This window comes from Haemorhous mexicanus, chromosome 8, assembly GCF_027477595.1.
Source record: "Haemorhous mexicanus isolate bHaeMex1 chromosome 8, bHaeMex1.pri, whole genome shotgun sequence".
NCBI lineage: Eukaryota > Metazoa > Chordata > Aves > Passeriformes > Fringillidae > Haemorhous > Haemorhous mexicanus.
This window is the reverse complement of record NC_082348.1, coordinates 25,715,246-25,843,060: the sequence shown is the minus strand read 5'-3', so window position 1 is coordinate 25,843,060 and position 127,815 is coordinate 25,715,246. Positions and strand designations below refer to the sequence as shown.

General features: G+C 42.6%; 2 protein-coding genes across 2 annotated transcripts; one reads left to right on the top strand and one right to left on the bottom strand.

Moving 5' to 3' along the window:
- The first annotated feature begins 10,666 nt into the window (after window positions 1–10,666).
- Window positions 10,667–76,306, top strand: KLF7 (KLF transcription factor 7). Its single transcript, XM_059853288.1, has 4 exons — window positions 10,667–11,050; window positions 41,142–41,754; window positions 61,376–61,499; window positions 67,797–76,306. Exons 1-4 carry the CDS (start codon window positions 10,949–10,951, stop codon window positions 67,846–67,848), a joined length of 891 nt encoding a protein of 296 aa, XP_059709271.1. The 5' UTR covers window positions 10,667–10,948; the 3' UTR covers window positions 67,849–76,306.
- Window positions 76,307–106,530: 30,224 nt separating this feature from the next.
- CPO (carboxypeptidase O) lies at window positions 106,531–120,352 on the bottom strand. Its single transcript, XM_059852343.1, has 11 exons — window positions 120,221–120,352; window positions 116,939–117,014; window positions 116,403–116,527; window positions 113,835–113,949; window positions 112,697–112,798; window positions 111,771–111,875; window positions 111,161–111,271; window positions 109,973–110,063; window positions 109,191–109,393; window positions 108,153–108,237; window positions 106,531–106,936 (listed from the first exon to the last, which is right to left on the bottom strand). Exons 1-11 carry the CDS (start codon window positions 120,298–120,300, stop codon window positions 106,668–106,670), a joined length of 1,362 nt encoding a protein of 453 aa, XP_059708326.1. The 5' UTR covers window positions 120,301–120,352; the 3' UTR covers window positions 106,531–106,667.
- Window positions 120,353–127,815: the final 7,463 nt, after the last annotated feature.

Here is a 127,815-nt window from a genome sequence, read left to right as displayed (position 1 = left end):
ATCTCTCATCACACCTGGCACCTTTGTCCCTCCAGTTAAGGGTTTGCATCCCCTGCCTGAGACCCACACAGTCCCTCCGCTCGGTGGAGGCTCACCTCAACAGTCCCCCTGTTTCTAAGGTAGAATATCAGCAAGTTTGTCTCCCATTCTGTAAAAAGCAAGGCTCACCCTTTGGTGCAACCCTAAGAAGCAACAAGCAATGCACCAATAACAGTAGTATTTCATAAAAATCTACGAGGAATTTTAAAAAATAATAACAAAAGACAAAGGCGAGAGACAAAGAGAAAAACATTTTTCTTTGTAGGTCAGCTTTAATGCACCTGGTATGAGGATTGCAGGAGTGAGAAAATCTCAGAGGGAGTCATTATCTGTAGATCACTGCCCGGGCAGACCCTAATGGCCTCTCCCAAGCTGTTAGAGACAATTATTTCAATAAGCATTTGTCCTGCAATGAATGGCAAGACACATGGCGAGGCCTGTCCAGCCTCCCTGCTGGTCTAGTGGGGAGGACACGGCCGCTGGCCATGGGTCCCGAGGGGAGAGGAGCCCCTGGCCCCCTCAGGATGGAGCCCCTGACCCTCTCAGGATGGAGCCCCTGGCCCCCTCAGGATGCCCTGTCTGGCAAGGACTGTGCCGGTGCCTGTTGCACAGGGGGGATCTTGCAGGGCTTCCCGTGCAGCTGCACCCATGGCCAGTGTCCTTCTGAGACTGGGCAGCTGTGGCTGCCAGCCATGGGCATGTCCCTTCTGCAGTCCTGCTCTCCACCAACAGCCTCTGCAAAGCACGGCTGAGCTGCCCCAAACCCTGCACAGCCACAGCCCCACACTACAGACTGTGCTGTTATATAAATCCCTGACCAGTGACTTTTACTAAGAAGGCCTGGCTAGAGCTCCCAGCACTGCCTCCTCGAGCTGCAGCAGCCAAGGTCTGCCCGGCTCCTGCAAAGACACACGGGGTGACCATGGGGGCTAGGCTGGGGATCACAGTTGCACTGGAACCCTCCCACAGTGCCAGCTTGTCTGGGGGCTTGGGGAATCTTCAGCCACTTTCCTGCAGCCAGTAAGAGCTGAGCCTGGGGAGAAGCACCGTGTCAGCCCTAAGGATCAACTCATCACAGCAACAGCAACAGCAACAGCAACGTCATTTTATTAATTGTTTACTCTGCTCTGAAGAAGAAAATAGCAGCTGCTTCAACAAGCCTCTATTAAGGGATTTCTTTCCAAAGACCTCCTTTATTTGTACTCCTAGACTTTTCTACCAGCTCCTCTAAAGCAGGAACAAAACATGCATGACAAATACAGAGGCCATAAGCCCTGACACACATTCTGTCCAAGTCCAGTTTAAAGTGGAAATTACCGGTGGAAAACAAAGAAACCTCCATAGTTTATCAGTCCTAATCCCATTAATGCTAATAATATAGGTTACTAGGTTACTAATAATAGTATGAGGCTCTCTTTGACACAAATCAAACTTGTACAGCTTAATGTACGGCTGAGAGATGGAGGCAGACGTAGCAGTAAAACACAAGTTGAGTCTCCAGGTCAAACCAGGCCGTGTCCTGATCATGCCACCCCTTGCTTTTCAAGTTTCACATTATTAATTTCTTGAAACACATGTTCCTACTTAAGCCAATGGGAAATTTGCCACTGACTTCAAACGGACCCAGACTGAGCTCCTTCAGCAGTTGCCCTTCTTAAGGAAAAGGGCTGTGCATCCCCAGTTTTGGCAAGGCATGAGCAATCCTGCTGCCTTATAAAATCACACTTAACACCACAAGTGCTGGGTGAAAGTTTTTTCAGGAATACTCTGCTAACCTTCATCATGGCAACTTAATGCAAACCAGTCCTGAATTTGTGCAGAATTCAGCAAACAGGTTAATAAAAATGATTTGAAAATGTATATACGCATGCTGCAGTGACTCTGCCCAGAAAGGAATTTCATGGTTTCTCAGGTCATGGTTTCTCAGGCCACTCTCTGCAGCAGAACTACATTCTTGAAAAAATGCAAGAGGGCAGAGGTTCAGCCCCCACAGCTGGTCTCCCTGGGTGGCCCCTGGTGAACTGGAGGGTAGAGGAGCCAAAGAGTGGAAAGTTTGAGGCCAGTGCTTTTCCTTCCTACCCGAACAGGAGCGCAGCCATTTGCCACCAGAGTGGTACTGACAGCAAGGGCATGGCAGCTTTCTATGCCACCCACCCAGGCCACAAAAGCCCTTGAGACACCCCTGTCAAAAACTCAGTGATGTCTTTGTGTGTTACCACAGAGAAAAAGTGATGTCAGAGGCTGGGGCAGCCACTGAGATGGCTCACCTGCTTCCAAGAATCTGTAAGAGTTTCTGGAGAGACAGGTTTCCCTCACCCTTTGCTCCTCCAAAGCTCTGTAGCTCTGTCTCTCAACTCCTGGTTTTGGAAATCAGCAGGGATCCATCTGGCATGAAGGGCACCTGTCTTCTGCTTGGCAAAGCTCTGGCGGGAATGATGAGACCCAGAATCTCTGCACTGGGGCACCCACAAGCCAGCTCTCAAGGCAGAGTGCTGCAGAACAAGACTCAGATTTTCTTGGCTACCACTTTATCACCTGTATAACCTCCTAATTTCTTTCCTCAGAACAAGTTCTCAGCTCAGCTTCTGCAGGCAACTTCCACTTTATACAATGATTTCCTCCATTCCTTATAAAATAATCTCATAAAATTCCCTGCGGCTTTACCAGTAGTAACAGTTACACACTGTCAGCAGGAATTGCTATGGGTACAAAGGGCAGGGATGACAAACTGCTGGCCCCCTGCTGAGCACTGTCCCTGAAGAAAGGACAGGCCAACAGAGCCTCCTCAACTACCAAATCAAGTCGGGCAGCCAGAATGTTCTCCAGCCAGAGAGAGCTCAGAGGGAATCAGGTATGATAGCCACTGTGCATTAATCTGCCATTTGAGAGGATATGGGTTTCTTTCTGGGTTCTGACGATTTGTCACTTTGGACTAAGCTTTGTCTCACTCGTGTTTAACCTGTGGACTCTTGTGTTCTGCAACCAATGGCCCAGGAAAAATGGAGTGCTCTTGGAGTTACTGCCTTTTTTCCAGCAGACAGTTATCTGTCTCACCCAGCAATGCAGTATTCCACAGGCTGAATCAGTATGAGATGATCTGCTAAGTGCTGCTCATGCTATAAACAGAGCCATGTAGACCCTCAAGGGAAATCAAAGCCAAGAAACAAAGATTGTAGTGGGAGAGAAGCCCAAAGACTGACTCTCCCTCTTGAACAATATTTGTTTTCCTTTCAGCAGTTCACAGTTGCCCAGCAGACAAGGACTGAGCCCCCAGGAGAGTTCACTTGTGAGGAAATTTGTTTTACAGGTTATGTGTTGCAAAGCCTTGTTCAAAGGTCCCTCTTCAAGCAGGATGGGAGTGCAGAGAGGGAGAAGCCCTGAAGATGCAGCTGCTATTGGGATGGGAAGAGGCTGCCCAAGGGAAAAGATGTTTCCATCTTTTTTCATAACAGGAGTCCCCAGTGAGATGCTCTTTAGAGGGGGAAATGCTGTTGTAGCCAGGTGATGCTCCTGTGGCATGCCAGCAGAACCAGCAAAGCCCAACCCATAAAGCAGAGCCAACCCAACTCATAAATCAGAGCAGAGTCTGATTGCAGCATCTTTGTGTGAATCCTGGCCACTGCTGTGCCAAGTCAGGTACTTTACTCTTCATGCACCTCTGTGGGGGAGCATGATGAGCTGGCCAGCAGGTGAGCAGCATGGGCTTGTGCCCCTGCATACCAACATTTCCTCATTAATGCACACATCCACACTTGACTGTGAGAGCCACACCTTCAGCAGCTTCTCGTAGGAACAGGACTGAAGGGAAACCCCAAGAGGATGTGAAAACAGAACTGTGAGTCTTGCAGCCTCCAGCCAAAGACAGGCTTTGCTCTTAATGCATTGCATCTCCTTCCTCTGCAAAAAGTCTAGGGAGAAACCCCCAGTGATGCTGCTCTAAGCTTGTTTCCAGAGAACTTTCTTCTTCCCAGAGGGCCCAAGTGCTGTGGGTGTTTTCTGCAGTGCCACAGGAGAGCTGTGCACAGCAGGCCTCCTCTTGCTGTGTATGCTACCTCTGCTGCCATTGCAGCTCTTTTCAACAGGGCTCTTGCTGCTGAAGCCAAGTCAAACCAACATTTGTCCAGAGTAATATGTGTAAGAACACAAGCCAGTTCCCAGTTACCATCTACTGAACCATGCCAATGCTGCCATACAATATGGTAGGACTTCCTATAAACTACCAAAGTGTGATGTGACCCCTTCACTAAAAGGGCACCACTCAGAGATGCAGCACACAAGTGTGTCTGCTGACAGCTGCATAGCATCTCCCAAGGCTGCTCAGACCCCCAGCCCAGGCTGCTCTCCAGCAGCACCACTGCACTGCAGAGTGGACATCTCACATGGAAGTTGTAGGAGTCCAGCCCGAACTTGAGACTCAGAAGGCTTCTTTGCAGCTCATTATTATTTATTATTTGTACTGTAGAAGCACCTGAGAGCTTACTAATATGATCAGAGACTGTTTATGTCAAGCGCTGAACACCAACAGAATAGCAATGATAACTGCCCTTGCCAAGAGGTTCAGAAACATACAGATCACTTTGGGCAGAAGGGAGGACTTGAGAGACAGCAGAGAGAACTGTTAGATACAGCTGGGTTCTGAGCTCTTGGTGGGACACAAAGGAAATTGCATTTCCCACTGGTTCCACTGGGGTTGGACCTCTCCAACTTGCCTCTGGAAGCTTTGCCCCACCATCATACATACACAACCACAGTGCTCTTCTTTAGCATGGCTTTGTGTCCTGGATTTGAAAACTGGGAAACAGAGACTGATCCTAATGCAAACAGCCACAGCCATAAGGTAAAAATTATTACAAGAAATACAAAAACCCTAGAGCAGGTGAACAAACCACAGCAGATGAAGACTCCTTTCCCACAGTGGAAACGCAATCCTGTTACATGCTGAGCATATTCATTGCCTTTTCAGGACAGGGGGTCAAAAAAAAACCATGACAGATTTGGATGAGACCCATTCAACTATGATTTCTAAATTTCCCTTTAACAGACTTTTTTTTTTGTGGTTTTTTGTTGTTGTTGTTGTTGTGGTGGTTTTTTGTTTGTTTGTTTGATTGGTTGTTTTTTTTTTCCTCAGCCCAGAGAACCCAGCTGTTCTGCTGTGTTTCTGCTTCAGGATGGCATGTCGTGTTTTCCCATCAAGCCTCTTCTGCGTTTGGCAAGTGATCAACTTGCAAAGTCCACTGAGACTTTTGGGTGCCCTAAGCTATGATTTTGGGTTAGACCCATTCCATCTCTAATCCAGGAGAGTGCTCATTAGCTGCCCTGCAATTAAGCCCATTGTAATGTCCACAGGGCACTGATTTGAAAGAGAAGGTACATGTTTTCCAGAAGGAGGGGAGGCACAGGGACCTGCTGTGACATACTCTTGTGTCCCCTTTTGTTGCTGAAGATCTGGGGAACAGCTTGTGACTCACTGGAGACCAGGAGGCACCTCCACCCACTCATGCCCAGCACAAAGATGCCACCCTGCTTCAGTGTGTCCCATCCAGGCAGAGTCAAGGGCGACTGATGGCTGCAAGCTACAGCCATGCTGCTCCCCAGCATGGAGACAGGAAGGCAACAACCTCTGTTCCCTGTATCTTGGGCTGCACCTGCCAGAAGGAACAATGAAATACTGAACAGCCCTCCATGTCACTGAAATGTTGCTGTGCAGGCATGGGGCCAACAACACTGACCTTTCTCCAGGAACATGAGGTCTGAAAGAGATGAGAGGTTTGGAAGGAGTGAGGTATCCAGCTGGAGGAGGAACCAGGGATTTCTGGGGCCTACAGAGACATGCTTCACTGTAGGAATGGAAGTTGTCTCCCTTTTTGCTGCTTTGTGCTTGTTTGGGTTTTGTTTCTCATCAGATGTGGACATGGATACAGACACACTGGAGTATCGGGAAGGGACAATGCTGAACAGCAGGGTCACCTGTGAGCTCTTCCACTGGGCCTCTGACAGCCACCTGGCCATAAACCACCAAAACAAGCCCTCTGCTTTCCCGGTGGCAGCTTTCTGCATCCACTTCTGGAGAGGCTGAACTGCAAATCCAAGCACGCTCCGGTGCATTTATCAGCACTTTTCCTCCTCTTTGATCTTTGCAAGGCTTTACAACCAGTGGCAACCTCAACCCTACCAACCTACAGGCACAACCTCTTCCTCTCCAGGAGGGACACAGCCTGAAGAATCAACAGCTCTAAACAACGCTGTCACAGGCTCTAAGCACAGCAAAGCTGCATTAGCTCAGTCTGAAATGGAGGAGAAGAGATGCAGCTGGCAGCCTAAATGCAAATGTGATGGTAGAAGGAACTGGTGGCCTGGACACCGGGGCCAATCTGTCCCTGCAGAGAAGGTGCTTTAGCACTTCTGTTGACTATGCAGAAGGCCGTAGGGTTTACAATTGCATCATGAGCTGTGTACAGAGTAATTCAGTGTAGCTGTTGAAACATCATTGGTTCCAAAGGAGGTGTATTCAGTGAAATGTTTACAGTATGAATTGATATACTCCTTGATTGCTTTATGGCATCTTGTCTCTGCCCAAGCCAAAGCAGAGAAACACAACATCAACATCTGAAAGTCACCTGCAAATCAGCCTTCTCTGGAGGGTCCCCACTAAGCATCCCTTGCCATTGCTTCTGGGGCAGTGGGGACACAAATATCACAAGGGAAAGCAATCAGAGCAACCAAAATTGTGCTTCTGTGCACATTAGTGCCTTGCAAGGACCCAGCAAAGAGCTGGGAGTGATTCTGCACTCCTTACTTGGAGAGGATAGAAAACGTTGCCAGAGGGCCTATGGCGGACTGTGATAAATTCAAGCTTCTCAGAGAAAACAGTTAAGATACCTTTCTTCTTTCTCTTGCAGAGCAGAAGGAGCAGGAAAATATTTTCTTTCTTTATTTTCACTAGGACTAAGTGCTCTCACTGCCCCTTAATGTAAAAAATATAACCACTTCCCCTTTCCAGGTGCCAAAGAGCATGGGTGCTATAGCACAAACAGCCATATCACTTCCCTGCATCTTCCTGACATTTCAGCAAGTCACAGGAATGATGAAGTCTCCTCCTCGTGCAAGTTATTTTCTTTACCTGTTATGGCACACATCTGTGCTCTAGCTGAAATGCCTGTCCTTACTCCCTGCAGGACCAGGCTGCTCCCTTTGCCTGAATTTTTGTGTAGTCCTCCATGCCCTTGAGCCCAGCTGTGTAGCAGTGGGGAGATATGGCTCCTCCTCCACATCTGATTGCGTTGCTCTCCGTGATGGGTGGCGTGGTGGGCCAGAGCAGGGAAAGTGGCCATCTGCCAGGAGAAAGGTCAGTACAGCCTGGGAAACCACAGCTTGGCAGAAATCGCCCTCTGTTACCTCTGGGTTAGCACAGGTAGATGCCACCCCCGGTGCTGGACTAACAGTTTTATACCCAGCGTACCACACATTCTTTTTTTGGCTAGGCTTTTCCGTTTCTGCCAAGTGACAACCCCATTCTGCTTTCTCGACTGACCTCCAAAGCAGAGTATCTGAGACAATAAAAATGCAATGTCTGCCTGGAAACCACCCAGGCAAGCGGCCAGATCTGTAGCCCAGCTCTTCACCTCAAGGCTCACAGCCAAAATCTTGCCCTCAGACACAATTCCTCCTGAAGCCAGCCAGAGAAGCAGAGCAGCATCTGCTCATCAGATCTGGCCACCAGTTACAGTGCAGCCTGGGTGCAGTCTGGGCTCTTTGCTGGTGTAGAGCAGCTGAGCTCCACAACGGAGAACAACCTCCTCCATGAGGGTGGAAAGCTGGCAGTTCCTACAGGGCAGCTTTCAGCAGAAAGTTCAGGATAAGATAGACAGCTAGAAAGGTTTTAATTGATTCAAATGAGAGCTTCTCAGTGGCAAGCAGAGGTGACTATCAAGCAGAGAGGACTCCTGGGCTGCCTGTACATCAAGCTTTGCAGTAAACCAAAGCATGAGCAACCCATAGCTTGCACAGGCCAAGCTAGAGGGGAGCTTGGACATCAGACCACTAACATTTCTACATATTAAAATTGTAGATATGCTCAACAAGGTCAGAAATAAAGCACAAATATGTTTTTCAGCTATGGGAATTACCAAATTCAAAGACAAAAATGCTTAAGACATTTAGATATTTAAGTAGCTGAGAGCATAAACCTTCACTGCTTTTGTCCTTTATATCTCTGCCTAGGTCAGAAAAGCCTCTGCATATGCATTCAGCCTTGTTCTGACAAGCTGTTAAGGATAAATGCCTACAGACAGCTTTTTCTGAAACAGGTATTTCTTGTGTAACCCTCTCAGTACAGGAGTGTGTTATGACACCCAAGTGCTGCTTCTTTCCACAGCTGACCACCTTTGTCAAGTTCTCTCCTCTACAGTCTTTAAAAGTTTTCCCTTCCCAAGGTGCCCAGGGAAGGTGCTGCTTTGCCAGATTGAGGCATGCTTGGAATGGGTAACGATGGTCTGCAAGACCTCTCCAGCAGTGCTTGCTGCGCTAACCTTCCCTCTCATCTTCCCACCAACACATACATTTACACATTTATGGGTATATTTATGAGAAAGAGTAGTTTATTATTCATGTCTAGCCTCACACACAGCTTCTCTGCTAAGGTAAAGCCGCCAGGAATGCTCCTGTTTGAGACAACCTATGGCTCCCCAGGTGAGGGCTGGGGATGGCATCGTTTTCACAAGCAGCTCACAGGAGACATTCAGCTTCAAGGGAGCTGCCCCTGGACCATCCAGACCCACAGCCTCAGGTCAGCACCCGAGCATCAGCTCCTGCAAGTCATCCTGCTGTTTCTTCAATGCAGCCACAGAGTGTTTTTGTAGTGGTGAGACCATTTATTTAAGAAAATTGCCGATGTCCAGTTCTTTCCTGATTACTGCAGTTCTTCACCACGGAAGCTTAATTTCCTCTTTCCCCTCTACATTTTGACTCCTCAGACTAGAGAGGTGCTTACTCTGCCTCATTTTTCACAGCACCTACAAGAACTTGGGATTGGTGCAGCCATTACCTGGGCTTTCTGTAGAGGTTTATTCTGACAAGCCCTCTTCAAATACAGTTTTCAAAATTGTTGACACGGACCCAGTTTTGGAAAAGGCAATTTGTCTTCATTGCCAAGAAACAAAACATACCACAAACTAATCAGCACTGACGCTGCGGCCTCATGCTTTCACATCAGTCTGACTGGGACACCTGGAAGAAATGTGTCTGTGCTAGTGGCATTGCACCAATTAATACCAGCTGAGGCCTGGACCTGGCATGCTCATCCAGGTGCAAAGGAAAGAGAAAAGCGAGAAGAGATATCTTAGTCATGGCAAGGCAAGTGTGATGCAACTGCTGCACAAAGAGATAGTTTAGCAATTCCTGGCAGCACCAGCTTGCCCTGCTATCCAGTCCAATTTACAGTGCTGACAACCCACCAACAAAGGACACCAAGGGACCTTCATCCTGCAGCCTGGTGGCCACATACAACCCTGGCAATGCAACCGATGGCACTATAGGGCCCTCTGAATTTGAGAGCAACAAAGAGAACATATTTCTTCTATTACTGAAAGCCCCTCCCAACCCCCATCATTTTCAAACAAGCACTCAGTTCTGCAATCCTTCCAAAAGCAGAAATGCAACTGTGCCCGGTGCCAGAGTGATTTTGGGGAAGCTCTGCACCACACTAACCATTTAAGGTCAAACAGCTCATTAGCCAACCCAGACTAGCACACAGAGAGGGCTCAGCTCACATCTGAGCCTGATTAAATGCCACGATATTTGCCTTAGTAAGCGCTCGTGCATTTCTGGGGACGGCCCGGCTGGGTCAGCACTCAGAGGCCGGGCTCCCGTGCGCTGCCCACACAGGCACCGTGCACGTGCTCCTGAGGCCGGCGGCTCCTGCTCAGGATGTATCCCCACTCCTACTCCTTCCAATACCCTCACAAGCCACACATCTTTTGGCGGCCATCTACGACTGCTCCGGCCATCCTCAACCCCAAAAACTCGAGCACTAGAGGCTGGGGAGAGGCAGAGGGGTACAGACGGTGCGGGAAAGACGAGGTGGGGTGTCCGGGGGCAGCCCCAGGCCGGGCGCTCGCCCAGCGCTCACGGCCGGAGCGCGAGCGCCCCGCAGCACCGCACAGCAAACCACTCTCTGCCACCACCACGCGCCTCGCCGCCCTCTTATATAGCGCCCTAAAAATAGCTCGCCGCGCGCCGCCTCGCGAGCCTCGGGGAAGGGGCGGGAGCAGCGCTCCCGGCCAATCGCCGCCGGCGTGGGGGCTCCGGCCCCGCCTCCCGCTCCCCTCGCGGCTTCGCCATTGGGCCACAGCGTCTTCAGGCGCGCGGCGGGCACGCCCCTCCCGCCCCGCCGTTTACCCTACATGGCCACGCGCTGCCTCAGTGGGGCCGCGCGGCTGCGCGCGCGGGGGGGCCGGGCTGGGCCGGGCTTGCTGAGGGAGGGTGAGAGGGAAGCGGGGAGGGAAGCGGCGTGAGGGGGGGCGGGATGTGGGATGTGGTGTCCCGAAAATAAAGAGGGGAGGGGGCGGCGGGGAAGGCGGTCGCGAACGCGCATGGCCGCGGCGCGGGGCTGCGCGGAGCGCGGCGGGGACGTGCCCCGGTGCGGCGGCCGCGGGGTGCTCGGTGCGCGCCGGCGCCGCTCGTCTTCCTCGGCCCGGCCCCCGAACCTCGCCGTCCCTCCGCGCTGATCCTCTTTCTCTCTCTCTCTCTTTTTTTAAAGTGTGACTGAAACAAAACAAAGCCAAAGGGACGCTGGATCTATCATTGGTTGATTTTCCTCCTCCTTTTTTTTTTTTATGACCAAAAACAACCCCCCACCCGAGCAAACAAACACACACAAAAGCAGAAAGAAAGGGTCTTGCTCAGCAGCAGCATGGATGTCTTGGCTAGTTATAGTATATTCCAGGAACTCCAGCTTGTCCACGACACCGGCTACTTCTCAGCTTTGCCATCCTTGGAGGAAAACTGGCAGCAGGTGAATCATTTAAATTACTCCTGTAAATCTCTTAAGCGCAGACAGTCGATGCATTGAGGCTGCATTTCTGACTTTATTTTATTTTTGTTCTTTAATTCAGGGTTGGGGTTTTTTTGGTGGTTCTTTTTTTTTTTTTTTTTTTTTTTTTTTTGCCGCGTGGGTAGACCTTTTAAATCTCTGTATTTTTTACCGTGACAAACTGAGCAGTCCATTCAAATCTGTCTGCCTTCAGTCCTTTCTGAGCACACCCGACAGTACCTGAGATCCGGTGGCATTCTTTAGGGTTTCGTTTTTTATGATGACTAGTATTTATTTTATTTTTGAGCTTAGATATTTTTTTATTTTGCTTTGTTTTGTTCTTTTAAACAAGCCTACCCACTTCTAGCCAGTGCTGACAACTGGCAGCTGGTGGAAATGGAATTGATCATTCTTATTTTCAGGTAATTAGTATATGCCAATAAAAATCGTAGTTTAAGTCGGAGGTGGAGGGTGGGCAGGTGTGTGAAAGCCCTAGCAAAAGCTTTAAGGCTAAGTTCAGTAAGTAGAAATGTGACTTCTTTTTCTTTTTTTTTTTTTTTTTTTTCCCTTGGAAGATGAGTAGAAACACACACTTCTTGCTGTCTTGAAACAATGACGCCTTAGGCTGGTTCCAGTAAACCAGTGTGTTTTGAGGCACTGTAGGGTTAATATGCAGACAGAATAAAGAGAAAGATGGAAATCAGTTCTTATGAATGCATTAAAATGATGACTGGCAGCATGAATACAAGTAAGACCAAGGGGAAGAGTAGGTTACAGAGAAGAGCTGTATAAAATACACGATGCACCCAGCTGTTAACTGTAAATAGTTATCAGCTGGGATATTGAGGGAAAAGGAAGGACAGCATTTCTATATACGACCAAATGTTGTGAGGTAGTCCTGTTTCTTGATGTGATTTTCTGGCAGAGGTGATACACCAGGTGAAATTCTGGAAACTGGTATCTCTTTAAAAGAAAAAAAAACATCTGCTGGTGGGTAGAAATAGTGGAGTGTGGCTGGGATGACATGTGGTGCTATTGCAGCGCACGGACCCGTGGCACTATCAGTGTGAGAATAACGAGCCACAAGATTTCATCTTGCCAGCCTTCACCTGAGTCTTGGCTAGTGTAAAGGTAGCCTGTCAGTTTTGGGATGTTCATTTAATTTTTCCTTAGAAGTGTGTATGGGTAGAGAGGTGGGTGGCAGGGCTGCTGGGGAGTACTCGGGCTGTAGCATTGTCAGCCAGCTGGACGGGGCTGCATCTTCAAAGCTTTACCCGTAGTAAAATCATTTCGGCTTCAGCTTTGTATGTGTGTGCACACAAAGCAGAGGTTCATTGTCAGCTACAGGGTGAACACATTCAGGGTTTATTTTGCAAAATGACCGAACCAACTTTGCTTTATCCTCCAAGGGGGAGGGGATGCTTTTTGTTATTAATATTCAGCGCACACATCCATGATGGTCACATCTGCTTTCCTTTTATATTTTTAACATGCTAATTAAACTGAAGAGGTTAATATAATTTAATGAAAAAATATTTCATAGGATCGTTGGATCTGTTGCATATTACTAACAGTCCAAACAGTCCAAAGCGACATAGTGTGTTGACATAGCCAGCATGCTTCAGGCAGTGCTGCGAGTGATACTCTGTCTCCTTCTGCCTTCTTTTATGTGTGGAAGAGCAGCAGTTTGTTTTATACAGTAGCATGTACCTGCCCAATCCCACTGTTACCATTGTAGAATTTAAAGTCATGCTCCTGGTTAAACCCCATTGATTCTCCATGTATGTTAAAAAGAGAAGCTGAAAATAATTTGCTGCGTTTTCCCTTATTTCCTCTGAAATCCTGCAACCAGTGCCCAATGTTTCATAATGCATCCTGTATTTACGGTTTGTTCCCCTGTTGCTGCGTGGACTCTCCTTGCAAACAACAGGCAGCAAAACTGATGTGTCAGTGGTGGGAGCAGCTGAAGCTGGCTGTGCAGACACCGTGCTGTTACACAAGCTTGGCAGACCCACTGACACAGAGACCCCAATTTAATTCTTCTGAATCACTTGCAATGTAATCAGGTATTGGGGATTTACTTATTTTAGGCAAACTGTAGCAACTTTGAGACAAAGGATGTATGTGTTTCTAAAGTATCCTTTAAAACTAAAGGCTACAGTTGATTCTCCGGGGAAGAGAGAGCTGACAGGGTAGTGACTGATTCCTGTGGGATGTGTCAGAAGTGAGAAACAGCAGCTTTAATTTTGAGTAAAAACACTTGAACAAGTCCTGCCTCTGCTCCAATGGTGCTAGAGGCTCCAGGGCAGTGCTTCTCCTAGCAGCAGAGCAGTGCCCCAGGAGATTACTTCAGTCTCTTAAAAAGGCAAGGGTTGAGGGGGAAAATAGATGTGTGGGTTAAGAGCAAGCTTCTTTACCACATTGTAAGTTCCAGTTTTGTGATTAGCAGCTACTAGTGCGTGATGTGCAGAGGTTAGTCAGTGCCAGGTCCTGCTCTGACAAACGATGCTTACTGTGATGCCATGAAAGATGCTCCTGCCCCACTGAAAATCAGAGCATGCCTTGGAGTGAAAGCGTTGACACAGTCCTGTCTTCCTTTTCTCCTGAGCCTGGAAAACAATCTGGTAGCTGCTGGCTGAGGAATATACAGCTGGGCCAGTTGCTCGTATTTGGGATTGTGAAACACCCATTACTCACAGAGGGCACTGACAGCACAGGCAGGTTGGTAAATGCTTGCACACAGTCAGCTGATCTCCCCTTTTCCCTTCCCACTGCTAGAGGGGCGTGAGCAAGTTTGGTATCTGTGCTTTTGACAATTAGTGTTGGAGTTGAATGAGTGCAACCCAGCAATATGTACAAAACAAACAGATTTTGTGTAGGAACAAATTGTCTTCTTTTGTGTGGGTTTCTGTTTTAGAAGGCAAAAATGCGAACAAAGAAACCCTTATTCCACCCTGGACATAGTTTGCATTGTGGAAGTAGAAATACCTGAAGTGGAAGCTGGAAATGAACCTGTGATGTGTTTGATGTTTTTTAAAAACACATTTTGGGAAGGGAGAGCTTGATTTTTAGGCAACAAAATCTGAGCTCCTCTCTGAGCTTTGGGTGTACTCCTTCAGGCAAAACACTTTTGAGGTGAGGAGGATTTTTCTTGGAGTGGGGATGTCAGAATCAATAGTACAATTTCATCAGGAGAGAGAACTTTGTTTAGCTTTTTCAGCAGTGCTGAGCCTCCATGGCACTGAGGAGGGATTGAAGGAAGAGGTGGGCTGCGTGCATTGGGAAATGAATCGTTTGCTCTAAGTCAGCTGGCTGGTACCTCGTGTTTCTGCCTGGTGCTTCATCCTGACTCTGATTGAACCGTCCTAGTTCTCTCTGTCCCTGTGAGCTGACTCTGCAGTTCAGGACCAAGGCGGGGGGAGATTTCAGCACCTGCGTGGCTGCTGTGCTGCTGCAGGAGGACCTCTGGCCACATATGCCATTGCTCTGGGGTGGCTGCCTCATGTGGCATCCCTGAGATTGGAACCAGACTGCTGGCAGTGACAGCATGAGGCTGAAGAGCACCTCATTACTCTGCAGAGGAAGGAAGTGGGTAGGAGGCTGTTTTTGGGGGAGATATCTCTGAGGAGCATAGCCTGTGCAGCTGCACATGGTCCCACTTTTGTGTGCCACGCTGCAGAGAGGGGGAGAGCGGGGCTGAGAATTTGGATAGGATGGACATGGGGCTTCCCTCTGTTCTTCCTGCTGGGCCTTCACAATTTCATTTAGGGGATCATTGAAAGATCAGGGTGCAGAAGGCATCTTTTGTAATCAGATATGCCTCTTCCTAGGGGTGACATTTTAGACATCTCTATTGTCCTTCTCCATAGGCCCCTTGGTGGACTCAGAACTCACTGTGCTATTGTGAAACAGGGGTCTCATCAGGACATTTTGGGGCTGTCTTCATATTCATGGGGAGCATAGGGCAGTGTCTAGCATGAGAGTTCCCACAATGTCAGAATATGGGAGCACAAAGAGCAGGTGGATGCACAGAGTCATCCTGTGTAGCTGATGCAGCTGTATAAAAGCAGCAGGGCTTAGGTGCCAAACCCTGGTTTATTCTGGAGGAGATAGCCTTTCCCACGTGTCAGCAGGCAGCACAGGTCTAATTGGCTGGCAGAAGTGGAAATGGCATTATATTGTTTGCTGATAACCATTGCCTGATAGCATTTCCTTTTGCCTTGGCTGACCCAGCTGCTCTCAGCTGCAGCAAACAATGATCCTTTCAAGAAAGATGCACATTTCCTGTAAAGCACAGGATCGAGGAAGCCTTTGTTTTTCTGTTGATCCTTTCATATAGCCTTCTTTGCCTGTTTTTAATCAATTCTTCAAGCCTCAGTTTCCCTCTTTCTGAAGCGACTGACAACAGCAATGCTAAGGCCTGATGGTTTTTGTGGAGCTCAGAAGGCTGAGTTTTGACTCATCCTGGAAGAGGGCTTTGAGATCCCTGTGCTCTGTGAGAGAAGAGTATCCCAGGGTGACTAATCTAGTAGAATTCTTATATCTTAATGCTGACTTTTGCTTGGCAGACGGGGTCATTTTCAGGCCTATAGGAAAAATTTCCACTCCTACTGGAAAGGAATAAATCACACTGAAGAACATTCCTGCCTCCCCATCGTCTCCATTGTTCCAGTTTAATGGCATAGTTGGCCACTACATAAACTAAACCATCTCTTTTAATATTGCCATTTCATCTTGGTTCCAGTCACAGTGTAACACATTTCTTAAGTGCTTATAGTACATCGTGCCTCTTGGGAATAACTTTCAGAAATGGTTGACTTCCAAGAACAGCCACATGTGTAATGCAATGTGTTTCAGACTCTGAACGCTGCTCCATTTATACCTGCAGTCCCTCTGCTTGCTCCATGTGCTGAAAGCATGCTTCTGTCACCTTACAGAAAGAGATGGACAAAGACAGGAAAGAAAAACTTGAAACTGCTGTCTCTGTTGTTACATGATTTCTTAATTATAGAATCTGTTGTTAAAAGGGATTATTTTTTGGCATTCTGAAAGCCCAGAGTCCTGCAATCCACGTTACAGGTCTTAAAATAGCAGATTATGTGAATGACTTGTATCAAGTGATTTTGAAATGGGGTAAATACCTTTAAGCAATGCACTATCATAATGTGGGTACTCAGCTAGAAAATATTTTCTCTTACTTGTTTGGGATGCTTAAATCTACCCTTCCCCAAGTCTCTACATTTCTGTATGTCCTAGTGAATAGGCAGTGCATAAATTAGAACAGGCTACATGAAAATCATGATACATAGCTAGTCTGCAGTGTGGTACTTCCATGGAGAAATGGCAGAAGGTTTTCAGTTCCAGATAGTAGTTTCATAGTTAAGCTTTCCAGGCTTGAGGCAAATGGTATCTTCTGAATATTGTTGGGGGACTTTTTGAGTCTTTGTCAAATGATTCTCCACTGAGAAACATCCAGTGTGTTGTTTCTCCATTCTGAGTTAGGAAACGTTATCAGGAAGCAAGAAGGAAGCTGGTTCTCTTTGATTGTAGCTGCATGTGAATGACCTTGATTGCAGTTGTCTTAATGAAACAAAGGGATTTTGCTCACTGACTGAGCAATACTGCTGTTTAGTATATTAAGCAGTGGGTTAGTAGTACACCTTATCTGCTATCAAGTTTGTCACATTTTGCAGAGGGAAGAAAAATTGTAGACTTTTGATCATCATGCTCAAAACCTCGCTAAAAGTTGTGCCCAGGCATTGGTAATTGATGGTGGTTTTCTTTTTTGATGCTAAACCTGAATTTTTGGAGAGTCAATAAAGGTGTTTTCAAGAGTAGTCCTGAGTTCGTCTTTCTGCTTCCCTGGACTCTCAAGTGCCTCCTGTCCATTCCCTACATTTACAATGTCCCCACAGTTTCCAAACTCCTGGCAGTGCTCAGGAGCTGGGAGTGCCATTTTTGACTGACATTGCAGGAATCACTCACCTGAATTACTGAATTTCTTCTCCCTTCATGTCCTTTTTGTGCTATGGGTGCTTCTGCCCTGGTCAGAATTAGTGTGGATTCACTCAAACTGCAGAATTCAGTGGATTCTGTAGCAAGCAAACAAAACAAACTTGCCAGGAAAAGAGCTTCCTTCCAACATTGCCACTGTGAGTTAAAAAATCGTGCCTGATTCCCAAGACACTGAGATGGTCTTTAAAGTCACAGACCTTTTATTTTTTAATTTGATATTCTTTATACTTTCTTTGCATTTGAGCCACTGAAGATTTGTTTTGTTGTCTTATGTTATTAAAAAAAAACCCCAAACAACCTGGGATTTCTGACTCTTACTTGATTCCAGCAGCATTGAGAAAATGAAAGTGGCATTTATAGGTGTGTACATCAGAAAAAGCTTTGGTCACCAGGCTGTGTTTACCATTCCTGCTCTGGCAGCAGCTGGTGAGGAAGACTGCTTGGCTGCTCAGGTTGTTAGGCTGCCTGTGAGAGTAAGCTGCCTGTGAGTTCGTGTTTCAGCCTTTATGCTCAAAGGTAGTTAGACATCTTGGATTTAATCAGGACACCAAACCTTTGCTTCTCAGTTCTTCAGTTACAAGATGCGTTGGCAGCTCTTGTGTTCTGATCTGCTGCTCTGGAGATTCCTCTTCTGGGTTTGTGGTGCTTGGGCACAGTGGCTGGGGCAGGGGAGGCTTGTGTGAGGCCATGGGGATGTGGGCTCCAGCCCCTCTGGAGTTGTGGGCCCAGATCCTGCCACACCAGCTGCCAGGACAGCTCCTGTGCAGAGAAGCCATCGGTGGCCTGGGCCTTGCCTCTATGAAAAAATCAAAAGAAGATTCTGAAAGGTAAGCTTAAATGCCCCTTCCCGGAGGTCTGGGTTGTCTTTGTGACAACCTGTGCGTGGCACTGATTTGACCCTTCTCAAGTCTTTAGTAGGGGTTGGAGTTGAGTGTAGGATGGTTGGGCAGAAGGCATTTAATTTCTTTTTCTTTAAAAGGTTTAATATATCAACTCTGATTTATTAAGCTTCTCTGATGCTGTTAATCCTTTTGAAGTAGGTACCCATCCACTCCCTGTTCTTGCATGTGAAGGATCCTTTCCAATCCAAAGCATCTCCACTCAATGCAACTGTATTCATTACATGTGTTACTTTTTGAAGAGGTGTGTAGTGTGCTGTACAGTGCACACCAAAGAGTTCCAGTCGTTTACACAGGGATGTTTACATCATTTATGCTTGCTGAAGGCCCACCAACCATACTTAAATAAGTGTCATACTGGTTTTGATCATGATGCTTACAGGCAGTGTGTCACATGTCCTAATCCTCTTGTTATTTCCCAGCATTGTGGACCTGAGTGCAAAGCTGGAGTTTAAATCATCCATGGGGTCAACAGCTCATATTCTGCAAGGGATAGAGACGTAGACAGTGACACAGGCAAGCTTGGGAGACAGGGTGATTTGTGGGAAAGGATGCCAAGGAGAAGGACACTGGCTTGTGAGAGGCTCTTCTGAGACATTCCAATTAAAGTCTTGATTTACAAATCCTGCCCTTTAAACCTGTAGCCTCAGAAGGTCAGTTTTAAAGGGATGCTGACATAGGGTTGATGTTTGACCATGAAGGACCTTTGTAAGGTAGCATATTTTGACAGAAACTGCAATCAATGGAAGTATCTCCACCTAGATAGTCCAAAAGGTCTGGAAAGAGGGTTTGTGATTTTTGGACAGGATCATCTGGCCCACCTTCTGCCTTTGTCAATGCAGCCTTCTTCTGGTACCACTGAAGTGACTGGGAATCACAGTGAAAATAAATGTTTATTTAGATTGTGCAGTGAGGAAAAAGGCATGTGTCAGGAGAAGTAAATTAGATTTAAAAAATGCTTTCACTACTAATAGGCTACTATGGTGTTAGGCATTTGGTTTTAATCCTGACTCTTGAGTGGGCAAAGTCCACTTCCATACATAAGGAAAGTTCTTGGGTTTTGAACATTTGCAATTTCTGCTGACTTGCCTTGCTCCAGCCCAGGAGGGGAATCAGCATTGTGCTGAGTTGCTTTGTGCTGGTGGGGGTGAAGTAGGACTGCCTTTAATCGCCTGCCTTTGTTTTCCACCAGGGCTGGAGGGAAAACAAAGGTTCTAGTGATCAAAGGCCACGGTGAAAATTGTTCTTTGGGTGGCAGAGTAGAAGGGGCTGAGAGGTGCTCCTGTCTGCTTGCTTTTTACACCCAAAACACACATCACAGCACTTAGGTGTGAGACCCAGATTTGAGTCACTGCGTGGCTTGATTCAAGTCTGCCCTTACAGATTATATCTTGGTTGTGTGACATTTCAGTGGATTACATGTTGACTCCAAAACGAATATATATTCCAATAAAATATTGGGCAAAAATGTATTTATTTTCTGAGAATGTTTGGTAGAAATCTTTCAATGAATTGCACTTACTAGAATTTCCTGAGGGCCTGGCACTTTTCAGTGCGAGAGACTTAGTTTAGGTGACATCTTCCACTTTGTTGTCAATTTTAGCTTTTCATTTCAGGTCTTGCACCCCTAAAAGTTGATTAATTTTTCTCAGCTATTAGCAATTTGGTTAATCAAAGGTATCCAGACTCTGCATCCTGTGACTGTTGCATCTTTGGAGAACTGCATCCACAGCATTGTGTGATGCCACGAGCAGTATCTGGATACTTCTGGTCTCTTACCTGTGCTCTCCCTTCCTCAGGGCGAGGCGTGGCAAGGCCTGTTGATACACAAGATGCACAAAAGCAGTGCAGTCACAGTGTTCCTTGTCTCCTGGCAGCTGCTGGTGTCTCCTCTCACCTTTGCTCAGCTGCTGCCAGTGAGGTGCTGTGCTACTTTGGAGTCAGTGCAGTTGCCCTGCCTTGGCACCTCTGGCTTACTGCTGGATTCTGGATTGGAGGTGCCCTGCATCCCTGGGTGCAGGGTGGGCTGAGTGGCTCAGGGGCTTTGTTCTTTTCCTGTGCAGTGATTTGAAGTGTGCCAGACCTGCAGAACTTGCTGCCTGCTCTGAGCTGGTGAAAAGTACTAAATAATTCTTGTTGGGGTTGTTTTTTTTTTTTCCCTTTTCTTTCTTTTGGCCTTCCCTGTCAGCCTGGAAAATTTGTGCTGCTTTGAAGAAAACATTTCACTCATCTGCAACCTACTACAGCTGCTGTGTGAGTAATTAAGTATGGAAAGGAGGAAGGCAGAAGGGAGAAGAAAGATGGGATCTAGTATTTCATATGGAAAGCTTCAGGCCAGAAGTGGCTTTGTTTCTGAGACGTGGACGGTGGAGAGGCTGCATTTGCACAGTGGAAAATCAGTGCTAGTGGAAAAAGCCTCCCTCATTAGTGTCTAGATCAGATGGGTATTAACTTCAGTGTCTCTTGTTTTTATTTTTAAATTTGTCTACATTTTAAGGTAATAAGGGAGAAGCAAAGAGCACTGGACTGATTTGAGAATACAGTCAGTTTGGGTAAAATACCTCTTTTCTGGCTCCACCTGATGCTGCTGTCCCAGTTAATTCTGATGGTGTGACAGTCATCCCCCAGTTATTCATAAGCTATGCCAGCACCTCAGGGTGATTGTGATCATCTGAAGGTTGCTGTACATCAGATCCTTGCCAAGGTACGTGTTTCTTCTATTTGTGTTTGCATTTTGATCTCTCACAGTAGTGTTCAGTTATGTTTGTAGGCTTTCCTGGACAATTGAGGAAACTGGGAGCTTGGCTTTGGTGCTGAGAAAGGTCCTTCTGATGTGAGCAGAAGTCTCTGAGAGCTGGTGTTCTAAGAAACCTGTGAAAGAGCAGGGGGGTTTAAGTCAAATAGGGAGAGTAAGGCATGTTTCTGTCTGGTCAGACCAGAGGGAGAAAGCATTTAGAGTTTTGGAGGTCTCCAGTATCTTCGAGGACAATGCAGACTGCTTTAAGTAATGTGACCCAGTGGAAAAGCTTGTAAGCTGCTTTTCTTTCAGGGTTGAGAATTTCAGGGTAAGTGGATGTCACCTGAAGGAGTTTCCTACTTTTGACTGCAGGAAAACAGTGTAGACTTCTCTTACTGGTACTTCTCTTACCTCTCCTGTGTTTTTAAAGTGCAAAGAAAGATTCTTGTAGGCAGAACAGAAGGACCTGGTTTCACCTGAGGGGCTTTTTCAGAGGGAACAAGTCAGTTAAGGTCAATGGGAGCTCTGGTGCTTGTTACATTGGTTACAGATTGAAACCTTCCAGACACAGGCTAAAATACCTGTCTCCAGTGCCTCCTGGATGAAGTTGTGTGCTCAAACCCCCTCAGAATCTGGGGGTTTAAAAGACAGTATGAGGGCCTTGGCACCCCACTGTACTTCTGAGCTGGCTGCAAAGCTCATGCTTTCTCTTCAGGCAGCCTTGATTTCCTGCTCACTCAAGACAGTTTTCTGTTTTTTGGGAGTGATTCCTTTATTAATCTTTCTTGGATGCTGGCAAATAAGTTTCAGGGTGCCCAGTTTAAATACTCTTTACTGAGTGTGCCTAGCTTGTCTTGGGCTTTCTGAGTTCTAGGGGTTTGTTTAAAACATGAATAAACCCCAGCAATTTGAGGGAGAACAGAATTCCAGCGTGGAGTTGCTTTCTGGTGTGAGAGACTTGGTAGACAGGTGACTGTCTGGGTGATTTCCCAGCATTGTTTCTGAGGGCTGAGAAGAATGACAGTAGGAGCACAGAGCTCTACAAAGGCTGCACTGGGACTTCTTTTTCTCACATGAGAAGTGCATTTCTTATAAGAATACATTAGAGGGAGAGCAAAGGAAGCAAGGCGTGGGTGACTTCTTACTCCCAAGTGCTCTAGTGTACGTGATTCCAAGTGCTGAGTGCCCTGGCTGCACACTGAGTGGGTGCTCTAGGTTGAAGGCTTCTCCTCACTGGGACTGTCTCATGTGAATTATTTCATGCAGTGAGTGCTGCCATAGACCATTCAGTCAGTTTTGTTTGAGCAAGCTGCATCTCTGGTCAGGTGATGTTCCAGTATGGTGTAAGATGGGAATTTCCGTCTCATTTCCATTTCTGCAAGTAGAAAAGGTCAAGGAGACCTTTGGCATTCAGTTGTGAATAGTTTTTCTCTTTGTGAATGGAAAGAATAGTATCCACATCACATTGGGGATTTCAGATCAGTCAGCGAGTGCAGATCTGCCAAAGTTACAGTGAATTTACACTGGCCCAGTGTCCACAAAATCACTTGACACCTTTCAGGAGAATAGATTATACAAATCCCAGATCTTGTCAGGACTTGGACTAAATATCAGGATATGGGCAGAAAACAGCACACCCATGTTAATGATTTGATTAAAACAATCTTGCTGCTCCTTAGCTCTCATAAATGTATTTTCACTGGTGTTGGGGAGGAGATATTCTCAAGTGCTGTAATGAGAGAGTAGATTTTTTAAAATATTGCACAACAGGCCACTAAGTTGTGCTGTAGCTATATTGACTTACTCTGTTTTATAGTGAGCATGGCCTTAGGCATCCTATAAATACCTTTTCTCCCCTGACCTTCAGCTAATAAATAATGGAAACTGTACAGAAAGAAATTTTCTTTCCATGAAGGAATGAGAGGTCCTGAGCTGCCCTCTATAAAACTGAAGGTGAAGCATGATTTGTTTTCACTGGTTTTATAAATGAAGAAAATGTGGGTGTGGGAGGGAACTAGAAAATGTCTTTAAGAGCTAAATGTGGCCTCCCCAACAGTGCAAGGTAGGATAATGTCTGGTGTAGTCGGCACAGCTTCCCTCAGGACAGTCATACCCATCTGTGAAATGATGACAGGTGAGAGAAGTCTCTTGAAAGTCTCAATGCATGGATAGAAGGAAGATTTCCATTCTGATTTTTTCCCATTCTGAAGGTTCCCAGACTTTCATATCTAACAGTGGAAACCAACCTGAAAGTGGTTATAAATGGGTGTTCAAGGGAGCTCTGTGCACTTCAGTGAACTGTGTCATCCAGAGGTGAGACTAAATTACCAGAGTGGCCTTTTTTGACATTAAAATCCACTTCTGTACACAAGTCCTTTTTGAGGCCTTTTTGCTCTGTTTTAATGCTGTTGAAATGCTGCAGTATAAAGGTGAGTCATGAAGGGTCCCTCTGTGTGCACACATGGATGGCCAGACACATTTCATTCTGAGAATCCATCACGTGTGTACTGTGTGTCAGGTTGGAAACACGTCTCAGAGGAGAGACCAGGTTCATGGAAGTGGGGTCTTCCTCCTCCTCTGGCTGGAATCCAGCATGAGGCTGGGTCATGTTTTGTCATGTTATGCTATATCATGGGGGGAAAGGACCCATTCACACTGCAGCTTGGTCTCTAAGGTTAGAGAAGGGTCAGAGAAGGCCTTGTGTTCAGCAAGTGGGTTTTACTGGCTAATTTTGAAGGCAGATGAGATTCAAGAGCAGGGTGCACAGGATGAAAAGTGTTTTTGGTCTCTGTCTTTATCCAGCAGCAATAAACTGCATATAAGTAGATCTCACCCAGAAAAAAACAAGCAAATTCTGGGAATTGGCACTGTTAGATCATGAAATTCTGCCCAGGTAGCATTTCTTAATGTATGCCTCAGTGGTGCTTTCCAATGTCCTTTGAAATCCACCTGGTGTGAAGCCTTGTATTCCTTGGAAGCCTGTGCTAAAACCTAATTTAGGGGAGGAATATCTAACAGAGTGTTGTCTTTTGGTGCCCAAGTATTCTCCCTCCCATATTTTCTCTGTTCTCCATGAGCAAGTCCATTGCTTTGTTTGGATTCACTGTGTTCATAGTTTCACAAAGCTGTGATGCTTTTCACCATCTCCATCTATATCACCTATTTCATGGATTTTTAATCTAAATGTGAAATGAGACCCCTGCTCATTGACTGGAGATTACAACTCTGACTGCAGAACAGATGTGATAAATAGTAATAAAAGTGCATGTCCCTTTGAGTTTTGTCATACCTTCCATCTCTCTGTTCCCTCCAGTTTTCATGTGTATCAGATGCTTAGAGTGTGTCCTCGAAGCTATATTGGTCTTCTCTGTGTCTTATCTGTTCTAGGACTCTTGTCAGCCTTACTGGATCTCTGCTTTCTGTTAGGTGTGCATGTTGTGTTGCTGTTTCTTCCATAAATGCATTAATTTCTGTTTTTCCAAATTCAGTCTCAAGGATTTATTTCCTGCCACTATGTGGTTTTCTTTATAAACTGCCTCTTTCTGCTGGCATCACAGAAAAATGTAGCATTTCCTCCTTAAGCCCTTTTCCCTGCTTTTCTTCACAATCAGAGCTTTTTATGAGTTTCCTTAGTTTTCCAATTTGTTTTTATTAAGCATGTTTTTATAACAAGGGCTGTGATCCATCAGAGTAAAGGGAAACAGAAAAATGATGCCAAATTTGTGTTTGTTTGTTTAATGAAACAGACTTTAAATGGGATGAAGTCAAATTGGTGTTGATGACTTGACTTGATCATAGCTGGTTCTAAGTGCTGGCTTTTGAGAGTGAGTCATGAAAGATCTCAGCATTTCAAAGAACCTAAAAGCACAAATATAACTGTGGGGTGGTATTAGTATTGGGAAAAGCTGCTGGGGCTGCTGTGCATTGTTGACCTTTGTTTGGGAAAAAGAATCTGTGTGCTGGTTAGTTAGTTAAACACCACTGACTTTGTGGTTGATGGATGTGGAACAGTGTTTAACCTGGGCCATAGTTAAAGAGTAAAGGCCCCTTGAATTTGGGTGCCCACCCAGCACATCTCTACCCTTCTCTTAACAGAATGACAGAGTAGGTAAGGTCTCTCCACAATCTGTCATCTGGTTATCCAGGGTCATCCTGGAGCACATAGCACAGGACTGTGTCCAGATGGTTGTTGAATATCTCCAGTGAGGGAGGCTCCACAACCCTGAGCTCCCTCAGCCTTTCCTCATAATAGAGATGCTCCAGTTCCTTCATCATCTGTGTTGCCATCCTCTGGACTGGCTCCAGGAGCTCCATGTCTCTCTCGTGCTGAGAAGCCCAGAACTGGGCACAGCACTCCAGATGTGCCTCACCAGGGCTGAGCAGTGGGGCAGGATCACTTCCTGTGACCTGCTGGCAATGCTCTTCCTAATGCACCCCAGGATCCCATTGGCCTTGGCCACAGGGGCTCACTGATGGCTCAGGAACAGCTCATTGTCCACCAGGACCCCCAGGTCCTTTCCCACAGAGCTGCTCCAGCAGGCAATTCCCAGCCTGTGCTGGTGCATGGGATTGTTCTCCCCAGCTACAGGACCTTGCCTTTGTTGAATTTCTGATTGTTCTTCACTGCCCACCTCTCCAGCCTGTCCAGGTCCTTCTAAGGGCTGCACAGCTCTTCAGAAAGGGAGTTGCTCCAACGTGGGCAGGAGCAGCCTGCCTGAAATGCTGTGTGGTCAGTAGTGGGGTCCCACTGTTGTCCCTCTGGAGGGTCCCCCCACTCAAGTGGCCTTGAGCAGTGTGGCTCCCTGCACCCTCGCCAGGCACCTTAAAAGAGGGTTTGCCAAAGCCCCTCCTAAGGCAGAGGAGCCTGCCTGAGCCAGGGGAGGGATAGAAAGGGGACCCATGAACCTCAGCTGCTCCGGGCTGTGAGGTGCTCTCCATTTGCTTGTCAGGACACCCTGGACTCTGGGCCTTCCTGCTGTATTTGTCCACTGTGCTGCTTCACCACCCTTTGAATCAGCTCGGGCTGCTTGCATGCCAAAGAAATGTTTTCCTGGTGTTTCAGAAGATGGGTGATTCCCTTTCTTTCCTGTGTGGAGGGAAGCTGCTGCATGCACAGTCTGCTGGGGTTATCACAAAACAATGGGGCCTCATCAAATAGCAGTGAGACACACAGCTGGCTGCAGGCACCAGGGCTCTCTGGGTTCTTGCTTGGTTCTGCCTCTGTGAAAACTTTTCTCAAAACCAGTAGTCTACCTCCCCTTTATTCTAAAAGCTCCTAAGCTGTGGGTATCTGTGAAGGATTTTTGTGTGGAACATGAGGACTATAAAAAAACAGGTCCTAAGCCATGTGTCATTGCTAATGATTCTGCAGGCCAGTAAAAAGCCAAATATTTTAACAGAAATTGAGGAGTGAAAACAAAGGATCTGCTACAATGAGACATCACATGGCACCATCCTTATGACTTGATCATGTGATTGCACTGGTCTGCGTCCTGGGTGTATTTTTTCATCTAATGATTTCCTGAAAGAGTTGAATATGCAGAAAATTCACTGTCCTCCCAGATGCTAAGCAGAACAAAAGTGGAAGTTCAGAAGTATGAATGACAAAATTGTGGGAAAGCACAAGGTCTCTGCCTAACTCTTACTTCAGTACCAGAACTGTTCTGGCAAGTTTGAGCAGTCTGTAGCAGCAAAAATCCTCAGCAGTTCCTCAATAAGTCAGAGAGCCTGACACCTACAGTCTTGGAAGCAAAACTTGCAAGTTGACTTTTTAAAGATCAAATTTTTCAAGAGCAACGACAGAGCTGTTTCAGCAGAGAAAAATACATGCCCTTTCATCCAAGAGCTGGAGGTTTAGAGCATTCAGATATCTGTTTGATTTGATGGTTGGGCTTTGAACAGATAGGATGCTTCACAGCCATTGTCCTCAGAAAGCAGAGAAGCTGTAGCATGCTGATTTTACAGGCTGGGAAACTGGGACACCCAAGCTCTCAGTTGTTGGAGAGATGAAGTCAAGAGCAGAGCTTGAAAAGGATACCAGCTCCCTGATCTCCATTTTAATTAAATTATTTCTGTAGTTGTCTTCCCTGGCAGTTTGACTGGTGGAATGTGGTCTAGCAGAGGAATTTTTGGCTGCAAAATTTACAGGAATATTTTTCTGGGCCAGATCCTTGCCCAGTGTAAATTAAGATGACTCCACTAGCTGCAATTATGGCACCAGCTATTTACTCCTCCCTCTGAGTATCTGTCCCTGCTGTGCAGACAGTTAGCAGTGTCATATAAGTTGTTCTTTTTCATTTTAGTCTGTCTAGACACTTCTGCAGCACCCCTTTCTGGAAGAACTTTGTTCCAGTAGCTCTAAGCAGCACCACACTTCTCTGGTGAGAAACACTTACCAGACACAATGTGGAGGTGGTCTGGTGTGCTCAAACTCAGCATTTTTAACCTTCATGGTGCAGGGTTGGGATTTGATGGTCTCAGTGGTTTTCGGTGCAGAGGTGGCAGAGGGAAAGAATGGTAGGATTTCTTCCCAGTGAAGAGGGAGTGAGCCTCTTGTTCTCTGGTTTTGACAATGTGTTGTCCCAGATGAGTGCTGGAGAAAGGTGGCTGGTGCAGATGCACCATTCCTGTGGTAGGGGTTTTTTTCCCAGCAGTGGGTGACACCTCTCTTTATGGGTAAGGTCTTTTTCATGGTTTTGAAGGCTATTTGTTGGCCTTTTTTTGTTATTAGTCAGTTCTTCCTCCCGTGCCATTTACTACCACTTAGCCTTTAGCTTCTCTGATACAGTTTGAGTCACCTGGCATATTGGGGTAGAACCTCTCTAGCTTTCTGCAAACTTGTCACCAGGCCCACACAGGACCTAGTTTTTACAAAATTCTCAGATTTGTTGGCTGTGGTTAAGCAGGTGATAGGCTAGGACTGTTTTTCTTTGCCTTCTCATTCTCTTGTCATTCCTGAATTACCAGAACTGTCTATAAATGTGTTTCTCAAGAGCCAAACACAGAAAGGCCACGACTCTGGCTGGGCTCAGGAGCAGCAGCAAGATATATATGTATGTGTCTATCTATATATGTATCTATATATATAGAGATATGCCTTTTTTGCTACTGATACTTCTGCTTGAATCCAAATGCACTTAATTGCTAATTCTCATAATAATTTTAAAATATTTGCTAACCATTAAGTCCTATCTTCTGTTGTTAACCACCTACATTTGTGTCTATACCCAGCCCCCACAGTGGAGGGTATTCATGGCTGCAGAAACAAAAGCCTGAAGATAGAGATCCTAAGTTGTTAAAAACAAAATTTCTTTTTGAGAAAACCATAAAGCACATGCTATTTCTAGGATTCCACCCGAGCTTGATCAATACTAGTGAAGCAGAAAAGCAAAAAAAGCAGCTCCCAAAAAAGCAGCTTCCATGAATATGGGTAAGAGATTCTTTGTGCAGGCTTAATGATTTTGAGAGAGACGTTTCCCCTGTGAATTGTTGTAGGAGTTTGCACCCCTTCCCCCACTCTCAGCAGAGGCAAGAACATATGACTATCCTCATGTAAGGCAGTGCAGTGTAATAATGCTGCTGTATTGATCAAATTGGGCTGCTTTGTCACCAGGGACATATGGGAGGATTTATTCTGACTCCTAAGGCTGTGCCTCCTAAAGTGCATTTTCCAGGCCTTTCACTAGGAAAAGGGTGTGTTGTGCTTGTTGTCTAAGCCTGCAGGAGTAACATTTTCAAAGATTTCATGGTGTCCCATCATCCACTGCCTCTATCACTGCTTCTCACAGGGCTCCCACCTCACTCCCACTCCCAGCTGGATGTGGCTCAAGTTCAAAATTGCATTGTGGCAAGATCCAGTTGTTTGCCCTTGGAGAGTGCCTGGAGGAGCAGCCACTGATTGCTGGAATGTGGATAAACATGGGGTGATGGGAACAGGAGAGGCTTCCTCTTTGCTTAGAAAGCGAGCAAAACCTCAGTAAAAACACAGCACAGAAAGGAAAACATGTGCAGGTTTTATTTCTCCTCCTCTGCCCTCAGCTGATATTCATGACCTTGTTAAAAAGATCAGACTGCTTCAGAGACTGCACGTGGTCATTTTTAAGTGTAGGGAGAAACCGAATGTGGCTTTTATTTTTCCATCTGATAAATTGCCAATTGCAGGTTTTACTTACAGAACACTCTTGAGTAGTCTGAGAAGAACACGATCACCTTGATATTATATTTATGAGTAAAAATGGTATGAGACAAAGAAAGCTCTTAGCTCACATGTAAAGAGTACTTTTAATGCAGTTTTTGCTTCCAGGAATGCACCATTACTCGTGGCAGAGAAGGGACACATTAGCAAGCTTGACAGGAGGACTGAAATGCCTAGGGGTACTCAGGGGCTTGGAGGAGCAATTTGATATCATGCTTCTTTGACAGGTGTCGGGAGCTTGATGCTGGGTAGTGATGGGACATCTGCAGAGCAGGGAAGGGTTAGAGACACTTGAAATGGAGGAAGTCCCTTGAAGCTGTGGTGATGGTCAGAGCACCTCCCAGGTGCTCTGAGGAGAGCCCGTGTGTTCAGAATTGCTGCCATGTATCCTGCAGGGGCTCAGAGTGACAGCAGGTGTGCCTGGAAAATTATCCTGAATGCATGGGCTGCCAGTAGTGCTGGCTATAGCTAAAGAAACACAGTTTGAGTGTGTTTCTGTCTCTCTCTGAGTTCCAGTTCCTGGACTGCAGGATCTGAAGCAGATCACTCCAGCAGCCTAGGCCACCACAAGGCTTTCCCTTGAGCTCTAATTTAATGCAGCTGCTTGGGAAGTGCAACTGCTTGGGAAGTTAAGCACTTGGGAAGCAGAGCTGTTTGGAGGTGAAGCAGCAGAGTACTCCCAGGAGTGTTTCTGTGAAGCAAAGACTCAGCCTGTGGTCTCACATGTGGCTCCTCTCCCACCATAAAGGCTACCTTTGTATGTTTATAACCAAAATAAAATTGCAGTTCCTGAAAGCTGTTATTTGTACTTGGAGGAACATAATGTTTATGTTTGCAATTGCAGGGATTGTACCAAAGCATGGGGACAGAGCTCTGCAGTGTTTGGGATGACAGGAGCTAGCTGCAGACTCCACCTTTGAGGGCTATTAAAAACCAGCTTTAATTACACAGTGTTAATGATAAACAAAATGCCAGGAAGCATTGGCTGTACCATGAGAGGACCCCTCTCCTGCAGCTGGACAGAGGCTGTCCTTCCTCAGTTCCCGGCCATCCCCTTCCTGCAAACCCTGCCAAGGAACCTGGCTGTAGTCTTCCAAGCTGTGACACTGGAGACTTCCATCACAGCTCAGAAAGACAATAGAGGGAAGGAGTGATATAAAGCCAACCCACTAAGGCAGGCTTATCTTGGGAGATGCTGTATGGACTTAAGTAGACTAGAAAAGGGAAACTGGGAAAAATAGGACACTTAAGGTAAACTAGCTACATTTTTTAAATGTCCGAGTTGGAAATACGCCAGGTCACATGTCCTCTGCTGGGCTTATAATGAATACAATGTGTTTCCTCTTTTCCTTGTTGGTAAGTGGGTTTTGTTTGTTTCCTTTTTGGATTGTGGTGGGGGACTGCAGTTCCCTGCAATGCATTTTCAGTAGTGAGCTGGAGCTCTCTATGGTGGTTTAGTGGGTAATGCTGTAGTTCTGTGAACATGACATCTTCCAATTCCTGGCATCATCATCTGGTCCTTTTCCTCTTAGGGAAAGATGCAGTGCTGAGTTTGTTCGGTTTGCTCAAGGAGGATACTTAAGGATGGGGCTGGGGAGCTGAAAGCCATACAGAGAGTATGGCTCTCAGCTGTGTGGGAGCAGGCAGAAGGGATGCCAGGAGCCTTGCCAGTGGAGAGATGCCTTCCTGTGGTATCATCCCTGCAAGGTGTTGCTGAGTGTTGTGCTCAGTGATGCACCTGGAATTATTTTGGACCCTCCCATTTAATTTTAGGGGGAAAGCTGCCTACGCAAACGAGTCGGGGTCTGGTGTTTTCCACCAGTATTCTCCAATACATTCCCAAGGATATTTTTCTAGGAGAAACAGAAGGTTTAAAAGAGAACCTGAGAAGGGACAGTGACTTGCCTTAACTATGAAACTCCTGCCCAAGTAAAGAGTGTTGCTGAGGAAATGCAGTATGAATAAACAAGGAAAGGAAAGAGTGCTGATAGGGGAAGAGAGGTTGAAAATTAGAGCCTCTCTGAGGTCCTGGAGGCAGACAGGTTTCTGAGAAGGGCCTAAACAGGTCCTGTTCCATCCTTGTCCTTCCGGAAGAGTAGAGCTTTTCCTAACCTCTTCCTACTGATGCTTTGTCACAGCACCCAGCCTCTGCTTTCCACCAGCCTACTTAGAGTAACAAAGTACCAACTTTTGGGCCTTTCTGCATTGTAGTCTCTGTGGACTGCTGCAGCGTGCAGGTCTTGTGAAATTATGTCATGATGGCTTATCATGCAGTGACAAAAGACAGGCTTGTGCATAGGAACATCTTGAATTAACCCTGGTGGTTTCTTGGATGCTGGGAAGTCATCCTATCTTCCAGGAATGCCAAAACATTGCATTCCTTCTAGACTATTTTCTGGCTGCTTTGCTATTAATAACTTTGTCCTGAAATAGCACTTTCATATTGCAGCGTATTAAAATCATAACAACTGGGTGGGTGTCCACAGTCAACAGACTGAAGCAAGTGAGCCAGTGTGTGAGCTGTGGTTGTGTCAGTTGGCTCACAGAGGTGTGCTGTCTCTGAGCAGCTGGGGTCTGACCTGCTGAGCTTTCTCAAGTCAGCAAATGGCAGGGCCCTTAACAGGATCTCCTGGCTTCCCGTGCCACGTGCAGCCAGTACCATACGGCCTGCTGGGAGCTGCCACGAGGCTGAGCTGTGATCCTTTCACGGGGAGTGAGCAGTGCCTCATCCGCTTCTGACAGCACACCTTGTGCTGCTAATGATATCCACAAAAGGCTGTGCCAGATCCCCTCTCTTTTTTTGGCTCTAATGCATTTTGGGGATACAGATCTCAGGTGCCTGTGAGCAGCTGCCTGGGTTGCTGCTGAGCATTTCAGCCAACACTGGCAGGCTCTTAACCAGTGTGCTCTCACAGATTGCTGTTAAAGAGGACCATGGTGCTTTTATCAGGGTGTGTAACAGCCTGAGTCCACTGCTTGTGAGATTTTGAGGCTGATCAAAATCCCTGGTGGCTAAGGGTTTTGGAACAAGAGCCTTGGCAGAACAGTGTAGAAATGAAAAGCAATGGAAAAACACCTTTGACTGTAATGTAGTATCCTTTGGAAGGCACCAGGCTTTAAAGTGAGATGCACATTTACCTGCAATGGGACATTCTAGCATGGAGGCTGTTGTTTCTGTGCACAGATGATGAAAACTCTGGCCTAGAAGTGGCAGAAGCCAGTTTGTGAATACCTCTTACAGAGGACTCAAATTTTAAAAAAAGAGAGAGACAAGAAACAAATCCAAGCATCAGGATGTCTGAGAGTTGTTGTTTTTAAATTCTTCCTATTTTTCCACTTAGGTCACACTGTCCTTAATAAAGTAGACAAGATTTGTAATAGAAAATAACCATCTCCAGCCATCAAAAAACATGTTGAATTCTTTTTAATGTAAGCCACAGAGTTAAGTGGTGCTAATCAAGAGCAGCATTTCATGGATTTTGAGTGTTGGCAAGGTCCCAAGCTGATGTAAACAGGAACCATGAAATCGGGGCTGCTCTGTGCTGATTTACCCCAACTGAAAATCCGGTTGTGCTTTCCATCACTTTGTTTCTAGTCTGAATTTTTTTTTTCTTGGTGCAACAGCAAAACTCAAGTCTCTTGTCTTCTCTTTTCCTTGCCCCGATTGGCATATTTATCACAGTAGCACATGCATCTTCTTGCTCTTGTAAGATAACAAATTGCCCAAATGATTAGAAGGAAATCAAAGAAAAAGGCAGCAAATGACTTTTTGTAAATGCACTTGGACAGTTGCTGTGGTCCCAATAAAGTCTAAACTTCAGGCAAACTGCTCCCCACATGGCTCGAGCAGGCTTTGGTCCTATATGTTTATTATCGTTGAGAAATGGTGTAAATGCTCTTTTATTCTTTTTTGTTCTGCCCTTATTCTCCAACGCATTCCCCTCCTGCTTCCTGTTTCCCAGACAGGTCCCCACCTCTTCCTCCCCACAGCCAAAAATAATACAAAAGGGAACATACAAAAGATTTTTTGAGCCCTGAGATGTGATAATGAATGGGCAGGGTAGACACAGTAGTCCCAGCACAAAAATGTTGATCACGCAAAGTCAGGGTGAGGAATTGCACGTTTGGGGTTAGGAATTCAGTGTTATGCATCCTCTTGTTTAATATATTTTTAGGTCAGAGCAGACGAGATGACTCACAACCCAGGACTCTTAGGAAACGTGTGTGTACTGAGTGTATTGATCACATCTCCAGGTTTGGTTTAATAAGCTAATTGTGACAGACTGTGCTTATGAATGTGCTGTTGCCTGAGAGTGAGGGAATGCAACTGCTGTGTACGTTTGTGTCAGCTGTTGAGAAAGAAATGTTAAGATACATCTGGATGTTAATAAAATGTCTCCAAAGAATACATTTTTTCATTCATGAACCTAACCAGAGTAATTACAAGGAATCCAATTCTGCTGTGTAACCCCATTGCAATACTTTCTAAGGATGAATCTTAATTGAGGATTGAGACCTAAAATATTGCTCTGCTTCGTACATTCCACAGTCGTCAGCATTTGCTCTTGTGTATCCATTTCCTGTGAGAAGTTTACCACACTCTGGGGCATGCTTTGAACCTGATCCTTTGATTTCAGTGGGAGCTAGGATTGACAATTCAAGGAACTAATTGTGTTTTTTTTGCTGTTTATAATGCGAAACCAAAGCTGCATCCAAACTGGATGACAACAGGTTAAATACAGGCTTGATGAAGTTTAGAGAAAAGTTTGCAGTGAGGGCCACTAGCCAGCTCGCTGAAAGCCATCCAAGGTTGTTATATAAATAAATGCTCTATTCAGAAACATTTTGAAACATTCTTACTTTATATATAATTTTTCAAATGGTCATTGTATGGCTGCTTGCTGTCTTGACTGTATGGCAGCATGCAGGTGGTGTGCCAGCACACATGGCTTTTATCATATTTTGATACCAGCACAATAGAGTGCTCGCACTTTTGAATTCTTGATTTGGCTATCCTTAATCCTTTGCTGACATTGATGCTATTTTTTGTTGTTGTGACTGATCGCAGATATTTTTTCTGTCTTTATTAAATGGTCAAAAAAAACCCAACAAAAGCCCTCCAAAGCCCTGGTTCAGTGTTTGCAGATTTCTTTCATCCTTTTTTTTTTTCCCTATCTAGATGCCTATCAAATTCAGCCATGCTTAGCTGCAGTCCTTTGTTCACTATCTCATAACCAGTGCACTGCCATTCTCTATGCTTAAGGCCCAAATACCACAGATTTTTATTGAAAAAATTCAGCTTGTCCGTTCAAAAGAATATTAGTTAGATAAAGATGTGTTTCATTATCACCAAGTTAGGGAGCAAAGCCTGATTTTTACTCCTTGGTTAGAGTTATGGGTTCAGACTTTTTTCCTATTTGAGACATTTGTTACCTCCCATTTCTGCTGATGAAAATTGGTAATTTCTGGTAATGTTGATTTTGATCTTTTGATCTTTAGAATCTGATCACAATCTTTGATGACCCTGGTTACATCATGCCCCAGAGCAAAAGGAAAATGAGTCATGTTTATATGAAAGTAGTGATTCTGTCCTTTATTTCCACATTTTTACTTTAAAATTATCTTTGCTGAATGCAATTGAGGCTTCTGATTTCAGCATTTCTAACACTCTGAAGAAGCATAAGAGGAGAAGATCCAGGGAGAAAGCCATCTGGGTCATGGTAGGAGAGTTTATTGAGAGTGCTGTTGTGCATGAATAACAGTGAAAGGGCTGGTTTGGCTAAATACACTTCCTCAACGGTTCATTCTTTGGGCTGAGACCAAGAGGGAAAATGGGCACAGGCCATTATTGTATTGAAGAAATTAGCAAACAGAGACTTCAATCCTGTTTAGGGGAGTCAAGAATTAATAGACTTGTCCATTTCAGACTGGTGGCTGGTGTGACGGTGTTAGGGAGGACTGGCCTGATGCCTCAGGCGTATGTTGAAGTTACCACAGGAAAACAAGTCTTTGCATATTATATGATCTTTCTTTGCTGGCTGTGCCTGTGCCTGTTTTTTGCACCTGGCAAAAGCCTGTTTAGCATCCAGTTAACTTGATTTCCTTAGTATATACAAGGGATTAGGAACATGCATACAAACATGTACTGGAAGTCAGCTGTCAATAAGTATCTTATTGTGGTACCTGAAAAGTGGTTTTAGCTCTCTTTTTTTTCAATGAAGCATGTAACACAAAGGCAAGATGTGCTTGACATGTGACTAGTTTTGTCTTAAAACCTTTGCAATAGAAATTATTTGCTATTGCCTGAAACTTTACTTATATACTTTCATTTCAGGCTGCAGTTTTCCATTTTTCCCAAGTGTATTTTACAAAACTACTTATTTTAATACTAAAACTCTGTTTATTTTATTCTGTCTCAAATGTTAAGCTTCTGATGTGCTGCAGCTTTTTCATGACTAGCAACTGCCCAGTAAAAGTTGCCAAGAGGAAAAGCTGGAGGTTTTGGCAGCTGGGTGGGAACAGATGACAATCTTGGAATAGATGGGCAAGAGTATTGGGCTTTGTTGTTGTTGTTCAGGAAGTAATGAAGGCCTTTGGCAGTGGGAAGATCCATCGTTCAAATCTTGTTTTAGGGTTAAGGATGAAAAATAGCACAGCATTTCAGGGGAGGAAGGTAAGTTTTGAATCTTTTATTCCTCTTAACTTCAGGGCTGCCCCACAACATCCAGTTCAATTTCTGCCTGTGCTATCAGCAATGCAAGTGTCAGTGTCACTCAGAACTTTTGCTGCTTTGGTGCACAATGAAACACTGATACTGGGCACTGGTGCCACTGTTTGCTCTGAGCCTGAGTGAACAGTGATGACACTGACCTTACTGTTACTGTTTTGGGTTGTCTTCAGTTGGAGACAGTTTCTACTCCAATGCAGTCTTGTTATTTTCACTGTTTTTTTACAGATGAGGCCCCTTTTTTACATGCCAGTGGAAAGCAGTGGGGTCATGGTGGAAGTTGAAATTTGACCTTTGGTATTGCATGTGTAACTCTGCTTTGCTTGTGTAAATTACAAAGAGAATCCTTTCGAGTATTGTAAACAGACTTGGTAGATCAGACTTGCTTGTCAGCCACATTAGACATTTTCATTTTCTGTCACAGCCTGATCTAAGTATCCAGCTTCCTAATTAGGTTTTGGATAACTTCCAAGTTCAGTGCTTGATGTCCAATTATATCTGCAGTAAAATGGCACTTAGAAGTAACTAGCACTTCCAGATAGGAACTTCTGATGATCTGCTTGAAAAATTCAGAATCAAGACATTATAAAATACTTCAGCATCAATAAAACAGAGGAAGCCAATGAACATATTGATACAGTGCCTTCCCTGATGTTCTGTCCTCAAATTATTATAAGTGTTTGAATTCTTTTTTTACCCTTGACAGAAATTTACTGTTGCCATATTGTCCTATCTTTACCTGTGCAAAGCACCCAGAAGTTTGAGTGCTTTAAAGGTTTCACAGCATGGGCAGGTGCTTCTCAAGTGACCTGTTATTTTTCAAAAGTCTGTATGGATGGGTGAAATTCCAATACATAACATGGCTGTCAACCAAGACTAGTTCTTTGCATTTCATTGGAGCAAGTTTAGATTTATACCCTGAGAACTAGGAGTATATTTTGGTTCATCAGGTGGAATTAGGTTTTCCAGAGCTGTCTGGACCCGAACCTAGATTCCAAACTTGTGTCCCTGCAAAAGCTCCTGGCCTGTCATTCTCTAGAGGGGAGAGATACTGCCTTGAGGCTTGGCACATTGATAATGCTGGTGGTCCCAGCTAGAACCTTCCTTCTGGTTCCTCTCTGGGGGAGAGAGATGAAGTCAAATATCGGCATCATGAGTGGTGACTCCAGTTCCTTCATGTCTGGATTTTGAATGTTCTGGGTCAACTTTACCCTGGATAGCTGATAGACACCTTAAAATACAGACTCTGAACCAAATCAAGTATCTGCAAGTCTGGGAGGGATTGCAGAGTCTGAGGTTTGTCTTCTTGTTGCAGTTAGTGGCAAAACTATTTTGATTTCTGCTGGCCATAGAGTTAGGTGAGTACTAAGCTCTGCTGAAAATGGTACACATGTATCACATCTCTGCTGCCAGGGGCTCACACTGGATTTCTCCTGTGTTGTATTTCATAGTGGTGAGCATACTCAATGTGTTTCATAAATAATCTTTACTTTCAGTAAATGAGCTTTAGAGGTAAGAATCCAACTTGATTAGAGCTCATACCTTTCTCAATTGACAAATGTACTGAGCACTGAATTTTCCTGGACCAGTGCTACTGCAAACTCTGAAAGGACTAACAAGAAGTAGGTCCTTAGCAGGCATAGGACTGCTCTACAGTGGCTGTCTTGTACTGTGTGAAGGATCTGGTACTGCACATGGAAGTGTCACAGTGTGCAGGTCATGTGTATTCTGCCACTACATGTGCCCCAGAGGACTTGGATGATAGTCTAATATGGGGAGCAAAGAGATGTTTTGAGTTACTGGGAGGGAACACACAGCATTTCTTGCAGGTGATGGAAATGTTCCTCTGCTGGGGAAGTGAGGCTTTTGCAATTGTATCTGAAACTGAAAAATCAGACGAAGGCCCTGACAGGATTGTCCACATGCCAAACTGTTGGCCTTTTCTATCTGGCTGACTTCAAGTATGTGGGGGTCTCACAAAGTCACATCCTATTATTTATCAGCCATGAATCATCATTTCTTTTAACTAGTTAAATTGAGGAGCAAGGTGCAAGGAGAATGACCCTCATTAATCAGGGCAGATGGGTTGAATTAGTGGTCACAGTTTTTGTCCGTAGCCAGTGGAACTGGCTTGACAGCCAATAGCAGTCTTATGAATCTTCTTTTGTTCCTGGAGGGAGCCATCTTCTTCTTCCCTTTGCAATTTTTAAAGTCTTTATTGCTGTGTATTGTCCAGGCACTGGATAAAAAGTTTAATACCCACCACGTTGCCTGCAGTGTAGCAACTAAAGGGTAGTGGGGCTTCCTGTCCCGTGTGGCAGACTCCATCTTTACACAAAGCTCCCTCTCTTGCACGAGTGGTGAGGAGGAGCTGGATGTCCAGCAGAACTTTGATAAGAGCATGACAAGAGCAGCTCACTCCTGTCTGAGATATTCTTGAACTATTTTCCTACCAGGCTGGTAGTGGAAGTGGAGATCTGTAGGGATTCACCATCATCTGAATTCAGCAGTTTGGGTTTTGCATCTCTGTAGATAGTGGTCCTGCTCCTCCCACAAAAAAAAAAAAAAAAAAAAAATCCAAAACAAAACAACAACAGCAACAAAAGACCCCCAGTAGCTTTTGATGTGCTCAGTGGCATATAGCTTTGTGGGAATGATGACCAAAGAACTTTTCTGCCCCTCCTGGTGGTCCAGCAGCCTGGAGTGGGGACCTTGGTGGTCTCAGCCTGACTGGTTTTTCCAGGTCAGTGCTCAAGGCAAGGTGGTGGGCTTAGCTGGCCTAAAAATTGTCATGCCAGGGAAAGGAGTGAAGAAAGCAGGCTGGTTTCTTAACCCTTCCTCACCACTCCCTGGGAGATTGGGACCACAAGAAGAGAAGGTCGCATAAGGTACTTGGAATAAGCTGGGAAGTGCATATGGGGAAAGGTTCTTTGTTTCTGCCACCAAAAAAAGGTGCAGCAGCAGGTAGGGCCCTGGTGGGAGGTAAGGGAGGGGCTGTGGCCGTAGCCCCTCGCCAGGCTTTGTCTGCCATGCAGATTAGGTGCAGGGCTTTTCTGGCTCAGCAGTTGCTAGGCTCTTCCCTGCTATTGACTTGGTGGAGAGGCTGAGGGGGGTGGGTGGGAGGGACCATTACATTGTTTCTTTGAGTTGGTTTTCTCCCCCCTTCTATGGGGAGATGGGCTTGATCCTCTGGTTTTGGATTTCAGAGGCAGAAGGCAAGACATGACCAGCTGGTGTCTTGAAATGGCACAGGTGCAGTGGCTGCGGGAGGGGGGAGCCAGGAATAATTACAGGTTTGTGAAGCATCAGGCTCTGCCTGAAAAGGGCTCATCGAGAAACCGCTCTTTATGGAAAATTAATGGTGAAGCTGGAAAAACTGTCAGGCCCACTATTGTTGTCATGGGGTAGTGATGCCTTAAAGGAGCAGCACCTCCTGCTCGCCTCCCCTCCATGGGCAGCCCAGAGCTGGCATGCAGCTTTCTGATCCCACAGCAATTGAAATTTCATGTCACTGTCATCAGATTTAATGGCCTTGAGTCCTTGTCTCTTCTCCCTGCTGCTGCCCTCCCCCTTTCCACCCCTAATTTGTGATTATGCTTGCTCTTTCCTTTGGAAGCCTTTTATTTATTTGGCCCCTAAACCTGTTTCTGCCCCATTGGATGAAGGCTAAGTGGACCAGAAAGCCCAAATTACATGATGTGAAGAACTCAAAAGCGTTGCCTCTCCTTGTGGTGGGGGTTATTACTGAAAGACTATGTGGCATGTTGGAAAGCTTCTCCCAGAACCCATTAGGATTCATCTGGGGAGAGACCAGACTCCCAGCTAAAACTATCTCTCATAGTCCCAGAAATGCACCTTATAATGAAAACAGAAAGGTTGCTAAGGCAAGTACAATTGATTGTGTCCCACGCCCAGGGCTGTGTACAGACAGTCTCATACCTCTGAATATAACATACATGCTAAAGTATAGCATGTCTCACCTGCAGATATTCTGTTCTGTTGCTTTTTGTCCATCTCTACAGCTCAGATCTATAATCAGCTGTTATTTAAAAAAGAAACAACAGTGTGGCAGATTTTGTGGTGAACTTGAAAGTCATCCCACCACATTGTATCTGCAACCAGCAGTGTTGTTTAGTGGGAGCTTTGAAAGTAATAATCTCAAATTACCTGCCAGTTCCTAGAGAGCTGTCAGTGGGGCCTCCTTTCATTCCTGTTGATGGGACCTTTGTACTCAGAAGGCAGAAGTCTCTGTCTCTCCTCTGGTCATATGAGCTTTTATTTCTTGATCAGAGGCTGGACTCTCCAGATCGAGATGTAGTTGGGTCACCAGCTCCCATAGATTAAAAATTTTTGACTAAAACCCCTTTCTTAATATTGGTAGAAGTGTTCTCTGAGGAGTAGTTTTTAGAGGTTTCTAAAATGTATTAGTTAGAATGTCTCTTTCTCCAAGCCCTGTGAAATCACAGTGGTGGTATTAAACCAGCTATCCTTTCAAGCTGCAAGAAATGAAAAACAGTGCTAATAAACTCCATTAAAAGCTCCTGAAACTACGGCAAATTATTCTCTATAAACAATAAAAGTTTTTCATGTTGGCTGTGGAGGACACTGGGGGCAGTGCTTTGGTGGCTGAAGGCTTTATTGGGGCAAGCTCAGGACCCTTCATAATAAGGCACATTCATGTAGGAGGTTCATCCCTGATGATGATCACAGTGCTGATGATCACTGCTGTGGAGGTGAGGAGCACATTTTTATGTGACAGCCTCTTTGAAACTTCACCTACTTTTTAACAAAGGGGTGAGTGTGTGTTTGTGTGCAAGCCTGGCGTCCTGGACACAGGAAGCTCAATTTGACCAGATGTACCAAAACTCCCTCTAAAACTGACAGTAGATAGTTTTTGGGTTTTTTTCTGTCACCTTTCCTTCTCTCAGGCCCTTTAAACAAGCTGTGGTTTCACTGGAAGCTTTTCTACCTCCTATCTTGAAACGTCACACTTCAGAGTTGTGTTGTTTAAGGAAGATTAGGCCTCAACCAACTACACTGAGTTAAATTTGGAGAGAAAGTTAATATTTGCGAAGGAAGAGGAAGCAGTTATTTGGAGAGGTGACTTTTTTGTTTGCACGTGCCAAATTATGAGTCTATGAGGATAGTTTCATATGAAAGTGACAGATTATGCTTTAAATTGGGAAGGCCCTTGGTGCCCATGGAACAATGTACAGACTTTAGTGAAAATGTAGTGGATACTTTCTTCACAGTTGTATCTTCACTTCTAGTATAAGACCTGCTACCATTAGTGGGTAATCCTAAGCTATCTCTGAGCAGCCTCAAACAAGTGCCAAATCTTCCTGTCTCCCAGTGTGTGACCATCTCAGCAGAAGATGTTGCTGTTGATGAGTGCTGTCTTGGAATGCCTCTGGACCATGTCCTGCCCTGGGTGGCAGCTATGCTGTCATCTCTCTCTAACAGCGCTTTCTCTCCCTCCCATCTCCCTTTCCCTTCTGCAGACATGCCTGGAGTTGGAGCGATACCTTCAGACTGAACCACGGAAGATCTCTGAGACCTTTGGTGAGGATTTGGACTGCTTCCTTCACGCCTCCTCAGCCCCAGATGCAGAGGACAATGTACGACGGCTGGACCCCATCCTTTTACCAGTGGAGACGAGTACCTGTGACAAAAGCGCCAACATGGACATTATCCTCTCCCGTGACAAACTGCTGTCTGAGACGTGCCTCAGCTCGCAGTCCACCAGCTCTTCCACAGAAGGCTACACAGCCGTCAACCAGGCCCAGCTCAATGCAGTGACCTCATTAACTCCCCCTTCCTCTCCGGAGCTCAGCCGCCACCTCGTCAAAACCCCACAGACTCTCTCAGCAGTGGATGGCACAGTGACGTTGAAACTGGTAGCCAAGAAAACTTCACTCAGCTCTGTGAAAGTGGGTGTAGCAACAGCGACTGCGGGGACAATAAAAAGTGGGCAAAGTGACAGTGAGCAAGGAGGTACAGGGACAGAAGCATCCCCAGAAAACAAGAAGAGGGTTCATCGCTGTCAATTTAATGGGTGCCGGAAAGTTTATACAAAGAGCTCCCACTTAAAGGCTCACCAGAGGACTCATACAGGTACTTAATGTAGGGTGCTTCTCTCATCTTGTCCTGCCACCTACCCGTAACCATCTCTTTTTATTCTCATTTAGAAAAGAAAAAAAAAATTCTCTTCTGAAAGTCCAAGCTTCTGTCTATGAAACAGGGCAGTGGAAAATATGGTAGTCCGGCAAATGTACCAATATTCAATAGAACAGAGGAGTTCACCATCTACCATTAACCTGTTGGGATTTCATATGTCTGATGGGGCTTGATGCAGAGTAATTTTAGGATACCCAAGGGACGTAGATGTATCATTCATGTTCAAACTATGTGAATGTCACTGCGGGTTTTTGGCACTCACTTCCCCAAGACAACTTAAAAATGTGAAGTTTAGTCAAGTGTTATTTTCTTCAAATAGAAAATAGCGTGGGTAGGTTTTTGGTGCCTTTTGTATGGGAGAAAGAGAAATGTGTTTCAGATCTTAAATATGTGGTTGAGGAATAATCTGTGCATGCGGCAGAGTGTGTATATGCAGACGTGTAGGCATGCAGAGGCACATACCCTTCAGATACTCATGATCATGGACTTCTCCAGTGCTAAAATACAGTGAGAACAAATAAAAGAATGACAGGGAGTTTGAATGAAATTATGTAGGTAGAGAGGGAATGGGATGTATGGATAGATGTGAGGCTGTTATTTTGGGTAACATTTACAAATGTTTTTTATATATATATATCTGTGTGTAAGCTGGTTGAAGCATACTGAATTGGCTTAGGCTGGCTTTCAGGTTCCCTCCTCTCATTTCTTCATAGTCCCCAGCAGCTCTTCAGCTGGTATTCATTGCCATTAATAGCTGTGCAGTTCACACACGTTGCTGCTTTGTTCTAAGCTTCACACGTGATGAGAGATGATAAATTCCCATTAGCACTGTCTTATCATGTGATTATTCTTGTTTCCAGAGGGATTGCTATAATCAGTTTTCTCAATTTTACTGTAAAATGTGTGGTCTCTTACAATAACTGCACATTTAGTTCATGATCTTATCATGCAGGCAGATTCCTAGAAGCAAGGTTGTTCTTGCAAGGTAGAAAATAACACGTTGGACCAACACAGTAAATCAGATAAATATGTGGGTTGTTAAGAGAGCTGCATCCATCACATACTAGGCAGCACTGTAAAAGTTACATGGTCTGAAGTATAAATCATAGTAAGACATAAAAGGCATTGATCTTTTTATATGGGCTTTCTAGTGCTTTTACTGGGCATAGCTGCCTTGCCAGGAGTGACCTCACCTGTGATTCAGTGATTTGAAAGCCAGTGAAAGTAGTACAATAATTTTAAAATCAGCATCAACATGGTCAGAATGTTGGTTCCTTGTAGCACCAATGCTGCTCTGAGGGCTTCTCTCTGCTGGGGCTGGCCAGTGGGACATCCCAGCCAAGGCCTTCCAGCAGATGATGGAGCTTCCATGAAAGCACAAATGAAGAGTGTGAGAGCTGTTGACCCAGTGATCTTGTCTGTTCAGATATGACCCCCATGTTCATTCTCAAGCTGGAAGCGATGGGTCTTACACAGCTTTTCCTGAGGTTAGTCAGGGATATGACACAATAGTGTGGAAAGGGTGAACTTGTGCAGTTTTCCTCGTGTTGTCACGCAAATGGCGATATGGACAAGGAATCATGAGGAGCACTTACAAAAACATCCAATCTCTCAGCACCTTTACCCTTTGGTGTCAAAATCTTGTAAGAGTTTGCATGCTTTTGAACCCAGCCTTAGGCCTGGTTGAATTTTCTGAGGCTAAAACCTTTCCCCTCTAACATTGCCAAATGAAATCTTACATTTTACAATTAATCCACAATGAGAAACGTTTCTCACTGGCCCTGAGATCTTTCTGTTGAATGGCCTTGGTTTGTAGGCCCATCCAGCAGTGCTTGATGTGGTGAGAAAGGCACGTCTGCCTTCGCCGGCAGAGAGGGAAGACCTTTATCAGAAGATGAGACTGCAGCTGCCTAGGTGCACAGCCCAGACCTCCCATTCCCAGCACTTCACCTGGTGGGATCAGCTACTCCTCTGAGCTTGCCAGTTAAACTGTCAGTGGTTTAAGCAGCCCCAAATTATGGGAGTGTTTCTGTTTCCGTTCACCATATCCTGAGCAGATAGCTTAGGTTGTTAGGAAAGCAGGAATGCAAAAAACAAGAGGGAATACAAGCGTGGAATGATGATCTCTCCCATCCTAACAGCTGTAAAACCACCCTGCCCCTCCCCATGTCCTAGCTGTGCACAGCTTTGTAGAAAGCATGGTGATGAGGACTGAATGCAGCCTTGTTGTTAAAACACATCTTTGATGCAGAACCTGGGAGCAGGAAACCTGTCTCTCATTTTGTCTGTGGAAAGCAGGTTGTCTAAATACCTGTGAACATTTACATCCTGGGAGCAACCTGAGTAAATCAAGAGAAGGAGTGTGATAGGCTTACCTAAACAGCTTATTTGAGTCTGGAGCACAAAGCCATTCAGACTCCTTCGTACTGCTTGCATGCTCTGTTCCCTAAAAACACACTGACCGCTGGATGCCTTAAATGAGAGCTGGTACAATCAAGACATCTAATGTGTTCACACTGACCTCTTCAGTGGGGTTCCCACAGGGAGCTCCTGCCTCTAATAAAAACGTGGGACAGAGAGGAGTAGCTGTGGATATTTGGGACTGAATTATAAATGTCAGGCTGTGTCCTTTCCCATGCAGCCTTCAGGGCATGGGACAAGGAGCCCTTTTTTCCATGGGCGCTTTGTTTTTGTCATGCCTGAACTGAGTGTGCTGTGGGTTGCAAATGCACCCAGCAGTGCCAATGGCTAGTAGCCACTTGGCTTAGTCAGTGGCTGAGCCAGAGGGTCTGAAATGATTGCAAGATATTTTCCTTTGGCTGGTGGTTTGTTAGTGTGTCATGCGAGAGCAGTCTGCCAGTGTGGGCTCTGTAGAACGGGTGTGAGCGCCCCGGCACACAAAGAGCTCCCAGTGTGGGGCTCGCAGGCACAGAGGCAGATGCGGGCTGGTCACTCAGCTTGCACGTGCAAAGTCCACTTGCTGGATCAAAGGGATTTACTGCAGTGCATGAAAACAAGAAGCCATGGGCTGGGGAGCGGGTGGGGGGTGGAAGGCAGCGGAAGGAGGCTGCATTCCTTTCATTCATATGTAAGGCTGACCAGACAGACGCTGGCTGCTGTTCCTCGCTGCTGCTGCGTGATGAGCCAGGCTGGGCTGCGGGCAATGCAGGCTGATAGCAGCTTGCTAGATTGGGAACAATCCTCTCCTGGGGTTTTACTTTGCTGGGAAGCCCAGGGACCATCAAACCCCACATTTCATATTTCACTTGGTGCATCTTCCACGTTATTGTCCCACATCTCATCTGCAAGAGAATCAGGACAGTGCTGTAAGGCCCATCAGTGGTCGAACTGGTTATGAAACCACCTTCTGGATGACCTTTGGAGAGGGAAAAACAATCATCTGTGTGGGAGAGAATTTAATCTGGAAGGGAAAGGGAAAAACATTGTCTGTATGGAAAGGGAAATGAAAATATTTGACTGAACTCAAAGCAAGCTGGGGCATCTGAAGTTAAGGGTGTGTAAAGGAGCTAAGAGCAGTGGTGGGACTGACTGTCAGAGTGCAGCAAAGAAGCCTCTCGGGGAAGAAATAGCAGCTGGGCCTGTAAACAGGCGGAAAAGGTGAGTTAGAGGTTTGGGAAAACCACACTGCCAGTGTGAGGGTGCAGTAGAAACATCTGAAGAAGGAGCAATCAGGACTGGCATGGTAATTCAACCCTAGCACATTCTCTCATGGTTATTCGTGGAGCAGACATCAGTGCAAACAATGGCATTTTCTCTCTTTTGAGAGAGGAACATTTTCATCCTGCCTTCACACATGCATGGAGATGAATTGTCAATGTAATGGAGAGTGGAGAGGAAAGGCATTCCAATGAGCCAAACCCCATGTATAATCATCAGTACTTCCTAAATTAGAAAACAGGATATTGCTGGAGAGTGTCTGAATGCAAATAAGTCTAAGGGTGAGCTGGCCTGTGACCTATGGAAAGATTAGTCATGGGATGTGACTGTCTCCCAAATCAGAGACTGCTGGAGATTTCTATCTCCTGACAGAACCATTCCTATCAGCCTTCCTTGCAATAATTTGCAGGGAAAGGTATACGATGGAGTGGATGCTTTCTGACTGGGGATGATGCAGCACATAAAAACTGGCCAGGATATCCTTAAGATTGGGACAGTGATAAAAAAAAATACCCTTATGGGGTTCTGCTAGGATTTGCATTTTACAAGTATCAGAAGGTTTGCTGCTTTTTTTTTTTTTTTTTTCTTTATCCATCCAAAACCAGGATTGGAGACAACTGAAGCTCAAGTCTGAGAAACAACAGTTGGGCACCTCAGATCTGTATTTAGGTTTCTAAGGGCTAAACAAGTGGGAAATACCCATGAAAATAGATGTTACTAGTCTACATGTGATCTTAAGATAGCACTTCTTTGAGTGGGGTTTGTTTCACATTGTCAGGACGTCTTATTTTAAATTATATAGTTCTTTGATCCAAAATGCTGGGTGAGAGTAACTAAAACAAACAAATCCACCCTGCAGGAAAACAAAGTACTACATTTGCAAGAAAAAGATGAGACACAAGAGATTAGAAAGAGCATTCACCAGCAGAAGGCTTTTGAGATGATGTATCAAATAATAGAGAAGAACTTACACCAAGTGTTGGAGATGAAAACGAAAATATCTGGAATCTGAAAATAATTGGAGGGGACAAAGTTGAGGAGAGTAGGCTGGATGATAGGTAAAGAAGATTAATACAAAGTAAAGGAATAACAGAGAAAATAAAGACTGTGTCAGTGATAGCACATGAATTGTGCTGCATTGCTGTGTTGTTTTAGTGTAACAGCATCTGTGAAAAAAAAAACAATGAAGAGAGGGAAAAAGCAAGTAGCCAAGCACAGCACCAATTCTGCAGGATTCAAGACTGAATAATGACTTGGGGAAAAGCATTTGGGAGAGCTGTATTGGTGGCATAGGAGAGATTAAAACCAAAGTCCAAGATGTTTTAGTTATACAGAGAGTCCACAGCTCTGTGTGCAGGACTGAAACCTGCCAAGGGGACATGGGGGAATTATCTTTGAGAGCCACCCAGGCAGCAGGAGGATAGCCCCTGCCAAAAGCAGCCCTTGCCATTTAAAGCACCAGTGGTGTTCATCCATAGCTTAGTTGTCAATACCTGAATTCTCAGTCCTGCGTTTCTGCTCCATCATTTGCCAAATCAATAGCATGGGACAATCTTAGTGTTTGGGTTTGTAAGTGTAAATAGGTGTTATTTGTTTGTTTGTTTGCCATGTGAGAAGATTTCTGGCACAAGGCAGACCTAGAAATATATGGTTTTTGTCTGTTCAGCAGGTGCAGGAGGGCAAGTGCAGTGCCTCCAAGTGTTACGGCAGTCTACCTTGATAAGGCACAGAGGAGCTTCTTGAATTTGTAATTTGGTGTTTTCTTACTGCCTATCCACCCTCTCCTGAGCCCCTGTGAAACACCCAGTCAGTGGTCAAATGATAGAGATCACAAAAAGAGACTCAAAGAAAAACCCACCAATTTGTCTTCTACCAATTTCCTCTTCTGCTGCTGTCCCACACTGGATAGAATTGGCAAGTTAACAAGGAGAAGCTATGATTTTCTTGTCCATTTGTCCAAAAGCACTGTCATTTCTAAAGTATTTGAGGTCACACCAGGGATGAATTGGAGATGTGTCCTCAGAAATGCTGTTTTAGGCTGAGGTGGGCATGACTGGGAGACCTGAAGTGCTCTGGGCAGGAAAAGCCAAGTGTGCTAACTCTCATCTTAAAAACAGATGCTGGGTTAGAGGCTTTTCTTAAGCACAGTGTGGGTGTTTGAGTCTGGGTCATATCTGGGCAGATAGTAGCCAGCAGCCTGGATGGACCTCTCCTAATCCAGAGCCTGTCTTTCCCACCCCATGTGGACACAGTCCTACACACCTGCATACCAGCAGCAGCAACTTGAAAGCAGGAGCAGATGAACTGCAAGGCTTCATGGAAGCTGACCTAAATACAGCAGAGGTGTCCACGTTTTTGCCAAGGGTAGTGGGGTCCCAAATAAAACCATGGGCACAATGGTATAAGCAGTACCCACCTTATAGCAAAAAACAGCTGCACGTAGGGAGACCAGCCTGATAGGGATAGGGAATACAGCATGTAGTGCCTGGCTTGGTGGGTTTGTGGGAGTGTGATGTAATTGATATGCCAGGCCTCCCCATACTTATATTTCAGCCATTGTCCCCTTGTCACAAGGGTGTTATGCTTGGCCTGCTTGATTGCAGCACATGTTTCATAGTTATGGATGACCTGGAAGATACTGTCTGTGGTTAAGTCCACCCCTTGATCATGAGCCCATCATGTTGCATCTTTTCCCTGATGGCCTGAGCCATCATGGACCCACAAGCCAAAACTAATTCACCTTTATGTTGCCAGTCCAGAACCATCTGAGACAATTTCATCTTGGCAGCCTGATCCACCTGTTCTTTGTTGCAGTGTTCTTCAGTAGCCTGACTCTTGGGTATGTGGGCATCTGCATGGGGTGCTTTTACAGGCAGCTTCTCTACCTGTGGCAATGTCTTGCCACAATTCAGCAGCCTACATGGGTTTACCTCTGCGCTGCCAATTGGTCTAGCCAGTCCCACAGAACATTTGACAGGAACAAGGCATTAATATTCCTTGGCTACAAGACACAGTTCAAATTATTAAGTTATTAATTATTATTCAATCTTCTTTTGCTTAAATTATTTGTTCCTTTTGCACAGTCATCTTCTTCTTTTGAGTTCTCGAAATCAGTGCACTGTGAGTCGATGGTCATAATCTCCCTCTGCCAAACTTTCCCCTCCCCTAGTTTGATGAGTTGGCATTGTTTCTTCCTTGTAACTTGGTCTTATTTTGGTTGTTTTGTCAGTTGTCTTTGGTTCCTTGATTTAGAAGAGCTCTTTCATGTGGAGGTGCTAGAAAAGCCTCATGGCCCTGTGTGGCAGGCTGGTTTTGGCCTCCACCCCGTAGAAAAATTTGGACCACCTCAAGGTGCTCTTTTCCCAGCAGTCTGTCCATACTGAAGATGAAGGCATCTATCACCTTCCCTGTCCCTGAGGTTTCTTCATGTTTCTCCAGATGCAGAAGGCAATACAGGCCATGCTGAGCAGCCCCGCAGGTTGCCAGGCTGTACAGAGCAACCAGCTCATGTCAAGGGGCAAGGTGGTTCCAGAACTGGCACAAAGGATAGGGCAGGCTGGAGGCTGCACTCTCTGGGATAATGGGTGATTGCTTCAGTCACTCCGGAGTGATGTCCAGCCTCTCCCTGACCTGGTGCTGGCATTTGCAAAGGCTGGTGGTGCTGGTCCATTCAGCAGTCATGCTCTTGGCACCAACAGGCAGTTTCTTTGGATCCTCGGGAATGATGCCCATCCTGAACCTCACCCAGTCTTTGGGATTGCAAGGGTCTAGGCTGCCGGTGCATTCTTTGGCCGTACACGTGGGGGCAATGAATGACAGAGACAGCCTGTGGAGCAGTATGGTCAGGAAGACCACCAGGATGAGCCTCACTCTGGTCCTTTGCAAGGGTGACATCTTGGCACGTGAGCTGCCTCGGCGTGCCATGTTGGTCGCAGTTCAGGCTGTGATGTTCAGGGCTGCCCAGTCTCTATGTGCTTGCACGTGTTGGCAATGTGACATCATGGGCTGCTGTCACACAGGGCTGCGTGATGTCACAGCACGTTTTCTGCCTGGCTGGCAGGCAATGAAAGCCACAATGGAGCTGGGAAGCACCTGAGTAGATGGATTTTGAAGCCTGTCCCACTGCTATGACTGCTGGCAGGCACTGAGCCCAGCAGGGGAGTGGCACTGTGTCCCGCAGGACTTGCACTGTGAACTGTGCCCAGACTCCATCCAAGGTGCATTCAGTGCTGTGCCCCAGCTGGGCAGCCATGATATGTTTCCACACAAAATCCTTTTGAGGGCAAAGTGTCAACCCATGTTAAGAGGCAGGCCAAAATTTCATACTTTATCAAAGCATATTTTTTTTACAAAAAATCTGAGCCTCTTTTGAGCATGGTCTTGGACAAACTGACCTGTAAGAGGAATAATAAATCATTCTCAACATACCATTACCTTTCACATGTGTTTAATCTTTTACCACCACAATGTCAATTGGATAGAGTCTACCATATAGAATTTCAAAAGGGCTTACTCCCTTCATAGCACATGTGGTGGTTCAGGTTCTCACTAAAGCAGTAGGTAACACACATCTACACTCACCTTTGTGGATTTGCCACCCAGCACCCCTTTCTGCACAGAACTGTGTAAGTACCTCGACTGTGTGTGTGGATCAACTTCTTGCACAGTGGGTGAAGCCACCTGTTTCACGACAATGACTGCAGAACCAAAATCTTTCCACTGGTCAGCTTTAGACGTGATAAGAAGGCTTAATTAGAATCAAAGTCTTTAAAACACTGCAGGCCAGTTTGCAATCCCAGAAGTCCCCATTTGCTGATAAGCACACAAATGTTGTGTTAGGTAGATTTATTCCTGAAGATGTCTGGCTTTCAAATCTCAGAACTGAAAATTGTGGCTGCAAAAACTGAATGCTGAAAAAACATTTGCAAGCATGCTAGCTAAGCTAATGATGACAAACATGAGTTTCAGGATAAAAGCTGATGCCCAGCTGAGTTCTGAAAGAAAGGTGTACTCAACTGTATGGTTATGCACATTCAGAGGCTTAGTGGGGATTTATTCCTTCCTCTTGTACATCTGGACTCTCACCACACACAGAGAGGTCTTAATAGCTTAGTTAATATAAACTTCCATTTGTACATCTTGTTGGTAACCTGTAAAGTTTGCAAAGCCTTTCCTTCTTCAGAGTGAAATTTTCCACGTTTGGGTTTTTTCCAGTATGGTTGTTGTTTGTTATTTTAGAAATCGGAGCCTGCGTGTTGGAGAGAGGCAGGGAGAAAAGAACTGTGTACAGTGTAACGAGTTTAGCTAAAAACTTGGCCCATGTGGTTGAAAATAATAGAAGACTTCTATCTATGAATATCTGGGTAAAATTTAACTTGAATTGATTAAGCTATGATCCATTGTAAACTGACTTCCATATGAGTGATATTTTATCATTAATATTTTGGAAGACCCATAGAATAGGTGATTTTTTTTTTCTTGGGCTTTGTTTGGCTTTGAAAGTGTGTTAGTAAGCATGTTTCATACAGAAAACCTCTTTATTTTTTGATTTTTCTCCCTGAAGACACAGTGTCACCCAGCAATGGAATGTTGTAATACATTTGTGTTCTCCTTTGGTTACTTGCACTCACCTGGCAGCATGAATGATCTGGGTGCTTTCCAGCTGCTTGCATGTAACCCCCTTAGAGCTAAGGACAGGTAATGCTTTGTGCCCTTTCCAAAATCCAGATGGGGAATCTTCCTAGCTGGTAACATTCATTATCTTTATTTGCTGCCTTGTGCTCTTGAGATTAGTCTGCTTAGTTCACCAAGGGCTGCCCAGCAGCACTGCCAAGAACTTTCTACTGAGCCCTGCTCAGTGTGAAGCAGCTGGGTGCCCCCTGCCAGCTGTGCCCAAGGACAGAGAAAGCACCAGGAAGGGTGGGATCTCCTTCAGCCCATGCCTGCCAGCATGTAGGTGGCTCTGCCTTGGCACCAGGGCAGCCTTTAGTGAGAGAACTTGCCAGTTTATTCTTTAAACCCAAGCACATTAGTTCCCATTTGCATCTATCCCCACATCAGATTCAGTATCTGAATGATTGAGATCCTGGATCTTTTTCCATTTTTGCTGTTGACAAAAGTGGGAAATCAAAAGGCATGTATGTTCTTTTCCCCTTGTGTTTTATTCCTATGCTGTCTCTGCCAGTCTGCATAATTTTTTTGGTCGTCTTTTCTCTGATTTTCTAGTGACTAAAGGGAGAAGATGGTAAATGCTGAAAAACATCAGCACTGCAATAGTTTGAATAAGCAAGCCTCACATTCATTAGCAAAAATATGGAGCAAAACCATAAAAAATGTTAGCATCTGGAAAAAGGGAGTCTGTTTCTCTTAAATTTGTCATTTCTCAACACAGACCATGATACATGCATCTCATATTTTTCCTGGTCTATTTGCCTTTATCTATAGTCTGGAATTTCTCAGAAGCTCTTGACCTAAACTCTAGGTTTCCAAGGAACACATCTTTGATACACTGCTCTGGATTATGTAAATGTGCACCATGTCCCTTAAAGGCTGTCTCATTGTCCACCCTCTAGGATACCTTACAAAAAACAAGGGGAAGAGAACATGTTTCAGAGTGCTGGAAAAATCTGATCCAGTGAGCTGCTGAATTTTTTTCCTTTTTCATCTGTTCCTTCTGCCGCTGCTACCTTGCTTTGCATCTTTGAGCTTGCAGAGCTCCACAGAATCTGAAAGTAGAAGCCCTTATTAGAGGACATTTTTAAAAATTTCTTGCTGCTCCTCTGGGGACCGAAGTAATGGCAGCTTGAAGCAGCAGAGAATGTGTAATTAGGGCGAGCAGCGATGCCTCGCATGATCGGGAGAAACAGGAGGAGAGGAGGGGAAGCGCAACAGCCCGGCGTGCACAGGCTGTTACTAGGAGACCCGGCACGAAATGCAGGAGATGCGGGGTGCTAATGGGCCGGCCCCGCCGCCTGGGTACCAGCCCGACCTGCTGCACAGCTGCCTCTGCCTGCCCGTTGCCAAGCAACTCCATTCCTTTTCCTTTTCCTTTTCCTTTTCCTTTTCCTTTTCCTTTTCCTTTTCCTTTTCCTTTTCCTTTTCCTTTTCCTTTTCCTTTTCCTTTTCCTTCTCCTTCTCCTTCTCCTTCTCCTTCTCCTTCTCCTTCTCCTTCTCCTTCTCCTTCTCCTTCTCCTTCTCCTTCTCCTTCTCCTTCTCCTTCTCCTTCTCCTTCTCCTTCCCCTTCCCCTTCCCCTTCCCCTTCCCCTTCCCCTTCCCCTTCCCCTTCCCCTTCCCCTTCCCATCCTTTTTGTCTCTTTTTTTAAATTTTCCTCCCCCTCCACACTCACTCACTCTGGAGGTTTAATTGGGTAGTTTTGCTGCTGGTGTTGCTGCCGGGTGCTCGTGTGTCCCTGTCGCTGTACTCCTGTCCCCAGGGCCTGGCCCAGGGGAGGATGTGCTCGCAATTAATGGGGCACAAGCTGTGCTTGTGTGCTCAGGATGGCACCAGCATCTGTCTCCCAGCTCTGCTCCCTACCATGGAGGAGCTTCCTTCAAAGAGGAGCTGTGGAGCACATTGCAAAGGCTTTATCACTCTCAATGGGAGTCTTGCAGAGGCCCAAAGAGATAAAGCCGGGCATTCCTCCCCTCCTTCAGGGCTCAGGATGGAGGGCAATGTGTGCTTGTTAAATGCAGCCTCTTGAGCAGAAAATGGAACATTTCCATTTCTTTGAATGTTGCTACATGCTTCGCTTTTCTCTGCTTTTCAGCTAGGCAAGTGGGCTTTGTGGATGTGTGTTAGGTGCTTGTGTGTGTGTAAGACATAATGCTGCAAAAATTGGTTTCTTTTTGTGTCCTGAATGGCTACATGCTGAAGGCTGCTGCTGGCTTGGTAGATGAGCCTTGGCAAGGCCCTTAGGAACTAATCCGGAGCTTTGAAGTTTGTAGAAAGACTGATTGGACATTGGGTCTCCTTCTTAACCTCTTTTCCCCCATCTCTAATATAAATATGATCAGAGTCACCTCTCTATAAGGGCATTTCTGACCTTTTTGGATGAAAGGAGCTGTACATCATTCATGGAAATGTACTGCTTTTACACTTGATCATCCCTGCCCTTCTAAAAATAGGCACAACCTTCTCACATTGTGTATTTCACAATCCTGTAACATTCCTCTTCTGCCCCATACTGTCTTCTGCCAGCTTTTCTCTTGTGCTTTGTCACCCTTTCAAAGGCTTTTCCATTTTTCCAGCAGGTGGCAAAACTGAATTAAATGCCAATTTTAATTTTTTTTTCTCTTTTTTTTGTGTAGAAAACATTGGCAGACCAGTTAAGCACTCACCATTTCCCCCTCCTTTGCATTCCTTTTAAATAATAAAAATATTAATTAGGCTTTCTATTCTCCAGCAGAAATCAATTAGGAGTATATTGAGGAATGAAAGGCTCAGAAAAGTATCTGAAATTGATTTTTGTAATTAGTTTTACTGGTTGATGGGTTGCATGCACATACACTTAGATATTAGCATTGATCTCTAGAGGATGTGTGTATTAAATAGCTTGCTCTTCCTTTTTGCTAGAGAAATGAACTTATTAATCTTAAAAAGAGGCTGATGTTGTTGTGCTCTGGACTGCAGCCACTCACCAGCTTTTTTGTAACCTCACCAGCAGAGCAGCTCCCTGAGCCATGTGATGGTAACATGCTGAATGTGGTGTGAAAGTGGGGAGCAGGTCTGGGGCAGCTCCTCTTCTGAGTCTCCTATTTGACAAAGTGTGTGTATGTAATGAGGGAAGACAGGCCCTGCTGTTAAGTAGACCTGTCTTGTTAGATTTCATTTTTCAGTGGCCTTTAAACCCAAATGTCCTTCTGAGATGTTTCTATTAAATCTCATCTAGCACTTTACATAGGAAGAGAGGAGTGACCAGTAACATTTTCTGTTGTGCCATGTGCTGTGTGCTGATGTTCAGCTAATTAGAAGAATTATGGCTTGGCTTCATTGGTATGCCATGTATGTAGCTTGGAAAGCTCTCAGGGACCCTCGGAGATGAAGAGTGCTACATAAATATAAAATATTGGTAATGTGAAGTTCCACATTAGGCTTCTCATTGTGCTGAGGCAGACTTTCATCATAAACTGCAGAGCAGCTAGGAATGCCTGCCTGGCATTTCTCTGCTCTGGGGGGCTGCTTCTCCCCCAAAATCACACCAGCTTCTGGCACTTCTGAGCGACTCCTGTCTGCAGCAGCAGCATCCCCACAGGCACTGGCCTCTGAAGGATGCCTGCTTCATCCTGCAGTTACACTGCTGCTCCTGCAACAGCATGGTCCCACTCACCAGCCCAGGAGCAGTAGGTCCCAAAAGGATTTCTCAGGAAGGGTAGCAAGAAAAATCATTAAAACACTCTTAGGGTAGCAAGGAAAGTTATTAAAACACTCTTAAAAACGACTGCTTGATTCTTCACACATATCAGACCCCCAGAGCTTCCTTATAGGAAAAATACACACCAGAAATCTTGTATTTAGTTCCTTTTTTCAGTTGTAATTTTACAGTTTGTCTAGTTCTCTGGGAACACCAATCTTGAAACAAGTGTAGCTGAAAGTGTCTCTCAATACATACATTTATAAATTGAGACTTTTAGAACTAGTTTCATTTTAAATGGTTTTTATATTACAGATTATAAAAAGGAAGGAAATATTTCTGTTTCTTTCAGACAACCTTTTCTTGGATTTTGAAACTATATATGAAAAATTCTCAGTGGATTATAACACATGCTAGTTTTTTCCTGTTGTTTTCTTAAATACACTTTCACATGCTAGCTTTGTGTAGCTGTGTAATATTAAGGAGCTCTTCAAACATAGTGCAACTAATGTTTGCTTTGAATAGCCTTCAAAATATGCATATAGGCTGAATTTGGGGGTTTCCCCTCAACTTCTTTCAACATTTTTGGCTGAATCAAAAAGGAGTGTCAAGGGACTAAAGGAGTTCCATGACATTACCTCGTTTTAGCTCAGAGAAGTATCAGCAAGGATTTTGACTGTGATTCTCCTCTGAAGCTCACTGCAGGACTGTGAGCTTAAACTACTTGATTGTTTTACTAAGTGCCTTGCAGGAGAGTGCCTGGGAGGGTAAGGAAATAGATATGGATGGATAATCATAATATCTTTGCTTTCAACTCCATAAAGATACAGGGTGACACTTGAGCCTAATGAACATTTTCCCAATGACTTGGATGGAGCCAGGGTTTCACCCCATCACACTGGAACTCTGTGATCTTAATGTGCACATCCCTAAATCTGGAGGGTTTTCTTCTTAAAGTCTCTGCTGTTGAAATTCGGGGAATAGAGAGCAAATTTCTTCCTCTGCATTTCAAAATAAATGTTCCTAGCCTGCAGGGCTGCAAAAAGAGGTTTAAAACCATGGCCCTAGGTTATCTACAAAGCAGAAGGCAACTGATGTCTGAATATTATTGTTTTCTTCTTTAAAATCTCATTATTTCTGTAGCAGAGTGCACTCACGACTTTTTAACCCTTGGGGTTGGCAATAAATAATGCAGCTATAAGAAGTATAATGTGCCCATTATGTGCTGTAGTTTTGTGATCATGTCCTCAGCTGATCTTGAGTAGGTACCTCTGTGTCCTGTAACCTAATGGTTCTAGTAATCACTCTGCTGAAACAGCCTCTCTGAGATGTCCTAGCAAACACTGCTTTACTTCTTGGACAAGAGAAATATGTCTGGGACCTAGAGGGTGTCTGGGATGTAGGTGGCAAGGACAGGGGGTCTCTGGAGCTTGAGAAGAGACAACAACCCCATTGCTGTGTTTTGTGAGGAAATATTTGTTGTGAAGGTTTGTACAGGATTTACAATTTAAATATGTGTTGGAGCAAAAACCTGATGTTCTCTGGTTTGTGGCTGGAGAGCAAAGATACATGTGTGTGCAGCTGAGCTGCTTGCCTGGCCCCCTGCACCATCAAAGCAGAGAAATTCACCTCCAATTCCAGGCTGCCTGGGTATGATGTGTCACAGTCCAACCATGCCTTTGCCTCCCCATTAACTTGAAAAAGAATGCCATAGGTGGCAGTGTCAGATGTTGGCTTTCAATAGCTAGAGCTGCATGAGATGAAACTCACCAAGAATTCCCAAGGCTGGAAAATGGAGGGAGAAGTTCCAAATTCTGGTGTGGTGGTTATTACAGAGCCAGCCCAGCTATATCCATCATGTTTTGCTGGAATCCTAGTGTGTGTTTGCCACAGGAGTGTAAATGAGATTGTGTGCTTGGCTTTTCATACTTCCAAATGATAAATTTTTGGCTTTCAAGAAAAAGCTGTACCAATAATTTGTTTATTTCTGTAACTAGATGCCTGTTATTTAGTCTTGCATTCATCTTAGTCACAAAAGGAACAATGACCCGATTTCAGGGCTCCCAAAGTCAGATGGATTTTTTGTTATGATTTTATATAATTTTAGCTTCACTACTGCATGTTTCCCATACATTTCCAGAGGTCTTTGTCCTCCAGTTACCAGATTGGACCAGGCTGGATGAAGTAGAGGATGGAGGGCCAGACTGTACTGAAATGTGGTATGGGGGTACTTTAGAAGAAGAACTCAGTTGGGTAAGGTGCCATAAACAGAAGTGGAACAGAGAGCCTTCTCCCCAAGCATCCTAGTCTCAGGGTGTAAAATGTGCTCTAGGAGCATGAAAAGGTTAAAATGAGGTGTGGACCACAGGACACAGCCAGGACCACAGTGAAGAGAGGCTGCTTCACAGAAGTGTGCAGTCATGATGGACTGAAACCCTAAAGTATATCTGAAGGGCTAATAGCATTTCTGCAGGACTGTTTTGGTGATACAGCCCTCCCAGACCAGTAGGTTCAGGACATGGCTCTGTGCACAAGCAGGCATGTGCAGGCTGCTTCTCCAGGATCCTCACCAGGCAACTCAGATGTGTCTGATGTGAGTGTTTCCTGGTGATCAAGTGACCTCTTTTGAGATGAGGCTTTGTTCAGCCTGGCCAGAGTGTAGATGTGGGGTTTTTTTCTTGTCCCAGGAGCAGCTGTGTGAGTGCACAGCTGGCACGCTTCACCTGTGGCCCAGCTCCAGCCACAGGACAAGGCTGTGAGCAGCCAGAACTAATGCCCTTCCAATGCACACGGTGTGGTGTTGGTCCTGTGCACCCACTGTCTCACTGCAGCTCTCCCTCTTTGTGCTGCACTGCTCTCTGATGCATGTGCTGCCCATGGAAACTGCAAGTCAGTAAGCTTGGGATCACTGGGTAGTGTCTCTGACTACCAAGGGGAAAAGTAGAAACAGCTGAAAGCCAGTCTTCTATGTTGCTTACAGATTTTCCATAAACAAATGATAAATTTTTTTAACAGAAGTGCTCATCTAGGAAAATTGCACAATTCACTGCTTGAATATATCTGCACTGCTTCCCAGGTACGTTTTTATGGGTGTGTGGGATCTGAGCCAGCCCCATGGTGTGGAGTAAGTTCTGAACTGAAAGAACTGAGTATTTAACATGTTCCTAGGTATTGGCTTCTTTTTGGATGGGGACTGGCTCCTCCATTGAGTGTGTTTGTATAAATGTGGATTTATGGATTTTTTTAAGGACTGCATAGATCTTTGTGTTAAATAAAGGTGACTTAAGGAGTAGAGCCTCCTTCCTGGGAGTGGTGTGCAGGCACAAGTTTTGAATGCGGTTTTTAATTTGAGAAATTGGAAAAAAAGTCAGTGTGGCACAACTCCGTGATGTTCCTATTTTTAATTGGATTTGCAGCTCATAATTAATTTCTTAAAAAGAGGGAGATCCTGGCCCTGTAGAAGTGAGTAGGAGTTTTGCCATTGCCTTCAGCAGAAGAAGATTTCATCATCTATCTTTTTAGTCTCACTAATCCTCTGAACAAGAGAAGAGCAGCCTAACACATGGAAAGGATCCTTCCCATTTTTCCTCCCTGCTATTGCCAGTAGTGAGGTAGGAGGACCCTCCCCCCTTTTTCATTCCCATGCTTTCTACATATGTGCACCATGGCAAGACACGCTTCCATTTCATCTTCATGTGAGGTGACAGCAGCCATTGAAGGAGCAGTTTGTTTTTAGACTTCACATGCAGAGACAGTCTTCACATGCTCTCTTCTCCTTCCCTCTTGTGTTTTTGGGTAGCTGCAGGAGGGCAGGAAATCAAACCTCTTGGAGGTCTCTGGGTCAAGGAGCTGTCTGACATGGCTTTAAAGGTCACTGTGCTCCTTTGCATTTACCTTGTGCACTGGGAGCCTGGTATGGCAGCGTGCAGTCTGGAGCACTGAGAGGTACTGTCTGACATTTTGCTGAACAGGGCTTGGGTTACAAAGAAAAAACAAAACTCAGCTCAGGGCAGTGCGAGGCCAAAGCTGGAATACTTGGGAGAGGAGCCCCTGCAGCAAGTAACAGAGATATGTGTCATTCTGTGGGTTCACCAGTAATCGTGCTTGGCTTTTCTGCCTCTTGTAACCTATATATAGCACTGTCTATTTTCAAAACTCTTGACAAATTTTAACAAGCCAAACTCCACTTCAGTCCTAGTAGTCCATATAGTTTCACAGAAAGACCAGGATGCCTTTTCTTCACCCTTCTGCTCTGTAGATGACTGTATCCTTCAGACTGGCTGTACCTGCCAGATCTGGCTGAGCAGTCTCCTCTGCCTTTGCTTTGCAGCGTGTGTGGCAAATGTGCTGCAAGGCACTTTCCCTGCCAGGCTGTCTCCACTCTAAGGTAGGCACTAGAGAGCGTCAGAGAACCAAGGAACTGCATTATCATCGAGGCTTGTTTACTGACAGCTTTTTAAAATAATGCATGAAATGTTCAGACATCACAGGCACCAGCCTTGGAAAATCCCTTTTTTTCTGAGGAGAGCAGATGCTGTTTGACAGGTAGGGTGAAAAGGGCTGGGGGGAGACTGCTGCAACTGCAGCTCCAGTGTGTGGGGCCAGCAATGGTGACAGTGTTTGAGGTATAGTTGAGTCACCAGCCCAGAAACAAGACACCAGCACCTTGCTCACAAAGAAGATTCTAACTTCTTGTTTTCCTGAAGAAATCCTGTCCAAAGAATAAAGGAACAAGAGATGAGTCTGCAGAAATGACCAAGCAGGCGCATTCTAAGCGGGGTAGTGTTATTGTTGGCTCAGTCCCTTGTCCTGTTGGGCATTTTCCTAAGGGGGACTGTGACTCACAGCATGGACATCCAGGATGGCCTTTCTTCATTCAGGTACTGTGGGATAAATGGATATTTTGGTGTAGTCTTGCCAGTTGCTGCCCCTTCTTCACAACTTCATCCCAATGAATCCTTTAATTGAACTACTGAGCCAAATAAACTTCTTGAAAGCCAATAAAATTGCTCAGCTTCAGTTAAGGTCTCAGCCCATTCTGCTGGACTGTCTGGGGCAGATGACCACTGAGCAGCAGAGCTGCCTGTGCAACAAGAAGTCTGCAGAAACTCACCAGAGAACAGCATTTTTTCATGTATTTTGCTGCAATTTTCTTTCGCTTTTCACTTTTCTTGCTCTTTTTGCCTCTCCAGTTCATCATCATGATATACATAGGTCTCCCATATCCAGATCTCACTCTTATACTTGCTGAATAGACACGCTAAATATAGCAATCTGTGTCTCTGCATTGTCTGCTGTGGTCAAGTGATTGTTTCATGTGACTGGCCTAGAGGGGTCTTACAGATTGCAGCCTCAGTGTGGCCCATGGTGGGTTTTTTAAGATTACCTTCTTAGCAATTTTAAGAACAAATAAATAAGTAATAGTCCACTTAAAAGCTTGGTAGTGAAAGTGATTTCTTGTCTGACTTTTATCTCAGCTGACGGGATGGGATGGAGTGACATGGAGTTTCTGTAGGAGGAGATGCACTGGAGCATTTGTTGTGGGGGGAGGTGTTAAATTTGAATGCACACCAATGCATGTGCACTGAAAAGGAAAAGGGAGTCATGACTTAGGATTCTTCATCAGAGAGTGTTCATGACTCCACAGATATTACACCATGGCAGACTTTGATCTGCAGAGACTGATGTGCATTAGAAGATAGAGATGAGCATAGAATCACAGAATATCCTGAGTTGGAAGAGACCCATAAGAATCATTGGCTCCAGCTCCTACCAGCAGACTAGAATCTCTCTTGTCTTACCACTACACCATTTCACTGCCTTCAAAGGTATTGTTAATATTTTGGGGCAGAATAACAGCTGATGAAGGTGTAGTGCAAGAAGCCTGAAGGACCAGCTGATTCAAAGAAATAAAAATATACTCTCTCACACTCGATGATCTGACACACAATTTCTTGGTCCCAGGAGTAGATTTTGCTGTCAGAAGCAAGTAAAAAAGGTGCAGTCCTTGGGGGCAGATGGCATGAATGCTTTAGGGGAGCAGATGTGAGGCTTGCCACGCAAGGGGTAACCAGAATTGGGGTAAAGTGTGTGATGAGTAGTGGTGGTCACTCAGGAGAGATTCACACCTGTACAGTGTTCAGGTGTTAGTACAGTCACTCAAGTACTGCAGGAATACATCTGGCAAGGTTGGAGTGAGCTGAAAAGCTCTTTGAAAATCAAGCTTCAGCCACACAGCTGCTTAGACATTTGAGGACATTCTTAAGGCTTCTTCAAAGACCAGTTGGCTGGTTTTGTTAGAAACAAGATAGAAGGTTGTGTGAGAATTTTAGCTGTGGTAAAATCTGGACTGGAAGTATCCCCAGTATACAAGCCCTAAGTTATTTGCATGCCACTCTGACAGTGAATTGTGTGAAGGGCTAACTGACTCGAATGGGTTAGAGGCAGGGTGGGAGGACACGGGGCTTTCAAGTTGAGTGCTCAGTAATGCTGCTGCTGCCACGCTGACTGTTCTCTCCTCCCCTCTGCAGGTGAGAAGCCTTACAAGTGCTCGTGGGAAGGGTGCGAGTGGCGTTTTGCACGGAGCGACGAGCTCACGAGGCATTACAGAAAGCACACGGGGGCAAAGCCCTTTAAATGCAACCATTGTGACAGGTAATGCAGCTCCTAACGTGGTGTTCAAGAAACCTGTGGACTTTTGTGACTGGCATGGAGCTGCCAGCTCCCAGAAACAAGAGACCTGGCTCCCAGCAGAGATCCCCCTTCTGTCCCACTGCCTGCATCCCTGTACCATGGAGGGAGCCTCTGCTCAGCTCCTGCCCTCTCTGCCTTAGTGGCCAGGCAGGCTGGCAGATGGGGAATTCTTCCTAAGCAGTCTAATCCCACAGCACAGAACAAAATGTGGGACCAGGTGTAGGTCTGACTGAACCCTGCTGGTGTCTGTTGTGGGCACAGGATTCAGTTCACAGGGCAGGTCTTGTTAATACTCTTAAAGCAGGGAAGACATCCAGAGGGCCTTAGACCATTTCAGTGATGGACCTCTCCACAAAGCATCTCCCCAGCTTTCTGTCTCCTGATCCTGTGAGCCTGCTGTGCTCACGAAGGCAAAGCTCCCTCTCTTTGCTTTGCTTCAAGGACTACCCCAAGCACCACTGCTGGCTACCCACATTTTGGCAGGGTGGGCCTCACAAAAACTTTGGTGTATGGCAGGAGGAAGGGGGAGTGTGTGGCTCTTGTGCCACAAGTGGCCCAAATCTGTAAGAAACCTCTAGGAAAAAGCATTCAATTTCTGTATGGTCATTGTCTTCTCAGCACTGACTCCAGGGCTCCTAAAGAAAAGACAACAAAGGGCACCATTCTCAAAAGCCCAAGAGTGATTTAGACACATTTTACCCTTCAAGTTCATGGGGTTGTTTTGTGTAAGATCAATGATCTCTGCACAGTCCTGCTAATTAGTGAATCTTTTCCTACAGTTTTAAATCTCATTCTTGCCATCTGTTTGAAGTGGGGGATACTCTACACCTTCATTCTGAGAGGGCCCAGATCTGAGAGCCTGCCAGGTGGGCAGGCAGGGCCGAGGTTCCCGAGGAGCCTGTCAGAGCAGCGCTCTGGGGCTGGGAAATGCGGGGTGAGCTGAGCAGCCAGCGGCTCCTGCGAGGGCTCTCACCGCCGCTCCTTCCTGCAGCCTCGCTGCTTTCGCTGCTTCAGTGAATGCTGAGCTGCTCTGAAAAATCTGGTCATCCTTGCTTGGTGCTGAGGGTTTTTGAAGGCTGGTTCTTTCAATTTAGAAACAAAACCAAAAGAACATCCTTCTCCACATCCCCAATCCCAATTGATAAGAAATCAGGGTGGAGCAAAAGCAATTACCCCTGTAATGACTCTTGACAGCACTGACAGGATCGAACAATGAGCACTTCTCCCCCACTCACCCCCCCAGCTGAAGATTGGCAATGCCCTGGGTGAAACCTGGATCCACTATTGAGTAATCAAATAATGTGCTTGCATCTGAACATGTTATCCAGCTAATCCTATTTATATATATTTTTAAAAGAGGCTTAAGAAAATTACCCATCTTTTTAATGCAGCACTAAGGTTCTCGACTGTGATAAGGAAACGTTTTGTAATACAATAAAGCCTCTAGGAAGCCTGTGGGTACACCAGACCAACAGAGAATATGCGTGGAGAGAGGATGTGTGGGACATAAACAAGGGACCCCATCCTTTTATGGGAAGGAAATTTGATCATTTTCACATCCTGCCTTTCCAAGAGCTTCATCTCCTTAAGTGCTCTTCTGCCCTTGTCTCCCCTCTTCCCGTCCCCCTTCCCCCATGGAGGGCTTCCTCTTGGATTATCTTTTGTTTTATCCCTGGATCATCTTTTGTTTGCTCAGAATGAGGGACAGGATAAGCCAAGTAGGGACCTCTGCAGTTCTGCTTTTGTTTAAGCACTTCTGTGAATGAGAACAATTATATCCTCTGTTTTAAATGTAAGGCATTGCCTTTCTCCTTTCTTTCCTCGAGTGGCCCCACAAACACACACACACACAGAGCCCTAGGGTTTCTGTGTCAGGGCAAACAATATTTTTAACAGACATCTAGAGAAATACAGCTGGTATTTTCAAGTCCTTGGTCTCTTTCAGTCTCTTTCAGCCCTTTGTTAAGTGCTCTTTATTCTCCCCCCACATATTATCCCTTTCTACCTGGCTTTTCTCTTTGGCAGCAAACTCAGTCACTACAGTCAAGAGATATATTCCTGTAATCATCTAATGCATTTTGCTCTTCTGCTGAATCTGTAGATGAAGAGAAAACATTATTAATAAAATTCAGAGTGCTGAGGATTGTGCACTGTTAGACTCTATGCCCATACTATCTGTGTGTGGTGACAGGAGGCAGATTTGTCATTATTCCCCCAGTTTATTGTTGCAAGCCTTTAGAGTGACAGTGCTTGTTCTTTTACCCTACTCTGCCATACTGTTGTTTTTCATTCTTTTCTCATTCTCAGGCCTCTTTGCTACCACCTACTGCAGAGGTCACCTCAAGCAAGGGCTGAAACATGAGCCCAAAACTGCCTTTAGCCATTTAGGCAGACTTCTAAAGATGTGCCTTCCTGAGCCAGGGTTGCAGCTGGAGAGCAGTTTCTCTGTATTTGAACTGCTGCCCTTTATTGCACTCCCCATTATCGACAGAAGCTGTGGCCACTCTCTCAGACGTGCTGCCTTGTTAGGTTTTAAGGAGCTGATTGGAGCTGTTTTAACAACACCGATGTAGCACAAATCCTATGCCTGTTGTTGTTCAGAGCTGAAGGCTGTATCTTGGCAAAGAGAGCATGGAAGGGGTGATTCAGATAGCAGAGGGGGATGATGTTCACACAGTCTGGCTGCAGTTCCCTTCCAAGGCTGTTTTTAGATGAGCTTGTCTCTCTCACCTTCCAAACAATGTCAAAGGAGTATTAATGTCCTCTGTGTATAAGTAAATTTTATAACAAAAGAGATAAGATGAGATTCTCCTCTTCTGCCCTCCCTGACCTATCCCAACACCACGCAGCCCACAGATCACATTGTTCGTCATAGCTGGCAAACTACCACTGCTTTGAGTAACTTCATATGTACTGCAAATGGTGTGTGGCTTTGTGGCAGGGAGAGAAAGGAGAATCGGCTAAAGTGGTGTGGAAAGCACCCCAGGAAAGCCCTTAGTGCCTTCCAGATGCCAGGGTTATGCTGGTTGTTAGCATTCACCAAGAATTTTGCTCTTCAGAAACGCAGGCTAGAGTTGTTCCTCACACAGTGCAAGCCCTCAGCACTTCCAGGGGAAGAGTTTGACAGGGTAGTGGCACTTGCTGATTCTGGATAAATAGGTGTTTAGGAGACAGCAGCTTAGTTCCAGACTGTTGGGATGCATATTCCTCTCTGTATATGTGCACACGTGCTCATGCACGTGTTGCTAGCAAGCTGAGAGTGCACTTAGCTGGAATGAACACATCCCACAGTGGAAAATCCACAGCTGCTAGGAAGGATGGCTGAGCAATATATTCTCTCTCCTTGTACTTACCTTCCCTTTTTCTCCTTCAGAGGCTTCAGGGCCAAGCAGTATTGTGTTGCTAAGGAGATACAGCAAAAAGAGAAAGGAAGGAATCATGTCTGGGAGCAGGGAATTTGTGCATCACACATCCTTGTATGAGTTTTATAATTAGAGTGTCTTATTCTAGCATAAACTGTTCTTTCTAGGAAGAGCTAGACTGAGGGGGGGATGATGGAGAAGGCTGTGGTGGGCCCTTGTATGATGTGCAGAGCTGGTCTGGAACTGAAAGAGGTGTAGAGCCAGAGGTGCAGAGCAAAGTCTCGTGTCCTGGGCAGAATTAGAGACCAGCAAGCCCCTGTTCCTTGATTTTTGAAAAGTAGTTTCCTTTGACAGCTTATCCTGTGGAGCCTCTTCCACTGCTGCCTCTAGTCCCTTACCCAGAAAAGAAAGAAAAGAAGTGTGTCCAGTAATCAATAGGCTTTTAGACAGTGTGGTTTAGCTGCAAAAATTTTGTATGGACTGTTTTACAGTTGAAAATAAATATCCACATCCACCAGCCTTACCAAGAGATGTAACTAAACAAATTAGTCAGTGGGAGAATGTGGAGAATTAGTATTGTACCACTTTATTAGCTATAAACTAGCAAATATGGCATCATTTTATTACCTATAAAAATATTATGGGTGCTAATACGGTAGTTACTGATGTGAAGCAATGTACTGAATCTATAATTTTAACAGATCTAGCTATGCTGTGACTCAGCATACACTTCCCTGGGTTGCATCTGTAAAAGAGACAACTGGAGAGAAAAAGCTGTGCTTGGGTGGGGGTCTTATGACTAGTTCTAGACTGAAGTGCCAGCTGGTGCATGTCTTTTTGGCAGCCACTCAAGCTGTTGTTTTGTTTTGGCAGCCCTTGTAGCCAGAGCGTGCTGCTTTCTCATTTTAAGACTGATGAGAGAGACGTTGGTCCAAGGATGTATTTTGTCACTCTAGGGCTAGAAAATTCTAGCTGTGCAGAGCCTGCTGTGGTGAAAGCCCAGTGTCCATTGTCAGGTTCACGTGTGCCTTGCTGGGTCTCATGTAGGACCTTGGAGGAATGCCTCCTCCATCCTATTTTGAAGTCTCATTTTTGCCATTCTGAAGGTATTACTCCCTTGTAAGCCCTGCAAGTAGAGAAGATATGAGTTGAACAGAGCTATGCTCATTGCTCATTCACAGAAGATGAGTAAATGACTTGTCTTGTGGAAGTTGTCTTGTTTTAAGGTTTCTTTGTCTTAAAAAATGTACCTCTTTATCACTCATCTCTGTGTGTAGATGCTGACCAATCACGTGTGCAGTGGAATACTTCAGCAGGACAGAAAAAGTCCCCTAAGTATTTAAAATAGTTTCATTTTTATAGTTCTTCTCTTTCTCAGCCTTTCTCTGCTTAGGGTGTTTATCCTTTGGGTGTTTAGATTGACTGTTCTTTTTTTTTATCTATCATTATTGGCTTTTGGGGGAGGTTGTTAAGTTTGTTCTTCTGCTTCTTCTTTCTGAAAACTACAAAACACTCAACTACCCCTTTTTTAAAAATACACTCGGTGCCCATATATGAGCTATCTTGATTCTTACATTAAGCCATTTGGATATTCTTCAGACCATTATTGGTGGCTCATTTATACTCTAGTTCTGCGGAGCACTGAAAAGACATGCCAGGCAAATCAGTTCTGTAAGTAGCTTTTCCTAGTGTTCTTGGAGCCTACAGAACCAGTTTACTCAAAAGCCACAGGTATATGGGGGTTGGTGTGATATTTGTAGTAAATGTTTTTGAAGTAAATAACCCAGTATCTTGTGCACAGCTTAAGGTGGAAAGAAGGTAAGCCAGAATTTGCAGGGAACTTGAAAACCTCCTGATTTTAAATGCTCAGCTGAAGTTTCTAGAAGAAGTTTAATTTCTGAGTGTATCTGAGTCCTGCCACTGTGACAGGCTCCATTTTAGGGCTGTGGGGTAGCAGCCAGAACCACTGTCTGCTTCTCCTGTGGTTTGCTTTCCGGTGCTGTACATATCTTAAATGGCACTGTGATGGGGGGTGTAATGGATGGGTGCTTTCAATCCCATATCTAATGGGTATGGAGTCTGTCTCATCAGGATCCAGCTACATGTTCAGAATGACAAAACATTATGTTTTATTTTGAGATGGAAAAGTCTTTGTGGATAAAGAACAGAAGTTGAAAGCTCAACTCCTGGCTTTCTTTTTTTCCCCCTGGTTTTACCACACCTGTGTGATTTACAACTTCCTTGCCTTCTCTGTCTTTCAATTGTCACTCTTAAAAAATAGGCATAATATCTTCTGTCAACATCCTTCAGGGAGATAATATTCATCAGAATCCACATATTACCACCCAGATTCCCAGGTGAGAGGAACGGAGAGATATGAAGCCCGATGGATTGTCAGCCTCCAAACTCTGAGCCAGATTTCCTTCCAGTTTGGAATTAGAAATGAGAATTAAACTAGCATCATTCTTTGGTGCTTTTTGCAAGGAGTGGGCACTTGAGAAAGCTGGTATTTTTAAAGATGGTGTTGCTGAATAAAACCGATTAGTTTTATTTATTTTTTTTATATGTAAACACATACATACTAAATATTTGGCTTTGTAGTACAGCTGCAGAGATGAGCACTCTCCCCTGATATCTGACTCTGTGAAAGAAGTGAGAGGGAGAGGAACAGGGAAAGGATAAAAGTCATCTCTTCAGCTGTTGAAGAGCCAGGGTAGTTGCCTATCTGTGGCCACAGAGGTCGATCACACAGGCTTTGATGGTGATCCATGGATATCTCAAGGAATGTCTCTAAACTGGGAGATGTATTTTCTCCCGTACATAACGAGAAAGAAGCAGAAACCCTGTTTTCCAAAATCCTATACTTACTTCAATTCCTGCTTGCTTTATGTTGCAGGTGTTTTTCCAGGTCGGATCACCTCGCCCTCCACATGAAGAGACACATCTAAATATCAGTCAGCTTGGCATGGATGTCATCTGGGCTAAGTGTTGTGAGATGAAAGTGGAACTCAAGTTACAACGTGCTACCTTACAGGAGAAGAGAACTCGATCCCGTGTAATCCTCTGTACAGGGACCACATGCTCACAGTGTCATGCTCCCAGTTACACTTCAGTACCACATCGGTTCTTTTATGCCTTGCCCCAGCTGGATGGGAGAAGATGCAGGCGAGGAAATGGTATAGAGGTGAAGTCAGTGAAAAAGAACAATTACTTTCAGTACTTCATCCCTCTTGGATTTGTTTCCTGTTTTTGCCAGTGGAAATCAAAGAAAACAGAGGAGGCTTCCCTGCAGGTGGACGGCAGTAAGAGGGGCTTATCTAACTTGCTTCTCAGTGCAACTCACTAGAAGAATATGTCGTCTTGAAGTTGCATATTTGTAGCACTAACTTTCTTTTTAAATAGATGGGGGGAAAACAATGACCTAGAAAACCAAATCCCAGTTTGGTAGCCAAAATTAACCTCTTGGTTTTTTTGTTCTTTCTCTGAGAATTCCTAATTTTCAGTGCATCAGACTTCTCACAGACACTTCGACCTGTCTTGGTTTTGGTTCTTCTTCCCAGAACTGAGCTATTGAGATCCTTTTAAGTCAATACCAGTGGCCTTAATGGCAGTAGACTGTGGAGTGACACTTGTGACACAAACATCCTCTTTTTGGCCTGAGTTTATGTAGACTTCATGGAGGATTATATTTTTGTTGGTTGTTTTTATTTTAATTTTTTTTTTTGGCTATTGCACAACATATGCACTAGGGACTCTGGAAGCTGCTGCCACGATGGCTAAGTAGCCAAGGGATAAACCCCTGAGATACAGCACCTAATATCTCTGTAAGCCTCACCTTATTGCCATAGCTAGGACTTCTTGTTTATTTTTTGAACAAAAAACTTTAAAAGCTTGTTTGGAAGCTTAAACCTTTTTTCTCTTTTCTCCACAAACAAGTGATCTTCAGAACTCCTTGTCTTCACCTGGATATCAGTCTGGGACTGGCCACACAGGCATGACTACAGGATTCCTTCCACATCATGTGAGCAGATTAGCCACAACCCACGGTGATTTAGTGGTGAATTATGTTGCTTTTTCTTGCAGTTCTCCTATTAACCAATTTAAAACATTAGCCTTTTGTTTCTGTAAAGAGCACCTGCAGACGTTTTAATTTAAACCTGTTTGTTGAGCATCTTACACACAAAAACAACCCCCAAGCCAAAAATCCTACTCCAGTCTCTGAGTAGGAAATCAAGAACCTCTTCCAAGTACAATGGCTTCATTCAGCATTAGCCTGTTAAAGAAAATATCAAAGTCCTGCTTTTCTTTTCATCAAGTTGATGCTGTAGCCCTCTCCTATATGAAAAAATGTAACCATGTGAGCGGTGAAGGAAGGGATTGGATTTTACATACAGCAGTGAGGCATTTCCAAATGATTGGTCCAAAGTATTACTAACCTAGAGGTCCATTTTGGCCTACGGTGTGAATCATCAAGGAGAAGTGGAGGTCTCATGCTCACCCTTCCGTCATATTGATAATTTGATTTCTTTGGCTCAAAGTGGATTAAAGTCTTCATTACAAAAGAAAAAAAAACAAACCCTAAAAAATGTATTGCCATAACTTGTATTTGAACCTATTTGGCACTGGTCCTGACTCCAAAGACTGCATTTAGGACCATGAAAATGGCCTATGCAAGCAGGCAGGCAGTCATTAGGTTGTATATTTTGTATATTCTTGGACCATCCCTACAAGATGTGTCTAGAAATGAAACAAAATAGCGCGTGGTCCACAAATGGTTGCTGCTCTTTTATAATGTATTAGCCAACTGCCCTTCTTTGACTGTTTTGACTCATTGACTGTTAAATATTTCCTTAATTTATGTTTTGGGAGGTGAAATTGTACTTTAAGGGGAAAAAAGAGCAAACAAGAAACTCAATAGATGTTTTTAAGAGCCGTCACCGGGATCCTTGGCACTTGAATTCTCAGCATTTTGCAACCTTTGGTTCCAGTGAGAGATTGAATTTATTCAAAAGATGCTGGTTTTCCTCACAGTTTTCACAAAACACTGTGACTGTCAACTGAACACTTTGGGGACAGGGGGGAAATACGATGTCTGGCCCATATGGCATGAAATATGGACCAAAATCTAACCATCTTTTAGGGGCAATGATGTAATATTCATGATAAGAGCATGAGAGAGAGTGAAAGAAAGTCAGAAAGAAAGAGAGAGAGAAGAAAAAATTGAATTTATTCCAAAGATTTAAAACTAACTATACTCTATATGTGTATATATATATGCTTATATATATATATATGTATACATTTAAAAATTGCAGAGCACTGCTTGCTGACAATCTCGTATTTCTCTACTTCTGTATTTGCATACTTCTTATGGCCATTCCACCCAGCTGTTTCACTGGGACTGAGGGCCCTAGAATCCAATTTGTGTTGGAGCAAATAGAGCATCCTGCCAGATCACAGAATCACAAAGTGTCCTGAGTTGTAAGGGACCCACAAGGATCATTAAGTCCAACTTCTGGCCCTGCGCAGGACATCCCAAGAATCCCACCATGTGCCTGAGAGTGTTGTCCAAATGCTCCTTGAGCTCTGGCTGGCTTGGGGCTGTGACCACTTCCCTGGGGAGCCTTTTCCAGTGTCTGACCACCTTCTGGGTGAAGAACTTTTTCCTAATGTCCAGCCTGAACCTCCCCTGACACAGCTTCATCCCATTCCCTTGGATCCTGTCACTGGTCACCAGAGAGCAGAGATTGGTGCTGCCCCTCTGCTGCCCCTCAGGAAGATGTCTAATGGGAACTGAAACCTCAGCTGTGTGGAACTGTAGAGCATCCAGTGAGTGCATTAGATAAAAAAAAGTATAAGAGAATCCTAGAATTTCTTTACGGTAGTGTCCTAAAATTTATGCTCTCAAATTCTCCACTCCAATATTCATTGGCTGTGAACCTGCATAAATATCCTCCTTTGCTCTCTGAACACACCTGCCTTTAGGTGTGCTATCAGTAGTATACAAACCTTAATCATTAAGTGATGGTTTAAACACCAGACTCTGTTTAAATGGGAAAAAGTCAAGCAAGACTTTTTTAGTTCCAGTTGTCATTTATGGTGTTGTTGGCATCTTATTTAAATATACCAGAACAAAGGCCCCAAGGGAAAAAAAATGCTGAAATACATCTTTACTTTGTTCATAAGGCAGGCCTACATCTAAATCCTGCATCCAAATAGCCTAAAAAACATAGAAGAAAGGGGGGTAAAAGGCAGATTTCAAATTTCTCAGGCTCTGTAGCAGATCTTGAACTCTGAAGCCAAAATTTGAGCTTTGAAACCACCTCTTATGTTTGAAAAGGGTGATATTTTTCAGCTGTATATATGGTGTACCCAGTCAATCTCTTGACTTCAGTTTTCGGGTGCTCATATGCAAGTGTCGTAGTCATTACTTAAATTTTGAACCATAACTTTGGTATTTTATAGAAGGAGTCTCCATTTTGGAAAGGCATAATTAGTGACACATTCCAGGATTGGGTTTTTTTTTTACAATGACGAGTTTTGTTTCTTTGCGGATATTTTAAGCTGTACACTTCAAACTCGTGTAGTCTGTTATAGTTAGTTCCTTTTTGGGCCTGTGTTTCCTTGCTAAAGTTGTACAGTTGTTCTCTCTCTGTAAATTATGAGTAGAATCAGACTAAAGAGGGAAGGCTCTGTGTAAGGCTTCTGGAAAGCAAACCCATAAATTTGGTGACAGTTGAGGACAGTTATCCAGCTGTAGAAAGGAGAAGCTTTACCTTGTTTCCTTCAATGTAAGATTTATGCCTATTTGTAAAAGAGAAGCCACTCTAAGAAAATCAGATAATTTTTCCAAGGTTATGGAGCTGTAGGATGAAAACAGATTGAGCTAAAAGTCTCACAAAATAGTGTACACAGAGGAAGCAACTAAAATAAATGTTTTTGTGATTAGCTAAATAATATTTTGGATCAGAACAGTCAGTCATAGAATCATGAATATGGAAAGGGGCCTCCAGAAGCCATCTTAGCCAACCTCCAACATGAGCTGGTTGCTCATGACTGTATCCAGTTGAGTTTTAAATATCCTCAACAATGGAAATTCTGCAGTCACTCTGTCCAAGCTTCTCCAATATTTAACCACTTTCATGGTAAAAAAAAAAAAAAAAATCCAAAAATCTGTGTGTCAAGTAGAAATTTTTCATGTTCAAACCCGTTTTCAGGCTTCTTCCAGTGTGCACCTCCAAGAAGAGTCTGGCTTCTTCTCTAGTCTTGGTTAGGTATTTGGAGATAGCAATAAGATCTACACTTAACCTTCTCTTCCTAAGGTTGAATCGTGTCTTTCAGCCTCTCTTCATCCATCATGTGTTCCACTACCTTCGTGGTGAATCTCTGCTAGACTTGCTCCCATATGTCAATCACTTTTGTGACTGGGGAGACCAAGACAGAATATTCCAGGTCAAGATGTGCTTTGTATGTGACAGTGTTGATAAAATATATTTGTTCTGGACTTTTCCATTGTCTGAGACAACTTAAAGTCAAGATTCTATTTTGAAAACTGACTAATAAAAAATAATTTAGGAAGCACTGTTATAAATAGTTTTCTAATCAAATTTGCCAAATCTGTGCATAAAAATATGCTTATAAAAATATACTTCTGTACCACCAGCTTGAGCCCTGGCTAGCAAAATTCATTTTTTTTCGATGTGATCATTGATGGTTCACTTTGAACTAAAAAATGTGTAGTTTCATTTGTACTGTATCAAATATGAAGACACATGATGCTGTATTTTAGTCACTTCTTATACTAAAACTGCACTTCAGTGCATCTTTGTTCTGTTTGGTTTTCCCCTTAGGAGATAAAGAGCAACATAAAATATCAGATATATTTTATAGAGATTGGTCTAAAAGTGGATGGCAGAATCCAGAGTATTTTTCATTATCTCTGAGTTGTTTTTCAGTAGCTAGTTCTCAGTCTAGACAATTACATTACCTGGCTAAACTAGCAACTGAAGTGAAATTCTAGATTCTTTCAGTGTCTTGGACGAGGCCCTGAGCAGTCTGGTCTCACTAAACAAAGGGTTGAATGTTGGATTTGGTGACCTCCAGAAGTACCTTCCAATATTAATTTTTCTGTGCTTCTATGATTCATTTCACAGCTTTTACTTATTAAAAGTTTTCTGGTTTTATTTCTTCATAGTCTTGTGCTGATGAAGCAGACTGTAAGGCAGATCTGTAGGTTTTTTCTCTAATTCTGAGAGTTTCATCCTTGTTAAACTTTGTGAGCTTTCTTCATGAGGGAGACCTAGAAAGGAAGAAATCTTAAAAGAACCCAAACCCTTAGCAAATCAGTTTGAAGCAATATCATACCTTGATATGTGTCACAGCCAGATATTATGGAAACAAGTTTGCTAGACTGGAAGACCCATGTGATGTCTCAGAAATGGTTTCCAGGACCTGAAATCTAAGCCAACATATTTCTACAAAGGTGATTTTTTTTTTCATTCATTCATTCATTCTTTTCCTCAGACTTTTTGGAATTGCTATTTTTGTTGGGGTAGCACATTTTCACTTAATGGATGGGAAGCACTGACCAAACACAAACAGGGAAGAAGAATCTGAATGCAAGAGGATCCCTCAGTCCTTGCTTTCAGAATTGTTTTAACTTTAGGCATAAAAAAGTAACTAATCACTAGGGTGTATAGCTAAAATGGAGTTGATCAATATGATTGTTACAGTGACTGAGTATATCTTAGTTATGACCTTTCTGATATCTGTAGAATCAGGCTTTCTCCCTCATTTTTATCTGACCCTAGACAATTTGGGGTTTGTATCTAATATAAAGGTTGCTCCTCCTATTTAATACACTTTATCTGTATACAGAAGAGGTGGTAATTGGTACTTTTGGCAAAGCTGATGAAGTTCAACTTCCTTAAGTGTGTCCCTTCCTCTTCTCTTAATGTATGTCAGAATCTTTAAATTAAAAAAAAAAAGAGGACAATTTTGTAAATAATTTAATGTTACAAGGCCAGCACTCAGTGGATCAAGGGCTTTTACTCTTGATTTCATTCAGGACTTGGCACATTCTGTCATTCCATCCAGTAAGACTGTTTTTGAGCTTTCATATCCTGGGCGATGCTCTAACCCAGAACTTCTAAACTACTTTTTGCTGATATCAGATAGAATTGCACTTGTAAAGATATCTACATACCAAGAAAGAAAAACAATGCTTGACAAGAACTATTTAACTTTGTCTTGAAAGAAGAGAAATTTTTTTCTCTCAACATTGACAAGTCTTGCCTGTCTTTCGTCAGCATTTAAACTACACTTTCATGAATGATCTTTTCTAGATCAAGCTTGGATATTTTTCTTCCTTTTGTCACACTTGAGTCTCTTTTTATTAATAGTTTAGGGATGACTACTGCAGTCTTTCTCCTCCACAGCTCTGCACAGGCTTCAGTGGCAAGATTTAGCACTGTAAGAACTGTAGGATCTGGCCTACCAGGTACTAAGATCTGTGTTATAAAGCTGAAAATTTCCTCCTCCCTTAGAGTCCTCCCTTAGAGGAAGAAGTCTTGAGAATACTTGTGCTATATAAGTTATATATATAATGATATAGTTGTATATATAAATTATATACATAAAAATGTTGAGATGGGGAGTAGACTGCCTTTATCACCTCAAGAATGAGTTTCCCTACCTGAAAACTTTCAAATGCAGGCGTCATTTTAGAAACAGGGTTTTGTAGTTTTCCTTAATGCTTGTTGATGGCATTTTTGGTGTAATAATTGAAGTTGGAATCTGTGATTTTCAAAATGAAAGCTTTGATGACTTTTTTTTTTAAGTGCTTTGGTCCTAACTTCTATATACTGCCAGAAAACAGGTTCTCCACCCTGTCTCTGTGTGGGTGTGGATGTACAACAGTATACTGTATATACCTACACAGAAGAGCAAACTGAGCTACTGACTTACAGTTTGTAGTAGCCAACTGTGCCTATTGCTTTCATTTAAGGAGGGCACTTGCTGTTGCCACTGCATTTTAGGAATCATGTCAGCTTCTGTAGGAAAGTTTTCAACAGTGCTGGGAAATACATGTTGCTGTGTACTGTGAATGAGTAGGCTGCAAATTTGGGGATTGGGAGGGGAGGTGGGAAGGGAGGGGGATGAGGGCTTCGCATGTACACACTAAAGGGAACTAGAATGGACAGAAACATGGGAATTTTAGCCTTTATTGTTGGGCTCTCGGGGAAATGAAAAGCTAACATGCAGTCCCTGGAAGGCCTGAATGGCTGAAGGGCTGATCTTTATGTTTTGCAACATATGTTTTATCCATCATTCTGTATTTAAATCCCCAGACCTGTCAGATTCTGGAAGTAGATCAAAACACTGGTTTAAACACTACTTTGTTACCAAGGCCATGTCTCTACCAGGGAAGCTGTCCTACATTAAAATCAGTCTAGCTAAATCACTTTGTAGCTGCACCTGTTATGTGATTGCCTGGATCAAGTTTGCATTGGCATCCTATGCAGTTAAGCTGAAGTGTAAGAAATGCTTCAACTAATTAAGATACCTCTACAGGAAGGTTCTTGCACCAGTTTAAGTACCTGGTTTTGAAATCACTGCATATAAACCATAAGAGCTTTTCTCTTAGACACAAGGCCTTAGTTTGGCATGTCTGCTCATCTAGTTGAAAAAATAATAATGCAGGCTGAGATTTTTATTTTTTTTTTTTTTTTTTTTTTTTTTTTTTTTTTTTTTTTTGCTTTTCAAAGTGACCTGTTTTCCCTTTCGTTCTTTGAAACTTTTCTTGCTCTCTACCACACATTAGATTTTTGTTTGGGGAATTTTTTTTTTAACAACAAAAACAACAACAAAATGTATGAATGCTCCCTATTTAAAAAAAAGAAAAACCAAAAAAAAACAAAAACAAAAAAACAAACAACATTGCTTGAAGGACTTTCATTTTGCACTATAATTTTTCTTTTACCAGATGTGTCTGACAAGTGCATTTCGGAGATGCCCTCGGTCACGTTCTCTCAGGCCTACTCTGGTATTTCTAATATATCACAGAAGTACCCAATCTTGTAGCCCTCAGTTCTGCCTTTTTTTGACATTTTATTTTTTTTAAGCTTTTTATATATATATATATATATATAAATATATTACTTTGTCAGTTTTTTTGCTGTACAAAAAGTCTTAAGATTTAAAAATATTATTTGTATTATATGATGGTGGTATGTTAATGTTACAAAATTATTAATGAAGAAAAAATTTATTTTTGTTACTGGTCTGTTTCATAATTCTTTTTTAAATTGGTATATTGTAAGATATCTATGCAAAAATGTTATGTGACGCATTTTTATTTAAGAATGTAATATGTGTAATAAACTGTAGAATGTGTTTGGCCCAACAGTGTTTAGTGTGCCTTGTACATTATTTCTTTATGAAAACTTCTCTGAAGAGTGAAATGGCTTTTGGAGTTAAGGCTATGGTCCTGTAAACAGTTATTGACATAAAAATACAACTTCTAAGTGTGCTTTAGCCCATCAGAATAATATTTCTGGATTTAAATAATTTATTTTTAATGTATTTTGTAACAGTTCAAGTGTTGCTTATATTCATGCTGTTTCACATGTTGCTTTTGGAAAAGATGTTCAGGAAGGAAGTTCTTGTTCTTAAAAGCTGACCGAATTTGGCTTGTAATTCTGCTTCTTTTGGAGTCAGTGATTTCTGTTATTTGATAGTTTACACTTGTTGAAGATTTCAGCCAGTATTATTTTTGTAAAAGACACAGAGAACAGTGTGTTTTATTTTCCATGCTTAGCGTTACAACACATGTCAGTCAGTGGTCAAAACAGGTCTAGACTTTGAGGCTCCTGAGAGCTTGTGCTGTGCTCTGGTCCGTGTGTCAGGCTGTCTCACAGGAGCACAGCATTGTTCTCTTTCCCCGCCTCAGTCATTTAGTCTCCCTCGTTAATGTCTGCAAAACTGCAAGCACAATTGAATCCACCTGGATGCTCAGGTACTAAAAACGTATTTAGGCAGTAAAACCAGTTATTTTGAGCACAATTACTTCACAGTGTCATGACATAAAATGAAATTACTTTTTCAGGACAGGCCAATATCCCTTTAGGTTTTTGCTGCCTTGTGCTCACACACTGCAGCAATCTCAGTGGGCATTGCAGGAGGACATTCTCTAGGGCCCATCTGATGCCAGCTGGCTGAGTTTCATTTCTGGGACAACATGCCTCACTTGCACTGTTGGGGAACCTGCTAGGATTGTTTATGTCAGGCAGACAGAGGGTAGGATTCCCCTCCTGACATCTGCATCTAGCAGTCAGATGATCACTCTAGCCTGCCCATTTATACTGCCTCTGTAGCTAATGAAGAGAGACATATCCAGAGGTAACTGACTCCAGGGGATGAGTTGAAGGCAAAAGGAGCTGGGGTGTTGTTAAGCATTTCTGAAAAACCATATGGTCAAGTTGGAAGACGGTGAAGAAGTGATGCCCATAGCTGCTTTGGTTGCTCAGCTTGTACCAGGTGTTTAATGATGGATGTAATTTGTAGTGTTTGGGTGTATGTTAAGAAACAGCTCTTGAGCACTGATAAAGGGCTCAGCACAGGTCCAAATTATGGGCTTGTGTTACAAATGGTCAAAACTGGATCATGTTCTGTCTGCTTCAGCGTGACAGTGGCATCCTGGAGTCACAGAGTTTGAGTGATTGAGAAGTTGTCATAGCTGAAAAAAATGGTCTCTGTTGTGGATCAATTAGTATGAGGTAGGTATGAATGGAGTTATGTTTGACAGAATTATTTCTGCAAATAGAATTTTCACATTATAACTTTTTTCTTGTAAAGACAAGGTCTAGGTTCCTTTACTTTCTCTCTTCCTTGAGAACTTCTGGAAGCTTTTAGCATCTCACCTACCTTGATTTGTCTGACAGTTGCATATGTCTGTACATCTAGACAAAAATACTTCTAGTGTAATTTAGTCCTTTGCTCTCCACCTGTGAGAGGAACATCCAAAGACTTTTTGAAGGGCAGCACAGCATGAAACCCAACTGGAGGGATGATTATCAATTACAGGTAAGCATTTAACCTGGTTGTTTTCCAGGAAGTTTCAGAAAATACGATGCTTTGCTATCAAACACGTCCTCTTAGAAGCAAGTAGGTTATTAATCTGCAGGAGTAGCTGTCAGACACTTCCCTGGGCTGGAGGCCAGGGAAAGGACAGAAAGTGAATAAACTTCTCTTTGAAATTTTTCAGTAGCACACAGTCACACACCTTGGGCAACTCCTGCTGATGGGTACAGAGTTTTCCGAGGAAAGAAAAATTCATTTACTTCTAGGGTTAAACTGTACTTGAGCCTTCTGTTGAGCTCATCTGATGCAAACTCACCATGTGCAAACTTAGCATGACTTTTCAGACATAGAGTCATAGAATAGGTTGGGCTGAAAGGGACCTTAAAGATCACCTGGTTCCAATCCCCCTGCCATGGGAGAGGATGTCACCCACTAGGTCACATTACTCAGAGCCCCATCCAGTCTGTCTTGAGCACTGCCAGGGATGGGGCATCCAGACCTCCCAGGGCAACCTGTTTCAGTGCTTCACCACCCTCTGAGTAAAGAATTCCCAATACCCAATCTAAGCCTGCTCAATTTTAGTTTAAAACCATTACTGCTTGACCTGTCACTATCTGCCCGTATGAAAAGTCCCACCATGCTTTTTATGAGCCCTGTTAAGGTACTGAAAGGCTGCAGTGAGGTCTCCCCCAAAGCCTTTTCTTTTCCGTGCTGAACAACCCCAGGTCTCTCAGGTTTTTCTCCCCTCTTTTTTTTTTATTTTTTTTTTAATATGATTTTTATTTTTGACTTTACTCACTTTTTTCTAATGAGTGTAAACAAAGAGAGAAAAATTAAATGTGAATGAAAGCAGAGGTTTGCCACCAGAATAATGTTATTTTACCTCTTTTTACAAATATTTGTAATGCTTCTGGGTTTAATTGGTTTTTTAAGATGTCAGTTTTGATATGAAATAAACAGTTTTTCATTAACAGTACTGACTGAGAGCTCAAGTGCCTCATCATGTGCCTCTGTGGTACTGAGAGCTAACAAAGGCCATTGGAACATTTACTTCCAGGGGCCTTCTGTGTCCATGGCTTGTCCACGGACTTCACTTTTCTGGAAATCTCTTGTCTGAAGTCATAACAGCCACATCCTCTTTTCACAGAGCCTTCCTCATGTACCCCTGTGCATGGTTTCAGATTCATTACCTCCTTCTGTTCTGTCAGTTTAGTGTTCCCTGATGAGAGGCAATAAAACTGAGCAAGACAAAGATGCTGCAGCTAATTAGTCTTGAGGTTAAAATTCTTCATGGCTTTGAGTACTCTTCCAAACTCAGTCAAATTTACCTTTATCTCCAGAATTTTTGCTGGGCTTTTTGGAGGTGGAGACTGAACAAAAGTACCTCAAACATGTAGAACAAGAATTCAGCTTCAGATTCCCAAGTAACATAGAGTGTGGGAACTGGGAAGCAGAGTCCCACTCCAAGCACATGTTTGCCTTCTGGTTTGAAGATCTTACCTAGTGTTTCTAATTTACTGAGGTAATCAGGAGGCCCTTCTCCTCTCACAGTAGTAAGCCCACAAGTAAAGAGAGGTGCAGGTGAGTGACAATACCATTTTAAAAGCGTTTCGAAATATTAAGGAAGTATCTTTGAGAAATGGGAACTTTCCTGCCCTTCAACAAAAGCGTCTTACCCTTGCAAAATAAATACCTAAAATTCAGCAATGTTTACATTGGCCTTCTCAGGTAAATATTTTGGTCCCAAAAATAAATGTTACTTTCCACCTCTTTCCTGTGACCCTGAAGTATTGTGGCTGGCTTAAGGGCGCAGAAGGAACTGCTAGAAAGAAGATAGTTTGGAATAGGAAGGAGGGCACAGCCCTCATGATCAAAGAACAGCACCCCATGCTCTGGGAAACAGTGGAAGCTGTAACCTAAATACGGTTCATGGCCCAGAATGGAAGGACTCAGCTACAGATCTGTGTCTCCATGTAAAGTCACGTAAGGAGCAGTCCGGCATCGCCTCAAACACCCTGCGATCCCAAGTAATGGTAATTAATAAACCCCAACTCTTTGCATTCCGTTTTTATTTTCTGATGCTTATCTTGCAAGCATTTCCCCAAATTGTCTCAGCCCACTCCTCGTTTCTCTCCTTTTCCATATGTTCATGCTGCCAGAGGACAGTTTCCCTTCCTAGCCCTGTGGAGAGCAGGCCCGCAGCGGGGCCCCTCAGGCGCCTCAGGGCCGGGCCCTGCGGGGAGCGGGGCCCTCAGAATGGCGCCTGTCTGCCCTCAGGTCTCCTGGCACAGCCCGCCTGTCCCGGCGGGCACCTTTTGGCATCGTCTGTGGGGCCAGCCCTGCTGGCACCACTGGGAGTGGTGCCATCAGCAGCAGGAGCGTTGAGGTGGAAGGGAAGCACAGGATGACATGTCCTCCCATCAGGTGGGTCCTTTCCCAGTACGCGGAAGCCATGTTACCCTCTCCCTGCATAGTGATTCTGCCACTCCTCTTCTGCCACCCCTTACATCACTATTTTGGGGTCCCCCATTGCAAAGCTGTCCAGGCTTTCTGTAGAGCCAGGAGGGGGTTTATTTTCACCAAAGCATAAAATGAAACCAAAGAATTATAAAATGCTGCCATGTTCTTCGTGGTGGGCATTGCTATTACCTCGTCTGCTTTTCTATCAGCATTCCTGATGCTGTGTGCCTGCTCTCCTGAGCTGTGGTATGGACTGAACTCCTCCACCTAGGCATCCACAAGTCACATTTTCATTAGTAAACTCAACACAGAGCCATGGTCTGGTTGTCACTACTGTTAAATTGTTGGTTTGGCCCTGTCAGACAAACCCCTGCAGCCTGCCTGGGTGGGACCGAGGGCCAGTGGGTGCTCAAAGGCAGAGACATGGGCGCTGTTTTAGGAGGTTTTGTGTGGAAAGGTAAGAGATTTCAGTGGTCTGAGTTGTGAGCTGTGCTGATCAGGCAGCCCCAGGAGGCTCCTGGTGCATTTCCATGTCCACATGAGCGCTGCCAGCTCTGCCACACGGCGCCATTCCCTCCAGCAGCTGCTCTCAGGCTCTCCCGACAACCACAGCCTGTCTGTGAGGGGAGCACCAGGAGATCACAGGAACTGTGTCACTGTGACCGGGTACTGACCAAAATTCACTGGTCTGCAGTGTGAGAAGTAGCTGCCCTGCTTTCTGAATGCAGCCCCAACACCTGGGCCACCTCAGCTTGGAGCCTCAGATGTCCAACATGGCACTTCCAGACATCAGCTGTGCCAGCAGCAGCGGGATGGCCGCCAGGCTGGGCAGGCGTCCTCCTTCCCCTGCCACTGCCTGCACTGGCTGTTCCTGGCAGCAAGAACTAGTCACATGCTCCAGAAGGAAGCTGACCTGCAGCAGTGGGCAGGTGAAAGAAACATCCAGAGGCTGAGCAATTCTGTTCAGCACCTGAATAGAAGACTAGCCCCTGGGGAGGTGCTGCCTGACAAACTTAAGGAGGGCAGCTTTCTCTTTGACATTAGTGGAGTTACATTATATACAGATCAAGAGGAGAATGTGCCCCTAATTAATCAGAAATCACTGTCAGTGAGTCACTGTGTCAAAAGGGTTTTGGCCAATTGTCCTTCACTTTTCAGAAGTGCCCTACTTCCACCTAGGGAAGGACTTGGAAGCTGCTTAAACAGATGAAAGTAGTCAACAGCTCTGAGAAAACTGCTTATATGTTTGTGTCAATTTAATAGAGAAATATACACTCAGATTTAAATGCCTTACTGATTTTTGTATATATATTATTTTTGTTACAGAAGAGAAAGGGAGGAAGAGGACAATGAAGACAAAACATTCAGAGAAAACCTCAGCTAAAGTTTGATTTTGAGTAGAGCAAGATGCTATGAGGAGCTGTATGGTCGGGAACTGTACGAGGATGTGGAAGAGCCAGATCGTACCCATGCCACTGCAGACATTTTAGGTAAATATAAATAGCATAAGTACAGAATGCCCATGGAACTCACTTGCTCCCTGGCTCTAGCAGACACACAAAAAGGTGTTAATATCTGTGTAGACATTTTGCCTGGGTGATTCTGCTGTGAAAACCTAATGCTGGTTTCCACTTTCTACGGGGAGACTAGAGATGGAACACTATACAGAACTTCAGGCATTAACAATAAGCAGTGGGGAAAGGGTTTCTACTGACAGTAGCCAAGCTCAAGAGGATAGTTTCAACTGTCATACTGAATTGGATGCTAAATCCAGTTTCTAGGCATTTACAGCCCAGTCTGCATGGGACTTGAATTGACTTTAACACCAAGTTGGGAACAGCATGTCTCCTTGATCAAAACCAGTTCCATGTAACTCTACCCATAGGTACAATACCCTTTGTTAAAAGCACAGCAACTATTTGTTCACTAAGGCCCAGAGAAATTTATTTTTTCTTTGTGTTGATTTTTCTGAAAAGGATTTGTAACTGGTTTCAGAAAAATCCATAAAAGGATGTGACCTTCAGACTGTGTCATAATTTTTATTCATCTGATTATGGTGCCAATTGTCTTACAGTGTGATGGGACTGGAAACAAGGAGAGTCTGATGCCAGAATCACTTTATACTTATGAAGCTTTTTCTTATGCTTTGTTTGGTGAAAAATTATGGGTGGTGAGAACACTTGATAGGTCAAGGATGTTTATTATTCTTCCTGTACGTGCCTCATGCCCTACAGCTGACCCAGAAGAATTATGAAGTGGGGAACTAAACCACTTTCTGTACCACTTAAATTTAAGGCTTATTGATTGTAGCTGCTCTTAGCTATGCCAAGCATCTCCAGCTAGGCAAGGGGATACAAACCTATGATACAAACCTATTAGGAACAAGACTGGCATGTGTTTTGTGTGCTGGCAGCTGTCAGAGTGAGCAGCTAGTCCCCATCAGCATCATCAGTGCTTTCTGTGTGAACCCACATACGTACCTATGTATTTATACGGGTGTATACACACAGCTGCTTAGGAATATGAAAGTTTTTATGTTCCCTCCTTACCTTTCTGGCAGTACTACAATCCTTAAGAACATTCTCATACCCCACCCTTATAGTTAAGCAATGTCAGAGAGGAGAGGAACTCTCCTCTGCTGAGTGTAATACAAGTGTGGTGTTAAGAAGCCTTGTGTGTCAAGCCAGATACTCCTGTGCCTCTGTAAACCTGTCACTTTGGTCCAAATTCACAGTAGAATTCAATACATAAATATTTTTATTGGTGTTTGGAGTCTTTAGCCTCTCATTAACTTCCTAAACCAGCGATGATAGCATTCTTCTAAGAGACAGGGGTACCTGCATTAAAGAAATTATCAGATTCCAAAGACACAGAGGCTACAGACTGATTTCCCTGGTCTCACCTGTCTGCTAATCTGTTTACAATGCCATGTCATTCCTGGTTTGTATTGCCTTCAATCAAGGTATGTCCTGTTAAACACCAAGTTCTACTTAGCTGACTGCCAAAGTGCCACAGTGATAGCTTCAGTGGCAGCACCAGGTAGGTGACTACTGTAGGCACACGGCTTGTGGTGATTGGGAGTGGGGCTGTGGCTGAGCCTCAGCCCCAGTGGGCTACAGCTGTGAGAAGCAGGTGAGCAGCATTGAAAGCACTGAGACCTGGAGTGCCCAGGTACCCTGACCAGCCACCAAAGGGAACAGAGGGCACACAGGTGCAATGCATTAACATAAGGGTATAAAAGGTGGGGCTAAAGAACAAGGAGGGCAGAAGCTTGCAGCCTTCTGATGTGGCCTGATGGTACTCTGTACAGGCAGAAGCTTGCAGCCTTCTGATGTGGTGTGGTGTTACTAGGTAAGGGTTGAAACTTTCTGAAATTGTGTGGTGATACTCAGTGTACTGTGGCTGTCTCAACTGTGGTATATGCTTGTGACAAACAACCAATACTGTAGGCAAAAGTGTGGCTTGCTAGGGTTCTCCCCCCTCCCTGCCTGGTCTTCTCTGCTGTGTTTTTGTTGGACTTGTGTATTGCATCACTCAGGGGCTGTGTGTAACATGGGAAGGGCCAAGCATGGGCTTGTGATCTGGATGAGCTCTCTGTCTCAGTCAAGCTTTCTTCTTCTCACACAAAGACACATAAATTTCAGGGTGCATATGTATTCAGTCTTGGCTGAGGCCATGCTGATGTGATACTGATAGGTATTTTGTGATGCCAGTGCACCTCTGCTCGATCCTCTGGAAAGGAAGCAGTGCTAAGATTTCTCTGTCAAAGGTGGCTGTACAGATCAAACACTTTGAACACAGGGCAAGTAATATTAAGAAATTTTTTTGTTGTTGTTTGGTAGAAACAAGATATTTTTTGCTGTGTCTTTGAATCTCTATTGCTATAAAAGACAAAAAAGTACCATGGCTATGTAACACACTGTGAGTTAATACGCTATGACCCACCTAAGAAAAAAAAGAGGGTATGTATGGAAGAGACTGTAGATACATCTTTGGGAGTGCTAAAGTGCATCAGTGCAAACTCCAGTCTCTTCCTTTGTGGAAAAATTGTAAGGGTGCAGGTGTTAAAGTTTGTGGTCCATGTGTATTTAATGAAAGAAACAGTACATTAGGGTATTTAGGTAGCAGTTGTCCAATCTAATGTTTATATAAAGAGAGTTTGTTTTCAAAGAGATGAAGATGGTAAGTTCTGATGTGGCTGAACAGATAGATTTTTATGGGTCACTCTTCAGGCCTGAATACGGAAAGAAATTTCTTTTTCTGAAAAGTCATCTCTAGCTGTTGTCTGAACTAAAGACCACTAAAGCTACTAGGTAGGTTTTCAACTTAAGTAAAACTTAAACTACAACCTTAATTCTTAGTTGTGAGTATGGAGATCATCTGATTCATACAGAACTTTTTGTATTTAGCTATAAAAGAAAAAAGATTCCTTTTTTTTTTCAAAGACACCAACAAAAGTCCTAAAAGACAGCCAGTATAGTTTTAATACTTCTTTTGGCATCCATTCTTTTTGCCCCGTAAGTAGCAGGCTCCTGCTGTGGTTCTGTTCTTCCCATAGTTCTGATTTTAATAATAGGAGAAGGTATATAAAGAACATAACATTTTCTGAAGGGGACCAGTCCATGCCTTTGCATTAAAAATGTAGCAAATTAACAGCCTTCTCCAAGAACTGCTCCCTTGTCTGATGGCAGCCCAAAGTGCTTTATTTGCTACAAAATCATAGTTTATGAGCAATGTGCTGGTCAGATGTTCCATGTACATTCATTTCAGTGATGGCAGTAGCAATGGAGGCATTTTCCAACCTTGACACAGACCTTTTCTTTCAATTTATTTTTTTTAATGAATTATCAGTTCATCTCAAGTACTTATTTTTCCCTCATCTAACTGTCCCCTACCCCCTCCACACCCGTTAGTCTGTGTGAAGTCTTTCCAGCAAGACCTAAAAGCATGTGATATCCTCTTGGATTCATGTTTCATGTGGAATCTCAAGCTGAGAGAGGCCTCAGGATAGAGCCCTTACTGACAGGGGGGTGGCAAGGCAGTCAGGATGGTGTAGGCGTGCAGAAGTGAGGAACCAGGCCTGCTCAATATGTTTTTAATGAAACTAATAAATACAGCCATTGAATGAATAGAGCTGATTGACATGGGGAGCTCCTGGCTCTCCCCTTCCATCTGCAGCCTTTTCAGTAGCAGAACAGGATAAAGAAGTTTAAAAGGAAATTGGGACATGTATTTTCAAAGAAATGTTATACAAAATTGAAGCAAAATCCTGGATAAAAGAAAAATTGTTCTTTTGCTACAAAAAGCCTAGTAAGGTTTTTTTCCATGTTCTTTCCACAGAAAAGAGTCAAACCCTCTCTTGCAGTTTCCAGTGAGCCAGTGGAAGGTTCAGTAATGGAATAGCTGAAAAAAATTCAAAGTAGAAATTGTTTTTCATTATCTTTTTCCTGACATGGAAAAATTGCTAGGAAAAATCAGCTGTCCCATTGCTTTAAAAAAAAATTAAAAGGAGAAAAAAAGAAAATGAGCTTTTGAGCTTTGAAATGTCTTGATGATAAATAGGGGCATTTCCATGGGAAAATGCAGCCCTTGTCTAATTATGGAAAGGGGTTTGTGGCCACATAGCTCTGATCTCATTGCAGCATGCAGGAGCAGGCAGTGAATTGTCAGTACTGGGTAGGATGTGAGTAGTCATGTCTTTGGGTAAGAGTGTGCCTCCATTTCCACATATCTTCCCCCCATTAGCATCTTAACTCTGTGTCCAGTTCTAAAAGGTGGGAACAGGGATGATGGATGACATTGAGAATAGCTAAACTGAAATCACAGTGGTATATTCTGAAGCAGGAAGCTAAGCAGAGCAGTTGTTTAAAATTAGGTAGATGGCCAAAAATAAGCAATAATAATAATGTCTGCCTACCACAAGCTTAAAATTAACAGGTAAAGGCAGAGTGTATGACCATGGAAGGAGAACTTGATGTAATAGGTGTTCCTGAAGAATGAAGGAGTGTTAAAATACAAGGGAACATTGTAACACTATAATCTCTGGAGTGAGGACATGTTAGGTCATAGAGTGAAGGGTAGGAAGAGGTCTCTGCAGCTGTCAGACCCTTCTATATAGATAAGATTTTAGTAGATTAATAAAACCAGATAGTAAAATAGTAAAATATCTATTAATGGCTGACCAGCTGAAGTTAGGAGTAAATAAAAGGGACCACAGCATTACTGAGCAACCTCCTCTGTGCAAGTAGCATGCCAAAGAGTTGCTTTCAAATATTTGTAAAGGAAGAGTTTTCTAATGAAAAGTACAAAATCAAAGGGAGAAGCTAGTGGATCAGCTACAGAATTGCAAATAAGGATAGTCAGAACCTTAGGCTGAGCAAGGAAGTTTATTCTGAGTAACTTATAGTGGTCACAAATAACATACAGTAGGTTTTAAACTCTAGATGAAACTCTAATGAGGACTTCTCTGCCCTCCCTAACTTTACACTGAAATATTTTCTAAGATGTTCTTCTTTCTGCTACTGCTCTTACCTTCCTCACATAAAACTATTATGACAATAATCCAGCTGTTTTCTTGCTGCTGTGGGCATCTGCAGAAGACTCCAATGCCACTCTGTGGGTGATAGACCAGAATGCCTTGATTAAGCATCATTGAGCTGCTTAATCTTATATTTTGCACATCTTAAAATGAATGAATTAAATCTGGGAGGTGTAGAAGGCTACTCCACAAAGTTTAAGGTCAAATATTGGGCCAGTTCTTTGTAGGAACTGATGTCCAAATGTCACGTATAATTAAAAAAAAAAAAAAAAGGCAAGCCAAACCCCAACCCTGCTTATTCATAGTCCCAACAGAGATTATTTGTATTCGAAAAATTATGTGGCCAGGGCCTGATGGACAATTTTTATTCTGTAACTAGGTTATTCTTGCTGGCTCTCCACTGAATCCCACAAATATCCAAATTAATCTGCAGTAGTTCAGAACAGGTTTTCTGCAACTCTCACTTCTCATTCTGGATCCTAAATAAATAGGTGTGTGGTGTGCATCACATGAAGTGGACAGCAAAGCTGATCTCCAACCAGTCAATAAAGAAAAGTGTATTTCAGGGTCAAACTTATTGATGTCAATGTAAGATTTGTCTTAACAGTGAAAGTGGATCAGAGTCCACTCTGTTGTGAATGCTTGTGCTATTGATAGACTAATCTAGGATGATGAAGTTTTTTTAAAGTGCAGGAAAAGGAACCAGGAAGAAAAGAGTAGTAGTAGCTTGAAAGAATACTTGATTCATTAACCCCTCCTTCCTCAGTTCTTACTTCTCTTTGTTCTAGTGAACCATCTATTTAATCAGGGAGTGTTCATCAGATGAGTGGTTTTTGCCAACAGAGGCACTTAGTTCACTGCTTGTCAGAAATTTGGCTATCAGATCTTGATAGTCTTTAAGGTTTATTCGTCCTATGGACAAACAAGCTGGAAGCCTTGCAATAAAAGGAATCTTCACGAGCAAGCCTTATAAAAACATGAGATTATCTTTAAGGAAGTGACTAGATTCCTTTCCAGTACTGCAAGTGAAATACACCTCAAGTGAATCCTCCAGTTAAAGAGTTACATTTCTAGAATTTTGTTCCCTGGATCTCGGATCCAAAACTAAAGCCAATGGTAGGGCTGGATAGTGGTTTTGTGGAGATTGGAATCATTGCATTGGCTTTACAGGCAACACACACAGCCTCTAAATGTCTGATTAAAAATGACTTTTCTGTTCAAATATTTTTAAAGTTTTGGCAATATTTTCCACATTTGCAACATGTGGCAGCATTTTTGCCATGATCACAAACATTTGAAATTAGATTGTTATTCAAAAGATGTCCCAGAGACTTGGGAAGGATAAAGTTTTTCATGGCAGTTTTACTTCTTCTTTTCTTTTGTTTTACTTGCAATGTTTGCAACTTCTTGGTGCTAATTTGTGGTTTTCAGAAAGTTATGTAATTAATTTATAGAAGATAAACAATTAATTAAAAGCTGGGTTAAGTCTTATGTGTACTTAGTCCTCAGGCCTCCAGAGAATTTTTAATGTTTCAGAAATAAAACTTCCTGTTAAAAAGTTAGGAATATGCTGCTATTTTTATAACTTATTTCCCCACCATATAATTTAAATAATTTTCTCCTTGCCCACCCACTATGTTTTGGAAAGAAAACTTTGCACAGTTGCGTTACATATGATGGGAAAAAGAATAGAGGAAATGTTATTTTTTTAAAAATTAAAAGAAAGAAAAAAAGGAAAAAGAAAAAGAACGTACAACCACACAAGTGTGGAACTGCAGAAGAGAAGATGTCATCTCCAGTTCCAGAAAAACTTCCTGTTGCTAAAGAGGTGATTAATTGTGCTTGAAGATAAGCACACACTTATGTGCCTTGCAAAGTTGGGTTTTAGGAGGAAATTGTGCGCTGAGTAAAACATCCTGATCTTATTTCTTGAAATGCCTTCTTGTTTTTGAGATCAACTGTTCTGTCCGATGGGAGAATTGATAATCACAGGGCAAAATCAATCTAGGCTCTGGAGCAACTGATTACCAGCAAGGCAGCTGAAGCATATCCTGCACTGAGGACTAATTGATGGAGTTTTCCAGTTGCTAAGGGAGCTGCTGGAGAAGACTGAAACCCAGCACGTGTGTTTCAGACTATACTAGTACTGGGGCAGAAATTGGGAACAGATCCTCATTCTTTATGTCCATCTATACTTGCAAATGTTGGGGTGCTAGAAAAAATATTTATGGTCAGATTCTTATTTATATTCTGGTACCTTTGTGTAGCTGGGTAGTAGAGACTTATGTAAAATTAAGGTTAAAAAGGGCACTGAATTATAAAGTGGTATAAATAGCTTTTCTGTAAATGTGAATCTGACCTCAAGTATTAGGAGCTCCAGAGTGAAAGAATAGCATTGTTAAAAGATAACAGGGCAGAGAGGCTTAAATTCACATACCTAATTGCTTTGCAGACATTAAGCATGCAAAAATACAAGGCAAAAACTTGTTAGGATGGGCAAGACAGACATTTGCCTCTAGGTTAATCAGTAGTTCTCCTGTAATCAACACATTGGTGTAAATTGATCCTGGAGCAAGATAGGACTCTGAGATAACACTTCTCAAATAACTTCCCCTAATATTGGAAGGATTGTCAGCTGCACCACTGCAGCACAAGAGGATAAAAGGAGAATGCTTGGGAACTAATTAACAAGTTACCAGCTGAGAGGGTCTCATTATTTTGAAATGTAAATACTGTTGTTGATTAAATCTGGATCATTAGCTCTGGTCTTTGATAGAGGAAGTTTCATCAGAAGTGAAAAACGAGAACGCAAGGAACTTTGTGGTGTTATTGAAATATCTGATCCTTTGGGGAATGTCCAGAGAGCTGAACATACAGGCTTTAATATTTGAACAATCCTGTGTAACTGGAGCTGTGAGAGACTCCTGCTCACTTCACACTATGCACAAAGAAAAGCACGACTTACACTCACTAGCAGCTACCAAGCAGTTTAATGACAAGACAAATTCCTGTTTGGCAGGATCTTGGTAATGTTTCATATCAATGTAAGCTCTAGCATAGAACACACAAAAGGTTCTGGTCAGATCCTTACCAGAGATTTTTGTCTACTTCAGATGCTTGAAGATCCTGTTCATGAAATCAAATTTTTGCACATGTAAAAAGATGGATGGATTTGAACACCTTCCCAACTAACTTTCATGATAAAATTAATTTAAACACCTACTGAAAGGCACAATTTTTTGTATGCAATGTCAAACTGTATCCTGATTATAGGGCAGGGTAGAGGAAAAACATTGAAGTGAGCAAAACAACCATGAGTAACAAAGCTGTCTTTTCAAAACTTCTGGTGCTGTGCCGTGCATTTCTAGATCTGAGATATGTGTTCAACTTCCAAACAGCATATTCTTGTCCTATGTCAGGGAGCCAAGACCTTAGTCTTTTGATTTTGCAATCCAGTTTTCCTCTATTTTCTGAGTGCAGCAGGAGATTCCCCAGACATATTACCAAAAATCACAGTCTGCCCTGGAGGACTGTTGCAGGAAATACAGTTACCTATATATATGGGATGAACTGAAGTATTATTGCACAGCTCTGCAGCTCAGTCACCCCATCAAATTACCATACTCTGGGTATTGCAGCTTCATGCAAATAGTGAGCAGTGTTTTTCATGAAGTTTGTGGTGAAGGCTTTGGGTAAGCTGACCAAACTTGCAATTATGAGTTTATCTCCAGCTCCACTATCACTAATTATTGCTCAGGTTCTGCATTTATTACATGACTAGCAGCTGTTTTCACTGCAAAGTAAAATGCAATGGAAATGGCACAAATTAGGCATACAAGATGATTTTTGTCTGTGAGTTAATACATCTCAAGTAAGCATAATCCAAAATGTCTTATTACCTTCTAAAACTATGATAAGCTCTAGAAAAAAGCAAATATTGATACTCCCATGATGTTTGCCCAGCAGTCAGTGAGTGGTATATGCATCATTCAGGATATCTTTGTTGCAGGTATCTATTAGGAAAATGGAGAACTGAGGTTCTCCAATTAGGAGTATATAATAAATGCTGACATAGAAGATGTCCAATCTGTGAATCCTTCTTAAGTTATGCATTTATCTTAGTCTCAGCCAGTGCTACTCCTACTCCAGTTGACTACCTCCTAGTATCCATACCTTTCATTTTAATGTTATCTCCCACATGTGAGAATAGATGTTTGTCACCCTAGGTCCACAAAGCATCTGCTGCTTTCTGCCTCCAAAAATGATCAGTACCAGTTTTATCACAGGACATAGTCCTGCATCTGAGGAGATACTGAAAATGTGCTGCCATGGAATGTTTCATCCTATTCCTTTTAATTGCATGGTGTCCTGATATAGACTTCATATACTTTGATTACATTACATCCCTCTTCTTCCTGAAAACAGTTTCCTTCTTGCTGCTTGACTGAGAGTAAGATTTGTCTTCCTGTGTACCAAAATGTTGAGGTTTGAAAATAAAGGGCTGGAGTCTTGAGTAAATTCTCCTTTACCATTTATGCTGCTGGGGAGGCAAGGAAGTCAGCAGCACTCTTCAGACAGTGCGGGCTGGGCTTCCAGTTCTTTTGTGTCTCTGGAGAACTCAAACAGATACAGATGAGGACTGTGAACCCCTCATGTTCAGTGAATGAAAGCTGGTTCTGGTTGTTTGTGTTGGCAGTGCATGGGGTTTAGAGCCTCCTACAGGAGAGATTCAGCAACTGCTCTAAGCAGCTCCATCAAGGGCCGATTGTTGGTCTATTTCCTGTATGCTATTTTCTGATTTTATTAGCATCCATAAATGTCTCAATACCTGGCATTTTTCCATTAAAACCTGTATAATTTTTCACTGCTTCTCCCAGGACAAATACTTGCTGTGAAAGGATGAATCTGACTGGCTTTTCTTTTTTTAAGATTGTAGCCACTTCCTTTCCTTCTTTTCTTATAACTTCATTATTGTTTTTGGTATCTGAGTCACAAAAAGATGTTACACAAAGGGTATTTACAGTATAATGAGGTTCAATGGTATTGAGGTTCATTAGCCTTGCATTTAAGACTATTAGAGCAGAGAGGCTGTAGTGAACCATTGTGTTTGTCATTTGCACAATGTTTCTGGAAAGCAAACAGCACAGATTCTCTGGACACTTAGTGCCTTCCTTGCTATCCTTGGAGCTCATCCTCATTGGCAATAGCGTCCAGTACTGCAGAATGGAGACTGATGGAACCACTCAGCACAGTGTCACAAGTGCACGTCACCTCTGCTCTGACCATCGCCGAAGTTACCCAGAGAATGAGTCAGAAAGGAATTGAGCAAAAGATGTTGTCGGTACCATAGTGACCATGCCGTTGCTAAGGATGTGATTAGCACTCCGATTGCAGGAATGGGAGAGTTAATTGCTGTGTCCTCATTCCATTTCTCTAGGGGAATACCTGTTTGCCAGTTCTACGAGACAAAAAACCCTCTGCCCCTTGATTTTACAGCATCTGAAGCCAGCACCTGGTTGACCCTGAACATTGCCATTATGAAACTGGAATATATAGCTGTTATCCTCTAAGTACAGCACATGCAATGCTAACAATTGTCCTTTTACTCCATTTTTATTTGCTGTATTTCCCCCTCTCATGCACAACATTCACTTACATCCATTCCCCTCTGGAAGTTTGATAGCTTTTTTTCTTTAAGTCTGAAATGCAGCTATTAAGCTGAAGAAGGCTCAGGGAAATGAACTAAAATGTCTAGTGGGAAGAAAAATGGCACTGTAAGGAAGGGATAAAAAAATGCTCAGTATAATAGAGATTGATCACTCAATCTGTCCATGCCCTCAAATAAAACTGAGTGGATTTAACATGTTAGGTTACAGTTAAGAAGCTGAGTTGTTTATGTGGACAAAATATAGTTTCAGATTATCATGGGGATCCATTTATTTATTTTTGCATATGTGAGTCATTTAGGCAGTCCCTTTATGTGAGTGAAAATATATTTATTTTCCCACTCCCTGCTGGTGTGTGTTCTATTAATATCAGACTAGTTGCAATAGATGGATACACTAGAAACTATTTGGTGTTGAGTTTGTTTTTCATGTCTCGTTTTCCCTTCAGGCAGCTATCTTTATAAAGCAGTTCAAAAACCTCCAGGCACTTTTCATACAAGTTTTCCTCCATTTTAAAAACAGGGCTTAACCCCACAACAGCAATCCACAAGGAAGCAGTAGCCTGTGTAAGGTCTGAGATGTTTTCTGTCCCTTTCAGACAAGGTGGAAGTGACACTATTTCCCCAGCTTCCCAAAATGAAGCATTGGGCACTCAGAAGTGCCTGCACTTCCAACTGCTTCTATTTGATTAAAATAAAGGGGGGAAAAGGTAGAAACTGTGAAAAAAGATGCTTAAATGAATTAGGAATGGTTTTGTGAGATATCCAACACATGTCCTCACTAAGAACGTTCCTGGTAGCTGCTACCACAGCTGTTGCCCCTTTCCTCATGGCAGAAGGTCATGGAACTCTGATAATCTATTCTCCTTTTTATGCTCCCCATAGCCTCTTGGAGTTTCTCTTTTCTCTGCCCTTCCTATAGCTCTGTTTGGATTTTAGTAAATTATGGACACTCTGGGAAGGGATCTGGTGCCATGTCATGCTTGGTCCTGTACATACAGACTACAATGGTGACACTGAACAACTTATTATCTAACAGACTGAGGCACAACAGGTTTACAAAGGAAATCAGGGAAGAAAAGGGATGGGCAGTGTTCCCAGCTGAGGGAGATAACTGACTGATGAGAGCTCAAAGTCCAGGAGCTGGAGCCAGAAGACCTGACTTTCAAATCTGACTCAGCTGCTCTTGCTTACATTAAAATGAGGGGGGAATCAAGGCAACCATGCTTGAGGAAAATTCCCTCCCTGTGATGGCAGCAAGGGGGCTGTACTGTCAGTTCCAGGCAGTTATCTGTGGGCTCCTGAAGTCACATTGTGCTATTCCTGCTGCCTGTAGCAAAGCAGGATGGCAATGAAATGAAATCTGCTTCACGCCCTCCACCAGCATGACCCAGTTAGCTTGCAGCAGACATCAATCAGGATGTTTGCCTCTGCCTGTGACTGAGCAATAAACCTGCTCTAGTGTCCCTGGCTTGGCTCTTGCTTTGCCCCCCATATGTCTCCCATTTGCAATGTGTCACTCTCCTTGTGCTGCATGCTGTCTAGGTTGCAAGGTATGTGCTATCTGTAGGGAAGAGGAACTGTCTTTGTTTTAAATGTCACTATACCTTTTATAGCATGCCCCTGACCTCTTGGTATTGGTCTTAAGAGCAACAGAAATAGAAATTAATGCATAAATTCTCCCATCTAGCAATAAAGAAAGGGAGGGCTGGTCATGACCCCATGGCTCCAACCGTAGGTTGTCACTCCACAGTGGAACACCCATTTTTAATGTAACCTCATCTGCTTCCTTCTTTTGGGGAAGTGCTTTTGCCTCTTTGTTTTTTCTTGATCATATATTTTGGTTCACATACAACCCATGTCCTTGACCCTGCCAATGGGAGAACAGTAATTTTGAAAGGGCATTAACAGTCTTACTATTTTGTCCATGCTTCAGATAGATCACTGAAAATGCCAGCTTTTCCAAAGATACCACTGGATCATAAGCAAATGTTATATAAAGGAGAAGAGCAACACTGGCTTAGACAAACAGATAGGAAGACATGAACCAGCTTCCTGGAGAGGGAATCTAAAAAGACAAGTCACAGGGAGCTACAGATAGGAAGAATGCATTAGAAAAGAAAGCAGGAAATTAAGAACAGCTTTACTGGTGTCAGTCCTCCTTTCCTGAAGTCCAAGGGAGATGTGTCAGCATCTACAAATAAGAGCAAGATCAAGACATAAGAACTTACCCCCTCATTGCCTGCTGCTTGCATTGAATATGCTGATATTATCTGCTTTCTCAGTTGCTTCATTCATAAGGAAATAATAATGGTAAAATGTGTCATATGCCTTCCCCAGGAACAAGTTCACAATATCTGAGTGGTTTTTATCTAGGACATAATTTTCCTCTGGTGTTACTAGTGAAATCGGTGGTATAACCTTATGAGTCATCTTGTACAGCAGAAGTTTTTGAACGTGTTCTGCTTCCTAATGCTGCATAACTTTTAATAAGTCTTTTTCCAAAGTCCTCAGGCCCTAGGAAGCCAATTTATAATACATCCTTTTTTAAATGCATGTGCCAGAAACCCACACTTTCAGCATGTCAAGAACAGGAGCCTGATGCTGATTTCTTAAACCTAAAATTAGATCTGGAGTTTTTAAGAGATTTGAAATCTAAAGAGCTTCAGCCCATTATCAAGATATTACATATTTGGTCCTTTTAAAAAATGAGAAAATGACAAAAGACAGGGCTTGTAATGCAGGATTCATATTCTACCATGTGTGAAGTGTTATACAGCATTTTACACTGATTTCTCTTCAGAGCGATAGTCATGACTCTAGTCATTAGAAGACTGGACCAGAATTCAGGAATTTTCAGCATCTCTTATTGTTGACCAGAGTATGACTGCAGATTCACCTTCTATAAAGTGGGATGTGGGAAGGGAGGATAAAAAATGTAAGGGGAAGAAAGGAAATTATGATGACCAGTCTTAGAAAGCAGGTTGAGATCTCCTGATGAAAACATGGCAGAAAAGTTATTGTGGGGCTTCATAATCATACTGAACTAGAATGTGTACTAAACAACCTCCCTGGGAAAAGAATTTTTTCTCATATTTATGTAGGGAAGTAAGTATACTTATCATAGAACTCCACAGTCCTAATGCATTGACAGGGAAATTGCTGCTCTGTTTTATGACTCTGTCTTCCAACCAACCCTCTGCCATAGAAGTCAGTGCCCAGTTACATGATTCAGCTGGAGAAACTTCTGTTACTGCTCCAAAGAGGCAAAAAATAAATCTACACCTGACTTTTGGAGAGCAAACTGTATCTGTGCCTGAAAAATTACTTCCTTGGCAACTATTTGTACTAATACAGCATGTTCCTTCTGTGCAGGCAGATCCCAGGAGGCAAAAGCATTCAGCATTCTATAAGTTGGGATAGCAGTGGCAGGACTGAGCCTTGCTGGTTTTTGTTTGTTTGGGTTTTGTTATGTTTTGGCCTGGTTTGGGTTTTTGGTTTTGTTTGTTTGTTTTTGTTTTGGGGTTTTTTTCGTGGTTTTGTTTTAAATTTTGTTTTCTTTGTGGAGTTTTTTCATGACTAGCAGTCTCCTAAGCAACAAAATGGGTAGGAGGAAAAATAGCAACTAGGCTAATAACAAAAAGGGAAATCCTCGCCTGAGTCATTGGAGGAAAGGGAATCAGTAGTCCCTTTGAGCCTTGTGGCACAGAAAAAGTTGTTCAAATTATCATCCTGTCATCTGATGAAGATATGGGATATGTGTTTAACAGATCTTCCTTACTGTATTATTCCCTCCTTGTCTTGCCTTCTGTTTGCTTTTTAAAAAGCTGTAGTTTGACAATTGCAGAGTGAGACAATGTTTTCAGCGGGAGCTAAACTTGTAAAAACTGGGTTTTATTTCCAGATTGCCTTTACTTTGGAAAAAAGCCCACCATTTCTGCAGGCTGGCTCTTTCTTTTCAAACCACAAATGGGAGCAGAATCTGACTCTTCAGTCATTTCCATCAGGACAGCTCCTGCATAGCTTGTAGCTTCCTCATTTCTCACAGGCCTCATCTCAGATCTGTCTGAAGGATGTGGTTTCTTAGGGCTGATGCTTGCTTTATCTCTAAGCATTTATCCTGATGCTCTAAGCATATTCCTACAAAACTGGAACTTGTTACAGCGTTTTTCTACAGCATGCAATGGTCAGCTCTGAGTTAACACTTCCACAGGAAACCACAGTGCAATGCATAAGGTCTTTCAGTTTGTCCAACTTCCCAAGGCATCAAAGAACTCTCAGAACAGCCTTTGGCTGAACTCAGGTATGTCCAAAAACATACACCAATTTGTGAAGTTGCCACCCTTACTCTAAATGCCCTGCAGGCTCTTTCCAATTTTTGAGTGCTTTTATGTGCTTAAAGCACATACATTACTTTAGTCAACATGCAGTGTAAGTCATATGCTGATCTTGGCTCCTCTTCTGTATGACATTTTGCACAGTTTCTCAGTATTGGAGCTCCTTTTCTTGTCATCCCCTTGTGGCTTTGTTAAGGCCTTTTCATGTTGGTAATGCAATTACCAGCTATGTCTAATAATCCTCATCATTTTAACAGAAAACAATAATACAACCAAGCAGCAGAATTAATGAAGTCTAGTTTTCTCAGAAATTGTGTCCCTGCCCACACACAGTCTGTAACCCACTTCTCTTCAATTTCCATCAGAAGTGTGCCAAAAGGCACCCACAATTTCCTCTGCTCCTGTCTTGAAGAGCTCCCCCCAGCTCTTTTCAAACAAGTCCTAATTACTGACCTCAGGGTGCACATCTTTCCCCCTTAAAGGCACAAACATGGGGTTTGTGCTTCATGCAGCCACCTTTCCTCATGCAGCTTGCAAGAACTTCTTGCTTTTGTGACCTCTTTCACATTGCCAGTTTGGCTGAAAGCAGCCAGCTGGTTCACGAGTTATTAAGGAGAGGCTGAGAGAGAGACAGTATGATCTCTCAGGCCTTATTTCTTGAGGAAAAGAGGATAAAAACAGAAGGTGATTAGAGTCTAAGTGTTTATGTCTATGGCCCTGGGCTTTTAGAGGCATCTTTATACCACAGACCTGGTGATTTTGTTGAGTAGTTATAATGTGTACTCCTGCATATTATCTAATCACTACATTTTATCATCATCCACTAAGGACAATATAAATATTTTAGTATAATGGTTGATTGTCTAGTTGGCTGTGGGAGACTGGGAATTGCACTAACCAAGGCAACAATTCCCTTCTTTTTAAAACGGCTTGGACGTTTCCAGGGACCTTGTCTGACTCCTGATTCCCCTCCCTTACTGTTCCCTGTTCTCTAAATTGGCACATGTTGCCAAAAGTGCCTGCTGCCCAAGGAGTGGATGGCATGGCTTCCTGTAGGGCTGTCAACATAGTTCCTTTAATCAGTCAGGGATTTGTTGCTGAATGAAAGAAATCTCCCCCGGACATCTTTCAAGTGAATGGTTTCCACAGAGTTCCCTGCCCAATTTGCCGTGGGAAAGTGGGTAAAAAAGGTTTTAGAAATCAAGCTGTGGACTCAAGTATGTTAGGATTTACAGGGTCAGATCCAGCATTGCTAAGGCCAGGAGAACTCTGACTATGGACTCAATGAGTGCAGGATTAAGCCCATTGCCACTCAGCTACCATGGTGACAGAAACCTTAGAAATTTCTTAGACACTGTTGGTGTGCTGGACTAATTTCAAGCTTAAATTTGGAATAGTCAGTATAGCAAGTTTAACATTGCCTTTTATATTACAGTCAGCTATCTTTTCTTCTTGGACATATTAAACAATACTTATTTACAATATTTACATCTTGGAGGTCTGTTGTGGTTCTACAATTTCTTTTCCTTTTCATCTAGAAAAAATGACTACTCAACAAAGAGGATGATTTCTTCTTAAGCAGCTTCTGTTTCCACTCCTGGTATAGAAAATGCTGTTGTTCTTTAGTGAAGAGTTCTCTGAGACAGTCTGGCTTTCTGTGAGGTCAAAACCCCTCACTAGCTCACTGCAGCCTGCTCCTGACACAGGATCATAGTATGCTCCTGGTGGGTTTCTCTCAAGTATTTGTGTGTTTCAAACTGAGAAAGAGGTGGAGTCAGTAATTTCAAAGGTACCATGTCAACGTTTGGGTTCAGTCTGTTAAGTAAAACCTGCTGCACTCCTTATAGAAATCTCAGGTCTCTCAAAAAACAAGTGATCTTCAAAGTAGGGTGTATATCACTGGAATACCTGTTAAACATCCTATTAAATAATTTTCATGTTTTTTCTTTAAAAAAGCAGAATGAGAAATTTGCACTACATTACTGAAAATACTTTGTTGAAGAAATGTGATAGGCAGAAAATATTAAATAGCTATAGGATGCTATGTATTTTCAGAGTAGATACAAGCTTGGAAACAATTTCTTTTCCTCTGAAACCCTTTTTCATTTTAAAGTTTTCTGTCTCAGTTTGAATACAGGACTCTGAGTAGGGCCCATTCTGTGCTCCGTGATCCATCTTGCCAGGTACCTTATGTACGTGGGGTCTCTTTCCCTTCAGTTCACATGAGCTTTGTTGAGCAGTTTCACTTCCTACTAAGAGTAACACTTCCAGTAGCAATGTGGGCTTCACTGCGTTGGCCTCACTGGAGGTACTGAAGTCCCATAAAAAGAATATTTTTGCTGTTTAAATAGAACCCAAAAATAGTTCTGCAGTAGGTGTTGTTATATTTGATGTACAGGGCGGTAAAATAAATGGTGTCTGTAGCTGAAACTTTACACCATGGGAAAGTGCCATGTTAGCTGATTCAGAAAATAAATAACTAGCTCTTTTCTGGTGAGTTTTCCATCAACATAGATCCTCTAAGAAAACCTTCACCTGGACTGAAGAATGACATCAGTGGGACTGACAAAACTGCCCAATTTGAGTGATCCTACACCAGCAGGTGCAGGGTTAGAATAATCATTGTCTCAACAGCTAGCTTAGTTAGAGAACTCAAATGCAGTTCCTGATATTTCCTTAGCAGATAGCTGAAGAACTCAATCTTCTGCTGATATTATAAAGAAAGCCTAGATTAGATAAATAACAGATTGCTAGTAGGCTGGACAAAATCTGTGTATTACTACTGAAAAAACCTTCATGACCCATCTTATCCATGCAGTCTAATGGAAGTGACAGTTCCTGGAACTTACTCATTTTCAATCCATGGGACACAGTGTGTCACAAGATAATCAATAGGTGAAGCCAGTGGCTGTCCCAGATCTTTGGAAGTCCATGAAATCCACAGAAATAACTAAGACAAGTAAACCTTGCTGAATGAACAAAACAAGTATATAGATGAAAACTGTATCTGCAGAACAGAGTCAGACACATTGGAAAAGGCTGAAAACTGAAGGGCAAATGTACAACTCCACAGTTTGAAAGAGGGCACAGAGTAGGAAAGCTTGAGATTTTATTGACTCAACTAGACAACCATGCCCAGGAATGCACCCCAAAGAGCAATCATAGGAGACAGTCTTCCATTTTCCATTTCTAACTTCTTTGATTCCACAGATTTCCTTGTCCTTTAAATAGAACAGGACTCCTATCAATCTCTTGATCTGTTCTGCTGGCACACACAATAATAGTCCTATGTGCAGATGAAGCCGTAGGGGTTTTACTGACTTTTTTTCCTTAAAAAAGTGTCCAAACTGCTTTTGGATTCACTGCTTCTCCACCTCATCATTCTGCTACTTCTTCCCATTTCTTTGCTGATTACCTTGCGTGACTTCTCTCCCACTTGCAAGATATATGCTTTACTTTATAAAGTTTCTTATGCTCAAAAAAACCTAAGTCAAGCAGTTACCAAAGCTGGAAGGTCTTGCCTTCTTCCAACTGGCATAGCCATCATGTAGTAGCCATCATGTTAACTTTCAGAATGGATTATTGTTATGGAACTTGTATTATCTTGGCTGTTTGCCCAGCATGTCCTTGATAACTCAAAAAGTCACAAAAAGTGAGTAATACTCTGGTCCTACTCAATAAGACGCAGGATCATCATGATGGAGATGGCCTTAGTGTTCAAGAATCCTTTAAATTTGGCACTCTATATGAAAAAATAGTTTAGATTGCTTTCCATGAATAACTGCTATTAAACTTTGTTCTTCATCTTGCTCTTCAAGACTGGTATTGATTGTCAGTTGCTTGGATGCTAAGAATATCCTTGGATAATATTTTAGGAGTTTGAGGCACTAACAAATTTCTGAAATGAATGGGATTTTCTGGATAGCAGACAAAATACGTCAGGATAGATTTTTTCCATGCACAAGTAGCTTAATACCTGTCTCTGAGATGGGAGCAATGCCAAGTAACGCATTCTGGCTGTGCAGTCTTATGCAATCCTGTCCCCAGTAGAATTATATTCTTCTGGTGTGGGATGGTTTGTTACCCCTGTGTATGACCCTTTAATAATATTTCCTAGTCAGCTGTTTGACATGGAGCTGGCTTTCCCAGATTTCTACGTCTAGATAATTATGTGTTTTCACAATCACACTGTGATTGGTTCAGAGCAATGTCACAAGAAACTGGTGAGGCAAACACCAACAAATTCACAAGCAATTCCAGTATCACAAGTGGTCAACCACAAGGGAAATTGTTAATCCAAGTGAAGACTCATTTTTCAAGTGGAAGCTGAAGCATAAGCCCCCACAAAAATCTGAGTAAAAAAAGCCAAAACTTTCATTTGTTTTTAACTGGGTAGTTCAGGGAAAAAAAAAAAGTCCCAAGAGGTAAATCTAAAGACTTTGCAGAAATAGTGACTGAAATGAGAAGATCAAATTTGGAGTAAAGTGGCCTTTTCATAGATTCATGCATTTATCTTTTGTGTTTAGAAACTAGGAACACAGACATAAAACACAAACATTTATTTTTTGTGTGTTAGGCGATGGCAGTGGATGGGGAATACTTGCTGCAGTCAGTTGATTGACCTGCCCTGGCACAAGCAGTAAATGACATAAAGGCAGTCTCAGGATGGCAACTTCTGTTATCTGTCTCTGGCAAATAGACTTTTATACCTAATTATCACAGAGTGTGTTACCTACTTGTGTGTTCCTTGCTGTCTGGTTATTGCTTTTGCTCAGTATCTCCCTCATTAATTTTATCCTTCTTCCGCCCTGTGCCTCACTAATCAGAGATAAGTAACATTCATCAGTAATCCTTTTCCTCCACAGAACTCTCCCAGGTAAAGCTGTATGGGTGTTTGAAAACAGGAAGAGTTTGCATTTTAAAAACAAGGACTGTCTTTTCTAGACACTCATGCAGGAGAAGCTGAAGCTAGGAAATTGGCATGTTTAGTCTGTCTGTGATCTATCCATTTCCTCTTTCCCACAGCTAAAGCCAGTGCACCTACATCTTTGTCATCACAATAAATATCCAACATTTCCACAAATGCAATCCCTTTTCTAGGGATTTTCTGTTGCAGCTGATACTATGCAATCTTAACCACCTCTCCCTAAATTACGTTGCCTTCATTTGAGGCATTCCCACACAATAGAATGCAGCTGTGATGAGATGTGCCTTAGGTCAGAGTACTCAGGTGAATGAAAAGGTGTGATGATGACATTGCACTTATTCTTTCTGCTGGCCACTTCTGAATAGTGCACTCATGTTATTTGCCAGCTTGCAGAAAGTAAGTGGGTTTTATGAATGCCTACCATGCACATAAACAGACCCCATGAGATTTGGCAGGCATGAGCAAGTGATGACAGGTTGTTATCAAATTATTCCTGTATATTTTATAGCAACAAGGATCATAAAAATTTGTTGGGGGACAGATACAAGAAATATAAAATGCATTCTAGACAACATCTTCATTAAGAGTACCCAAGTTTACTAATCCTGATGCCCAATCATAACCCCTGGTAATTTTGTCTTATTTGTCCCTTCTCAGCTTAGTGGTAATGAAAACAAAGCAGCCTTGGCCAGCCATTTATGAGGAAGGAAATTGTTAAAACAGCATGTCTCAATAAAGTAATGGGCTCTGCTGTTGTTTTTGTGTATGATACAACTGGACATCCCAGACATTCCCAGTCAAGAAAACCCAGCTCTAGATGAAGCTAAAAGAAGACCTGGGCAATGAGATAAAGCTTATAAAGACCACGTGTACGTACAGCTTGTTGGCTAAAGGGAGCCCCAAACCAGCTCAGTATACTTTGATTTTCAATCAGACCCTGATCTTTCTGTCTGAAGTAGGCCCCCAGACCATATTTGGAAAATTGTCTGGAACACACTGAGAACATTCTGTGTTTCTGAGCAGGTTTGTTCTGGTTAAGGCTCCTCCCAATTTTCATACACAGTGTAAGATACTTAAGCCTGAGAGTTTTTCACTTGGAATAGAATCTGCATGAAAGAATATTTGGAACATAACCAGCTTATCAGGAAGTAACAACTTGAATTGTAAATGCTTCCCCAGAAGGTGATTTGCCAAAGGTGCTTTCTACCATCCTCTCAAAACTGTAGGTTTTTGCTCTTCTATCATGTGATGCTCTAAGAAATGAGGTTACACACATTCATTTAATAATATAGTTCCCTTGTGACATGTTCACTTTCCTTAATGAGGGCAGTGTTGCTAACTTGTTAGAGCCTGAGGACTGTATCAAATTAACATAGCATGGAGGAAAAATTAGCAGAGAGAGGAGCTCCTTGTGTGAAATGGAATGAGATCACTGATGGTCCTTTTGTCAATCTTTATTTTTGTACTACAGACAAAATGTTAACAAGAATAATATAGAACACTATTACTCATAACTGGGATGCCCTTGTTTTATTTCAATAACCTGAATGACCAAAAGTAATTAAACCTTCACAGTACTGATTATATAATAAAGCAGGCACAATACAGGTGTTTAACTGTGAGAAAGAAAGGGAAGAAGCATGAATCTTGGTAAAGTCACTGGGGAGAAATGACAAGAAATAGACTGATTTTCTAGTTTTTCATGACAACTTTTTGTTTTGCATGTGTTCATGTGAGTGAATCTAAAGTCCCGCTATAGTCTCAGCAGAATAATGCTTCTGCTAATATACAAGAAACCAGTATGCAGCTCATTCCATACTTCATCATAAAGCAAAACTCTCAAGGGCCAGAGAAGGCAACAAAGGAATGCAGGAGAGAGAAAGCCAGGATTCGTGAAATAAGGGGAGTTTCAGCAGACATCCACACTATATTTTTCTTTAAAATTTTCCTTTGAAAAACATGGTTGGTAAAATACACTGGCTCTGCAGTGATTTTTGTCAGCCATACGTGTCACTCTTGTACAAGCTCAACAGATACACAGAGAAGTCAGCAAATTGAGAGGGTATGTGAAATATAGAGCCCATGTAAGATTTTAAACATCAGTTTGTTGCAGCTTTGGCCTTTTAGTGATTGTGCCTTGCTTGTGCAATGATAGTTCCTAAGAGGGGCTGTGAGCACTCCTGTGGGATGTCTGTTCTGCAGTGGCACTGGGGGCAAGGTGCTGCTTCCACACAACCTTCATTTGGGGTTTCCCTGTGCAAAGGGGGTGAGCCATTGCTAACAGATCTAAGGAGCTGTACACCCAGGCATAATCAGCAGACATTCTTTTAGGTAATGATTATTGCCAATTTTTTTTTTCTGGCAAAAGCTTCTCCTCTGTTTCTATAGTTATTGAATGCTGTTGATGCTGTAGGTAAAATCCTCCCATATCCTCTTGTCTCAGTGCACGTTCAGGGGTATCTTCCCATGCCTGATGGATGTTATTACAACAAGCAGAACTAGTGAGGGACTGAGCCATTCCACAAAATCTGGCTAGTTAACTTTAGGACACACCTGGTTGTATCTTTCAGTGATAAACATTTCTATCAAAAGATACCCACAATCAGCAAAACTAGCACACTTCCTCTCTGGCTCTAGGCATAGAAGCTGTGCAATGTCTGAATCCAGAAAAGACGCCCTGACTGGCAGCATTTTTCTACCAGTGTAGTCATGGGTCAGGTTTGGAAAGCGTTTGGTGGCAGCCCAGGCTTGGGTTGGCTTTGGCAAGGTCAGCATGTGGGCATTGTTTCCCAGAGGGTGCTGCCATCTGCTGCTGGTGGCACCAGGGAGCTTCACTGCAGCTCGCCAGCAAATGGCTACGGAACATTGTGGTCAAACCTCACTTGCTTAAAGATGGCTTATAGTCATGGGCCAGATGGACTTGTCTGGTTTCTTACAGTTCCAATGACAGAATATACAAATATAAAGAATTACAAGTCACATCCTAAACTAAACAGAAGTTTAGGGAGTGCAGCCTCTGCGGGGAGGGGTGCTAATTAGTGACACCTGCTCCAGTGCCCAGCAACAGACGGGTCTTACTGTAAATGAGTGGGGGGTCTGGAAGGACAATGCTCTGGGGAACCTGCAGGAGTTAGGCAGATTTAGTTACACCAATTGGTAATAATCTGTGGATGATGAACACAGGAGCTCAGACTTGCCAACTGATAATACACACAAAATGACAATGGGATATGCTTTGGAAATATGACTGCAAGGTTGTATTTTTTTTTTTTTTAATGGTATCATGGTGAAGCAATGCACATCCTTCTCTTGGCATCATTGGAAGAGAATTGGACAGCATTCTCTTCCCCAAAGCTGGAAATATTTTGTTGAAAAATCTCTGGTTAGCACACTTTCAATTTTCAAGCACAATCTTGACATTTGCTAAGAAAATCAGATGTTTCTTTTTTTTTTTCTCTATTCCCTGGCTTCTTTATTTTCTATCACAACAAAACACCCCATCTGTTATCTGTAGTAGCCAAGCCTGGTGGACATATTTCTGGAATGTGGGACTCCTGGATTCGAAAGCAGAGTACAGGTTAAAATAGGCCTTTCCTATTTCAGTGAATGCTCTGCACCCTCTGGTGTTGGCTGTAACAACACAGAAGCTCTTACCTTGCCATTCTCTTTTGACTGGCTCAATTGGAGAGTCCCTACTCAATGGGCTGAAATATTTCCTTTCCTCTGGCACTCCACTGAGTTCCAGTTTTGCATGAGGATCCCAGGCATATCCCTAAAAGTTGCAGGCTCTCCCAAATGGAGAGCAGACAAAAGAACCCCCTTCTGTACAGTCAGCCCCAAAAGATTAAGGTGATTGGTTAGAAATAAACTTCTTTGTAAATAGACTTTTTTTATCTACAATCTTTACTGAAATCCCTTAAGGGTCTAAATTAAGGAGGATAATTGTCACCACCAGTCAATTTTAGAAGTTGAAAATGCAAAAAAAAATTTCTGGTCTGCTCTGTAGGAATAGCATCCCATCCTTATCTTTCTTTTCCCATTTACTTTCACATTTTTGGAGGATGTGGGTACCTTCTATCTTCATTAATCTGACTGCATCTAAGTGACAGGGCCACACCTCTTCTCTGTCCCCACGTGCTTGCACCAGTTCAACTATTCAGCTTGCTTCAGACTGTTGTAGATGGTTTCCTGATCATGACCTTTCACCAGCTTTTGAGGCCCTGTATTTTCTAGTGAATCCCAATGTGGCAGATTAGGGAAGGAAAGTGGAGGACAAAGAAGCCATCCAATTTTCTGTAGTGGGATTTGAGGACTTTTAAGTCTCCCGGGTATCCTGCTAAGGCCAGCAGCACACAGAAGTCAGCAGGTTCAGGCAGTAAGGAATATTGTGACAGATCAGGACTGTGGCTGACAGAAGGGCTACATAGGCCCGGGTGAGTCCCTAAAAACATGCTCCAAAGAACCAGGGAATGATAGTGCTCTGTCCCCATGGGTAGTTGCCATGAGTTGATGTTTTAAGGTTCTTCAAAGACTAAGCAGACCCAGCAAGTGAAGCTTGGGAAATTGCCAAAGCTCTTTATCTTTTCCTTCTTCCCAAAAACATAGCTATCAAACCACAAGCCCTTTTTTTTTAATGGGATGAGCCTTTATTGAAATACTTGACATATAATTCCTTTGCTGATGTAACTTTTTATTTTTGAGGGGCCATTATATTTTTCATGTGTGTCTCTTCCTGAGCGTGAGAGTCCTCTAGGCTGTTTTTAAGAAGCAGACCATGTAAGTACAATACTCAGACAAAGGCTCAGGCCCAAGCTGCTGGAGGTCAGCACCACATCTCCATTTGTGAAGTACTTCTTATCAACATAGTCTATGATCGTTGTCACAGCCAGCATAGTCTCCTCACAGGTGGGCTGGATTTGATTTGCGGGGAGAACGAATCCATGAGTGCCCGTGTCTCGCAGTTCAAATGTGTAGGAGAGTGGAATGCCAATCATGTGGGCCCAGTCCCGAGAGGAGCCTGAGTTACTGTCTGTGAATTTAAACATAGAGAGGAGATATTTGTGTTAAGCATGGTTCTTTAAAAATACTTCTTGTTAGAGTTAATACAAGTTTATACCAGAATCCCTGAACTAAGCAGTAACCATATATCACTGTGACATGGAGAACAGTTTCTAGGTGCTGTAATTCTTAGCTATACTAAAAGTATATGGAGTTTTCTAAGTGACACAGTTCTTCATAAGATGGCACTGTACAATAACAAGAGATGAGTTTCAGGGATTCTGTGTTTTTAGCATTTTACTATGACTAATGTGGGGTATGAGGTGGATTGGACATTTACCTGTTTTTGTACTTCATTTCCTACATGGATACTGACTAGAATTTATATATATATATTTTTTTTTTTTTTTTTAAAGCAGAATTTTGGTCAAATCTGAAAAATTTCTGGCTTCTCCCTATATCTCGGTTCATTTTCCTTGTGGATTGTTTTTCTTACCTATTCAGTGTAAGTACAAACCCTGGCAAACTGCAGCTCTATGCACAGGCAAGTTGCATTACTTGCACTGCATTGCTCATGCAGTCTGTGCCTCTGGGACTGGCACTTGGGGACTGGCAGAGACAGCCACTGGAATATGCAAACCACACAGGTTCTGGGGCCAACTGCTTAGTGTTCTCACTGACTAGCGTGACTTATTGCTTTCTGGGAAAATATTGGGTTTACTAGGCAGTCTATAGGGCCTGCAATCCTCTTTGTAAAGGCTGTCAACTCATATTAGCTATGATGTGTTTGTGACGTGGCCATCCAGTCTATTGGGAACAGGGCTGAAACCAATATATTTCACACAGAATTGCAAGCAGCTGCCATGTGATAATGTCTGATGAAGTAGCTGTAGACCTGATTGGGATTTTAATTTTTGTTTGATTCCAGTGAAGACAAATAGGAGTTTTGCTGCTGACTTCAGCAGGGTCAGGATGATCTATCACCAATCTCTTTCTGTCCCCTGTGATGGATCTGTGAGGAATCCGTGTAGGAACTAGCTTCTGATCAATGCTTCGTCCGTTCCTGCAGTCAGCTTTATAACTTACAGAATTACCTTGTATTCAAATGACTGCTGCTGACTTGTTGCACCAAGCCAGCCCTTTAAGTATTACTCAAAGCAGAAACTCAGCAGAACAGTACTTGCTGATGCATGTGGCACAATTCTTTGAAACACAGAGCAGTCAAAGGGAAACATAAAAAAACTTACATAAAATTGAAGCAGTTGATCCTACTCTGTAGCTGGTCCCATACTTTCCTGTCAATGCAGCAGCTGCTTCCTTTGCAACTTGTATCTGGAAATTCAAAATAGGAACAGCCTTGGCATCAGTGGCAGTACCTTTGGCAAATATTTTGAGTGGACCAAAGTTTTTTTTTTTTTGTCTCTTTCAGCTTTACATTTACATATGATCAGCTTTAAGTTTTGATATTACTTCAGGTCTTTAGAGGAACCCATTAGAAACATTTGAACAAATTGTTCTTGATTCTTTTTAATGCATATTGTGTTAAAAACTGAAAGATTACTCTGCTACTAGGTAGAGATCCTATTTGCTTTACTGTAAAGCTACGGCCTGTATTTTGGAGAATTTAGAGTCTATGCTATATAACACAGTGGTACTGACTACAGCAGTGCTTGACCTCTTACTTGTTTTATTGCCATAGACTCTGTATCCCACCATCCTTAAAAACTGATCCACAGACAAAATAAATGACTTCTCCAATGACTCATAAGAAGTCCAAACCCAAATCCCTCATGCTCTTGGAATAGTACCTCATCTACTGGAATCTTCATAAATACACACATAAGTGAACTTAAATGAGAACACTGAGAAACTGAGGGAAGAAATAACCAAAAAATAGGTACTTTGCTCCCATTTTTCTGAGAGCATGTTTGGAATACCCTTTCTGTACACAATCATGATAACCACATGTGTATAATGTGCTGGCATCCCAAAGTGCAAATTCATTCTTGTATGCAGTGAAAGTTGGTGCTCTTCTCCACTTCCCTTGCTTTGCATTAACCCTATCTGTAGTAGTTCAGTTTTCCTGATTTAAAATGAAGAATTAGGATTTCTGAGGCAAATAAACCTTACTGATGCTGAGCATAGAAGCAGTAACTCTGTTTAAGTCATGTCCCTGAACAAGCCTAGCTCCTCTGAAGGAAAGGCAAGAGTGCAAGTAAAGTTGCACCACGTGCTACTCCCTGTACTTGCTCTATACAAAGGTAGAAGATAAATGTTTGCCCTACCAGTTCTTCATTGTTACTTGGAGGTTTAGTTGTGGAACCATATGGGGTGAGGATGAGCTGTCCATAGGAGTGAATTGTTAAATAGCACAAAATGTCACTCTTCTTGCTTTTGATAAACTGAGCCACAGCTCTTGTCTCAGGCTCTGATTCTGGTCCAGATCCACAGAAGACATCACTGCTGCAGTTAAAGGATACACCAACACCTGGGGAGGAATACAAACACTGAATCAATGGAGAAATTTAGAACACCAGTTCAGAGGGAACTGGGAAATTTACCTTGGAGTGTTAAGGCATGTGTTTATGTGGGCAGGGGACTAGACAGCTCAGTGGGACTTTAGCATTACACTCAGTAGGTAGCAACTAAAATTTGATGCAAGACTAAAATATTTATTGCATGTTTACAGGATGGCTGCAATGAAAACACTCTGACACCACTACAGTGTACCACATGCCAGGGAAGCTTTGGAGGCTTCTTGAAATTCATGGCAAATGTAAATACTGGCTGTTAAGTGACTAACTCTTAACATTCCTGCCTAGAGCTGATGCTTGCCCCTGCAGAGTTAGAGGTATAGTTGCATAAGAGAAATTTTCTGCTCACGAAAATAAGTGCGGGTTGAAAGTCAATGAGTTAATATTTTTACAAACCAGGATTTAATTTTTACATGTGCCTTGATGACAACAAGGTGAATATTCCTTTCTTATAAGACTACATTTTATTTCAGAAACTAGTTATTACTCTTGCTTTACTTTTATGTTCATGATCTGAAATACTTCATACTTACTGCCCCAGGATGAATTGAAGTTTCGGTTCAGATCTGTGCCATAGCAGGTGCCATTCTCATATGGAGAACGGCTTTTCCTCCACAAACGATCCTGAAGAAAAGTAACTTCTGTTACATAATAAAAACTCAGTGATCCATATGGCCCAGTGATTATATGGTGTAAATATCCCTTTTTGTTTGACCTCTGCATTCTAACCCACCCTGGTATTGTAAGAGTACAACTCCGTGTGCAAGGGTGATAAAGCTCAGTGACAGAACAATTCACTGACTGCAGCCAGCCACAAACCTGTGTGCACCCTGAAATAAGCCTCCTGAGCTTTTTCCTTTTTTTTTAAGTATGCTTTTTCTGTAGTACTCAACTGCTTCTGTGCAGTGTGGTGCTCCTAAGCAAGGCATTGTGAGGGATAAGAGAGTATGTTTCAGATTCAGGAAGATTAATTCTTTTTTGTCAGCTAATCTTGCTACTGCTCCCTGGTTCCCTGCTAAACTCCCAACTATACAGGTTCTGTGCAGACCTCACTGCACTACCTGCATGAGCTCCCAGCTGAATGACCTGTGCATCCAAGTGCAGTGTTTGGTATGCCCCACACCTGCCAGGGAGCAAGGTGGGAGACAGCCCGATCCCCATGGTGGTAGCCATGGGCCATCCAAAGGTCCTGCATTAAAAGGTGCCTCAACTGGGCACAGGGGCTAAAAGCATGGTGAGAGTGGCTGAAGAACAACACTTTACACTATTCTCCATATCAGAATATTATGTGGGAGGGCACACCTCTTTCATAACTGAATAGCCTGATATTTGACCAACTCTCCTCCTGTGCCATGCAAAGGTTCTAAGACCCATCTGCTACTTGACATCTTTTATGAAGAATGAATAACTCTTCCAGACATATTTAAGTCCATCAACCAAACCTTGAGCTGTTATCAAAGTAATCCCATCCCCAGAAACCCAAAAACAATTGATCTTGTGGTTTTGTCTTCCCAAGTCTTGTGATGTTTGCTAGCAATATTTAGCTCATTTCAAGTGGTCACTAATTTGCCAGAAGAAACAAAATCTCTCTGCCATGAGAGGATTTATGTGAGTATCACTGATTTCTGTTTAAGTATAATTGCTATGACCCTATCTAAAACTAACAAAACATGCTGGGCACATCTTACTTTCAGCCTAGTTCCTGGATTTTCACTACTTACTTCTTCCCAGGAATAGATGTAGCCATCAATATTGAGGACTGGCAAGACATAGAAGTCCAAATTCTGCAGAAATCTGCTTATCTTTGGGTCAGTTTTGTAATTTTGAAGAATCTGAAAAAACATACAGAGCACTGAGCAGAGAATTTGGTAGCAATCACGGAAAAGAGTGAGTTTAGAACTATCACCAGGTGATTATTCACTCCTGGATATCACCATGCTACCTAACTTCTACTTGGTCCCCAGGTACTTTTTCTATACACATGGAATATTGCTATATCATAGATTAGGATTTCTTTATTTCAGAAGGACTGTGACTTTTTGATAGAGAGAGACTTGATCTAACAGCCATTGTGAGAAAAGGAGAGGTTGATAGCAAGTTTTGGAAAGCTTTGGAAACATTCAGGTGGAGGAACTGGCACACTAATTAATATCATCCCATATCTCAAACTGTGATTTGGACTTTGGTCTCCACAGATATCTGTACCATACACTAATTTTACAAATCATATTTTAAGAGAAAAGCATAATACTTTGTACCACAATAGAAAAGATGACTGAAGCATCCAAAGTGATATGGTTTGCTTATCTAAATGGAAAAGTAAGGACTCACTTCTTTCACAAACCACTGACAGAAGGCTGGAGAGATCCATTCTCTGGCATGAATCCCACAGTCCATCCAAATTATCTTTTTGGTTTTAGTTGATGGTTGGCTGATCTAAGAGAATGTAAATGTGATCATTTAAAAACTGTTACATTACAATAAAATAGCTTAATGTAATACAAGAAAGTAAAAGATGTGCCATGATAAGCTGTTGAGCCATCTGAGATTATTATTATTATTATTATTATTATTGCTACAGACTTTTTATGACAAGCTCTTTTTCCTTATGACCCCATCTTTATAGTATTACAAGGCATGAGTTTTAAAGTATCTGTTGAGCAGAAGTGTCAATAGAACAATTAATAGAACAGCTTCTTTTTTTCCTTTTTCATTTGTATTCATCATTCACAGGAGTGGTTGCTCTTAGTTGAAGATTTTTAAATTTCTTGTTTTTAGAAGGGGAGTAACAAAAAGGCAGGGTGTCTAATACTACTCAGTGATAGAAACAGATTAGGCAATAACTAACCCAGATATTAAGACTATGGTTTTTGCTAGTGTGTCCAATAAAAAAGTCATGGAATACTGCTAGCAGAAAGGCTATCTGCTGTAAAAAGTAATAAAAATAACAAACTAAAAGTCTTTATCCTCACACACAGCTGTTGCCAAGCTAGTTTCAGCTTGATTTGTATTTCTAAACAAGGCTTCAGTTAAATTAGTTGTTTTCAGTACATAATAGCAATAGCAAGCTCATAATGATAGTGTCTGTGAAATCTGGCAAATCTTACTGTAACGCAGAGGAGTAAAACCATCTCCTGTTATTTCAGAGAATTGGGATGAACCCTATCGTAGGAAACATCTGAATCCTGTCTTCTCCTGAGTACTTTTCTTTTTTTATTAAGGTATGTTTTATTGTTAGGGGAAATTTCCTCCCTTACCTGTAGGTAATATATTGTTTGATTCTCAAATGTCTTCCCCAGGATGTGCTGAGTCACCAGCTCACTGTTGTTCTTCTGGATCTGAGTCATCCATTGATAAATCTGAAACAGTTGCCAAGAATTCTTGTCCAAAGTTGGAGTTTCCTTCTCTTTCGCACTTCCATTTCCAGATTAAAGCCTTTTCTTTTGTTTAGCAAGCAACATTTTCCTCAAAGTTTGTCTGTGATGTCACTTACAGGCATGGAAGGTGTTTCACATGCCTCTTGTGCAAAGGCATGGGTGTATCTCACTGGGTGTTAAAAGTGAACATTGCTGCAATGCAACACAGATACTCCATTCTGGATCTCTTTCAACATGCTCATCCTCCTGGTGAGCTCACCAGACATGAAGCCACACCATCAACTATTCAGAACAGTATTACAGTCTCTTCCCTATCAGCAAGGATTTTCCACATCTGAGACAGCAGCAGTCATCCTCAATGGGTAGCACAAGCAAAACCTACATGAGGGTTGACTTTGTTCTCTCATTTTTATTATTCAGCTAGGAGAAGGGATTGCCACCATACCCTGCTTTTGTCCAGGTTTGCCAGCTGGTGTGTGAAACATGGCACCAAGGAGTCACCACTGCCTACCCCTAAGACATTGTTTTCTCCTAAAGTGTCAAAAGCCTGCCCTTAAATTACTTCTTACTACAGATCTCCCACTGCTCACCTCTTCCTCCCTACTGGGATTCCAGACATCACAATAGTCATTGCACTTCACAATTGCCTCAGCACCAAACAATCTGGGACTTAAATGAGTTAATACTAAATAATAAATAATGACAGGTAGAAAGGTAGCAAACCAGCCAAATGAAACACAGAATATTATCTGCAAAACAGTGCAGCTGCTTCACACAGAGCATTTATATTTTGTTCAGTCAAGAATTGCAGATTTAATACAAATCAATGGCAAATCCATATTCAATTCAACCAGGCTAGGATTCTAGTCAAAGAGTAAGGACTGATTCTTTAAAGAAGAAAGTCAGAAAGAGGTCCACTGACTTTAGTGGAGCTTTCTGCAAACACAGACTAGCCTTCTGTGGCATTTACAGAACAGAAAACAACAAAGTACACAAGCAGACTTAGGTTTTTCTTTACCTCTTCCATTGGATGGTATTCAGTGTAGACATAACCTCCTGAGACCTCTCTGTGGCTGCTCCTCTCCCTTGGCATGCTCTGATCCACAAGTTTCTGCACATCAGGTATTAGGACTCTGAAGGATGGGGACAGGGAAGATAGAAGAGAAAGCAATTCCAAACAGTTGCTGCAGAACTGTCATGGTGGGTTCATTGCTTACATCAGCAAACAAAAGGATTTAGCCTCTTCTGTTGTGATTTGCCTGGCAAGATCATCACCATCAGCATTATAGTTACTTTCATGTAAAGCAAAGTTCAAAGTACTAAGATTTTCACAGGGTTTTAACAATAATTATTTTTACCAGATTTTTAAAGTTGTCAATTTTCTACCAAGAAAAAAGTTCAAGATTTTATTTTCTTCACCATTCTATTTTTGAGCAAAATTCCAAAAATACCACTTTTGGGAAAAGGAAGTAAAAAAGAAAAATTTAAGATTAAATTTTATTGTATTTTATTGAGACATTTTGAATTTGCAAAGATTTCACAGAAATATTCATTGCAATTTGCAAAAATCAGAACAAACTCCTTATTTCCTTCAAACAGCTTTTTTTGTTGTTGTTTTTGCTTTTTAGCTACAAAAGTAGCTCAGAAACAAGTATAACACAAGCATGATTCCTATGATCCAGGGAGTCAATAAAACCTTTTCCTTGGCTTCAGTGGACTTTGGATGAGAGGCTGTTCTTTCTCACTGCAATCAGCCCCTTGTAGCTGCTGCAATCTGTGCTCATTGTAAACGCTTGCGATAAGACAATTGCAAAGGTAGCTCCAACACTGTTCATCTCACATGCTGGAAGTGCTAACAGGCTGTTCTGCTGACAGTGGCACTTATAAGCATTTCTGGCAACTGCATGTAAGAAACTTTTTGAAATTTCAGTCTGAGCTTTGATGTTTATTCACATCTAAACTTCAAACTAAAATTCAGGCAGTGAAAATTTCCATGAAGTGAAACCACACACACAAAAATACCTTATCAGTGCTCTGGAGAATTGAAACCACGGAGTCTGACACAGTTGGAATATTGATGTCCTTATTATAGTTTGTCATTTATGTCTCTATCATTATATCCCTGACTGCCATGCTGCTGCCAGCTGCCTTCTAAAGGGTGGTTCCTGCTTTGAATCTGTTATAGGAACTTTGACTCTATTATTGTTGTACTCATCTCAGTCTCTTTGCAATACACACCCAAAATTTTCATCATGACTAGTAATTACTCCTCTTTCTTTAGAACCCTATGTAAGGTACATATAGTTCTGGCCAAGGGAAAACAAAGTAGTTTAGTATTTAAATTTCCACTAGAATCAGCTGAAACCATTAGAAAATGAAGAGTCTTGACATAAAAAAGTGGTTAAATATCTTCTAGAATGTTGTCTAAGTACTGAATATCTAAACCTCATGCTGGATAGTTTTTCCTGGCTCCAACCTCATATCTCTTCATCTCTGGTTGTCAGGGCATCACACTTACCAAAGGAACTTGTCAGGCAAGATGCAGGATGTCAAGATCAGCTTTAACTCAAAACAGCTTTGAAGTGACACCAATCCTCCTTAAACTCATCTTTGACTGGTGAATGTCAGTGTATGTCTATAGGCCATTTGTCATCAGCCCTGAATGACTACAGGGTTATTTATATTAAATACAGCTAAATTAAATGAGCTACTGGTTACCTGAAAAAGTCAGTTCCAAAAGGGAACAGGACTGTGTGAGGAATAGCTCTTATTTAATCTCATTTTCCTTTATAAACACTGTTTGTATCTGGATTAGATCTTCTGGTTTTAAGTAAGGAAAGACGTGGCTGCGTAAGTGTGCTAAAACATTGGGGGACATTTGCAGGTTGTGGTTCCCAGTTGTGTGCATAGTGCCCACCTGCCCCACTGGGATCTTTGTCCCAAGCTGGGATGTCTCTCTTTGGCTGGATGGTGCCAGGAAATTCTCACCAGCCTGGTGAAGAGGATAGGGTTAGAAAAAAAGTTTTTGAAGGAAGTGGCTGTATATTCACTTTGAAAGATTTCTTCTCCAAACCAGAGGAGTAACAAGAGACAGAAAAGGGAAAAGGAGAGCTAGAGACTGTTTCCCTGCAGTGACACAAACTAAACCTTTGGGCTCTCCAGAAGTGGAAGGACCCTCCATTCAGCTATCCATGCTTTCCAAGAGCAAAGCATGCCCTTATAAGTAGCGGTTACACCAAGTTTGTCCTCTTGAGACTAAAAAATTGAGTCATATATCCTCTCAGTGACCACTGAGAAGGCCACAGTAGGAAATAAGACAGATTGGGCTGTCTCAGGTTCCAGCTCCAGATTCACAGTCCAAGCTAGGTGGAAGGTAAATACATAGGGCAGAGGGGAATGGGCTTTTAAAGGTTCATACAGCATCTCTGTGTTTGGCTGGTCAAGGTAAGTTTGAAGCATTTGGAGCAAAGGTTGGGTCCTATTGCCAGTACTATCTGACTGTTTATCAGATAGGGCTTGGTCCTGTTCTGATAGCAAGGAAGATTATTAGAGCCAGCCTTTCCCACCAAGGTATTAGAGATTGTACCTGTAAGAGATCATATGCTGAGCTAAGTTCTCTTTCACCTCCTGCACCAGAGGGGCTGGCACCCTTATGTGCAGGTCTTCCCCAGCCCTGATGTCTTCAGGCAGCAGGGGTTTCCACAAGTCCAGCTGTGCAGAGAAAAAAGAAATGCACAAATGCAGCTCTGTTTTCAGAATGAGAACTGTATTAGAGTAGTTGCATATCAACAAATGAAAGAAGATTTCCTTCAAATTGTCCTGGTAACTCTCCAGTCACCTGTTCATAGAGCACACATCACAGGCTTAGTGCTTTTATTGACTCAGGCACCCCTGATAAAGAGCACCGTTTTCACATAGCCATGCAAAGAAACTAACATTTTCTTATAAATTCCTTCAGGCACTAGAAGGGCAATTCCACACTACATTAAGACAAAAAAGAGTTAAATAAAGCCTTTTCTAGTTTACTTTAACTGTCATTCCTATCATAAGCTACATGCATATCTGTTTTACAGCCCAAGACTCCACTCTGCTTGTTGGACACATGTAGTTATTTTTACTTACCATGAAAGTACTGCAAAGAAGTTGAAGATGCTGGACTTGCTGAATTGTTTCTGGTATAATATGCAGAACCTGATCCCTGGAAATTCAGTAGAGAAACAAGATCAGTTTTGAGGTCCATTAAAGTATCCATTATTTCAGAAGTCAAAAATACATATTTTGTTACGTAGAAGGAAGACAGAGCATGTAACAGTGCTGTTCCAACAAAATCACCTCTAAATTATGAATTTGTGGAATGTTTTGGCTACAAACAGGACTAAGTGATGTGACTTTTCTGTTGCTAGAGCATTAGCCACTCTGCTTCCTCTCCAGCAGCAGTGCTTTATTCACCAAACCAGCTTTGCAGAAGCCAACTGCTTGCACGAGGCCTCATGTGTGTTTCTGCCTTTGCAGGACCAGAGGCAGAATGAGGGCATTGGTAATACATGAGAAACTGTTTATTTGATAAGATCATGCTTTTCCCCCTCACATTTGGGATTTATTCAATTATTACAGATTAAATTTGTGCTTGGCTGGTCTGTTTCAGCATGCAGAAACTTTTGGTAGTCATGATAAATGAACATTGCTAAGAACTTGAGATGTCCACGAAGTACTCTTCATAAGAATAGCCAATTTATTCCTGAATAGTAAATACTGTGGTCTCCAGAACGGCATATTCTTACCCAATTCACAAGAAATAAAAATTTCTAGTACAGAATCTATCATTTTCTATTTCTAGAAAAGACTCACAGAATCCAGTGTCTTAGTATATGTTTTCATGAGATCCCATGATGCTTTTGTCTACTACAGGCTTAATCTGATGAAAATATTGAAAGTTTACAAAGAACAAATCAAAATGGATGGAAATGCAGAAAAAGTAAATCAGTATGTTCGTTAAAAATAACCTTGGGGAGTTTTTTGTATTTTGTTTTTTCAGGGCTCATTCAGATCAGCTTTCAGGATTGACAGCAACTGTGATGTTTCTAGTGAAAGGGTTTCAGAGTGAGGAGTGGATGTTGATGATTATATTGCATTACTCAAAGGTGGGAGACCAGTTACCCACTACTGATGAGAACAGAATAGAATGGGGAATACTAGAAGCTTTCCTATTTGCTAGCAACCAAAAATTCCTTCACAGTCTCTTGTAGTGACTTCAATGGAGTCTTTACCAGACAAGTATAAAAAATGAACATTTTACACTTTAAAGCTTTTGTAGCAGAAATTCTTGTTGCAAAAGCAAGCCGTGGTCATTATAGTCATCAACATAATATGCTCTCATCATCTGAACTGCAACTGCCATCTTTTGTGCTTCCATGCAGGAATGTACAATTATCAGCTTAATATACATACAAATAGAATTCACTATTCATTCACTTTATCCTCAGAGAAATAGAGGGATTTGTGGGTGTTTTGCATCTCCCTTGAACATATCACCTTTCCTGAGTGAGAACTTGATAGTTAAACCAGGCAGTTTACTACTGCTTTATGGGATGCCAATAGCCCCATATCTGTGGGGGAAAATGATTACACTTGTATTGCTCACAGGAATAGTACAAGAGTCATGATGTCTTTAATAAACCTTGTAGATGCAGGATAAACATCTTTGCTAGCAGAATAAACATCTCAGCTGCAGTTCAGAGTTTATTCTCTCTAAATGCCTAGGCTTGCTATGTTCTTTGTCTATCAGGAGAGGAAACAATATCCTGTAATATCTTTCTATCCTCATTGACATTATGTCTTAATTACACCAAATCAGAGAAATTCCAGACAGTCAGATTGCTGCCAGATGGCCAGCTCTTATTTACTGATAAACCTTTCACAATAGCCAGTGTGGAGACAAACCATTTTTAATAGTAAATTAAGATTAGAAAGCATATATTTGTTTATGATTATGGACTAAGTTTCTCAGTGGAGAAGTGCAAAGTCAGCCCATGTGACCCCATGAGAACTACAGTTTTTTAAATTCTACAGTTAAGCTTGCTTAACAAATTAAAGGACTGTTCTCAGCACAAGCTGTATGTTCTTGGATGCTCATAGATTGGATATTTAATTTCATTGTTAAACAGAGCAGAGGACAATGAAAATGGGCTTTACTAATAATTTGGTCTTTGTGCAGGTGCTGCCCACCCAAAATCACACTGACTATTCAGTACCTGTTTTTAAATTCCATGCAAGTACTAGACAGGTTCAATTCTGGACAATAATTAGAAACAAAAATGAAAAATACATTACCATGGATCTGCTGAATTCTATTCACTGAAATCAGGCTCTAACTGCATCTCTGATACAAATCTAAAGACTATATATTATCCAAAGAAATAATACATTTGAAGTAGTGACTCTGTATGGTCTGCTAGGAGATTTTCCATGAGAGAAATGGGTACACTATGAGGGAACTTACTTGCTGTAGGTATTGCTTGATTTTCTTTCCTTTTCATGACTATATTCTAGGATTATAATTCATCTAGAAGCATTCAGCACCAGACTACTTTCTCTGTTTGCTTTAGAATATTCCATGCAACTTATATGTGAATAGGTGGCCTCCACACTATGCTCATGCCCACCCTGCAAATCCCAGCTGCCACAATGGCAGCTACCTAGCTCCTTGAAAATTGAGGGTGAATGAAACAAAAGCAGTTTAGACAGGCAAACAGAATAATTTTACATCACTCATTTTCTGAAGTGCAATTGAGAATGGAAAATAAAGCATAACTAGAGATTTCATATTTTTCAAAACAATAATCAGTAATAAAAAATGTGATAATCTTATTCTCTGAACACCTTGGAGTAAAGGTTGTCTGGAATAAGAGCTTTTGCTTTTTTTTTTTTTGTACTTGTTACAGATTTCTAACAGGTCATCATTATCTTTTTCATATAACCTAATCTGTCTTTTATTAATAGATATAATTTTGCTCAGTCATACCTCTTGCTTTATACTCAGAAAAGGCATTTGACTCCTGCAGCATCTGGTTTCAAAGTTCATTATGAAAGGGGCTAAGCCAAATGCATTTCAACTAATGGAAACAGGGCATCCTGAGATGCATTTGAAGGCCATTCTGTGGCTCCTACAGCTGTAGCTATGTCTTTTTTGGCTTGGATTAGATTCACTCATTCTCCATTTGGCTTGGATTAGATTCACTCATTCTTCATTTTAAATCTTCATGTTTTCTTTCCCAATCTTACAAAGCTTACAGCTTAGTAACCCTGTGTCCAGTTTTCCAGCTCATAATTGTTATTAATATTCTTACACAGTTTCTGAGACTTTCCCTGCATGCACAATTCTTCATGAAACCTGTTCACACTCACCTGTCATATTGCAATTTCCAGCTGAATTTTCCAGGAATTAGTATCCCCAGAGAAAAGATGATCCCAAGAGAAAGCCACATCTTTGTGCAAAGAACCCAGCACTGACAGTGCAGCACTAAAAAGGAGGAAGATAGATCTGGACTCACCATATGATTTATATAATTATAATATACAACTAGACTTATCCTGAAAGGCAACCCACCCTTTATGAATCATTAGCTTTACTTGCAAAAAGTTCTAGATGAATCATTAACTTCCTTTGTAAATAGTTCTACCTTTTCTTAATTCTTGAAAGTCTCTTCCATACCCCAAAACACAAAACCAACTAGCAACATTCTTACTGAAACACTTTTTCTAAGAACATTTTTCTTCATGTCACCTTTCTATCTTTGAAGGTGTTTTGTGACAGAATTGGTAGAATTTAGAGAAAGTGTTACCTGCAAGATCTACAGCAAATCATGATGGTTAGCTTATAATAATCATAGAGATAGGGAAGAACAGGTAGTAAAACAAGCTTTATCCTTACTCTCTTTCTTTTTGTGCTTGTTCCTTTGTGGAACACTTCTGTGACCTCTTAAGTGCAGTTCTATCACTTACCTAACTTAAAAGAGGACATGGAAGAGCAACCAATGCTCCATAAAAGGAAATATTGGGACATCAGAGCCTCACCTAAACCACTTTCAGTTGGCCCAGATCAGTCTCTAGCCACAGACTTGCAACTCTACACTGTCATAAAAAGTGGTTTTGTTATATATTTTTTAAAAGTGAGCTGGTTACTATCTGAAATATTTAATTTCTTGCTTAGTTCACATGGCAAGTGTTAGCATTTGTTGGCTGTAGTTAGACATATAGCACAGTTCTTCAGAAAGAAATGGTTTTCCTCATCCTCTCTCTTGGATTGAAACTATCTTGTGATGATTTAATGAAGAAAACTGCATGAATTTGGGATGCAGAGACTCCAGTAAGTCAGTTTGTGTACACATATAATGGACATGATACCATGCTGTAACTGTGGGATATTTATAGATTCTTCTCATCAAAGTGCACAGTCCTCTTACATTTTTACAAGGGTTGTTATCAAGGAAACAAGCAGCAGAACTGTCCCAGTATAAAAGAGGAACTGCTTAGCTTAAAAGTGTTTTTACACAAAACTAGGCTGCAGGCAAGAGAAGAATATGCTCTTCTTCATAAATCACACCAGACCCTTTCTGTTTTATTGCAACCTCAACAGCCTCGGCCTGAAAATGCTGAGTATTCTCTCCATGTTGATATCCAGCCCACAAAGACTTCCAGAAGAGATGCAAGAAGTTAAGTTTACAGGATTTGATACAGCTTCATTTGTGAGGAGTCAGCAAAACAAATTCATGTTGGAAATTCATATTAATACTCAGGACAGATAACCTTTGCTTTTGTTTCCTTTGTCTCCACCACTGCTATGGGGTAGACTAATGATTTTAAGACTTCTGCAGTGTTGTCTGGGCCCTTTTGAGAGACTTGGCTTTGAACTGGGGTTCAGTCCCTTGACAGGGATTTAGAATCTAGGGAGGAAAAAAAAATGAAGGCATAAAGAGAAATGGAGCAAATTATGATAAGTGCTAAAATTCAACTCCAGCCCAAAGTTTCCACCTTCATGTTGAAAGCAGAAGCTATTTATTCTGTGGTGAAAACATCACTCCTCTGATGCCAAATAGTTATGAAGACAGACAGAGATAGATGGACAGATAGACAGACAGAGTCATTTTGCTTAATGAATATAAAATTCAGAAGAAATGACAGTTGCTTGCTAGGTCTTTGATTTGGATTCTTTTGAAGTCTAGTAGATTCTAATGGGCTTTAGATGAAAGTCCTGTGCAAAGAATTATGGACATTTCTCTGATTTAAGAAATGGACTTATTTTGGGGATTTTAGCAGAATATTTGTTTGTAAAAGACAATCCTTCATTTTCTACTTGCTGGCAAGCAGCACTTCTGAATTCAGAAGAAAAGCCATTAGAGACATTATTCTCCCACCAATGCAAAAAAATATCTTGAGATATTCAGTAAACTTCAACAAGCCTATTGCCCTCTTGGGCATAAATAATGTGTCTCTCAATAATAAAGTATGTTCTTTGGTCAGGTTCTTACTGGCAGCTGCTTATCTTTCTAGCAAATGTGGGAGGCAGCTTAATCCATTTATTCCCTCCTTGAAAATAGTGGGCAAAAAGGCATGGGACTTTCTGGGGACAGAAAGGGTCATAAATATGTGGCACAAACATGCCACATGAAACCATGTGGTGTCCTTTTTTCCAAACAAGTTTACTTGCACATCTTCTATGCATTTTTCTCAGAGCCTCAGAGCATTTTTTTTCAGCATCAGTTTAGCCTCTCAACTGCCCTGTTAGACAAGCAAATATTATTTCCACTACTTAAAAGATTAAGAAAAAAGGGGGAAAAAAGTGACTCCCCAAGGTGACATAGGAACATTGCTGCAGAGCCAGGAATAGAATTCAGATCTCCTGACTCCCTGTCTGGTGCTTCCTTAAAAATATATGACCATCTGCTCTACTGCTGGAAGTATAGATACTATATGCTGACTCCAACAAGCTGGCTGCTAAGCCTGTTAGTTTATCCTCTTTTTATCCCATACTGATATCATCTCCAGCTAAGCTTTTGGCCTGGAGTCAAAGTGATTTCCAGTGTTTGAATGATTCGACCTGCTTGTTATTGTTTTAACCTTGCACCACACATATGCTCAGCTATTTGTGACTTATCTGCATACAGTCTATGTAGCAACAGCCACAAGCTAGAAGTGTTTTGTTTAAAGATTGCAGACTGAAGCACACCACATGTTTTAAACAACTATCGTGTAGCAGGGAGTTTGATCCTGGTAGCTTCCTGCACCCAGATTTCCTACTGAGCTGCATGTTATTCTCAAGGACAAAGGGCTTGTTAAAAAGACAACAAAATGTACACATGTGTGTCTCCACAAACATCAGTTCATCATGCTAAGCTTTCCCACTTCACAGCTAAATCCCACACTGAAACTAAAAACCTAACTAAACTAGATGGAATTCAACCTGATCAACATTTTTTTAAAATAATCATTGTGATTCAGAGAAAATTGTACTCCATTTAATTCTCTTTTCTCTCTCAATGCTGCAGAAAACTCACTGTATGTGTCCAAAACAGAATCAACACTCAGTGGGATCTAAACAGTAGCAGAAGAGTGTGCTTTAAATCCTAGAGTTGTGCTCCACTGAAGAGGGGGGTAGATAATTCAGCTATTTTACTGAAATATTCTCTGGTTATCACTGTAATTTTACTTGGGGGAAGCACACAATGAATTGACAGTTGTTCCCCATTGTCTTGTCAGAGGAGATAGGATGTTCTGTAGGTATTGTCTTTTTCTGTAGCATTTATATATTCAGCGATATGTTGTGTGGTCTGCAATGTGAATCATTGTTCCCCTCAGTATTCCAAGCCTACAGCTTCCACAGCTCTGTTATAGAAAGGTTTTACTGAAAGTCTCTGGACTCCATTGTGATTTGACAGTGCTAAGTGTTCTCAAACCTCATTAGTTCCAGCAACAATCTTAGGATAAATGGGAATATACTGTAAACCACGCTTAGTTACAACAATTTTGTTCTAGTCATCTTGCTGATATTTCCTTGTTCTCTCTCTGTCTCTGCTATTACAGTGAAAACACTCCATTAACCTCACATTTGGGACTTTAAAATAATCACAAACCAGGAAGAATTCCACCCAACATACACTAGATTAGAATGACATTACTAGTAAACCTTAAAATTAGTTCCATTAAGCCAACCTTAAATGTCCTGCAGATCATCAAGCGACACAGGATGCATAAACTTTATCTTAGTGGAACTAATTTGACTATTGGCACATGATCTAGCAATTTCAAGAAATACAGGTTTACAGACACTTTCAAGGATGTCTTAATAGATTGTACAGCATTTGTATACATGCATACTCACATATAAAAATAAACCATAAAAATCAGTGTGTTGTGTCAGTGTGGGTAATCACACCTGCCTTTTCTCCACAAGTCCTGTGATGCAGCTTTTAGACAGCTCTCCTCTCAGAGAGGAGCTTCAAGTTCCCATTCAGCAAGCAGCTCCTTACTGAAATGGATGACACCAAGCTGACAAAACTTGTACTGGTCTAATTAGCCTGGCAGACCAGCTTCCTCAGACACCATTTCCTTTAACCAGGAAAGAAAAATGTTAGCACTGAATTGTCTTTCCTTAAGAACAGGTGGTCTGAATGGTTATTTTTACTTCATCCTTCGGAGAGCAAATATCACTGCTTAAGGATCTTGAGCTCTGACATACAGTCTGAATTCAAGATGATATTTAGCATGTGTTACTCAAAAGTAGAAAACTCTTGGTTCTGATCTAGGGGTCAAGAGTGATCACTTTTACAAGGAGTTGTGCACAAAACCCTATAATCCTTACGGAAACATAATTCCTATGGGAAATTATTCTGCATAAGGACCATGCAATTAAACTTGAAGAAGTATTAGCAGTGTTTTTCAGGTGCAATGGTAAATTGCTAAACCCCAAGTCCACACATACAAGGCTGGCTGCAGAATATTGTTTTTGCAGTTTGAGCAAAGATTCAATTTGCTCAAAGATTTTAATGTGCTTGGATCAACTGCCAGGAAAAGAAGTTTGGTTTTTCTAAAACTCACCTTCTCCAGTCCTAAAAACTTTCCTTTGTAAGAATACCTTCTGATGACATGATTAGAACTCATGATTTCAAAGGTATTGCTCTAGGGGGAAAGAATTTGCCAAAGTGTTTGATCCTGTGTTGTTGTTCTGAGCGGGCAAGAATTAGGCAAAAATCCTCTATTTTGTGAAGAAAAAAAGCTTCTTGTAAAGCTTTAGCTGTCAAAGTAATGAACTGTTTGTTTTAATTAGGCCTTTTTACAGAAGATGTCATATAACATTAAAAACCTGGCTTGTATTTTCAAATAAAATAATTGTCTTTGTGGGTAAATAAATATTATATTATTCCTCCTAGCAGAAATGTAAAGGACAGCACATAAGTCTCCATTATTGCTTAATGGTTAAACAAGAAGCTTACTGCACTGTATCCTAGAACAGCCAGGATTATTTTTAATGAGTTCTGTTACAAGCACTAAAATACTTTATGATTAGATGAGAATATGCTTGCATATGATTTCTTAAACACAAACAATACACACTTTATAGTAAGTAATTAGCTTTTGCAGCTATAAAACATGTTCATATTAACCTTTGTCCTTCATTCTATCAATGACTGAGCTTTCTGTGCAATGCCAGCATCAGGGAGTGTAAATGTATTTTTTGCGTGCATGTAGTTATGTATGTGGGCCATGCAAGGGGAGTAATGCTCCAGACCCTTCAACCACTGTGAGAAACTGTTACAATGCTTATGATATCCTTGAAGAATCTCAGAGATCATTAATGAGGTCAATAGTACCTGACAGAAGACCTCAAAGTGGATCTTGCCTGAGTCAAACAAGACTATTCTGCATAACTTACAGTAGAATTTCCAGCAAGGAAATGAGCCTTAAAGAACTTGTAAGCCTCATTTGAGATGTGTATGTTTGGGTGTGATGTGCAGTAGAAACAGCTTGTATTTTGGTGAGTGATGCTGTTAAATATAGTTGCTGCTAGTACTATTGGAGTAAGGGACTGGGTAGTTCTAGCTTTAAAGTGCTTGTGTGACATGACTGGGTAGGTTTGCAGTAAGGCTGTTGACATGGCTTGCATTGGTCACAAGCTTTGGGGTTCTTCAGCAAAGGCAGCCAAGAGTTTCTCCACTCTCATGTCTGGACTGTTCCTACTCTTTGTACAAGGAGTAGATCTGAAATATCAGCCAGCTGTGCCTGGGAGAGCTTATAAATCAAGCAACTCAACATGGGGGCATCCCCGATATACAGACATGGAACACAGACACCTGGAACTGTGCCTCTGCTGCCAGACAAGGCACTCCCTGGAGTCATGCACTAATGAGATGGGTGCAGAACAGCAGGAATCTGGGTGTGCCCCAAGGACCTTCTCAGGGCCTTTCCTGTGAGAAGACAGATAAGCAGTGGCAAGCAGGGAGCTGAAGTCGGATTCCCTAGGTCTCTGACTACTACCTTAGTGTCAGATCATTTTATATCTGTTCAGAGAGAGTGGTTCTGATACCTTCATTGTTCTCTTTCCCCCCCATCAAATACTGAGTTATTAATATCAAACCTGCAGCAGAAATTTTGGAAAGTTCGTTCTTAATTCTGCATCAGCAGAAACTGAACTCACCCTCCTCAGTACTACCTTTTGGGGGGATTGCTGCCTTCTGAGAAGAAAGTCTTCTTGCTGACATCAGGGAGGGATTCACCATTTTGTGCTGCCCCTTGAGCACAGACTGATACAGAGCAAATCTCCAAACACACACATTTTTTTGGTCTGCTTTACTTTTCATATCTCCATCATGTTCCTTACATTTATACAGAAGTGACCCAGAATGAAGATTCATTTAGAAGTTGGCATGTCCCTGGGACAAATCACTCATTGGCAAAAAGAAGCATATTCTAAAGCAAGAAGTACAAATGCATCATCTTTGCCCTCTTTCTGCCCCATACAATGCAGTAAGGGGTGTAGGTTTCTTTTGTATTTTCTGGAGAGTTCTGGGTGTTGAGGAACTGCTGTTCTGATAAAGCTGATACCTAACTGCTGAGCAATCACAAAGGCACCATACAGTATTGGCTTTCAATATATGTATTTTTAAAGATTAAATAGTCTTTTATTATGTGAATGACATTTCAAATGTGGGTTCACCACAACAGGCCATTGTATAATTCCTGAATCATATCTCATCTGTGTCAGCACAAATCAAGACTTTAGTGACAATTGTTGCTATTTACACCAGTGTCTGTGCAGTCAGAGGCCAATTTACTAGCTGCTCCCTCCTGCAGAATGAGAAAACTGTGCTCACTTAACACTTGGAGTTTTTTACTTTGAAGTTGTAGAGCCACTCCCTCAGCTGGTGTATATTTGCTGTAGCTCCCTGACCAGCTGAGGAGCCACTCCCCCTGTCCCTACAGTCCCGACATACTTCCCCACCTTTCCAAACTGTGATTGAGTACAGATGACACCTTATGTGCAGCAGAATCTGAACCATGAAAATCAAATGGGGAAATACAAAAGATTTCAGAAGTGCCCTTTGTGGATTTAACTGATAAGAATGAACTATGGTGCCCACTCAAGAATCAGAAATGTTCAGTAAAAAATGCCCCTGTCTGTAAGCATGGATAGAGTCCCTTACCTATAGCAGTGCAAAGTGAAAATAAATTCTCATGTTAAAAAAAAAAATTCATCTTGCTTCATAAAGCAAGAGTTTATCTAGTTTTAATAGGTGCCATGGCAACAATTTTACCACGTACTCATAGGAGCATTTTTTGAGAGAGGAAATAGGATGAAACAAAACCTCGCTGGTTATCTGTGGACACAAGGACATGCTGCAGACAAATACAAATTCTCCTTCTTATTATTTCTGGGTGGCTATTTACAATTGCCACCACATTCATATATTATCACTTTGCTGCCCAGAAATACTGAAAAAAGGGGG

Excerpts from the sequence above, each read along its gene's own strand:
- KLF7 (XM_059853288.1), top strand. The coding sequence starts at position 10,949 with ATGGATGTCTTGGCTAGTTATAGTATATTCCAGGAACTCCAGCTTGTC. Across the intron at positions 41,755-61,375 it reads TCACCAGAGGACTCATACAG|GTGAGAAGCCTTACAAGTGC; the intron begins GTACTTAATGTA and ends TCCCCTCTGCAG. Across the intron at positions 61,500-67,796 it reads AAATGCAACCATTGTGACAG|GTGTTTTTCCAGGTCGGATC; the intron begins GTAATGCAGCTC and ends TTTATGTTGCAG.
- CPO (XM_059852343.1), bottom strand. The coding sequence starts at position 120,300 with ATGTGGCTTTCTCTTGGGATCATCTTTTCTCTGGGGATACTAATTCCT. Across the intron at positions 111,272-111,770 it reads GTCAGTGGTTTGTGAAAGAA|ATTCTTCAAAATTACAAAAC; the intron begins GTGAGTCCTTAC and ends ATGTTTTTTCAG. Across the intron at positions 106,937-108,152 it reads ATCAACTGCTTCAATTTTAT|ACAGTAACTCAGGCTCCTCT; the intron begins GTAAGTTTTTTT and ends TTAAATTCACAG.